The 120,461-nt window shown below is 52.5% G+C and overlaps 28 protein-coding genes across 28 annotated transcripts; 18 read left to right on the forward strand and 10 right to left on the reverse strand.

Moving 5' to 3' along the window:
* Positions 1-10,453: 10,453 nt before the first annotated feature.
* On the reverse strand, positions 10,454-12,538 carry HRG_04894 (polyprotein; the record flags this gene model as incomplete). Its single annotated transcript, XM_044863365.1, has 6 exons — positions 10,454-11,189; positions 11,245-11,461; positions 11,561-11,569; positions 11,660-11,678; positions 11,830-11,955; positions 12,206-12,538. The coding sequence occupies 6 exons, from the start codon at positions 12,536-12,538 to the stop codon at positions 10,454-10,456; spliced, it is 1,440 nt and encodes a 479-aa protein (XP_044721979.1).
* A 19,278-nt stretch (positions 12,539-31,816) lies between these two features.
* On the forward strand, positions 31,817-32,956 carry HRG_04895 (arv1-like family domain-containing protein; the record flags this gene model as incomplete). The annotated part of the gene is made up of 4 exons (XM_044863366.1): positions 31,817-32,005; positions 32,084-32,137; positions 32,200-32,356; positions 32,493-32,956. The coding sequence occupies 4 exons, from the start codon at positions 31,817-31,819 to the stop codon at positions 32,954-32,956; spliced, it is 864 nt and encodes a 287-aa protein (XP_044721980.1).
* A 1,474-nt stretch (positions 32,957-34,430) lies between these two features.
* HRG_04896 (bin/amphiphysin/Rvs domain for vesicular trafficking) lies at positions 34,431-35,732 on the forward strand (the record flags this gene model as incomplete). The annotated part of the gene is made up of 7 exons (XM_044863367.1): positions 34,431-34,462; positions 34,574-34,655; positions 34,712-34,794; positions 34,852-35,306; positions 35,364-35,452; positions 35,508-35,639; positions 35,697-35,732. The coding sequence occupies 7 exons, from the start codon at positions 34,431-34,433 to the stop codon at positions 35,730-35,732; spliced, it is 909 nt and encodes a 302-aa protein (XP_044721981.1).
* Positions 35,733-36,329: 597 nt separating this feature from the next.
* On the forward strand, positions 36,330-37,171 carry HRG_04897 (ETC complex I subunit domain-containing protein; the record flags this gene model as incomplete). The annotated part of the gene is made up of 3 exons (XM_044863368.1): positions 36,330-36,871; positions 36,936-37,040; positions 37,105-37,171. 3 exons carry the CDS (start codon positions 36,330-36,332, stop codon positions 37,169-37,171), a joined length of 714 nt encoding a protein of 237 aa, XP_044721982.1.
* Positions 37,172-38,026: 855 nt separating this feature from the next.
* Positions 38,027-38,989, forward strand: HRG_04898 (uncharacterized protein; the record flags this gene model as incomplete). The annotated part of the gene is made up of 1 exon (XM_044863369.1): positions 38,027-38,989. The coding sequence occupies one exon, from the start codon at positions 38,027-38,029 to the stop codon at positions 38,987-38,989; it is 963 nt and encodes a 320-aa protein (XP_044721983.1).
* Positions 38,990-39,026: 37 nt separating this feature from the next.
* On the reverse strand, positions 39,027-41,119 carry HRG_04899 (embryonic ectoderm development protein; the record flags this gene model as incomplete). The annotated part of the gene is made up of 10 exons (XM_044863370.1): positions 39,027-39,795; positions 39,859-39,959; positions 40,037-40,096; positions 40,167-40,328; positions 40,387-40,407; positions 40,468-40,593; positions 40,668-40,745; positions 40,820-40,896; positions 40,958-40,997; positions 41,057-41,119. The coding sequence occupies 10 exons, from the start codon at positions 41,117-41,119 to the stop codon at positions 39,027-39,029; spliced, it is 1,497 nt and encodes a 498-aa protein (XP_044721984.1).
* A 918-nt stretch (positions 41,120-42,037) lies between these two features.
* Positions 42,038-43,095, forward strand: HRG_04900 (yip1 domain-containing protein; the record flags this gene model as incomplete). Its single annotated transcript, XM_044863371.1, has 3 exons — positions 42,038-42,113; positions 42,203-42,773; positions 42,846-43,095. The coding sequence occupies 3 exons, from the start codon at positions 42,038-42,040 to the stop codon at positions 43,093-43,095; spliced, it is 897 nt and encodes a 298-aa protein (XP_044721985.1).
* A 765-nt stretch (positions 43,096-43,860) lies between these two features.
* Positions 43,861-45,503, forward strand: HRG_04901 (uncharacterized protein; the record flags this gene model as incomplete). The annotated part of the gene is made up of 7 exons (XM_044863372.1): positions 43,861-44,002; positions 44,057-44,268; positions 44,321-44,474; positions 44,640-44,909; positions 44,976-45,128; positions 45,174-45,373; positions 45,432-45,503. The coding sequence occupies 7 exons, from the start codon at positions 43,861-43,863 to the stop codon at positions 45,501-45,503; spliced, it is 1,203 nt and encodes a 400-aa protein (XP_044721986.1).
* Positions 45,504-46,208: 705 nt separating this feature from the next.
* HRG_04902 (DEAD/DEAH box helicase domain-containing protein) lies at positions 46,209-49,691 on the forward strand (the record flags this gene model as incomplete). Its single annotated transcript, XM_044863373.1, has 4 exons — positions 46,209-46,356; positions 46,426-47,693; positions 47,742-49,403; positions 49,455-49,691. 4 exons carry the CDS (start codon positions 46,209-46,211, stop codon positions 49,689-49,691), a joined length of 3,315 nt encoding a protein of 1,104 aa, XP_044721987.1.
* Positions 49,692-50,407: 716 nt separating this feature from the next.
* On the forward strand, positions 50,408-52,117 carry HRG_04903 (sodium/calcium exchanger protein; the record flags this gene model as incomplete). Its single annotated transcript, XM_044863374.1, has 4 exons — positions 50,408-50,717; positions 50,796-50,934; positions 51,015-51,221; positions 51,352-52,117. The coding sequence occupies 4 exons, from the start codon at positions 50,408-50,410 to the stop codon at positions 52,115-52,117; spliced, it is 1,422 nt and encodes a 473-aa protein (XP_044721988.1).
* A 253-nt stretch (positions 52,118-52,370) lies between these two features.
* HRG_04904 (mo-co oxidoreductase domain-containing protein) lies at positions 52,371-55,097 on the reverse strand (the record flags this gene model as incomplete). The annotated part of the gene is made up of 4 exons (XM_044863375.1): positions 52,371-52,537; positions 52,601-53,266; positions 53,345-53,573; positions 53,643-55,097. The coding sequence occupies 4 exons, from the start codon at positions 55,095-55,097 to the stop codon at positions 52,371-52,373; spliced, it is 2,517 nt and encodes an 838-aa protein (XP_044721989.1).
* Positions 55,098-56,935: 1,838 nt separating this feature from the next.
* HRG_04905 (MIF4G domain-containing protein) lies at positions 56,936-60,831 on the forward strand (the record flags this gene model as incomplete). The annotated part of the gene is made up of 11 exons (XM_044863376.1): positions 56,936-56,954; positions 57,007-57,051; positions 57,155-57,651; positions 57,703-57,793; positions 57,875-59,196; positions 59,259-59,550; positions 59,612-59,766; positions 59,824-60,114; positions 60,169-60,471; positions 60,529-60,667; positions 60,728-60,831. The coding sequence occupies 11 exons, from the start codon at positions 56,936-56,938 to the stop codon at positions 60,829-60,831; spliced, it is 3,258 nt and encodes a 1,085-aa protein (XP_044721990.1).
* A 1,233-nt stretch (positions 60,832-62,064) lies between these two features.
* On the forward strand, positions 62,065-64,254 carry HRG_04906 (chitin synthase domain-containing protein; the record flags this gene model as incomplete). The annotated part of the gene is made up of 3 exons (XM_044863377.1): positions 62,065-62,097; positions 62,151-62,317; positions 62,376-64,254. The coding sequence occupies 3 exons, from the start codon at positions 62,065-62,067 to the stop codon at positions 64,252-64,254; spliced, it is 2,079 nt and encodes a 692-aa protein (XP_044721991.1).
* A 1,077-nt stretch (positions 64,255-65,331) lies between these two features.
* HRG_04907 (hsp70 protein) lies at positions 65,332-67,928 on the forward strand (the record flags this gene model as incomplete). Its single annotated transcript, XM_044863378.1, has 6 exons — positions 65,332-65,344; positions 65,412-65,473; positions 65,545-65,576; positions 65,655-67,116; positions 67,259-67,564; positions 67,632-67,928. 6 exons carry the CDS (start codon positions 65,332-65,334, stop codon positions 67,926-67,928), a joined length of 2,172 nt encoding a protein of 723 aa, XP_044721992.1.
* Positions 67,929-68,672: 744 nt separating this feature from the next.
* Positions 68,673-72,105, reverse strand: HRG_04908 (elongation factor tu GTP binding domain-containing protein; the record flags this gene model as incomplete). Its single annotated transcript, XM_044863379.1, has 6 exons — positions 68,673-68,919; positions 69,009-70,803; positions 70,882-70,972; positions 71,040-71,113; positions 71,210-71,549; positions 71,656-72,105. The coding sequence occupies 6 exons, from the start codon at positions 72,103-72,105 to the stop codon at positions 68,673-68,675; spliced, it is 2,997 nt and encodes a 998-aa protein (XP_044721993.1).
* A 781-nt stretch (positions 72,106-72,886) lies between these two features.
* Positions 72,887-77,365, reverse strand: HRG_04909 (mono-functional DNA-alkylating methyl methanesulfonate n-term domain-containing protein; the record flags this gene model as incomplete). Its single annotated transcript, XM_044863380.1, has 5 exons — positions 72,887-74,715; positions 74,992-75,086; positions 75,145-75,662; positions 75,719-76,852; positions 77,129-77,365. The coding sequence occupies 5 exons, from the start codon at positions 77,363-77,365 to the stop codon at positions 72,887-72,889; spliced, it is 3,813 nt and encodes a 1,270-aa protein (XP_044721994.1).
* Positions 77,366-78,585: 1,220 nt separating this feature from the next.
* On the forward strand, positions 78,586-79,977 carry HRG_04910 (rab-GTPase-TBC domain-containing protein; the record flags this gene model as incomplete). Its single annotated transcript, XM_044863381.1, has 3 exons — positions 78,586-78,769; positions 78,864-79,031; positions 79,118-79,977. The coding sequence occupies 3 exons, from the start codon at positions 78,586-78,588 to the stop codon at positions 79,975-79,977; spliced, it is 1,212 nt and encodes a 403-aa protein (XP_044721995.1).
* Positions 79,978-80,193: 216 nt separating this feature from the next.
* On the reverse strand, positions 80,194-82,316 carry HRG_04911 (vps52 / sac2 family domain-containing protein; the record flags this gene model as incomplete). The annotated part of the gene is made up of 3 exons (XM_044863382.1): positions 80,194-81,342; positions 81,392-81,792; positions 81,854-82,316. 3 exons carry the CDS (start codon positions 82,314-82,316, stop codon positions 80,194-80,196), a joined length of 2,013 nt encoding a protein of 670 aa, XP_044721996.1.
* Positions 82,317-83,628: 1,312 nt separating this feature from the next.
* Positions 83,629-84,459, forward strand: HRG_04912 (eukaryotic elongation factor 5A hypusine, DNA-binding OB fold domain-containing protein; the record flags this gene model as incomplete). Its single annotated transcript, XM_044863383.1, has 4 exons — positions 83,629-83,640; positions 83,855-84,121; positions 84,183-84,315; positions 84,389-84,459. 4 exons carry the CDS (start codon positions 83,629-83,631, stop codon positions 84,457-84,459), a joined length of 483 nt encoding a protein of 160 aa, XP_044721997.1.
* Positions 84,460-85,468: 1,009 nt separating this feature from the next.
* On the forward strand, positions 85,469-88,318 carry HRG_04913 (ubiquitin family domain-containing protein; the record flags this gene model as incomplete). The annotated part of the gene is made up of 10 exons (XM_044863384.1): positions 85,469-85,588; positions 85,649-86,155; positions 86,214-86,427; positions 86,494-86,862; positions 86,912-87,160; positions 87,223-87,303; positions 87,702-87,708; positions 87,769-87,949; positions 88,040-88,150; positions 88,232-88,318. 10 exons carry the CDS (start codon positions 85,469-85,471, stop codon positions 88,316-88,318), a joined length of 1,926 nt encoding a protein of 641 aa, XP_044721998.1.
* Positions 88,319-88,857: 539 nt separating this feature from the next.
* On the forward strand, positions 88,858-89,890 carry HRG_04914 (yip1 domain-containing protein; the record flags this gene model as incomplete). Its single annotated transcript, XM_044863385.1, has 3 exons — positions 88,858-88,902; positions 88,980-89,376; positions 89,466-89,890. 3 exons carry the CDS (start codon positions 88,858-88,860, stop codon positions 89,888-89,890), a joined length of 867 nt encoding a protein of 288 aa, XP_044721999.1.
* A 341-nt stretch (positions 89,891-90,231) lies between these two features.
* Positions 90,232-91,029, reverse strand: HRG_04915 (rhodanese-like domain-containing protein; the record flags this gene model as incomplete). The annotated part of the gene is made up of 2 exons (XM_044863386.1): positions 90,232-90,593; positions 90,699-91,029. The coding sequence occupies 2 exons, from the start codon at positions 91,027-91,029 to the stop codon at positions 90,232-90,234; spliced, it is 693 nt and encodes a 230-aa protein (XP_044722000.1).
* Positions 91,030-91,866: 837 nt separating this feature from the next.
* Positions 91,867-93,777, reverse strand: HRG_04916 (cytochrome p450 domain-containing protein; the record flags this gene model as incomplete). Its single annotated transcript, XM_044863387.1, has 5 exons — positions 91,867-91,905; positions 91,974-92,257; positions 92,311-93,275; positions 93,385-93,535; positions 93,600-93,777. The coding sequence occupies 5 exons, from the start codon at positions 93,775-93,777 to the stop codon at positions 91,867-91,869; spliced, it is 1,617 nt and encodes a 538-aa protein (XP_044722001.1).
* A 2,148-nt stretch (positions 93,778-95,925) lies between these two features.
* HRG_04917 (peptidase inhibitor i9 domain-containing protein) lies at positions 95,926-96,321 on the forward strand (the record flags this gene model as incomplete). Its single annotated transcript, XM_044863388.1, has 4 exons — positions 95,926-95,940; positions 96,003-96,043; positions 96,100-96,168; positions 96,231-96,321. The coding sequence occupies 4 exons, from the start codon at positions 95,926-95,928 to the stop codon at positions 96,319-96,321; spliced, it is 216 nt and encodes a 71-aa protein (XP_044722002.1).
* A 1,572-nt stretch (positions 96,322-97,893) lies between these two features.
* HRG_04918 (mitochondrial branched-chain alpha-ketoacid dehydrogenase kinase) lies at positions 97,894-99,325 on the forward strand (the record flags this gene model as incomplete). Its single annotated transcript, XM_044863389.1, has 2 exons — positions 97,894-98,102; positions 98,155-99,325. The coding sequence occupies 2 exons, from the start codon at positions 97,894-97,896 to the stop codon at positions 99,323-99,325; spliced, it is 1,380 nt and encodes a 459-aa protein (XP_044722003.1).
* A 581-nt stretch (positions 99,326-99,906) lies between these two features.
* Positions 99,907-105,397, reverse strand: HRG_04919 (chitin synthase domain-containing protein; the record flags this gene model as incomplete). Its single annotated transcript, XM_044863390.1, has 4 exons — positions 99,907-100,079; positions 100,131-101,302; positions 101,367-105,053; positions 105,117-105,397. 4 exons carry the CDS (start codon positions 105,395-105,397, stop codon positions 99,907-99,909), a joined length of 5,313 nt encoding a protein of 1,770 aa, XP_044722004.1.
* A 3,810-nt stretch (positions 105,398-109,207) lies between these two features.
* Positions 109,208-114,896, forward strand: HRG_04920 (chitin synthase domain-containing protein; the record flags this gene model as incomplete). The annotated part of the gene is made up of 3 exons (XM_044863391.1): positions 109,208-109,518; positions 109,576-114,803; positions 114,865-114,896. 3 exons carry the CDS (start codon positions 109,208-109,210, stop codon positions 114,894-114,896), a joined length of 5,571 nt encoding a protein of 1,856 aa, XP_044722005.1.
* Positions 114,897-115,621: 725 nt separating this feature from the next.
* Positions 115,622-119,160, reverse strand: HRG_04921 (nucleolar pre-ribosomal-associated protein 1 domain-containing protein; the record flags this gene model as incomplete). Its single annotated transcript, XM_044863392.1, has 2 exons — positions 115,622-118,893; positions 118,953-119,160. 2 exons carry the CDS (start codon positions 119,158-119,160, stop codon positions 115,622-115,624), a joined length of 3,480 nt encoding a protein of 1,159 aa, XP_044722006.1.
* Between the last annotated feature and the right edge of the window lie 1,301 nt (positions 119,161-120,461).

The raw sequence follows: 120,461 nt of genomic DNA on the forward strand, positions 1-120,461 counted from the left end.
TTATATAAAGAAATATAATAAGAAATTTAATTTATTAAAGAACGAATATCTACTTATTATAATCGGAAAATATTATAAGGACTAATCCTCTAAGAGGGAGATATAGTCTACTTTATATAATAAAATATTAAAATAAAACGACTAAGTAATAAATTAGATTTTAAGAAACTTAGACCGTTTAAGGTTAAGAAAACTATTTTAAAAGTTAACTATAAACTTTCGCTACTAATAATAATATAGATATACTTAATATTTTATATCTTATTATTAGAACTAGCGCTATAAAACGCTAAACTATAGGAAAAAATTAAAGTTAATAATAATTAAGAATATAAAGTAAAATAAATACTAGATATAAGAAAATAAGGTTAATAATAAAAATACCTTATTAAATAAAAGGGATATAGACTAAAGGAAAATACCTAGGAACTACTTAAGTACTTAACCTACTATAGTTCTCTACTTTAATAATTTTACTAAAAGGTTTAAGAGGGATTAAAAGACTAAGATCTATAAACTCTTTATTAATACTAAATAAGGACTAATTCGCCTTATTAAGGATACTTAATAATTATAAGTTATTTACTACTTAATGCTTATATATATTAAGTATAGGTAAAACGCTATCCTTATTATTTACTTCTTAGATACTACGATAAAATAACTTAGAACTCTTTTCCTTTATATAATTCTAAATCTTTTAAATATAAGCTAAACAATTAACGGCGATAGATATTTATAATTAAAGGTTTATAAGCTATACCTAAAGCTTTAATAAGGCTTCCTTAGCTTCCTCTTCTTTAAAATATAGCCTATACTACTCTACTAATAATTTAGTTACTAAAAGAGATATATTAGCTACTATATATAAAAAGAATTAAAAGATACTTATAAGAAAAGGCTATTAAAATATTATTATAATAGGAACGACTACTAGTAATATAATTATTATAGCGTAAAGAATTTTTAGCTATTTAATAATTTATCTTTTTTACCTTAAAGTATTAAGTATATAGTATATTAATAGGATCTCTACTTAAGTCGATATATTTAGTAAGAGTAGCGCGCTTAAAGGCTTTTTAGGAACGATTTTTTAATATATAACTAAATATACTATTAATAGTATATCCTAAAAGGATAAAAGAAATAAGGAATAATATACTTATATATAACGTAATAAGGGTATTTATATATAGTAGCTAAGGTAGCTATAATAAGTCTTATAGATAAGACTAAAAGAAGGGGAGATATTATATTATAACTACGGCTATTAAGCCGCTAATAGTCGACCGCGTTAAATATATAATACGGTCTTACGGATAAATAGTTAGTATAACTACCTAATAGATATAGGATTAAGGGGATTATAGAGATCTAAGTAATCTAGGATTAATAAGATTACTATACTTTATACGATTTAACGTTATAGATTATAGCTAGGCCTATAATCTAAGGATAATCTCTATAGGTATATATAGCTACCTACTTTTACTCCTTTAAATAAATAGCTTTCTAGCTTTTAATATAGATCTTTATTACGATTCTATCTTTAATTCTAATTACTTAGTTATAGTTTATAGTCTATAACCTCTAACTTATTACTAATATAATATACTTATTATTACTTAAACTATGCCCTATTATATCTACTAATATAAACCCTTTAATAGGTTTATCCCTTAGGAATAATACCGGTTATTATAATATATCTAAGTAATTACTATACTAATATACTTAAGGAGGCCCTTATAACGGTCTAGCGTTATTACTTTATTAAACTATAGTAAGAAGTTAGCGGGGTAGAGGGTAGTTTAGTATTATTAGATCGCGTCTTCCTTAGTATTTTATTAAGCGACCTATTCCTTATTTAGCTTTTTAAGTAACCTAGCTTTATCTAAGAGGTCGTTTAATCCTATCTAGCTCTAGACCCCCCTTATCTCCTCTATAAGAGGGGGCCTACTAAGTAGTAGCGCTACTAAGGGCCTACTTACTCTTTAGCGTCGCCTCCTCTTAAGTATACCCGCGACTATATTAAATATATATTAAATTTAGCTTAGGAGCCTTAAATCCTTTAACCTTTAAAGGGTATCTATTATTCTTTAGTTTAAGTAAAGGTCGATTAAGGGCACTTATACCTTCGCTTTTACTTAGTAGACTAAGGTCGCGCGGTAGGCGCTTATTACTACTTAAAGGTAAGCTAACTAGTTCTATACTAGGTCCCGCGCGATCCTATATAGTTTCCCCTTTATAGGCGTTATCTTATAAAATATAACTATAGCGTAAGAGATTAAGGACTAGATTACCTTACTATAGACTTTCTTAGCGCGTAGTAAGGTATAGCCTTATATAGATAACGTAAGCTTAGTTAGGGCTATAGTCTAGCGCTTTATCTTTACTTAGAGCTATTTTAAGTATACCTTTTAGTATAGTTTTTAGTATACTTAAACCCTTAGTAAGCGGGCCTCTTAGACTAGTATTACTATATTAGTCTTAAGGTAGACTAACGTTATTATCGCTTATCTCCTTTATATAAAGTATATTAACTCGCTCTTCGATAGTTTAAAAGTAACCGCGAACTTAGCTACTTACTCTATATATACCTTTTAAGCCTCTTTTAAGTAAACTACTATTATTACCTTATTAGGTCTAATATTAAATATATTTATATCGTTAGTAAAGCTAATAGTATAAATACTATATATTATACTAAGCCTTTTATATAAGGGGGTTATATAGTATAAAAATAAGATTAAAGATAAAAGGGAGCTTTAAGGGACTCTTATTAATACTTAAGTTAGCTTTAAGGTCCTTTTATTAAAGTAAGGGGTTAATCTTCTATTACTTATAAAGCGCTATATTAAGCTTATAAGCTATCTAAGGTATCCTTAAAGCCTTAGTTCCCTTATAAGCTTATTATAGTTAACTATATTAAATACGCCCTTAATATCTAGCTATAAGAATAATATAATACCTTTTTAAGCTTAGGTCGCGTATATTAGTTTTATTACTAATAAGATCGCTACTTTTATAGAGCGCTCTTTCTTATTTCTTATTTATCTATTTAATAAGATATCGTTTGCCTTTACTACTCCTATAATCCTCTAAGCTAGTATTTATTTAAGTACTTTCCTTACTATAAGTAAGAAGGAAATTAGTTTCTATCCCCTTACTATATAGTAAGCTTCTAGCTTCTTACCTAGCTTTTAAATTACTATTATATTCGCGCTATAAAACTATTCTAGGAAATATAAAAGTTAGGTATAGGTATTAAAGATTATAGCTAGTTACTAAACTAAGGCTAGTTTATACTTCTTAATAAACCTTAAAGGGATACTATTTAAGCCTACTACTTTCTAACTTACTATCTTACCTAGCGCTATTATAACGTTAGCTAGCTATATCTATTAGTTAATTATAAGGGTCGCCTTAGCTATAAGCTAAGGTAGCCCTTAAGTTATACCTACCTTTAGTAAAAAGAACTTAGCGGCTAATATTTAGGCCTTCCCTTTAAAGGTTTTTATTAGTTAGTCCTTACCCTTTTTAACTAGTAATAAGATATAGGTTAGTTTTAGTAATAGCTTATTATAAAGTCTAGCTTACCTTTCTATATTCTAGAGCTTAGTATTATTAGCGCTAAATTACTCTAAGAACTTATACTAGTAGGCCTTCCTCGCTTTATATATAGTTTGCTTTTAAGCTATAAACGCTTTATATAAGTCTACTTAGTTTACCTTACTCCTTTCCCGCTTATACTTCCTTTTTACCTTCTTAGCCTCTTTTATTACTCTTTTTACCTTTAAAGTAAACTATATATTACCCTTAAGTAATACTCGCCCTTAGCTTAGAACTATAGCTATCTTAATCTATACTAAAGTAGTAAAGATATAGTCTAGGTCTTAGTTAATATCCTAGGGCGTTTAAAGTATTAGCTAATATAGTCCTAGCTAAGATATAGTCTTAGCTTTAACTAGCTTTACCTTTACTTCTTTTTACCTTAAGGCTAGTTTAAGTACCTAAGCTTAGGTATCGACCTATAATATAATAGTTTAAGGGATATAGTTTAACTTAGTTAGGTCTAAATTAAGCTTAGTATACTATATCTTAGTCTTTAGCGTTACCTAAGCTAGGTTAATAGTACTATCCCTTTAGCTATAGAAAAATCTTATATACTCCCTTTTTAAGGTAGCGAGTTTAAGTTATAATCTTATTACCTCTTATATAAGTTATATCGCGCTATCTAAGGTTCTATTATATCTATCTTAAAGTAGGTAATAGATATTAAAGTCCCTTACTATTACTATAAGGTACTTTAGTTTAATTACGCTTAGGTTATATAACGCTCTAACCCTCGCGGCTCTTAGTAGTAAGTAAATTATATATAGTTTAGTACTATCCTTAAAAATTACCTTACTTTAGTTTAGTTTAAACTAAGGTAACTAAGTCCTTAGCCTAAGCCTTTTATATATATAGAGCGTATACCTCCCCTCCTTATAGACTAAGCTATAAGGCGCTGCTTTAAGGGGGGGGGGGCCGCCTCTTAGTATAGCTTTTACTTCTTATAATACTATTAAGTTAAAGCTAGCTTAATAGTAAAGCGCTAACTAAGCTAACTTATATCTCTTTTATATATTCTAAAATAGTACTTTTAGTTATATATAAGTAGGGTTAAGGTAAAAGGGGTTATTTATATAAGAAAGGAAGCGCTTTATCTCTTAGCGCTTTTTTATTTACTATACTTATAAATATCGTTCGTAGTTAGTTTAGCCTCCTTAGCCTTACTAGCTGGTAGGCATCTTAAGCTCGACCTTATATCTTAGCGCGGTTTACTTAGTCCTTACTTTTAAACCGCGGTCGATTTAAGAACGCCCTAGGTTTCGATAGTAAAGAGCACCTATTACTTAGCGTATATCTAAGTATTTATAAACTATTAAGGTCGTTATAAGTAGTTTTCCCTTACCTTTTCTTAGGCTTTATTTACTATAAGGTAAGTCTAGGTCTATAATAAGTAGTCCCCTTAATATAAGATATAGTTATAGGGGATTTTACCCTTCTTAGCTCTATATTTATCCTTACCTTTATTATATACTATACTCTTATATTAGCTATAAAGTTATATTAATATATACTATTTAGTAATATAGCTATACTTATAGTAATTATAATACCTCTATAGTTAAACTAACTTATTATAAGGTTTATATTAAAAGATTTATACTTTAAGGACTAAGCTTAAGTTATAAAGCTTATTAGCTTCCTTTTAGCTACCGACCTTAATAAGTATAGTTATTACTATTAATATCTTAGATTAAGGGTATAGCGCTTAAGCTTAAAAGACCTTAACTTTATTTACTTTTATAATCTTATAAAGTAATTACTCTTTATTACCCTTATAATATAGTAGTTATATACTTAAGAAGTCTATTAGCTATAATACTAGAGTTAGTTTAAATCTAGCTAAGGGTATAATTAATTTTTAGTTAAACTAATAAACTATACTAACCTACTTATTAATTAGCTAATTAGCGCTTCTAAAAGCGCTTATAAATATACTAGTAGTCTAGCCCCGCTATAAGTAAGCCGGCCTAGACCTCGCTTACTTAAACCTAGCGATAAATTTATTAGGACCTCCCTTTAACCTTAGTCTAGGCCCCTTAACTAGGAAAATAAAAACCTAAGGCCGATACTAATAACTTAATAAGTATAGTACGAAGCTAGTATAATAACCTAACTACCGGCCTAGCTAAAGGCTAGTATTAATAAAAATTAGCCTACTAAGCCTTATAGTAGAAAAAAAAAAGGTAGAGCTTAGGAAGATATTATTATAGGATAAGGTTAAGGATAATTATATAATTAACTATTAACTAAAAACGCTTATACTACCGATTAACGCTATATACACCGCGTATATAAAGGATTTACTTTTTAAGGTTACTTTATTATAGGGCTAACGTGATTCCGACTAACTAAAATAATACCTATAATAGCTAGCGTAAGATTCCTATATATTATAACTACGACCTAGTATAAGGGTAGACTAGCTATAAAAAAAGGGGAGGGTTTTCCTTTAAGTACTTTAGTTTTTCCCTCTTATTTAATACTAAAGTTCTAGATACCTTTAGATAGGTTACTAGTATAATCTTAATTAATTAATTGCTCTTTATTTACTATTACTACCCTTAAAGGGATATTCTTAGCGACTACTATATATACGCGGTAGGTAATTATAGCCTTTAGTCTAAATATAGCCTTAACTTAGCCTTAGTCCCTTTAATAGGCTCTCGCCGCGGTATTAAATATAACCGCGATATCTTTACTTTAAAGGCGCCTCGCCGCTATAGCGCTTATAGCTTTTAAGGCTATATTTACCGCCTTTACTATATCCTTTAGTTTATAGCTTAGGATTTTAAGCGGCGCCTTAATAAGGACTATAATAATCTTATATTTATAATATAGTAAGACCTATTTTACTATAGCTTTATATTAAGTTAGTCTTTTAGTCTCGGCTATAACTATAGCCTAGGTTTACTTAGGGCCCCCTAGGCCTAAAGCGATACTTAGGTAGAGTTCTTCTTTAACTACCTCCTTAATTACTTCCTAGATTATTATCTTAAAGCTTTCGTCTACGCGGAGTACCGCTAATAACGCGCTACTAGCGCGGCTCTTTACCTTAAAGAGCCGTTCGACTACTACCTATACCTTACTAAACTATACGCTTAGGATAAAGCCTATAAGTTTATTATATACCGCTTTTTCTATAAGGTTACTTAGCGCTTAAGCTAGTATTATATCGCTATTTTAAGTTTATTAACTTACCTTATTAAGGTATATAAATTTAGGTAGCGTCTCTTTACGCTATACGCTTTAATCGAGCTTAATACGTTAATAGCCGCTATTATATTTACCTACCCCTTAGCCTTAGTATAGTATTATTACTAATAGTAATTAATACTACTAAATTAATTTTTAATATTAGTTAGTATTTTAGTCGCGATATATACTTACTATAAGTATATATCGATTTCGTAAGAAGTTTTTTTAAGATAGGTTATATATATTAGTTTTATTATTAATAAGATCGCTACTTTTATAAAGCGCTCCTTTTTATTTTTTATTTATTTATTTAGTAAGATATTATTTACTTTTACTACTCTTATAATCTTTTAAGCTAGTATCTACTTAAATACTTTCCTTACTATAAGTAAGAAGGAAATTAGTTTTTATCCCTTTACTATATAATAAGCTTTTAGCTTCTTACCTTACTTTTAAATTACTATTATATTTATACTATAAAACTATTTTAGAAAATATAAGAGTTAAGTATAAGTATTAAAGATTATACTTAGTTATTAAACTAAGGCTAGTTTATACTTTTTAATAAACCTTAAAAGAACGCTATTTAGACCTATTACTTTCTAGCTTACTATCTTACTTAGTACTATTATAACGTTAGCTAGCTAGATTTATTAATTAAGTATAAGGGTTACCTTAGCTATAAGCTAAGATAGCTCTTAAGTTATATTAGCTTTTAATAAAAAGAACTTAACTATTAATATCTAGGCCTTTCTTTTAAAGGTTTTTATTAGTTAATCCTTACCCTCCTTAATTAATAGTAGGATATAAATTAGTTTTAGTAGTTATATATTATAAAGTCTAGCTTACCTCTTTATATTTTAAAGCTTAGTATTATTAGCGCTAAATTCCTTTAAGAAGTCGCTTTAGTAAGCCCTCCTTACTTTATAAATAGTTTACTTTTAAGCCGCTATTACTTTATATAAGTCTTCTTAATTTACTTTACTCTTTTCTTACTTATACTTCCTCCTTACCTTTTTAGCCTCCCTTATTACTCTTCTTACCTTTAAGGTAAACTATATATTACCTTTAGGTAATATTCGCCCTTAGTATAAAACTATAGCTATCGCGATCTATACTAAAGTAATAAAGATATAGTTTAGGTCTTAGTTAATATCTTTTAATATTTAAAGTAGTAGCTAATATAGTCCTAGCTAAGATATAGTCTTAGCTTTAACTAGCTTAGCTTTTACTTCTTTTTACTTTAGGGCTAGTTTAAGCGCTTAAGCTTAGGTATTAACCTATAGTATAATAGTTTAAGAGATATAGTCTAACTTAGTTAAGTTTAAGTTAAACTTAGTATATTATATCTTAGTCTTTAGTATTACTTAAGCTAGGTTAATAATACTATCTCTTTAGCTATAAAAAAATCTTATATACTTCCTATTTAAAGTAGTAAGTTTAAGTTATAGTTTTATTACCTTTTATAAAAGTTATATTATACTATCTAAGGTTTTATTATATTTATCTTAAAGTAAGTAATAGATATTAAAGTCCTTTAATATTATTATATAGTACTTTAGTTTAATTATACTTAGGTCTTATAATATTCTAGCCTTTATAGCCCTTAATAATAAGTAAATCGTTTATAATTTAATACTATCTTTAAAAATTACTTTATTTTAGTTTAGTTTAAACTAAAGTAACTAAGTCCTTAGCTTAAGCCTTTTATATATATATAGTATATACCTTCTTTCTTTATAAACTAAGCTATAAAGCGCTACTTTAAAAGGTAAGGCCTTACTTTTTAATATAGCTTTTACTTCTTATAATACTATTAAGTTAAAGCTAGCTTAGTAGTAAAGCCTTAATTAAGCTAGCTTATATTTTTTTATATATTTTAGAATAATACTTTTAGTTATATATAAGTAAGGTTAAGGTAAAAAGGGTTATTTATATAAAGAAAGAAGTGCTTTATCTCTTAGTACTTCTTTATTTACTATACTAATAAATATTATTTATACTTAGTTTAGCCTTCTTAGCCTTACTAGCTAGTAAGTATCTTAAGCTTAACTTTTTATTTTAGCGCGGTTTACTTAGTCCTTACTTTTAAACTATAATTAAATTAAGAACGCTTTATATTTTAATAGTAAGTAATACCTATTACTTAGTATAAGTCTAGGTATTTATAAACTACTAAGGTTATTATAAGTAGTTTTCCTTTACCTTTTCCTAAGCTTTATTTACTATAAGGTAAGTTTAAGTTTATAATAAGTAGTCCCTTTAATATAAAACGTAATTATAAGGGATTTTACCTTTTTTAGCTTTATAATTATCCTTACCTTTATTATATACTATATTCTTTTATTAGCTATAAAGTTATATTAATATATACCGCTTAGTAATATAGCTATACTTATAGTAATTATAGTATCTTTATAGTTAAACTAACTTATTATAAGGTTTATATTAAAAGATTTATACTTTAAGGACTAAGCTTTAGTTATAAAGCTTATTAACTTTTTTTAAGCTATTAACCTTAATAAGTATAGTTATTACTATTAATATCTTAGATTATAAGTATAGCGCTTAAGCTTAAAAGACCTTAGCTTTATTTACCTTTATAATCTTATAAAGTAATTACTTCTTATTTATTATTACTACCTTTAAAAGGATATTCTTAATAACTACTATATATATATAGTAGGTAATTATAGCCTTTAGTTTAAATATAGCTTTAACTTAGCCTTAGTCCTTTTAATAAGCTCTTATTAAAGTATTAAATATAACTATAATATCTTTACTTTAAAAGTGCCTTATTATTATAGCGCTTATAGCTTTTAAGGCTATATTTACTACCTTTACTATATCTTTTAATTTATAGCTTAAGATTTTAAGTAGTACCTTAGTAAGGACTATAATAATCTTATATTTATAGCGTAGTAAGGCTTATTTTACTATAGCTTTATATTAAGTTAGTCCCTTAGTCTTAGCTATAACTATAGCCTAGGTTTACTTTAGGCCCCCTAGGCCTAAAGTAATACCTAGGTAAAGTTCTTCTTTAACTACCTCCTTAATTACTTCTTAGATTATTATATTAAAGCTCTTATCTATATAAAGTACTATTAATAACGCGCTACTAACGCGGCTTTTAGCCTTAAAGAGCTATTTAACTACTACTTATACCTTACTAAACTATACGCTTAAAATAAAACCTATAAGTTTATTATATACTACTTTTTCTATAAGGTAACTTAGCGCTTAAGTAAGTATTATATTACTACTTTTGATGGTAGGCACCTATGTGCCTACAGATACGCATGCGCACAAGCTGTAGGCTGAGTCACAGTCACGACAGGTAGGGTAACCGGTGATGACTTCAATTGTAACTAACTAGGGAAGAGGAAGCTATTCACAAGAAACGGAATGTGCACCTGGTAATGGGGGCATGCAGCCGGGGCTGCGTGCCCTGATCGCGGGGTAGGGTGTCACGTGGGAGTCGTGCATGAACCGTGATGGTATCCCGATTGCACGGGTTACTCAGCAGGTTAGTATTCCAACACAGGCAGTCTTTTCTTTTCGTGATGGAATCCGAAGACTGCCGTGCCTGCCCTTCATTCCGGTCTCAATGAAGGGAGGCTCGTCATCATGGAGTCGTTTGTCGTTAGGTGGTGTCTGCGGTCACGGGTCGTTGTACATATCCTTCCACTCGAATCGTCAGCCTGTTCGTCTCAATCAACCGTTCCAAAGCACGGTTGGGTGCTGCTTTGGTCATCGCATCAGCCGGGTTGTCATCCCCATTGATCCAACGGATCTCTGCCATCTCGCGCTGCTCGTAGGACTGCCTTAGCGCCATGATATCAATCATGAGTCGCTTCTCTTTCGTGGTCCCGAGCTTTACGAGGCATTCGTATAGCGAGTATGAGTCGGTGCAGACAATGAGGGGAGTCGGGGGTAGGTCCAGCTGCTTGACAATAGCCTGCAGGGTGGTCGCGATGACAATGGCCATATCGAAACCTTGGACCATGCCGTAGATCTCCGAGGCTAGCACGCTCCGGGTCACTCGCTTGCTCTTCGTAGATGACCAGTGCAGGACATTGCCTCTGATCGTGAAATCAGCAGGGCTCTGTTCCTCGTTGGCGAGCACAATAACAAAGCCCAGTTGTGAGCTTAGGTCTTTGTTGTTCGCGAACGAACCGTCCGTGAATACCATTAGCTTCGCAGTCGAAAAGGCCAAGGGAACATAGCGGAGTCCTCGTTGCAGGTTGTCGGTCTGCCATTGTATCCGCTTGTTCAGGGTCTTGTAGTCCGGGGCTTCCGGCTGCTGCACTTGTGCTGCGACTGAGTAGTCGAACGTGGCCTCGGGCTGGCAGATTGATGCGATATATGCTCCGCGCGCGCTGTTGGGCGTATTGCTGCGCGCGATCCGTGGAGGAGAGAAAGATGGTGGCTAACTTCTGGCCTTGGCCCTTCTGCTGGATGATAAGGTCGTCTTTTTCGGCTAGAAGTGTGCAACCATTAAACTCGAGGGGAGTCGCGGCCGATAGCTGGCTCCTTGGTTTCGAGCGGAGCTTAGCCTTCTGGATCTCTCTTTCTTCTGCGGCCGCGAACTCAGGGGAGGCGAGGAGGAGGGTGTCATCCGTCTGCATAGCGACCATGCCGAAGCCGGCGGCTTGATCATTGGAGATCAACAAGCAGGGGTCAAAGGTGGAATGTGTCATACCGAGGCGCTCACGATGATGCCTATAATATGTCACGAACCAATGGAGACCTGACTCTGCTATGCCATACAGGGGAAGGATGACATGGATGATGGTGTCTGGGGGATAGCGGGGCACTAATTCCGCTGGGAGGCGTGCGAGTATCGTACGATTCAGGGGGGTTTTGGACTGAATATATGCTTGTGTGATATCACGCAGGAAGACGGAGGCTTCACCTGCGAGGAGGGGCAATTGAGAGGTAGCCGCTGTGCTGCCCGTTGCACGGTCGGCGACTGGGTAAGGATATTCCTTTATCACGATCGTTATAGCCTTGAATGACGAGACGGGATTTCTCGTAGGGCCTTGTGGTTGGTCCGAGTCCTTTAACTTCGCGGACCATGCGTGCTTTAAAGAGTCTTTGGCCTTTGTGGGCCACGGGGTCGAAACGAATGAACTCAAACACACCCTGTGCGATTAGGTTGTTAATCTCTTGGGTATCGGACTGTTCAAAGGGGGCACCTGGTGTGGTGATGTGGCCTTCGCGGCGCAATTGAACAGCGTGATCATAGTGATTAACTTCCTTCTTTGACAGGTTGGCTACGCCGGTCTTGGGCTTGTTCTTGGAGCCTTTGGGGCGTCCTCGTCGGCGTTGTTCAGGTAGGAGCACAGGGCAGGGGCATCATCTTGATCGGGGTTAGGGGTGCATTGGGGTCGACTCGTCGGGGATTTGGCTGCGAGTCGTCGTGGGGTTGTGATGAGGGGGCCTGAGGATCACGGTGGTATTTCTTGACCGCTGTGATCCTGAAGTTGCGGGGGCCATTGACATGATTGATTGTTATTTCGTGGCCGTTATTGCCGATAACGATCCACGGGCCGGTCCAGCCGTCAGCCTCTCTCCACACGAGGACCTCGCTCTGCAGGGGAAGCTCTGCAGCGCGCTCTACATTTGGTCCATTCCTCGTGTTGAGGGCATCTCTAACCTGACGGGCAGCGGCAGCACGGTGCAGAGCTGCCATGGCTTTCCGAATAGCCTCTGCGCGCTTGATCATAGGGGGAGAGGGCGGTGAATCGTGGTTGATTCGTGGGTATGCGCCGAAGACGAGGAGGGTAGGGACAAGGCCATCCGGGCCGGCTGTGTCATTGACTGCCTTTACAGCCATTTGGAGGAGGGCATCTGGGCTTCTCGACTCACCCAACTCTGCTTGGAGGATATCGTAGGCGCGGCGGAGGGGCCGTGTGCCTTTCTACCTTTCCAATCGAGTTGTGGGCTTCGATAGGCACCTGCCTGCAAGTGATACCCATCAGCGATGCCTCTTTTTGGAACTCCTCTGCTGCAAAGTTAGTGCCGGCATCGTGGCGCATAAAGTCCGGGGGGCCTTGGTAGGTGTCTATCCACAGCATCCGTAGCGTTTCCCAGGTGTCTCGGGCGGTCATCGAGGGAGGAACCTGGCGCCTTGGAACGCTGTGGCTTCGTCGATCACGTGTAGCACAGGCTTTCCGCCTATTTGGACTACATCCGCGGTTATCTCGAAATTGAACTCGCGGTCGTCTCTAAGGGTAAACCTGAAGCTTTGGGGAGGTGCCGTTGATTTGACAGTGGTGGCACATCCTCGTGATCTCACGGATTGACTGCTCATCAATATCATCATGCCCGGCACATCTAAGCAGTCGGTGGAGTCTAGCTGTGGCCGGGTGACCGAATCGTCGGTGAAGTCGTCGCAATTCGCGTTCGGTCAGGAATACTCTCGTCTCTTCTTCACCTAGATGGAACCATGCGTGGCCCCATTTACGTACTGCGGGAACGCGAATGTCATCGCGGACGACTTCGTTGGTCTGATTGTTGAAAACAAGCCTAGCCGGTCCATATCGGCTAGGAGAGGAGGAACGGGGTCTTAGTGGGAAGAACGTGGAAATCAACGGGCCCGAATGCCGTGCGAATCGCGGTCGCACCGACAGACACAATCCGGGGTCCATCTCCAAAGGAGATGCCTGCCTGGCCTGCGCGGGTGGTATCGAGGGTAGCGCAGTGGTCTTCGCGCTGCCAGGCATGGAATTGGTCTAGGCCAGCGGTTGAAACGTCGGAAGCACCTGTGTCGAGCATGATGCCCTGATAACGCGTTGTGTAACGGTCATCGACAAGGAATTGTTGTGCCGGGGCCTTTGAGGAGCGCTATAGGCATCTTCCTTAGTCAGACGGTGTAAAACAGCGTAATCTGCGAGGAATGATTGCGTGAAGAACAGCGAGCCAATCGCTGGGTCTTCATCGTCAATTTCATTGGCAGTATCATAGTCAGGGACAGGGTCTCGTCAAGTTCATGACCTTCGAATTCGGCGAGGAACATGGCGAAGTCCGGGGTCGTGTCGGAGGCATTGTGGGCATTAAGGAAATACATCCGTGATTGTTTCCGTTCTTCTATGGTATGCTTGGTAGACCAACAGCCAGCTTTGCCGCAGATGAAGCACACCTTCTTTCTCTGCGGCTGTCGTTTGGGGTTCGCGCTGTTATTGTTGCGGAAGGGGGGTCTATTCTGTTGATACTTGCGGTCGGTATACCATTGCGCTACCGTTGTCCGTGATCGCAAGTTCAATAGAGGCGCGGAGGTCGGCAAAGAGTTGTTCGCAATGGGCGGGGCTTTGTACAAGGCTTGCTTGAGCTCAGGCGTTCCACGGCAAGCGCGGATGACTGCGTTGCGGAGGTTGCTTTCGCCAGCTATTTCCGGCCCAATCGCTCGTTGACACAATTGGAGCTTGTCAAGCATTATATCAAGCACAGCGTGGAGGTCCTTGTCACTGTGCTTGCTACGGACACTGTTGAAGGTGATAGTTGACCAGTCCGTATGGTAATGCTCCAGATTCACGTTGGTATCGAAATGTTGCTTAAGTTGTCGGTAAGCGGCGGCGAACGTGAGTCTGGGTCAAGATAAAGGTCATAGTAGGTCTTTGCTCGACCTGTAAGGGCGCGGGGAGAAAGGCGTGTAGCTGGCTCTCGGGGACTTCAACCGAACGGCAGGTGGTTAGGAGTTCCTGATCTTATCGTCAAGGAGATCGTAAGGTTGACCTGAGTAGGCATCTTCCTTATTCCAAATCTTGACGAAGAGGGCGAGAGTCTGGGCATTGGTCGGGGTGTTCGGCACGTCTCGTGGTGGCAATGTGCGGTATGGGGTGTATTGTGGCGGATCTGACTTGGCTCTTGGGAATCGCCACTGAATTGGGGTAGGTAATAGGGGAGCTGGTGTTACCTGGGAGCTATCCTTGTGCGGTGAGGGAAGGTGTAGCTCGTCGGAGCGTTTGTAAAAGCGGTTGGGGTGACGGATTGAGTGGCCTGCTGGACAGGTTGTACAGGCGGTTGAATAGGTGGTGAGAGGGCAAGGGATCGCTGCGGGCGTGGGTTGTGCTCCTTCGTCGATGGAGGCGACCGGGGTATCCTGGGTTTCCAATATTCTTCGGTGACGAGGAAGCGAGAAGATAGTCATGTCGGCATCTTCTCAAGGGCCAGTGATCACTTCCTTCGTACGAAGATAGTTGACGAATGCAGCTCGAATCGTTGGCTCAATCCTTCCGAAGAGTGCACTATTCCATCCTTCGAAGTGCTCTTGGAACATAATAAGAGTGTCGATTCTCCTACATTGGCTCTCTCATAGTCGGTCCACGCACGGGCGAGTTGTGTGATCAGGTGGCGTGGCGTTGGCTCTTCCTCTGGGTTCACAGGGTATGCCAGAGGGATAGGTCAATGTCTGACAGGTCGATCGGTATGCCAGTATATTTGTCCAGCCATCCTTGCACTCTCTCCTGGCTTGGGGATCGCGAGCAATATAGATAGTAGGGACGGGGTATTACTACTGCCTCCCGGGGCACTGCTGCTAGGTCCTGCAGACATAGTGTCGGAGGTGAATGGTAGTAATCAATTGTACTGATTAAAGCACAATCGCGAGGAGTCGGAATGCGTTGCTGACGCAGCTAAGCTATGTCTTTTCCTTTCCTTCGAACGGTCGGTGAGTTGCTCGGCGGAACGGCAGTTAGGAATAGCAATAGGTTAGCCGTAGGTTCTGCTTCTTTCTTCCGAACGGCACAGTGAGTTGAAGGCGGATCGGAATAAGGAGTGTCTCCTGCTCTTAGCACAAACTTGTCGTCTTCGAACGGTCGGTGAGTTGCTCGGCGGAACGAATCACGGAGTTTGTCTCTTCTACCCGTAGAGGAAAGTATCACTTTCTCCGAACGGCACGGTGAATTGCAGGCGGATCAGATCGGTGACTCTTCGTCTACCTTGCTGCTCTGTGGCTCCTTCGGGACCTGGAACCACTGATCAGTGATGGTAGGCACCTATGTGCCTACAGATACGCATGCGCACAAGCTGTAGGCTGAGTCACAGTCACGACAGGTAGGGTAACCGGTGATGACTTCAATTGTAACTAACTAGGGAAGAGAAGCTATTCACAAGAAACGGAATGTGCACCCGGTAATGGGGGCATGCAGCCGGGGCTGCGTGCCCTGATCGCGGGGTAGGGTGTCACGTGGGAGTCGTGCATGAACCGTGATGGTATCCCGATTGCACGGGTTACTCAGCAGGTTGGTATTCCAACAACTTTAGGTTTATTAACTTACCTTATTAAGGTATATAAATTTAAGTAGCGTCTTTTCGCGCTATATACTTTAGTTAAGCTTAGTATATTAAGGGCCGCTACTATATCTACCTACCCCTTAGCCTTAGTATAGTATTATTACTAAGGGTAATTAATACTATTAAATTAATTCTTAGTATTAGTTAGTATTTTAGTTATAATATATATTATAGAGTAAGTAAAGGTATATATATAGGTACTATTTATAAGATAATATTAATAAGCTATATAAAGCTCTCTTATATATAGCTAGTCTATATATATACGTATAAGATCTAGCCTTTTATATATAACTATATAGCTTAGGCTATAGCTTAAGCTTATAACCTATAATAGTTAAAAACTCTTATATAATACCCTCCCTTAAGCGCGGTATAGCGTTACTTAATTAACGGCTTTTATACTATTAAGCCTATACTACTAGCTCTACCTTACCCTTTCCTATTAATTATACTAGCCTTACTAGCCCTATTATCCCTACGCTTATTAGCTTAAGTAGCTGGAACCGGGCTCTATACTTATTAGCTAGCTAGCTATTTAAATAAGGGCACGACCTATTATATACGCCCCTAGGTAGCCGGCGGCCGGCCTAGACCTACGTAAGCCTTAGGTTACCTATCCCCTTAGCCTTAGGCAGCCTCCTTTACCTAGGGGTATATAAGGCGGTATCCCTTTCTTCCTCTTTTTTTTCTTTCTCTTTCTTTTTTAACTATAATAGTAATAATAATAAGTAAGTTCTACTTTACTTAAAGTATTAGTTCGTTCTTAGCTATATAGGCCGCTTTATTAATATATACTTATAGTAGTAGCTATAATAGTAATAATAGCCTTAATAATAATAACTTTAACTAATAAGTTCTTATAAGAATATACCCTTATATTCCTATTTTACTATTATAAAGAAATAATAGGTATAGGGAGGCTTTATAGAATAAGCTAGTAAAAAAAGGCTCTATAATATAGTCTAAGGGAATAACCCTTAAAAGATAAAGACCTCTACTAAATAACTATACCTTCTTCTAAGAAAAGCGGGTTAAGATAAGCCTATCCTTATAAATAAAAATATATATAAAATGCATAAGTTAATTATAAGTAGAATAGATACCCTATTACTTATTTTAGCCTAGCGGTTCTAAAGATATCTACGATACGAGAATAGGTAGGGTATAGAATATTCTAGTTAAATCTACTACTTATACTAGAACCTATAGTCTTACATTAACTATTACGCTATAATTAGACTACCTACTAAGTTAAGAAGATATACTATAGATAGAGCTTTTTAAGCACTATAGAATATACTAGAAAGCTAACTAATTAGTCTACTAGTAGGCGAGCAATAGTCTATAAAAGACAAAGGATTTCCCTAGGAGTAGTAGATAAAATAAGTAAGTTCGTAAGTATCTTTTATAACGCTATTCTTTTAATATATTATTTAGCCCCTTATATACTTATTATAAATTCCGGACGAAATCCTACCCTATACTCCTTTAACTAATCTTTTCGCTTACGTTATCGATTACCCGATTCTACGCTTATTACTTATACCTTCTTATAGTTCTCTACCTTATAAAGTAAGAGGCTATAATCTATAATACTAACTTCCGCGATAAATATATCTACCTTCCCCTCCCTTACTTCCTCCTTCTTAGAGTATATAAAGTCGTTTATCGATGCCGTGCTAGGCACGGCCGATAATAGCTCCGCCGCTACCGCTACTCCTACCCGCGCCCCCGCGACCGCGCCTACCGCCGCCGCCTCTACCTCTACTACGCTAGCTGCCCTTACGTTACCTTTCTATATAATAACGCCGTCCCCGCCGCTAGCCGTAACGCCCGGCCCCTCTACCCCCGCCTCTACTTTTACTACCCTTATAAGTCCGCTACCTAGTAAGTATAGTAGCTATTTTCTACTAACTTCTCAAAGTATAAACGCTAAGTATAGGCTAGAGCCGCCCGCGCGGCCCCTTATATATAGTACGTATTATAGGAGCTCCCCTACGCTAACTAAGTTAGGTGCCGCTATAGTAGTAGTTATTACTAGTATACGCGTACCGGCCGCGCCTATAAAGCGGCGCCTCTTATCTTACTCGCTATAGCGTTAGCTTAAAAGGCTAGTATATATAGGTAGGTATAGGGGGCTACTAAGAAGCGCCTTACCGCCGCCGCCGCCGCCTACTATAATCTCTATGCCCTTAAGCGCTAAGGCCTTATCCTTAAGTAAGTTCCTCTCTTTTAGCTCTTTTACTTCCGCTATTAACTTTCTTAGTACTAGGAATACTACCTCCGTCGCCCTATCGGCGGTCCCCTTAGCCGTGCCCGCCGCCGCCCCCGCCGCTACTACTAGCCGGGCCCCCCTTACTCCTAGAGCCCTTAGAGCCGACGCTACCGCCGACTAGCTTATAGGCTTAAAGGGCCGCCTAAGCGCTTTAAAGAGCGCCGCTGCCGCTAATAAAGTAAAGGAGGACGACGAGTATAAGGATAAGGATAAAGATAAGAAGTAGGTCTAAGTAGTTTAAGGGCTCTGCCTTAAAATAACCGCTATTTTTATCTCTACTTATATTATTATACTTATATTATTATAACTACTTACTCTACTTTACCTACTTTATAGTCCTAGCTTAGACTACTATTAATAGTCTACTAGTTTATTATTTTTATCTACTATTTTAAATAAAGCTTTAAATTTATTAAGGGCTATAGTTCCTATAAACTTATATATAGGTTTCTATATAAGGTCGAGATACCTATGCTACTTAATAAGGACCTCTTAGCGTTTCCCCTTATTAACTTTTTTCTAGCGTATAGCCTATATCTCTTTAACCTTAAACTTATCCTTTCCCTCTACCTTAATTATAGGCGGTTAAGCGTCTACTATTTCTTATCTAAGTAGTAGGTTAAAGGAAGCTCTATAAAAGAGGTCTATATTAATTTTATTATAGACCCTTATTAAGAGACTATTAAGCTCTATAACTTATAAGCTAATAACCCTTTATACTATAAACTTCGCGTATAGCTAGTTAAGCTTCTTCTTTACCTATACTAACCTATAGTTATAGAGGTCTAGCTATACCTTATCTCTTACTATAAACCTATCTACTAGGGCCTTAGTCTTACTAACGTTCCGCTCTTAATTTTATACTATAGCGGCTATTATAGATTAATAATAATCTATAGTCTCTTATAGCTTTTATATAAACGTAAAGGCGCGGCCTTTTAATAATAAATTACTATACTACTTTACTACTATATCTATAGTAAAAGGAACTAGTAAGGGTAGTTTAAAGCTATATATTATAAAGAAAGGGGCTATCTTAATAAAGGTATATAGTTTACTATTTAACGTAAGTTAGGCTATAAGGAGCTACTAATCTTAGTTTACTTAGTTATAGGCTATAATAGCTTATAGGTAAGCTTATACCTCCTAGTTAACCCTCTTAGGCCTTTTATTAGTTTATAAGTAATATACTATACTAAGTAGCTATATAATCTAAAGTAGCTAGTATAGGTACTATTAAAAGCGGCTAGTTTAATTTAATCCCTTATTACTTATAATAAAGGCTAGCTAGCTATATAAGCGGGCTTAGTACTATAGGAAGCGCTCTATATAAGACTTTATATCTATAAATAGTATTAGCTTTAATACTATAGACTTACTAAGTCGGTCCTTAATTACCTATATATAGCGGTTACCGCCCTCTATAAGTAAGAGGTCCGTTATAAAGTCTATCTATATATATATATAGAACTAGTTAGGTATTAAAAGCTACTTAAGTAGCCCCTTAAGCTATACCCTTTAAATCTTAGTATAGCTATAAATATTATAGTTATAAAGGAAGCGGCGAATATAGTACTATAGGAGGGGCTAGTAGAAATCCCTCGTAAGGCTTACTACTATACCCTACTTACTTAGGTAGCCTATAATACTAAAGTTATAGACGAGCTAGACTAGCTTCCTTTAAAGCTTATTTTATTTATCTAGCTCTAATAGTATATCCTTCTCCTTAGCTTCTATAATATATAGCGCGCTTAGTACTTATAGTCTCCCCTATTAATATAGATACTTATATAGGTCGATATAATAGTCGGCTACTTATACTTTTAGCTTTAGCTTTAAATTAAGGCGTTAAGCGCTAGACTTAACGGCGTAGCGTATACTCTCGTAAGTATAGTCTAAAGATAATATCCTATCTTATAAGCGCTAAAGGACCTTATCTTAAAATACCTACGCTATATACGCCCTTAGGCTAGTTTATCCTTCCTTGCTAAGCTAAGGTAAAGGTATAAGGGAAGGCTTATCTATTAGCGCTATACTTTCCTTTACTAAGGAAGCTCTTATATAAGTTTATAGCGCTTCTTATAAGATAAGCTATAGATCCTAGGCCTTAATATCTACTCTTATTAGCTAGTCTTAATCCCTTTAGGAAAGCGTATCTAAGACTATAAAGTCCTACCTTAGCTAGTACTTAATCGAGAAGTTAAAGTATAAAAGATACTTTACTTAGCGGGCTTACTATTTTAAAAGGTACTAGCGGGTTATAAAGTACTTAAGATTCCTATAGTCTATAAGAACCTTAAAGCTCTTATAGCTCTAAAGCTCCGCTTACTATTACTTAAGGTAGCTAATAATTACTAGTATCTCTTTATTATAAATAGCGTAATTCCGCTTTATTAGGGTTAGCTTATAAGAGTAGAACGCTATTAGTTACTTTTACTTATCTACCTATTAAGAGAGCGTTCCTTTAAGTACCTAGCCGCTATAGTCTACTTTAACTAATATAAACTAGTTAAAGTCTTATTAAAGTAATATTAAGGCCTATAAGAATAAGTCCTTAAGCGTATAAAACGCTCCTTCTTATATAGGCCCTTAATAAAAAGCGGTTTATTTCCTAGTAATCTTATTTAAGGGACTTATAATATAAGAGAAGCCCTTAATAAATATCCTATAATAGTTCGCGAACTTAAGGAAGCTCTATATACTTATCTATATAGTTAAGGCCGCTTAGTCTTAGATTACTTAGATTTTTATAAGATCTACTTATATACCTATACTTATATAGATAATAAAGCTTAGGTACTTAACCCTCTTAACCTTAAATTTATATTTATCTAAGTTAAGGTAAAGCCTATAAAGTTAAAGGCGCTTTAAGACCCTTTATACTTTTTATATATAGTCCTTATAAGAGCCGCTTATATAAATAAAGATATTATCTATATATATAAAAGCTGTGGATAGGTTAACTGAGGCTCAGTTGGGTCTTTGATCGATGATCGTGTTGTTCTTGTTATTCTTCGCTATCTAGACCATGCTGTGAGGTTTGATAGGTTGTGCGCGTGTCGGGTAAACGTTGTTCCCTGCTGACGCACGTGATACCCTCCTGCGATGTGCGCTCTATCGTACAAATGATCAGACACTGGCATCTCTTTAAGAATCGAACAAAACGCACTAAACGTAACACCCAAACAACATGTAAAAACGGGTATCTCAACACAAAGGAACAATCGATAGCAAGCTTAAATCAAAATCGTCAATCATGCGGTCATATCTTCCTTCCTTTGAACCCAGCCTTCGAGCCGGATCGTGATCTCGTTGTCGTTAACGAATCGGGTTAAGGCCCCGTTTGGAGATAGCTTCGTCATTGCATCGGCCGGGTTATCCGCCCGTTGATCCAGCGGATGTTGGTGATTTCGCGTTGTTCGTAGGCCTGTCTCAACGCCATGATATCGATCATCAGACGTTTCTCCGTGGTGGTGCCAAGCTTCACTAGGCACTCGTACAGGCTGTACGAATCTGTACACACAACGAGCGGGATTTGCGGTAATCCAAGGCGGCTTGTAATCTGGTTGATCGTCCCTGCAACCACATATGCCAAATCGAAGCCTGAAGCTAATCCATATATCTCAAGCCAAGACGCTGCGGGTGACTCTCTTGCACTTCGTCGAGCTCCAATGGATCAGGTTTCCGTGGATCGTGAATGACTCATCTGACTTAGTCTCGGTTGCAATGATTATAACGAATCCGATCTGAGAGCTTAAGTCCTTGTTGTTGGCGAATGATCCGTCTGTGAAGACGAAGACCTTTGCTGCTTCTAGACCTATTGGGACGAATCGAAGGCCTCTTTGTGGATTGTCGATCTGCCATTGATCCGTTTATTCAACGCCTGAAAATCCTCCGCGGTTGGATCTTGTGATTGTGCCGCGATTGAATAATCGAAGCTAGCCTCTGGTTGACAAATTGAGGCTATATAGGCGCCACGGGCACGTTGTTCCACGTATCGTTGGGCCCGATCTTCCGTGGATAGATCGATAATTTTGAGGTTGTTGACCTGACCTTTCTGCATGACTAGAAGATAGCCCTTCTCTAGAGCAATGAGGCTGCCGTTGAAATCACAGGTATCGCCTTCTCGTAGGGTCTTCTTTGGCTTGGAAGCATAGCTCGCGGTCTTCACGTTGCAGGAATGTTGTTGTGCCTACCAATAACGTATCATCAGTCTGAAGCGCGGCAACGCCGAAGGCATTAACCTGAAGTGCGGTATCCGCGTTGGTCTCTGCGGTCGTGACGTTGATCTCTGCGGTCGTTATCATTAAACATGGATCAAACGTTGACGGCTCCATCTGTAGCTTGATGCGGTGATGCTCATGATACGTATTGAACCAATGAGCGCCTGCTTCAGCGATTCCGTACAATGGCTTGACCACACGAAGGATGGTTCCCCTGGGTATCTCTCTTTAATTCGTGTGGCAAAGAGATGAGGATAGTGCGATTCAAAGTGGTCGATGCCTGCGTATAGGCCATCGTAATGTCTCGGATAGCAAGAGACATCTTCAAAGAGCAAAGGAAAGGGAAAGAGCGAGTACTACCCGCTGGGCAGGACGGGAGATTGTTGGAGCCTGCGTGAGGATCTCACGCTTCTCGTCGTCACCATATCCTTGTACCACAAGACGAGACTTCTCGTACGGTGTAGCAGTGTTCTTGCCTTTGACCTCCCGGACCATTCGTGACTTGAATAGCCTGTGTTTTCCATGCTTATTCATATCGTATCGTTCGGGCACGATGACGCCTGCGCCTAGCAGGTTCGTGATTTCGAGGTCATCAGAGGCTTCAAACGGTCGTCCGGCGGTAGTGATTTTCTTCTCTGCACGTAACTTTACGGCAAGGTCGAGGGCGGCGCACTCCTTATGCGATAGAAACATATTAGCGGGTGAAAATTGAGATCGAGGTAACGAAAAAGGGCTAAGACTAAGGAAATAACTAGAAGGAACGAAGGTATCGTATTGCTGCTGATCTCGAGGGACTTTTCTTGGTCTGCCGCGTCTGCGTGGTCTCTCCGGCTCGGGATATTCGAATGGCTTAGGCACTTCGGTCTCAACGTTGATGCTATCAGCCTGATTGTCAGCAGTCTGATTGTCAGCGTGTGGCTGCTGTAGAACATCGTGACTTCGTTGCTGCTGCGAATCCGGGTGGCGAAAGTAGGGCTGGACAGCCGTGCTGCGAAATTTAGCTGGCCCGTTGTCTAGCTGCGAAAGCCGTGACGAAAGCTATGGCAGAGCTACGCAAGCTTGTAGCTAAAAGGAAGGTCAATGACGCCCTCAATGCCCGTAATGGGCCCAACACGATTGAGAAGATGCCACTATCATTGCCGCTTGGTAGTGAAGTTCGAGTATTTCGTGAGATGGAAAGGCCCATACAAGGTCCTAGCTGTGACAGACACAGAGGTCACAGTTGAGCTAGACAACGGGCCAGCTAAATTTCGCAGCACGGCTGTCCAGCCCTACTTTCGCCACCCGGATTCGCAGCAGCAACGAAGTCACGATGTTCTACAGCAGCCACACGCTGACTATCAGCCTGATTGTCAGCAGTCTGATTGTCAGCGTGTGGCTGCTGTAGAACATCGTGACTTCGTTGCTGCTGCGAATCCGGGTGGCGAAAGTAGGGCTGGACAGCCGTGCTTTAGCTGGCCCGTTGCCAGCTCAACTGTGACCTGTGTCTGTCACAGCTAGGACCTTGTATGGGCCTTTCCATCCTCCTTTCTCACGAAATACTCGAACTTCACTACCAAGCGGCAATGATAGTGGCATCTTCTCAATCGTGTTGGGCCCATTACGGGCATTGAGGGCGTCATTGACCTTCCTTTAGCTACAAGCTTGCGTAGCTCTGCCATAGCTTTCGGCTCCGCACGTGTGATCGCGGAAGCAGAAGGCGGCGAATCCATCGTTATCCGAGGGTAGGCACCAAAGACTAGTAGTGTGGGCACTAGACCGTCAGGTCCGGCGGTATCATTGACGGATTTGAAGGCCATTTGAAGCAACGACTCAGCTGATGCTGTTTTTAGCTCGGCTTTCAAGATCTCGTATGCCCTTCGAATCGGGGCGTGATATCTCTCCACCTTGCCAATTGACCAGTGGGCTTCGACGGGCACTTGGTGACAGGTTATTCCTAGCAGCTTCGCTTCTGCTTGGAACTCAGAGGAGGCAAAATTCGTACCAGCGTCGTGCGTGATAACATCTGGAGGGCCTAGGTATGTGTCAATCCAACACAATTTGAGTGCTTCCCGTCTCTTTAGCCGATATATTCTGAAGAAATCGTCCGGCTTGGAAAGAGGTTGCTAGGTCAACGGCATGAAGGACTGGCTGGCTGTCAAGATGCATTACATCGACGATCAATTCGTAGTTGAAATCGCAGTTATCCTTTAACGTGAATTTGAACCTGCGCGGTGCGTCTGCCTTGATCTGGCAAAATGACAGAATTTTCGGATCATCGCGATTGCTTCGAATTCAACATCATGCCCAGCGCTTGTCAGTAGCTTATGTAGCTTGTGTACTGACGGGTGGCCAAAGCGAGTGTGTAGGCGCCGAAGCTCGGCTTCGGATAGGAAGGCAATAGCGGCTTCATCCTTCCGTAGGAAGAACCACGGATGACCCCATTTGCGTACGATCGGAATCCTCTTATCGCCGCAGATCAATTCGTTCGTGACGTTGTTGAGATAGGCACCGAGACGGTCCATATCCTTGAGGCATAGCAAGAAGGGCGTTGACATATTGATAACGTGGAAAACGACTTCTCCAATCGGGGTAATGACTGTTGTGATCCCGATCGTGTTCGTCGGCTCGTTTCCACCGAATCTGACCGTTGCGATCGTCGCATTCTTCCGTAGCTGGACCGTCGGCATCTCTCGTTGGAGCGCGCGGAATTGGTCGATCCCAGCTGTAGATATCTTCGCTGCACCCGTGTCAGGCAGGATCCTTGGAAGAGGTCCGGTTGTAGCGATCGAGCAAGAAATGCTGTGATTCCTCGCATATCGATTCTCCTCGACGGTGTGAATGCGGTGGCGAAAAGCTCTATTAGATAGGAAGGCAGCTGCAAAGAAGCTATCGCTTTGATCGTCAGAGTCATCGTCAGCAGAATCAGAGGTCTGATCTTCATCTGGGTCCCCTTCGTAATCGGCAAGGAACGTAGTAAATGGACGGGAAGATGACTTCTGGCCGTGAAATCCTCGTTCTCGAAGATATCTTTCCTTGGCCCTCTTTCTCTCGTCATCCGGATGCTTCGTTGAAAAACAGCCTTCTTTGCCGCAGACGTAGCAGCGCTTCGTCCACTTCTTCCTTTTGTCAGCGGGGTGCTGATAGCGGCGGTCAGTAAAGAATTGGTCTTGATCTTGAAGATATTGACTGGGCTGTCCGGGCTGTCTTTGGCTGACGGTTGTGAGTGACGATCTTAGCTGTGAAGATAGTCCCTCGAAGGTCTTAGCCGGCACGAAGAGGGCGAATTCTAATTCAGGCACGCCACGGCATGCTCGAATTGTCGTTGAAATTAGCTGGTCTTCGCCGCCATAGCTATTCCCAAGAGCTCTCTGGCATAGCTGCAATTTGTCAAGAAGAGCCTGGAGGATTTCACAGAGAGGCTTCTCGGAGATTCCTTCCGAAGCTGTGTGAAATTGATCGAGGTCCAGTCAGTGTGATACTGTTGCCTATTGACTTCCGTATCAAAGTGCTGCTTCATCTTCTGATACATCTCCGCGAACGTTGAATCGCGGCTGACTTGATGCACGAAGAAGTTCTTTGCTCTCTTCGTGAGGATATTTGAGAGCAAAGCGTGGAATTGTGACGGTTTGATGCTAGCTGTGAGGCAGGCATCGAGAAAGTAACGGATCTTATCATCTAGGATATCGTAGGCGTCACCTGAATAGTTGAGCTTTCGATCCCATAGCTTAGAAAACTGGTTGGCGATGGCAGGATCGAGGTCTTCATTGGGGACCTGGACTGGGGGCACGGTCCGGTAAGCTTCGCGGTCGATAGCTGGTCTGATCATAAGTTCCTGCTGCTGTTGATTCGATCGTGACAGGGGTAGGGATTGGTCATTGGGGGGGTCTTGCGGGAGGTTTAGATCGGGAGTGACTGGTGCTGGGGTTGGTGCTGGGGTTGGTGCTGGGGTTGTTGCTAGCGATGGCGATCGTCTGAGGAGTTCTTGTTGGCGTCGGTAGGCGGCCGTTTTCTCGTATAAGATGGCATCACGAAGATCGTCTTCATCCCACTCAGGAAGTCGGTCACGGTTCTTCAGATTTACTAGGAATGCCGTGATCTTTGCGTTCAGCTTTCCTGTATAGATTCCTCTGAACCTTAGGGTATTCCGTAGGACCTTACGGACCCTTGATCGACCTTCTTGAAGTCGTCTTCCTCCCAATCCTCAAAGTCTTCTTGGAATGATCCAAGCAGCTCGAGACCTTGACATGTTGAGGAGACTTTATAATCAACGATGCGGGCGAGAACGAAGGTATTATAGTGGATCTCATCGGAAGTCTCGTTGACTGGGGTGTTGAAGAGGTCCATGTTGAAGATTGTGGCGAGGCCACGGTTGAATTCAGCAATATCGAGGAATTCGTTGATGTCGAGCGTCGGTGCGTTCGCGTTCGCGCTGGTGCCGCTTGCGCTGCTGCTCATGATGTCGGATGGGGCTTGACAGGAAAATCTGCGAGGGAATAGGGCAAGAAGGTGTCAAGAGAGGGTCAAATTGATCGAGAGTGATCAATGAAGCTGATAATCAAGCGGGATACCAGAGATTTGTATGTGCGATAGGGCACGCCTAAGAGGTCAGCGGCTGAGGCAAACAACTAGGCACGGTTGACTGAATAGAGTGGGCGCCGGTCGGGTCTTCGTAGTCAGTCTCGCGTTCTAGCAATCTTAACTTCGCAGGGCAATCTGATGCAGATGATGCTTAGAAAAGACTCTCTTCTATCTTGCTGCTCTGAGGTTACCAGCCAGGTAACAACTGATCAGTGTGGATAGGTTAACTGAGGCTCAGTTGGGTCTTTGATCGATGATCGTGTTGTTCTTGTTATTCTTCGCTATCTAGACCATGCTGTGAGGTTTGATAGGTTGTGCGCGTGTCGGGTAAACGTTGTTCCCTGCTGACGCACGTGATACCCTCCTGCGATGTGCGCTCTATCGTACAAATGATCAGACAAAAGCGAACTTATTAAGGAAGTCTTAAAGTATATTATTAATATAATACTAAAAAGTAGCGGGCGCTCTTAAGAGGCTAAAGGGCGTTATAAGCTACTTAAATAAGCTATAGTATATATAAAACGCTATCTTTTACTTATTACCTTCTAAAATCTATACCTTATAAAACGCTTATTTTATATCTAGCTTCGTAAACTACTTTACCTTTAAAAGGTTATAGAGTATATCTAAGATTAAGGGTAAAGGGTAGTAGTCTAGCCTTATAATTACGTTTAAAGCCCTATAATCGTAATAAAACTATATCCCGCCCTTTAGTTTATATATAAATAAGACTAGCGCTCCTACTTTAAAGCTACTTACTTATATAAAACCCTTATTTAAGAGGTCCCTTAGCGTCTTTTTTAGTACTAGTAGCTCTATATATAATATACTATATAGCGGTCTAAATAGTATAAGTAGTTCCTACCCCTTCTTATTAATATAGAGTACGATCTTATAGTCTACCCTTAGCTTATATAGGTTAAGCTTATTTACTTCCTAAGACTTAAATAGTAGTAGGAGGTTATAAAAGCGCTTTAATATTTACTACTATAGCTTAAAGGGCGACTTTAGCTTTTTTATTTAAAGGGCCTTATCGATATCTAATAAGCTAACTATATAGACCGCTATATTAGCCGCTACCTAGCCTTACCCCTACTCTACTTATTATATAGTTCTTATAAAGATAAAGGTAAGGACTTCTTATACTAAGTATAAAGCTTATACGCTTAGTCTTACGCTTATAGAACTATTATTATAATAGACCTACTATTATATAGGCCTAAACTATAGCTTCCTTTAATATAAAACTAAGTATAACTCTATATATAATAACTAAGGTTTCTTAAGGATTAAGGGAAATTCTAGTTAAGGGATTATATAGGCTATAATAAGCTTATATTAACTATCGACCTCTATAGCTAGCTATATAATGCCCTTAATTACTATACCCTTTATTATACTTTCTTAAGGTATATGAGCAAAAGCGGAATTTTGGGAAATTAAGAAATCAAGTAAGACTACGTGATAGAGGGGAAGAAGGAGTATAAGGTAGGATTTTCAACGGAATTTATTGGTAGTGTATTGGTGTGTGGAAGAGGTGTTAAAGTTGATGATTTTCTATCTATCTACCAGCGGACATGCTGTCTTATATAGACAATTGTAGCTGAACGGAAGAACCTTTCGGGACCAGATTTAGGCTTCCGTATAGCCCTGAGACTGAGGAATTCCGTGATATCTCGAGTGAATCTGGAAGTGTCTTGGTTCTACTGATATTCGTGTTTAGAGGAGGTTGGTCGTGCCGGTGTTCTTGAGAGGTCTTAGCTAGCATTCCAAGCTAGCTCTGTTCCTTCGATTCCCGATTGTACGATAACCGGCAACCCGTTTAATGCATAATGACATACAAAATGACGAGCGATTCTTGCTCTATAGGATGAGATTTTGTCTATAATTAATATACTACTTATTGGCTTATATAATCGGGAGAGTATATTATAGCTGCTTTATTTATAGTAGGAACACCGTTCCTTATAGGGAGGTAGTTAGCTAGGGTAGTCCTAGTTAGGGCCGCTCTATCTTTAGCGCGACCTTAGTTTTATTATCCGGTATATCTATATATAGCCTCTAAGCTAAGTTAAACTAATAGAGCTTACTTAAGTAAAGGAACTATTACGCTAGCGGCGCTATAGTCCTTTTCCCTTAAAGGCCCGCTCTTATATTACCTACGTCCTAGGCCTATATTAAGAGGGACTCCCTTACCTTTACCGTTAATAGATAGTCGATTATCGTATAGTAGATAGTATCCTATCTTTATCTATAGGTATATATTAGCGAAACTACGCTAAGGACCTATTAGTTAAAGAGGAAGTCGTTAAGCTTAATCTTTCCTATATATATCTAAGTAATTACTATACTAATATACTTAGGGAGGCCCTTATAATAGTTTAGCGTTATCGCCTTATTAAACTAAGGTAGGAAGTTAGCGGGGTAGAGGGTAGTTTAGTATTATCGGATTGCGTTTTCCTTAGCGTTTTATTAAGCGGCCTATTCCTTATTTAGCCTTTTAAGCGACTTAGCTTTATCTAAGAGGTCGTCTATTTTTATCTAGCTCTAGACCCCCTTTATTTCCTTTATAAGGGGGGGTCTACCTAGAGGTAGTACTGCCGGGGGTCTACCCTCTCTCTAGCATCGCCTCTTTTTAAGTATGCCCGCGACCGCGTTAGACGCGCGTTAGATTTAGCCTAAGAGCCCTAAGTCTTTTAGCCTTTAAAGGGTATCCGTTATTCTTTAGTTTAAGTAGAGGTCGATTAAGGGCACCTATACCTCCGCTTCGACTTAGTAGACTAAGGTCGCGCGGTAGGTACTTATTACTACCTAGAGGTAAGCTAACTAGTCCTAGGTAAGGTCCCGCGCGATTCTATATAATTTCCCCCCTATAGGCGTTATCTTATAGAATATAACTATAGCGTAGGAAATTAAGGACCGGATTACCTTACTATAGACTTCCCTAGCGCGTAGTAGGGTATAGCCCTACGTAAACGCCGCGAGCCCGGTTAGGGCTATAGTCTAGTGCTTTAACTTCGCTTAGAGTTATTTTAAGTGCGCCTTCTAGCATAGTTTCCGGTATACCTAAACCCCTAGTAAGCGGGCCTCTTAGACCGGGGTTACTACGTTAGCCCTAAGGCGTACTAGCGTCGTTATCGCTTATCTCCTTTATATAAAGTATATTAATTCGCTCTTCGATAGTTTAAAAGTAACCGTAAACTTAGTCGCCTATTCCGCGTATACCTTCTAGGCTTCCTCTAGGCATACTATTATAGTAGCCTTATTAGGTCTAATACTAACTATATTTATATTATTAGTAAAGCTAATAGTATAAATACTATATATTATACTAAGCCTTTCGTATAAAGGGGTTATATAGTATAGAAATAAGATCGGGGATAAGGGGGAGCCTTAAGGGACTCCCGTTAGTACTTAAGTTAGCTCTAAGGTCCTCCTATCGAAGTAAAGGGTCGATCTCCTATCGCTTACGAAGCTCTATATTAAGCTCATAAGCTACCTAGGGTATCCCTTAAGCTTTAGTTCCCTTATAAGCTTATTATAGTTAACTATATCGAATATACCTTTAATATCTAGCTATAAGAATAATATAATGCCCCTCTAGGCTTATATCGCGCGTATTAGTTCCGTTACTAGTAAGATCGCCGCCTCCGTAAAGCGTTTCCTCCTATTCCTTATTTATCTATCTAGTAGGATGCCGTTCGCCTCCGCTACTCCCGCGATCCTCTAGGCTAGTATCTACTCGAGTACTTTTCCTACTATAAGTAGGAGGGAGATTAGTCTCTAACCTCCTACTATACGGTAGGCGTCCGGCCTCTTGCCTAGCTTCTAGATAACTACTATATTCGCGCTACGGAACCGACCTAGGAAATATAAGAGTTAGGTATAGGCGTTAAAGATCGTGGCTAGTCGCTAGACTAGGGCTAGGCCGTACTTCTTAATAAACCCTAAGGGGACGCCGTCCGGACCCGCCGCTTTCTAGCTTGCTATCTTACCTAGCGCCCCTACGACGTCGGCTAGCTAGATCTATTAGTTAACTATAAGGGTCGCCTCGGCCGTAGGCCGGGGTAGCCCTTAGGTCGTGCTAGCCTATAAGATAATATTAATAAGCTATATAAAGCTCTTTTATATATAGCTAGCTTATATATATATATATATATATAGGATCTAGCTCTTTATATATAATTATATAGCTTTAGCTATAGCTTAAGCCTATAACTTATAATAATTAAAGACTTTTATACTTAGCTCCTTTTTTTACTATATTAATATAGCTAAATTAAGTAGTAGGGCCTAGGTAGGTAAGGTATATATTAAAAAAGTAGATTATCTATATAAATAAAGATTTTATTTATATAAATAGTAATACTATATTTTAAAGTAAAAATAAAACTAATATAAAACTAATAATAGTTAATAAAATAAAAAACTATAAAAAGTTTTTTTTAAATAGTATTATAAATATATATTAAACTACTTAATTTTAATCTATTTTACTTATTATTAATATTTTAAGTATTTTAAGTCTCTCTTATATAACTTATTAGTACTTATATAGTAAGCCACGAGGTAGTCTTATCAGCGCTCTCGTCGCTTTAAACATAACGGACTACAACGTTTACCCAATGTTCGGGAACCGATGCCCCTAATGCCCATCTGCATCGAATGTCGGCATCCCGTCAAGACACTCTGGACGCAATACTCAGGTGCAGGCGACCAGTCGAGCGGCCATAACATTCGGTTGACGGTATGCCGCCAATGCGGCCGCTTCTGCGACAAGTATGTTGAACACGACTTTGTCGTGCTCTTCATCGACCTAGTCTTGATCAAACCACAGGTGCGTGCAGCGCAATGTCTGGTGAAAGCCATGCGCTATGCAGAGAGAGAGGCACTGGCTGACCCGATATGCCACCAGGTCTACCGCCACCTATTGCACAATACCCTGATGCGTGATGGCGACCGCTTCGACGTGAGCCCTGTCCCCGGAATCTTGGGCGTGGCACAGGAGCTCGGTGCTGAAACTCGATATAGCCCTCCATCATCCGTCTGGGCATCTTGCTACTGCTCTTTGACGTTTACTTGACATGGGCGCGTATTGAGAAACAGACGACTCCGGCTACGCTGCCTGGCGAAAGTAACCTGGGCACGCTCGCGCAGCAGCCCATCGTCTTGCAATACCTCTTTTTCTGTTCGTCCATACCCTCCCTCTCTCCACTATCTTCCCTCTGCTCTGGCCTATTCCCTGGCTTGTCTTGCTCATATGGCCATGCCCGGGTCTGCGCACGTATACATGTTCCCGTTCAATGCAGCTTATGCCAGGACAGTGATCCTCTGCACGCTTTCGACAATGGCTTTCCATCTCAGTATTCGCTTTCTCACCTCCTCGCCGCTTTCGCCGCTCTATTCGCTGGGGATCATGGCGCGACACGCGAGGCCCAACTCGGTCTCGACAGCCCTCCTTGTCTCGTCGTCAACGAAACTCTTTCCCATCCTGATGGTCATTTGGGAATACGACGTCCCTGCCGCAGCCCGATCTCTTGGCTGGGCTGTCGTGGCCAACAACGTCGAGGCCCTGCGCATCCTGCTTGATTGCAAATACTATACAGCCTGTATCCTCGCTGTTGCCGGGGCAGCCTCGCGGTGGGCCGTCGGCCGGCTGGTGCTCATGGCAGCCGGGCTGGGTAACGTAGACTCCATCAGCGAGAGCAGTGTGGCAGCCGACGGGAAGGCGTTATGGGCCCTATTGATATTTGTCAAAGAATGGGCTGGTCGTATAGCTATGGGTTAGAGGTGGGATTAACTCGGCTTCAAGGGTTGGGTCTTGACATGGCCACTTCTGTTGACAAACTCGTCACTGATTATTGTTGTCAAACTCCAGAGCCACCGCACGCACGAAAGAATCGTGCTCCCGGTGTCGTGACATATTTAGGAATGGAAGAAGCCTTGCGCCCTGCATTAGATCATTGAAACGGACGTGGCATCCACCTGCCCGAGCCACATAATGTACAGTCGGTCGATGATTGTGCAGCAAGTACCATACTTCCCTGCCACGGTGCCGAGCTTCCCAAACAACGCCGTTGTCCGCACTAACATGTAGTTGTGTAGCCCTCAGGTACGATACTAGTGCTCGAGGAACTGCTCCCGTAGATCGCTTCGTCTCGGGACGATCAATGGATGCAGCTGGGCGAGAAACGTGATGGCCCACATGAGATAACAGCTCACGATTGAGAGTATTAGGGAGGATCGCCACAGCCTGCCAGCAACCGACATGTGAGCATGGCTTCTGTTGACCCGGGATAGCGCGCCATTGTGCAACTGGGGATAACTCACACTTGATTCGCGCCTTTGGGTGCTAGGAACCAGGACGCTGCACAGAGCGCAGCGATGATCACGAGGCCGACGTAAATCGAATACCTGTGCGTCGGTTTCCATCAGATCAGCTTTGGTACTTGGTCCGCGAGGGAACCTGGCGAAGTGCGTACCCCTGGGCCATTGTAGGAAGTTCTTGGAACAACACTCTTGATGCTATGTCCGCGTGGTTCAAGAGGTACTGGTTGGTAAGCTTAGGCGGGACCTGTATGAAGTTGCTGCAACGTCGTGGTCGTCGGAAGTGAAGCAGTGACAAGTTAGGACGAGGAAAGCCGGTCCCATTGCTTAGTCATGGCGAGCACGCCTGGCACGTGATTCAGATGCCTGTCAGTAGGCATCTGACTTCTACTCTCAAGAGCAAGCCATAGTATTGCACCAGTGCTGAATCAATATTAAAACCTACGTTTGTCACGTCATTTTGCTAGGCAAAAGTAGAGTGCTCACTCCAGCAGATGGTGCTGCAAGTGACTGTTTTTACACGTGACAAGTAAGGACTTTAATGCTGCGACGCGGCAGAGCAGCCGGGAACTTATGTTATGGTGCGATTTACCAACAGAAAAAAAAGTACCGAAGACGGCGCGGCGCTTCATTGAATGATACCCCTGTACTCCGTGACTAGTACCAATGCTTTACCCCTTTCGCATATGCGTTAAAAAAGTGTCGACCCCACGCAAAGATCGGGTACCTCGCACGCGGGTGCATTTTGTCAGAGGGCGTTGTATTTCGCCTCTGGAAACAAATTACCTGCAGTTCCTGGAGACGTGCGCCGCGTTGCAGATAGCAGCCACCCACCGCGTTCCATCTATCCTTCATCTACCAAGTGCAGCCACATCATCTTCCATCTCGACAAGTCAGACGCACGACCGAAGCCTCCGATCACCGCCATCGCCAAGATGGATTTCAAGAACTTTGGCAAGAACCTTTCGTAAGTCCCGCCGCAGTTGATGCTGCGCGATGATCCCAGCCCCGTTGCTTCTTTCCCGGAGTGCAAAGCACAGCCCAGAGAGAGCGCTGACCGCTCGCATCGCGAGTCCAGGGACTTTGGCGCGCAAATCACGCCATTTGCGTCGCGCACCTTTCAGTTCACCAAGGAGCAGTTTGGACAGGCAGATGACAAGGCAGGCGCAAAACCGCCCCATCACGCGGCAGCCCGCTAATCCGCTCTCGCAAACAGACTCAGCTGCCACCCGACTACATTGATCTGGAGAAGCGGGTGGACGCCTTGAAGCAGGCCCACCAGAAGATGCTAGCTGTGACGTGAGTCGTTATCTTCGTGCGCGACGCCCGTCCTGTGCTTACCTGCAACCCGGCAAGCTCCCAATTCTCGAACGAGGCCTACGACTACCCCCCCAACATCAAGGAGACTTTCCAGGACCTCGGTCGCACCGTGAGCGAGAAAGTCACTCTTCTTTCTGCCGCGACATCTACGACCGAAGCCCAAGCCGCTCTGGTTGCCCCCCCTTCGGCCAAGCCCCAACCCAAGACCTTTAGCCATGCTATTGCACGCGCCAGTCTGTCTAGCAGTCAGCTCGTGCACCAGAACCACACTGGGGCAAGCGAAGACCCCTTGGCCACTGCCCTCGAGAAATACGCCCTCGTGATGGAGCGTGTCGGAGAGGCTCGCCTCGTCCAGGATTCTCAGATCCAGAGTCGCTTTCTTGCCGGCTGGAATACGACTCTCAACACCAACCTCATGTTCGCGACGCGCGCCAGGAAGAACGTTGAGAAATCGAGGCTCTCGCTCGACGCTGTCAAAGCCCATGCTAAGGGTACCACCTTCAAGCTTGGCAACCAGGGTGCTCGAGCGGGCCAACACGAGGAGCAAGAGCTTAGCCCAGAGGCTCAAGAGGAGATTGAAAAGGCCGAGGACGAGTTTGTCACCCAAACTGAGGAGGCTGTCGGCGTCATGAAAAATGTATGCGCTTCATCGTTTCGGTCGCATGGACTTGTAGGTCACTGACACTACGCAGGTTTTAGACTCCCCCGAACCGCTTCGCAACCTCTCCGAGCTCCTCGCCGCACAGATCGAGTATCACAAGAAGGCTTACGAGGTTCTGAACGAGCTCGCGCCTGCCATTGATGGGTTGCAGACCGAGCAGGAAGTACGATGGTTCTCTGGCTTTCCATGTGCCACCAGCGACTGACTTTGGTTACTGCAGGCTAGCTACCGCAAGAGTCGTGAGGAAGCTTCTTAGTGGCTTCTGGTCCACCGCCCGGTAAGGATCCCGTTGGGGGTCCTGTTGGGAAACAGGCTGCCGCGTCCTGGCTATAGCAGGAACGTGAATCGCATGGGGGATGATCCGAAGCTCACCAAAACCCCTGTTCTTTTTTTGCGCCGGGCATGGGAGATGCGTCGACCGTGGCCACGTACCCAAGCCCGGTCGGCATTGCATAGCTAGGCCGCGCGGCTATGGGTATCTCTGTCTGTCGACTACTTTGCATGGTGTAGCTACCTATTGTGTTTCAAGACGATCCGACCTGACCTGCCTGTAGTTTTGTAGCTTTTGGCTTGTGGTCAAGAAGGTATCTCCCCTTTCACGCTTAGCAGCGTTTGCAAGGCTTTGGAGGGTGGACCAACGGCCGGAAGTTCTCCATTTGCCTGTAAGCCCATTTGCACCAAATACGAATACGTGGACAGCCTTTGTAGACTGAGATAAGCAGAGGACGGAAACGGGTAGTGGGCAGTCACGTGGGCTGCACGTGATCGTGATTACCTGGCTAGGGACTGGCACCTCTCGGCTCAGAGGGAGAGAGCTGCAGCTTCCCCCGACATCGCCATTGGATTCACGAGGATGCGGCCAACGTTTCGCGCGCTCGCGCGCTACCTCGAGCCGGGCACCCCGACCGGTCTGACCGGGCTCTGGACTCACAGCACACCCCGATCAACATTGCTATATCTCTACGGCAGCACCCTCGACAAGCTTCAGTCGGTACCTGAGACGTCTCTATACCGCCAGTCTGTCGAAGCGGTCACAAAGCATCGGATGGGCCTCGTCGAGCAGGTGACCCCTCCGGGATACAACGAGTGGGCAGACAAGGCGAGGGACTTGGTGAGCAAAAATCCAGATCAGTTCCGCGTCGCCAGCGGCCGCGTCGACGGCAGTGAGGCCAGGACAGTGAAGCTCGGCGACCGCACTTTCGTCGTCGGCTCCAAGCACGAGAAGGGCGACATTCGATACGAAGAATGGGACGGCGAGGAGAACGAGGGCGGTGAGCTCGAGGGTGTCCGAACAGCTGCGGAGAGGCAAGACCAGGCGACCTGGGCTGAGCGGAAGCCTCTCGAGGACCACGAAAAGGTGGAATGGGAGGACGAGCCGCAGCTGACGGCTGAGCAGTACGTTCCAAGCGTATTGCCGCGGCAAAGTCATGGGCCTTGCCATGCTAACGATAGGAACAAGAGTCTCCGAATTGGAGCAAAAGATTGGCGCAGGTCTGATTGAAGAAGTCATCCAAGTCGCCGAGGGCGAGCTACGGCTCATTGGCATGATGGAAAAGGCCAAGATGTAGGTGCAAATCTGGTTTCTGTTCATTTAGCACCTTGTCGCCTATGCTGACGATATACCCCAGCTGGGACGGCCTTGACGACAAGCCTGCTCAAGGGCAGTGGGAGTATTTTGAGCGCCAGACAATGTAAGCTGTAGTGAGAGTGCAGTTGACTTTTGGGCCATGTGCATCGTCTTTGAGCATGGATGGTACTGGAGGCATTGCTATGGATGGGCCGCCCGGGTTGATATGAGGCCGCCTTCATCCCGTGCGCGCTCAAGTTTCCAGCTCTGGGCAGCACAAAGGCATGGTATCTAGCTAGATAGCCTATTGGACCCCAGCCAGAGCATACCTAATTACTTACTGGGAGCTTTCAGCTACACTGCGACACCTGGTCGCGCGTGCGAGTGTAAGCAAATTGCAATCTAACAATAGTACCTACTTACCTAGTGCCCCAGCCCCAGCTTGCCCCGGGGCTGCGAAGTACTTCAGTTAGGACAGAGTGGCCCCACCGCACTCGGTCAAATCCCATCTCTCCGCCCATCCCTCCGCCAGGGTCGTCTCATGCAAGTACTAGGCACCCAGGACACCAAGCATCAACCGGCTCTAGGAGCGAACTTCTCTCTCCTTCAGCAGGCTCATTATGGCGTATTCGGATAATCCACCGCCACGTCTGGAGCATCGGGTAGGCAAGCGCAAAAGGGTGGAGCACACGGGCACTGGCAGTCTTGAGATCGCATCGCCGCAGCGTAATCCAACGACTCCCTTTAGCCGCTCTCCCTCGGAGCGTGTCCAGCTGTCTCTCGCGGGGCTCTCAGACACGGACAGAGACCCGACGCGAGGGCTTCGGCATTTCCCACACTGCGCATTGGCCGCAGACCACGACCAGGAATGGTGGGATGACAATGGCAGCAAAGACCAGCCCTTGAATGGAGAAAACGGACGGGCGGCAGCTGTAGCCGGTTGTGGGAAACACTTTGATATCCTGTTACGATCTCTCCACCAAATGCTCGACCGAGGCAACATCGTCCGAGCAGAAAGAACCTATAGGCTTCTTTTGCAGTTCCGACCCGGGGGCAGGCCCATGGATGTTCGTCAGCACAACATGTGGGCCATAGGCGCTGAGATCCTCATGCGGGCAGGCGAGAAGCCGCCCAGATCACAGGACACGAACGGCAGCCCTGCTGATAGAGCCGGGGACGAGGAGCAAAGCCACTCCAGTCGCGCACCCATACCACACAGCGGCTTCTTCATACCGGCGAGATGGGGTTCCTCGGCCAATATTAACGGGGTCAAGGCATACTTTGAAGCCCTCATCCAGCAATACCCATACGATCACAAATTTCCCAGCAGCGTATCCGCCCCGGACTTTCAGCTTGCTATGCTGGGTTGCGAGATTTACAATGTCCACGCCGAGTGCACGACAGGCCTTGCGCGAGCCGAGAAAGGAGCTGGCACCTGGCACGGGCGACGTCTGGCGGAGAGGCCAGACAAGGCCGCTCCCGGCCGCCAGAGCGAGACGTTGAAGCATCCTGACAGGGACGACGAGGAGCAAGAAGAGGATGGGCGCCAGGCAAAAGTCGAGGTTCGCATGCGGGCGCTTGTCACCATGGAAGACATCACCCGGAGAATGGACGTGTTGATGCAGGCGCTACCATATCGCAAAAACGACGACTTTCTCCGGCTGCGCGCGACGGCGTCGCTTTACGCGGCGGATCTTTTGATGACAACGCCGCAGATGACGTCCAGCGAGCGCAATGAGACGGAAAGAAGAAGACAGCTTCAGCAACGAGCCGCCGTTGATACCCTGGAGAAGCTGGTTCACAATGGTGGAGAGCTCGATGGGACTACCCAGCTGATGCTGGGCGCCTGGTCGGAGAATGAAGGGGATCTCTCATCACCACCCTCGCTGCATTCGTCGCTCCCCATCCGGAGAATTCAAGGCATGACTTGGAGCGAGCCAACTTGAGCTACTATCTGCTGATGGGAATCTCATGCGTCCGGACTCATATGTGCATGGACTGCGCGGCCCGCCTTGCCCAGCGTTGCAACACCAGCGCCGTGTTGGAACTTCCGACCACCACGCACCACTCACCGCCGGGGCTCCAGGCTGCCTGCCGTCCGACGAAGTTGTTCGACGACGACTCGGTTTTGTGTGCCTTAAGCGGCTCCTGCGGATCCTCCATGCTGTATCTCGACGCCCACGACTCGAGGGTTTCGGGGCTAAGGTCAGTGGAATCAACCTGCCCGGAGGAGGCTATTGAATCTCTGTCGCTGCCCAGCGCCCGGAATCGGCTCATAGCATCGGCTCTTTGTCGAGGGATCACTGGCTTGAGCCAGCTCGGAAGCTGAACCGCCTTGCTCTTGTCACGATATGGATCGCGCACCTTGGCCATGACGTCGCGGTACACCGTCAGCCTTGTGAGGTCCCAGAAAAATATGTTTCCGGCGGCGTTGCAAAATGCCAACACAGGATTCTGTCCGGGGACATGGAGGAGCTTGAACCTCATGAAGAATTGCGGGCCACAATTCGGAGTATGAAATTCAAGCATGCGAGTGTACTGAGCCGGACATAGCGGTGACGTTGCGGGAACAAATGCTGATCGTGTGAGACGGTCTGATTCCTCGTTGCTGGTTGGAACCGGAATCTGCGGTGTTGGGGCTGCGCTTTGTGGTGGAGGGTCACCGTCTGACGAGAAGCCCTCGATCCGCCACAAGACGATGACATTGTCGTGGCAGGCTCTCGACAAGATCTGATCTCCGTAGAAGGCGACGCTTTGGCAAGTTAGTGCGTAAGGCTGACCTCGTTGCCGAAACAATTCTGCGCTCTGCACTTACCAATCGACAATGCCGCTGTGGACCGCTGAGGTCGAGAAATGAGGATAGTGGACTTGCAGCGGGGTTGCGACGGGCTCGACCGGGAGATCCGGTATTGTCCACTGTGTCAAGGCGAGCAGAGTGGGAAGAGAAGGTCAGCCCAAGGAACACCGTTGTTCGGTTATCGTAACAGACGTACCAAGTTGATTACTTGGTCATGGCCCCCGGAGAGAACATATCGACCGCTGTCATGGAAGGCCTGGAAAAAGTATGAACCCATTCCGAACTTGTCTCGGTGGCAAGACATGAGGGCGATGGACCCGCCGTACCAACGTCAAAAGGCTCCAAGAGTGCCCTTCACCTGCCAAGATGCAGAGACATGGCTGATGCCTGTGTACCGGGTCGATGCTCCATATGCGGATGCTGGTGTCGTCTGAAGCTGACGCAATGACAGACGAGTCGACGGGAGACGTGGCCAGATCGTTGACGTCCTGTTCGAGTTTAAGCTGCAGTCGTGGGATGAGAGAGGAAAGGGGTGCGAGGACTCACGCCTCCATGGCCGACGAGGCACTGCATGTTCGAACAATGTCAGCTTGGGCAATATCCCAGAAAGCCTGTCTTTTAGTGTACCTCAACCAAGTTACCGTCGGAGACATTGTAGATCTTGACCTTTGCGTCGACTCCACCGACGCAGATGTAAGGATGACCGGTGGCGGGATCCTTGGTCCATGTGCAGCAGCAACTCGATGCCTCGCCCTGAAAGGTTGCGGGGTGGTCAGGGTCGCACAGCAGCGTCAAGGCTGCGATTTGAGCCAAGGTGGGAAACGTACATCACCATCCCTGATGACTTTGATCACCTCGCAAGGATTGGCATCCCCCGAATTTTGTGAGAGTTTGCAAAGGACAACCTGGCCGGGAACAGCTTAGCGTTGGCAACTTGGCGCTGCGGGATGAGGCAGCGATGAGGCTGTTGGAGACTGACGTGCTTCTTGCTGACGGCGGCGAACACGGGATCGCAGTCGAGAGGCTGGTACGGGCAGAACTTGACGTCGAAGAACTCTATAGCGGTCAGACCACTTAGCAGCCGCCGTATGCAATGGCCGTCAGGGAGAGAACATGCCGGCTACATTGTCGTCGTGCTCCAGAAACCGCGCATCGTTCTGGTACGGCGTCAGCGGGCTACAAGAGGTCGAACAAGGCCCACCAGGCCGCACGTTACCTCGAAGCCGAGTGACACACGCAGCCTCGGAAGATCAAAGGGGCTTTTTGATATCGTGGCCATGGCAAACCACAGTGCGCAAAGTGACCTGACTTGACGCTTATGAGGCGCGCCGACCTTGAATCGCTATTGCGAATTCCGGAAAGTGGATAGTGTGATGAACATGCCAGTAGACCTCAGCTAAGTCTGAACTGGTGTCGCTGCCTCTCAGTCATGCTATTCGCGATGATTGTTGCTTGAGGTCCAACGGTATATTAGAGGCCGGCTAGGTTCCAAGGCCCAGAGCGTTGGAGTAGAGCTTCGGCGAGCTGTTTGCGAGCTGGTAGATGGCACTAAGGGTATATAGAAAATTTCCTATAACTACTAGGTAAGTTTCTTTTATTAAAGAAAAACCATACTAAAGTAAGTAAAGAATTATAAAGATCTAAGAAAATATTTCTAAGTTATATATATATTTATATATTTATATTTATATTTATATTTATATTTATATTTATATTTATATAAAAATAAAATTTTAAAACCCCTTATTATTTAGTTAAAGAACTATTATCTAATAATTAAAATAGTTTTAAGGTAATTAATTATTTAAGAGTTAAATATATATATATATCTCTCTAAAAATAGAATTTTCTTTTTAAGTACTAAAAAAATCATTTACCTTCCTTTTCTCTTAACACTAGGCGCTACGTAGCGTCTCGCTGATTTACTAGGGAGCTCGCATTGGAAACTGGCCAGTTCGAGCAACGGTGTGTCAGCGCTCTAAATCACCACCTCTCTACCCTCATCATTGTCAATCAGTTCGGGCGCGACCTACGTGTCACCCACCACGCCGTGCTTCCGTCAACTCTTCTGCCAGGCTCATCGAATCTGCAGGGCAAAGGCTGCGGTCAGAGACGCTACGGCCATCAGGAAGAGGGCATACGCAGACGTCGCAAGGCTGTCGTGAACGCGCCAACCGCGCTCCGACCCACGTCCACCATGGCCTCCACAAGCGGAAGCGGCAACTATAGCCACACGCCCTTACAAGACGACGAACTGATTGACCCCGATGATGGTATGTGGTGGAGCTGCACCAGAATTTCCCTCCATGCGGCTCGGGTGGTTCCCTGATGACCTGGCAACTAACATTGGCACCGTGCCCAGCCGACCTGAACGATTTTGATGACCCCCTCGCGCCGCAGTCTTCCCGTCAGCCTCTCGCGGGCAACATCGGGGCCGGATCCTCATCACGGCCGCTCAACGAAAGCTATCTGACGTCGTCGATTCCCGGTGAGGACAGGAGAGCACCGCAGAACACGATTGACGAGACCGTGTGGGAGACACTTCGCCGCGATCTGCTCGCCGTGTGGGCAAAACTACGAGAGGTGCTTTACCCAAGGTACTTGCTTGGCGGCACCATGTTTGACTCTGAGGGCGGTCTTCGCGGCGCCTATTCCAATATCCGTGGCGCTGGCATATCCGGCACGAGAGAAGAGCTTACCGGGCTTGCCAGTCGCGTCATGGACGCCGAAGCCCTCTTACAGAGCAACATGAGCCCTGGGTTGCGGGACTGGGACTTATGGGGACCCTTGATATTCTGCCTGCTCCTGAGCCTGCTTCTCAGCTTTACTGCGCGACCCGATCAAAAGGACGCCGTCTTCAGCGGCGTCTTCGCCATGATTTGGCTTGGCGAAGCTGTGGTGACGCTTCAGATCAAGCTCCTAGGCGGTAACATGTATGCCGCATCTCCCCGATGGCCGTTGCTTGCTCGCAGGCTCGTGTGCTAACTATGACTCTGCACCTCCAGATCGTTTGCACAGAGCGTGTGCATCATCGGCTACACTTTGTTTCCCCTCGTCTTGGCTGCCCTCATGTCGGCGCTCAGGCTGCATTGGATCGCACGGATACCGGTCTACGTCGTCCTCATCTCCTGGTCTCTCGCCGCCGGTGTGAGCATTTTGGGCGGCAGCGGCGTGGTCAAGAATCGCGTGGCACTTGCGGTCTACCCGCTCTTCGTCTTCTACCTTGGACTCGGGTGCCTCTGCTTCATCAGCTGAGCCGTGCGCTGAGCGGCCAGATATGGCAGACGGGTGAGGGGAAACTTCTGCAAGCCGTGCGGGCAGTTAGTCAGGCTTGGGTGGGAGGGGAGAGTGCCTTTTCGGACGCGTATACCAAATCAATATTCCCGCTGAGATCTTTGACTGGGCGGGCAGGAGGGCAAACCATCGGACTGTTGCTTTCAAGTTGGCAGGGGAAGTGATGGTTGTCGTGAGCCAGCTGCGTGCAGTCTTAAGGCGTCCGTGCTGTAGGGCGCAATCGTGGCACTCACTCAACCTCCTCTCGCCTACCTAGACACTAGCAGGCAGCCTACCCCTCTTCTAGGCATGGGCGGTGAAGGCCGCTATCCCTGTTTTCTGCCGTCCGGCATGCGCTATTACAAGGCTACGACGCCCTGATTAACTCTGATTACCTAGTAGTAGCTTGAGGCGGACGGAACCAACCAAATTGCAGGAGTGGGAGAATGGCCAAGTAGGTACCCATAATTTGTACTGTTTGTAGCGGGCTGCGAAGGTCCCGTTGGAGCCAGTGCCTTGCCTCACCTTTCTTGACCTAGTACCATCTACTGATCTCGCCTCTCTTGGTCTCTGCATATGCATGCTAAGTTCAGAAACTCATCGACAGACCACGAGCAGCGCGCCAGCGCCTTTGGACACTCTTCGCGCTTCGAACCTTGCTCACTGAGCCACGTCCTCGAACGCTCGGTAGCGCTTCTCGTCGAACCCGACGCCCTGCTCGTCGCACACTCGTGTAGGTAGCCCGCAATGGCTGGGGACAACCGAGCGGCCAGCCCAAGGAACGACCTGGCGCATCTGGAAGCCAGCGAAGATGCTGAGATGCGCGCCGCCCGTCGAGAGCTCAAGCAGTCGTCCATATCGGACCCTCCTCCATCGGCAAGAGATTCTGGTCACGATTCGTCTACCGAACAAAGGGCCGATGTCTGCGCCGTATCGCCTGCAGGTGACGTATCCGACGCGCAAAACGAGGACTTGAAGACAAAGGTTTCGTCGCCAAAGAAGAAGCGGGCGCATGATCAGCTAGACGGCGACAAGGAGGCCAAAGACAGCGATTCCACCAGCATCGCCTCGACGGATTCTGCCAAGGACAGGGCGTCGCGACTCGAGCCCGAGAAGAAGCGGCATCGCGACGAAGAGTCTGGCGATGCGAACTTGGTGCGTCCTGCCCGAACACTGGTACTGCCGTGCTGCTAACAACTAGCGCCAGAAGCCTGTACAGCCTGAGGCGCAGCCGGCGGTGCCGCACGATGACGGTGATGCCACAGCCCGCAGCGACAAGACGCCGGAGACGTCCTCAAGCGCATTTGCGACAACAGGGTTTGGCAAACTAGCCAAGGGGTCGTCGGCCTTTGCTGCCCTTAGTACTTCCCATGGCTCCTCTTTCGGCTTGCTGGCCAAACCAACATTATCGTCTCCTCCTTCTCCAAAGTCCTCAGGCGCATTGCAGCCTGAAACAGCAGCGGTCGCCCCCAAACTGACATTTGGAAGCAATGGTGGCGTCTCACCCTTTGCTGGGTTATCTTTAGGCTCCAACGGGTTCGCAAGCAAGACTGGCGGCGGCTTCGCTTCCGCATTTTCGGCGACGAAGCCCTTGACCACTTTTGCCGCCGCTGGCGGCAAATCACTCCAGAGCGGGAAAGCCGCCAAGCCCTTTGGAGCCCCAGACAGCGACTCCGATGATGGCGATGACGAGACCGAGGAGCAGGGAGAGACCGAAGACCAGGTCGATGAGCCACTACGCGCCACATCACCCGACAAGGAGGCAGATGACAAGAGGAGAACGAAACTTCACAAAGGTCGGTGCCCCAGAATCATCTCCCTCCGTCACGTGCTATGCGGTGCTGACTTGGCCACCCTTGCAGTTGAAGTGGACGATGGAGAAGCCGGAGAAGCGACCATCGTGTCGATAAGGGCAAAAATGTTTAGCCTTGACAAGGAAGCCGGATGGAAGGAACGGGGAGCTGGCATGCTGAAAATCAACGTTCCACGAGGCTGCGTCGAGTTTGACGAGGCCGGTGCGCCCATCTCTGGAAGCTTCGACGCATCTGGGCTCGAAGCAGACGACGAGGCCGGTGATGAGTCCAAAGGTCACAAGGTGGCCCGCCTAATTATGCGGCAAGACCAGACCCATCGTGTCATCCTGAACACAGTCATTGTCCCTGCCATGCAATTCCAACAAAAGACGTCTCTGAAATACGTGGGTATTATGTTTACGGCTTTCGAAGGGACCGAGGCCAAGCCAGTCAGCGTCACAATGAGGGTAAGCTCGCTTCTTCTTTTCCACCATATGCTTGTTCACACTGACGCGTAGTTGGTAGACATCCGCCGCCAACGCCAAGATCTTCATGAGAGAAATCGGCATGGTCCAGAAAGAGCTGAGGGGAAACTAAGGCTGTGGCCGTTGAAAGAGTCTCGAGCTCCCTCGCTCCCGCGGCGTCTTCGCATGGCCGCCGTCGGAATCAGGGCCTGGCTTTGATTTTCCTGCGAGCGCTGCGAAGAGGGCGTGACGTAGTGCCAGATGGAATCGCGAGCCGGGCCAAGGTCCAGTTGCTGCTCGCCGGCTGGCTCCACGTCGTACCATAAGATGGACAAGGCCATGCTGAAGAAGAGCGGATGGGCACCGTACGTACATTGCCGTTGTTTACAGACACATGCTCACGGAGGGGGAATCCGGATAGAGGATATACATTGTACTCCTTGCAGAGCGAGGTCGCGTGAATAGCGGGCACAATGGCTGCCGAGGCCTCTGCAGACCGCGCCTCATTCGGTTCTTCACATGCGGTGACAGGTTGCAACGTTAAAACCTCGCTTTTGCCCGGGCCGTCCGCGTGGCCAGGCGCGCGGTGGAAAGGCGACGCCTGGTGGTGGCTGAGGACGGGATGATCGCTGGGACCAGGACCTACAGTAAAGGCGCTGCACGTGACCAGGCGCCAATTCCGCGACATCGCCATGTGCGAGTCGCTCAGTCCTCGGCCGACGCGTACATGCAACGGTGACACTCGTGAGCATCCATTGTCCCCTTCTAACCCCGAGCTGCAACAGAAGCAGAAGAAGACAGGGAAACCACCATGTAACATCGCGCTAAAGTTGGAGTCATGGACAGTCTTGATCTGCCGCCCAGTACATCCTCAACAGCCCCCAGCCAGGCCTCCCGGGGAAAGCGAAAACGGTCCTCAGCGGAGCTGGAGCGAGCTGCGGCAGATCCGCAAGCACAGCCCCTCTCTTCTACCGACAAGCCCACTGGCCGGCAGACAAAGGGACCTCATAAACCGTCCCTGAAACGGCACGCCACGGCTATCGTCGAATGTCTAGTGGAATGGCCGCCCTCATTCAAGGCCTTTGCGCGAACGCACAAGGCGCTGAACCTCGTTTTCACGTTCTGCTGCACACGCAAACACCTGGCAACAACCTTTGACACAATCAAACCGGCCGTTGAGTCTCACACCAAGAGGCAACTGACAATCGAGGAAGTGGCAATGGTCGTAGCCCTACGCCCAGAAGGTGTCAGATTTGCCTACGTGGACGAGCTGACGCTGCAGCTTGACATCCGAAGCTCAGAGAGGGACGATATGTTCAAAGCGTCCGGCTCCTCGAGATCGCAAGCGCCACCTCACGATGCGTCTGTCGGCGGATGGTCCGGTCGCGAAACCCTCGACGAGGCCGCTCCCGCCACAACGAAGGTCTTGGTCTTTGAGTTCGTCGATGGGGATCTCAAGCGCCAGGTCCGAGATAAGAAGACCGGAGAGGCCACGCGGCCCAACCGGAGACTGCGAGAAGAAGAGTTGAAGATGCCCGTCTACAGCCAGAAACAGATGGCAGAGTTGATTGAACGCAGGGAGCATAGGTTTACCAACGCTGTCAATCTGTTTCTAAACAGCTGCACGGAACAACAATTGGATCCGCACCAGACTCTCCGGCGCCGAGCCGAGGCTATGACCCCAAGGCCTTCCTTGAAAGACAACGATGACCAGGAGCGGGCGCTGGGCGCCATTCCCGACGACATCCCCAGGGAACGCAAGTCCGTCCCTGAGATCGTTCAGGAGCTCAAGGATAGTCCCTGGTACACTGGACAAATCGTGCCCGACGGGCATCGGGTATTTGAGCCGCAGGAGCCCGTCTACGGCAACCTCGGATTCCTACTCAGCCAGAACTTGGTGAATGCTCTATACAATGCCAAGGGCATCACACAACTCTACGCACACCAAACAGAGGCACTGAATGCCCTCCACCAGGGGCAAAACATCGTCGTCGCAACGTCCACCAGCTCTGGCAAGTCGCTGGTATACCAGCTTCCGGTGCTGCGCGCCCTGGAGGGGGATTGCAACTCAAGAGCCATGTACATTTTTCCCACAAAGGCTTTAGCTCAGGACCAAAGGCGGAGCTTGAAGGAAATGATGGCATGGATGCCGGGATTTGAGGACACTGTCGTCGAGACGTTTGATGGCGACACCCCGATGAGTGCGCGGAACTCCATAAGAGATGAGGCGAGAATTCTCTTCACCAACCCCGACATGCTTCACGTCACCATCCTCCCCCAGGAGGAGAGATGGAGGACTTTCCTCAAGAATCTGAAGCATGTGGTAGGTGAGTTGTCCTCTTCCCAGGACATGCGGCGTTGTTTTTGACAGGGCAAATTAGTCGATGAACTTCATTACTATAACGGGCAGATGGGCTCTCATGTTTCCTTCATCATGCGGAGACTGAGGCGAGTGTGTGCTGCCGTCGGCAACCGACGACTCACGTTTATATCCTGCTCTGCCACCGTCGCGAATCCCAAGGAGCACTTCGAAACAGTGTTTGGCGTCGAAAATGTGCGTCTCATCGACTATGACGGTTCCCCATCGGGGCGCAAGGAATTCCTGTGTTGGAATACTCCGTTCAAGGACCCCGGCGACCCCACCAGCGGTCGTGGTAGCGCCAAGCTTGAGTGCGCACGTTTGTTCTGCGCCCTAATGTTGAGAGGCGTCCGCATCATAGCCTTCTGCCGCGTTCGCGCCCAGTGCGAGGCGTTGGTCAGTGCCGTCAAACAGGAGCTGCAATCACTTGGCCGCCCAGAGTGCGCTAACCTGGTCATGGGGTATCGCGGGGGCTATACGGCTCCTGACCGTCGGAGGATCGAAGCCGAAATGTTTGAAGGAAAGCTCCTGGGCATCGTTGCAACGACAGCCCTGGAGTTGGGCATCGACATTGGCACCCTCGACTGCGTCATGACTTGGGGGTTTCCCTACACGATTGCCAATCTGCGCCAGCAAAGCGGCCGGGCGGGACGGCGCAACAAGGATTCTCTCTCGATCCTTGTCGGTGACTGTTTCCCGACCGACCAACACTTCATGCAGAACCCGGACGAGCTGTTCACACGGCCCAATGCGGAGCTCCGGGTCGACCTTGAAAACATGCTGGTCCGAGAAGGCCACATCCAGTGCGCAGCGCACGAGATGCCCATCAGGCCGGAGCAAGATGCCCAGTACTTTGGCCAGGACCTAGCCGAGATATGCGGGGAGAGACTGGTGAGGGGCGAAACGGGGTTTTATCATTGCCATGATCGGTTTCGCCCCAGGCCATCACGATATGTGGCCATCCGAGACACGGAAGACGAGCACTTTGCCATTGTCGACATCACAAACGGAAGAAACGTGGTCCTGGAGGAGTTGGAGGCTTCCAGGGCGACTTTTACAATCTACGATGGTGCCATATTCCTTCATCAAGGAAACACGTACCTCGTCCGAGACTTTCTGCCAGATAGACTGCTGGCCAAGGTGGAGAAGGTTGCGGTGGACTGGACCACGACGCAGCGGGATTTTACCGACATTGATCCAACGGAAACGGAAGCGATCCGCACTCTACCGTCGTCTCTGTCACAGGCATACCACGGCACCATCAGGATCCAGCAGAATGTGTTTGGATACTTCAAGGTGGACAAGAAGGGCCGGGTTTTGGACGCCGTTCAAGTGGACAACCCGCCCGTGATCCGATATAGCAAGGGCATGTGGCTGGACGTGCCGAAGCGAGCGCTCGACATCCTCCAGGAGCGGCAGCTGAACTCTGCAGCGGCCATCCACGCGGCCGAGCACGCAGTCATGAGCTTGCTGCCGACGTTTGTCATCAGCATGCCCGAAGACGTGCGGACCGAGTGCAAGGTGGCGCTCAAGGAGTTTGCCCAAAAGGAGACGCAGAGGAAGCGGCCGGCGAGGTTGACGTTTTACGATGCAAAGGGGGGGGCCAATGGGTCCGGGATCAGCACAAAGGCCTTTGACCACATCGACAGCCTGCTCAGAGTGGCGCTGCAGCGGGTGGAAGCGTGCCACTGCCAGCGAGGATGCACGGGGTGCGTTGCGTCTGAGATGTGCAAACAGTCCAACGAGGTGATGAGTAAGGCCGGCAGTCGGGTGGTGCTGCGAAGCCTCTTGAACCTGGACATCAAGGCCGGGGAATTGCCCATGGGCCCCGAGGACCACAGCCCCGCGGGAATCGAGACGGTTGTGCCAGCGCAGACAGTGCCGGTTGTGAGAAGGCAGGCGGTGCTGCGGAATGGCGAGGCCGAGACCAACAAGACGAAAGACGGGAAGGGAGGATGGTGATTACATGGATCTGCATGGATCTGCAGCGCTCCGGACGTGGTCTCGACAGCACTGTCGCAGGGCGTGCTGGCCAGTGTATCAGGGGCAATCGCGTGCGGTACACTGCGTGGTGGAGTATGTGGAAGAAGCCTGTGTCGAGATTTGAAATGGCTACTTACCTAGTGCTGTCGTAGACGAACCGCTGGGAACACATACTGCAGCACGGAGCACGGGGGCTTCATTTTTGTGCCTCGAACCCTGGGTGTACTCTAACTTGCACACCTCATTATTATACTCCGTACAGGTACGACGACGTTGGGCGCCTTGTCGCACCTCACGGTCCGGACCAACCAACATCTCTCCGAACCCAACACATGCTCTTGCTACGTACTGTACAGTACCGTACTGTACCAAGGGAGCGACAACCCTCGACACATGGGTCCTTGTCTCGGCTCCAAGACGTCGTCCATGCCCAAGGGCTGCTCCGTGCCCAAATACCAGCCCTCCTCGCCAATGACTTCATACCCCTGCAGCAGGGCGACTCTCCTTCCTCCCTGGCTCAGACGTTGCCTTGGGTCTACGCAGGGGGTCGACATCAAGCGCGAGCCTCACCATCACATCGTCCTGGGCCCCGTTCCCGGCCAGACGAGCAAGACTGTCGCCAACACGCCCGAGCCGCGAGGAAAAGTCCAAAGTTTGCATGCTCAACGACGCTCGTCGTTCCCGACAGGCGGCCCATGACTTGCCTCTCGCCCCGTCGGTCACGAAAGCAAGGCGATGAGGAGCAGCCCGCGACCACGGGCGATGGCGTCCACGCGGACGTCAGCGAAGGCAAGCTCGCGGCTCCATGCAACTTCACTCAGTACATGGTGAAGAAGCAACAGGGCGAAAAGTCACAGTCGACTGCCATCAGGCCCGCCGGTGAGAGCGGGCGCCGCGGCATTCACCCATGGCACTTCGTTCGCATCGCCTGTCGCTCCACCAGCAGGGCCAGCGCCCTGTGCAGCCTTCTCTGGCCTGTCGTGCCCACTGCCCTGGCCGTGCGATGTCAGTCCCTGCGCTCTTTGCTCTCCCCTTTTCTCCCAGCCGCCGCAGCGTGCCAGGCTGACTTGTCCTGTCTTGTAGACACTCTGCCGAGCCATCATGTTCTCGTCTTCACCCTCGCATACATTGCTATGGTTCCATGCGCCAACCTCATTGGTTTCGCCGGACAAGAGTTTGCTCGCAAAGTGCCGCATGTGGCCGGGGTTCTCGCTGAAGTGACGTGAGTCTCGCTTGATGGCCTGCTGGTGTACGGGAGGAAGCCTCTTGCTCGAAGCGGCTGACCTTGATAAACTGCTATAGCTGCGGCTCTGTCGTGGAAATCATCCTCTTCACGGTTCTGCTGTCCAAGGATCAGTTCTACGTCATCAAGGCCGCCATTCTCGGCTCCATCCTCGCCACCATGCTACTCTGTTTGGGCTTGTGCTTTTTTGTTGGAGGGCTGCGTCGCGAAGAGCAGACCTTTAGCGAGGCCATCAGCGAGGCGGGCAGCGGCCTGCTACTTACAGCGTACGTTGCCATTGATTGACTCTCGCAATCTTCATCCGGCATTGCCTTGTCTTTGTGCCTTTCCCTCGGCCGGGCACGAGGAATCGGGAGAGCTTCAATATGGAGGTTGAACTGACGTCGTCCCTGGCAGTGGCGTTGCTCTGGCTGTGCCCACGGCTTTTCGACTGAGCCTGGCTTCTGGACCGGGACAAACGGAGCAGCAGCTCAACGCCAGATCACTCAGCATCTCCCGCGTCATATCCATCTTGCTCATCGTATCCTACTGCGTCTACGTCGTGTTCCAGGCCCGAACCCACCATGGCATCTACGCCGCCATTTTCGAGTATGACGAGCGCCGGGACCACGACAGGCACAAGGACGAGGCCAAGGCCAAGCTCACAATGACGGAATGTGTCGCCGCTCTCGTCGTCGCAATAGCCGTCGTTACCCTGATTGCAGTCACCCTCGTTGCCCAGATTGAGCACATCATCGCCAGCTCCAGTGTCTCAGATGCCTTCATGGGCCTGATCCTCGTTCCGTTGGTCGAGAAGTTTGCTGAGCACCTCACCGCCATTGACGAGGCCTGGGATAACCAAATGAACTTTGCCCTCTCACATGTCCTCGGCGCGACGCTGCAGACGGCTTTGTTCAATGCGCCCCTGACCGTCATTATCGGCTGGGGCCTCGACAGGGGCATGGACCTCAGCTTCGATCTCTTCAACCTCGTGATGCTGATCCTAGCCATCCTCACCGTCGGTCGATTCCTTCAGGATCAGAAGAGCAACTATCTCGAAGGATTCCTCCTCGTCATTCTCTACATTGCGATCGCAGTCTCGGCCTACTATACCCCGAATCCGCCTGCACATGAGTCTGGGGCTGAGGAACCCCCACGAGGGGCAGGCGAGAGCTCGTCATGAGGCTTTGATCAAGGCGGAGGGCTTCGTGTCGGATTAGAACAATGAAACTTTGCGGTCAAATGGCCAAGGCAAGTGAGGAACGACGACGAGTGCGTCAAGTCTTGATATGACTCTTCCTATCCTGTTCACTACACATAGTAGCCCATAGATAGCTCCAGATCAAACTCGTTGTGGATACTGTCTCTTCAGATACTCCGGCTCCTCCCTGCACCGACGAATATACTACCAATTGCGTCTCTCTCCCAACAAAGCCTCAGAAAACGACAAGATGGTCGTCTGTCCAGCCCATGGTGGAGAGAATGTCACGCATGCTCCTCTCCAACTTCTCGGGCCCGCACAGGAGGACCATGTCGCCCCCTTCGGTGTCGCGAGGCCCAATCTCGGCCTCAACCATGGCCCTGTCGATGCGGCCCCTGCGCCCTGTCCAAGTCGGGCATGGCCGCGTCAGAGTATGCCGCAGCCGCCGGCTGTGCCTGGACCGACCCATCATGTCCTCCAGCTGCGCGCGGCAGAGAATGTCTTCCTCGATGCGGTTCCCGTCCAGCAGGGTACACTCGGTTGCATCATGCTGGTCCGCGGACAAGGCTCGCAGCACCTGGAAGATGGGTGTGATGCCGGAGCCGGCGCAGATCATGTAGAAGCGCCGCACCTTGCGTTGCCTCCCCGACACGGAGCAGAGGCCCTTGCCGAGGTACTGGAATTTACCCAGAGGGCCCCTGAAGTCGACAAAGTGGCCCACGAGGATGGCGTCCAACGCTTGCGTCATCTTGCCCCCTTGGCGCTCGGAAGTGTTGTAGTAAATCTTGACAAGCACGTCCAGGACGCCCTGATCCGCGCCGTCGGATATCGGCGTGTAGGCGCGGATGATGTCCTCCCGTGAGGCCGGGTCGCGGAGACGCATTAGGAGGTGCTGGCCGACCGGCAAGCCAACCACCTGACGCTTATGGTCGAGCCTGAAGCGAAATAGCTTTGTGTCTGCCGAGACATTGACCTTTTCCTGTAGTACCGCCTTGGTCCATGCGCCGGGATCCAGGAAGACAGGACGACTGGGGTCGCTCTCCTCGACCTTGTCCGACAGTGCAGCAAGTGCTGCCTCGTCGAGTCTCCCTATGTGGTGTTCCGGCATCATGGCCCTTGCGTTTTCGCTATCTGGAAATGGAAGTCAGCTCTGAAGGTCTTTTGACAACGGGCCCAGTGCACACGCTGCGGAAATGGAGAAGAACGTACGGATGGCCATGAACTCCTCCGTTGCGTCTTGGCCAGCCGCGCCGGCTATCGAGGCGGCGCCGCCGGGATGCCGGTCCAGAAACGGCGCGCCGTCGTACACGTTGCCGTCGACGACGAACCAAGGGCGTGTCTCGTCTCCGTGGTCCTTGAGCTCATCCAAGGTGATGAGCCGGTCGATTTGAAGGCTGGTCATTTGTATCCTTGTCTCCGCCAATTGCTGCACCGCTTTCTCCCCCCGGCCGCCCGCCATCCTTTCTCCCCAGGAGCCATTGGCGAGGTTGCCACCGGACTTCTTCACCCTTTCCATCCAGCCACCTGGCATCAGGCCGGGCTGGGTGGGATGCTCAAATCTCAGAGTGGTTCCCTCCTTGTGGATCACGACTCTGAACCAGGGGTTGTTCATCATCCCCAGTACACTCCAGTACATGTCCCGAGGCTGTACCATGAGCCCGTCGTCCATGGCCCGGACCATAATGTCACCCGCAGCCTCCAGCTGGGCCACGGCGATGTCGACTTCCCAGAAGCACCAGCAGAAAGACGTGTCTCTCCACCAAGCGTCCACTTTGCCACCGCAAAGCGTCTCGGTCTCAGGTACAGCTCGGTATCTGTCTTCTGGATAGTCCATGTTCGACAGCCTCCACGTCTTGCCTCTGTCGAGGGTGAGCTCCATTCTGGTGATGCGTCTGCCGCCACCGCCGTACGCGTAGCCTCGTATCTTGTACATGCTCGCCCCGTCCACCAAGGATATTCTTTCGTCATGTGCCGGATAGCAGACGGCGCTGTTGGCGTTGAGGTCGTAGATTGCATATCTTTCGTCCCTCCAGGTCTCGGGCAAGTCTGCGCTGGCCTCTGGAGTCACGGTGGTTGGGAGCACTCGGTTGTTGTAGATGTGATAGCAGTTGTCGCTGGGATCGGCCGTCACAACGATCCTCTTCATCCACTTTACGCTGCGTCCGCCAATCTGCCCAGGAACGACGGCGCGGAGGGGCTTCCCGTGGTCTGGGTGGAGGGCGCGCCCGTTCATCTTGTGGGCCACCAAGATACCCTTTTGCACATCCATGCACCAGCTGAGCTTGACGGAAGTGCCGTAGTGGCCGTTGGAGAGTTTGTCTGCGCCTTCCAAGCACACATACTTGGCGCCCCTCAGGGGTTTGGCCCGAGCGAGCAGGTCCCTGATGGGCGTGCCAGTCCACAGAGCCGTCGAGAGGCCGGCAGGGCCCCAGGAAAAGCCTTTGGATTTGCGAATCACGTTTTGCTCTTTCCGCCTATTGCCCGCACACACGAGAGTGACTGGATCGGTTACTTGATCGTAGGTGGCAATGAGGTCCCTCAGGCTGAGGGCGAAGGGATGAGCGACCATGCCTTCTACGGAAAACGTCCAATCGCAGACATGACGGTCCTGGCATTGGGGAACATGGCCGTGGTTCCTCACGTAGTGGAGGTTTTCGCTCGTCAGGAACCCCTCGTCGAAAAGGTCGCTTAACGGAGCCTCGGCGTTCAAGGGATGAAGGCCGGTGAGGCGGATGAGGCGTGCATCTCGCGTCACATGGCTGTCTGGCGTCTCGAGGTCTGCAGCCAGCACCGACTTGGGACGAACGCGGGGCGGCAGGGGATAGATGGGAGGCAGCTGGGATGGATCGTCGAGGATTGGAGGTGAAGGTAAAGGACCCTGCGTACTCCCGTCGTCGCCACTGCCACTGTGACATGGCTTGACCGTTCGGGGGGGGCTGGGGGGGAAAAGGGTATTAAACATCCGAACGCCGCTATCTTCGAGACAAAGGGGCGATTGTACTGGCAAGGGCCGGGACGTCGTCGAGAGTCGGTCCATGGCGAGAGACAAGACATCTGCCAACGACGGGGGCAAGGCTAAATGAATCTTTATATCCTGACAAAGAGGGGCTGTGGACGACACCGATGGCTCCGGCGCCGGCGGGCCCTCTGAAGCCGCCTAGAAAATTCCCGCATGGTCACGTAAAGAGTCGAGACGGACAAGTTCCAACGAGGTTTGCGAAGGAGCGAAGACTCATTAGTGTGGCGGGTTAGGCGAGCCGATAAAGACTGCCCGTATCAGGTATCAGCGGAGATGCGCCGCACGTCGACGTCGACGCTGACGCCGCCATAGCCACCACCTCTTGACCAGCCGGCTCAATCGGGAGCTTGCAAGCGTCCGCTCGGGTGCGCGGGCGCGCGCTCGAGCGACATGCCTTTTGCAAGTCGCGGTCGCTCGAGAAGACAAAGGCTCTGGAGAAAGTGGCGGCAGGGGACTGGTCTGCCGGTAACCGACTCCGTACAGGAAGCTTGGCTGTCTCGCCTGCCCGGAGTCGCTGTGGCTTCCCCGGACGGGACGACGAGACACACATGTCGTCGACGGAGCGTCGCAAAGAAAACATGGCCTGATGGTAGGTCGCACTGCCGGGCGTCAGTTATCCGAGCCTCATTGGCCTACAATCTTTGACCAGTAGAGTCGATCACATGGAGGGGGCGCAAGGCGTCGAGTCCGATTGGGGGGTCCGAGAGTCGTGGGAGAGAGGGAGATAAGCCGTGGGAGAAAAGGAGATAAGTCGTGGGAGGAAAGGATAATAAGAGGACGAGGGGAGGTTTGGAAATATCCTTGGACAAAGCACGTGCTGGTCCCGCGGGGCCAGTTAGTAACCGCAAGGGAGCTCGCGCCTACGTCATTAGAGAATGGCTCGGGTTTTCGGCAGTTCGGCACCGAGTTGTACATGCTTTGTCTTACTTCCATGGTACCTCAGGTACGTACCTACTGCACAGTACGTAGGTACCTTAGTAATCACAGTCGGGATTCGTGGGCCTGTACCGGCCGACCGGATCCACAGCCAAGAATGGCAGAGTTGAAACCAAGGAATGAAAGGAGGCCTGGGGGTTTTTTTTATTTTTTATTCTTCGCAAATGCCAACTGCATCTGGCGCACGAATGCTCCGTAGTAGGATGTACGTACCTTGCTACCAATAACCAACTTATAATTGGAAGATATAAAACGTATAATAGATGCTAGGTTCCCTCTTAGAATAATGACTACCTACCTACCTAGGTGTTCCGCTACACTTGTATAGGAGGATAGTACCAAGGTATCGTAGAGAGAATTGAATTGACTCCTCTTCGTTTGCCCCCCGGCCCTCCCATCTTTTGCCGCTACCTACCTTACCCACCTTACCTACCTAATTACCTACCTTACCTTTTTAACATGTACCTAGTACCTTGGTCACGCATCTTTTCGCTGTCAAAGAAGCGCCTGATTAATCATTACTGCCCTGGTATCTAGGTACCTACCGTGCTGAATCTGAGGACCTGTACAGAGAGGTACCTTAGGCGGTGGGGGCGGCCAATCCATCCTCGCAGAGCGACGACTCCCCAAGCTGCACCACCTCTTGGCAGCCCTTACGGTTCAAGCACTCAACACCTGTGGCCTCTCGCTACCCCAGCAAGCAACTTACCACCTAACTTATCTTATGCTCACTCGCATCGCGTTGCCAAAGGATCGCTCGTCAGGGCGATACACGACGTTTCGTGGCCGCGTCCGTGTGTGTCTCCCATCTTTGCCCATCGCGAACCCGTCCCCATTGCGCTGCCATGGACCGCGCCAGAAAACGTAAGCTGTGCACCTCCGTCTCTGCTCTTTTCTCTCGCTGACTGCTCTGCAGAAGAGCTGCGCTCACTCAACGAGAGGGCTTGGTCCGGCGACAACGGTTGGCACCCCCTTTCTCTTCCCAGCGAGAAAGCACGCGCATATACAAGCATGAGGACAAGGGAAATGAAGCGCACTCGGGATGCTAAAATTTTGACGTCTAGGTCTATCTCCCGTCGGCGGCGCACTCGACTCGTCCCTCAAGAAGAACACGGCTTTCATCAAACGACTGCGAACGGCAGTCACCTCCGCAACCCTCGGTACCTTTCTGCAAGACATCCGCACCTTGAGCTTGCATAAATACCTCTCAGAAATTGTCTCCGCCTGCTACGAGGGTCTCTGCAAACTCAAGTCGCCAGGGGAGATTGAGGCTGGCGTCGAGATCGTAAGCGCCCTCCACCAACGCTTCGGTCCGGCTGAGTTCACCGAATATCTCGCCTGGCTACTCGGCAAGGGAATGGCCACGCCCGACAAAAGCTTTCTCAAGACTCTGGCCCCAGAAGCCCGCGAAAAGGAAGAAAAGGAGCGAATCACCCGTCAGAGATCTCTTTTGCGCGTCATTACCGAACTCTGGCTGGTTGGCGTCCTCCGAACTCTGGATGACGCGACCAAGCCCGACGATGCGACAAAGGGCGCTACCAGCAAGACCGCCGAACTCAAAGCACGCGGAAGTTCCAACAAGGGTAGCAACACCGAACCGTTCCCTCTCGAGGTTCTCAAGGATCTGCTGGGGCATGACCGGGAGCATGCCAATCTGCCCTTGCTAGTCGTGTTCGTCAAAGCTTTCAGCTGGGATATTCTTGGTGTCAAAACGGCAGGGTCCGAGGGGCGAAAGACGATTGAAGAGGATGGCGTCGCCAATGCAACGACTGGAGTACCTCCAGAAGCCGAGGATGCCCTCGAGTCATCTATATCAGAACACCCCTTCACGCCACAAGATGTAGCCGAGCGCTTCCGAAGCGTGCTGCAACGATACTTTGATGACGTGACGGCACATTTGATCCGAGACCAAAAGTCTATTCAGTCCCAGGCTCGCAGGAACGCCGAAGCCTACGTCAAATCTGGCGAGGTTTTTGAGGACCGCCAAGCAAACTACGAGAGACTGGTCAAGGCCCAGGATAGGATGGTCTCCAACGCTCAAGTCATTGCCGATGTCATCGGTGCCGACATGCCAGAATTGAAGGATTCCGATGACCCGCTGGCGACATCGAGCGGTTCGATTGGTCTTGTAAAGACGAGCGACTACTTGCGATCGATGGGCGAAGGCCCAGGAATCTGGGCAGACGAGGACGAGCGACGTTTCTACGAGAACCTGGTGGACCTGAAAGGCAAGGTCCCCCCGATTCTCCTCGAAGATGGGCGGAAGAAGAAGACGGATGCGGATGAGCAGGTCGGGAAAAGGGTCGAAGCCCCTGAGACCGCAGAAAACAACAAGGCAACTGAAGCCGCAGATGAACAGTCCATGGCTATTGCAAATAAGACAATCGGGGCTCAGGTTGATGCATTGCTGGCGCGTCTACCCGAGCTCTCCAACAAAGAAGTCATTGACCAAACCGCCGTCGACTTTTGCTTTCTCAACTCCAAAGCTTCCCGCAATCGCCTGGTCAAGGCCTTGACCGAGGTCCCCAAGGGCCGAAGCGACTTGCTCCCTTCATGGTCACGACTCGTTGCCACACTTGGTCGATACATGCCCGACGTCCCCAAGGGGCTCGTGGACTATCTCGATGCCGAATTCCGTAGCTTGCAGCGGCGCAAGGAAAAGGACTTCCTTGGCCAAGTACGGCTCAGCAACATTCGATATCTTGCAGAGCTGACCAAGTTTGGCGTTGTCCCGGAGCACGTCGTGTTCCACTGCCTCAAAGTCAGTCTCGACGAATTTTCCCGGATGAACATTGAGATCCTCTGCAACTTGATCGAGAACTGCGGTCGATACTTGCTCAAGAACCCAGACACCGCTCCGCGCATGGCCAGCTTCTTGGAGACTCTTCAGCGGAAAAAATCGGTGCAGCACATCGGCCAGCCCGAAAGGATGCTCATCGACAACGCTGTCTACTACGTGGACCCGCCCGAGAGACCCGCAATCGAGCAAAAGGAGCGCACGCCAATGGAACTCTTTATTCGAAAACTGGTCTACGGTGACCTGACCAAAAGGAACTACAGCAAGATTTTGAAGCAGATTCGAAGGTTTCATTGGGAGGAAACAGACGTGAGAATCTTGGCCCCTGATCCGCACTGGATGTTGAACTCGTCACTGACGCCGGCTTCCAGGTCGTTGCTATCTTGGAAAAAGTCTTTTCCAAGCCAGGGAAAGTCAAGTACGGAAACATTCATCTTCTGGGGATTCTTTTGAGCGCCCTGCACCGCCATCACCCGGACTTTGTCGTCAAGGTCATCGACAGCGTCATCGAGTCTGTGAGCTTTGGCCTGGAGCAGAATGATTTCCGCTTCTTCCAACGTCGCATCGCAGAAGTGAAATACCTGGGAGAGCTTTACAATTACCGGATGCTAGAGCATCCCGTGATATTCGACACAATGTACAAGATTATGACATTTGGATACGGTGAGTCGGCAGAGCGTAGCAAGCGTAGGTGCCCCCAGTTGACCCAGTTGACACCTTACAGGTGGTCCGCCTGTCCCTGGGCGGTTAAACCCTTTCGACCCGCCGGACGACTTCTTCCGAATTCGTCTCATCGCCACGATCCTGGAGACGTGTGGGATGTTCTTCAACCGAGGAGCTGCAGGAAAGAAGCTGGACTCTTTTCTGTCATTTTTTCAGGTGCGTCTAACCTTGAGCGCCTTGCACGAACTTCAAATCTAACTGCGGTGTTCTCAGTACTATGTCCATACCAAGGCGTCTCTTCCAATGGAAATGGAATTCGTCGTGCAAGACATCCTCGCGGTTACTCGACCGCAGTGGAAGCTCGCTGCCAGCTTAGAGGAGGCGACGAAAGCTTTCCAGCTCGCTATTGCCCAGGACCAAAAAACAGCCGGGGCCGACAAAGCCATTGAGCCAGACGAGGCGACGAGCGGTATGTCATCCGACGACGAAAATGGAGACGTGGACGACGTCGAACCGTACGGTGATGGCGAAGACGAAAGCGTCTCGGACGAAGACGAAGTCGAGGTGGGCAACTTGTGCTTCATATCCCAGCACATCAGCCGGCTGACCCCTGGACAGCAAGAAGATGAAGACGATTCTGCGCACGAGAGTGATTTCAACGAAGAAGCAATCATCGTCACTCGACAAGAGGAGGCGATTGATCCTCAGGACGAGGCGGAGTTTGAGCGGGAGTACGCCAGGATGATGGCCGAGAGCCTCGAGTCCCGCAAGTTCGAACGCAAGCAGCTATTTGACGTGCCACTACCCGTGCGGCCCAAGAATCGCGATCTAGCCACGTCGACGTCGCAGGGCGAGGAGGGTGCTCCCCCGGGCAACACCATGGCCTTTTCGCTTTTGACAAAGAGGGGCAATCGTCAGCAGGTTAGGCAGCTGCACACCGGTAGCAAAAGGGAAACTCATGTGCTGACACGGAAGCAGACACGAACGGTGGAGCTGCCGTCAGACTCAACATTTGCGATTGCCATGAAATCCCAACAACAGGCAGAGAAGGAAGAACAGCAGCGCATCAAGAATCTTGTCCTTAACTATGATCTGCAACAAAGCGAAGACCAAGAAGGCAAGCCCAAAGCCACCGTCGCCGGCGGCGGAAAGTTGAACTAACGTGGTCCTCATCCAGGCAATGATCGACTGCCGACGTTCCATCAGAACCGGACCGAGAAACCGAGTAAGGATCGGGGACAAAGAGTCCGGAAGCTGCAGCTAAGCGACGTCGATTGGTGAGGAGTGTGTCCGGATCAAGCACAAGAGCAAAGCCGAGCCGCCGCCATGCAGGGGACGAGCAAAGCCGACGAATTCGGTCCAAGGCCGCCTCAAGGACCGATATGCGAACCGCGCAGGCGTAACTTCTGTCGCCTGTGCGTTCCACGACGCCTTCCTGCTTCAGTCAGGTTTGCTTGTGACTGGTCGTCTGCGATAGATGATGCGGCGAGCGAAGACGAAAAAAGCCAGACGATCCAAGGGCCTGCAGGCACCTAGCTATGGCATCTTCTGCGCCTGACGGGATCTACTTCCTGGTCTCTGGGGTCGGCAGTGCACCGCAATCACGAGCGGTGGATTCATTGCCAGTGAGGGGGAGACCGAGTCTGGATTCTTGTGGACATGCTTGCCGATTGGGTAGGGATGCATCTTACCGAGGCCGTGGAGGCAGCTTGGATCTGTGCGATGGATGACCTGGCATGAACAAGGAAGCGGGGATAAAGGATTGGTGGCTGGCTGTAGGTATGGTACGGTAGTCGGCTGCCAACGTCGCAGAGGTTACTTACTGGTCGGGACGAGGCGACGCCCAATTGGCTTCGTGTGCGTGGCAACCAACAGGTGTGCAAACGGTTATCGGGCCTTGCGACTGGGAGGCAGAGGCGGAGGCAGAGGCAGAGGCGGAGGCAGAGGCAGAGGCGGAGGCGGACACGGTGAGCTCCCTGTGTCCTGCAGCCGGTGGATTGCTGCCTTGTGCCAGGTCTGTCTTCTATTCTTATCACCCAGGCGGATGGCTGGAGGCAGGCAGGTGTGCAAGGTACAGTACGGAGTGGTAGGTGGCGAGGGGTCGGGTACCTGCTGCCGGCTGGTGCACGTGGTGACTCTGGATATGCGAGGGTGAGACAAAGAAGGCCTGAAGTCGATGAAATTTCAACACCGACCTCGATTCCTTCGCTCTCCCGCCTCGCCTTTCTCCCCCTCCTCCGCCTCGGCTTCGCTGTCAAGCTGCCTTGGGCATTCGTATTTCTCGCGCGACCTTACCATCGTCTAGAGAGCGCCGCAGGTCTCGGATAACGTACATCTAGAGCTAGGACCAAGCTTGGACCTCGATTTGGCCCATGGCAGGCGACAGCAGATTGAAACGCCATCTCACCAAATAGGCCGGCCGGAGTGCCTCGGCACAGCGAATCCAAGAGCGGGCTTCTGGAATTGTCGATACACCGCTCCAGTCCCTGTTCGTGAGCGAACCCTTGGCGCACCATGGCCATCACCAATGAGTGGCCGGTCAGAGACGTATGTGACAGCCCGAAGCTTCCTTTCTTACTGTTTAACTGATCGTGCCATAGATTGTCTACTCCTCCATCGTCGGGGTGGTCATGTTGATGGCCTGTCTCGAGTGGTTTCTCTGGGTCGCGGCCTTCATGTACTGCTTGTTCAAGGTTTTTCGCAAAGCTGAGCACTGGTCCATTCGCATCCTCTGCATCCTGGTCGGTATTGCCTTTGCTTTGCTTCGGTATGCCCCTCCCCTCTGGCCAAGGCGGCAGTTTCGAGGCTGACGGAGAGCCCCTCAGCTTCATATTCTTACCCATCATGGTGGTGACACTGCCTCTTCCGAGTCAAATCTCCAGGTATTGGCCCAAGGCCGTCGTGTCTTTCCTGCAATGGTTTGCTTTCTGGAGCTTTGCCATTCTGCTCACGGTTCCCTGGCTGTTCTGCGTCTATCAGCTTGTCACCAACCAACTCGGCCGTACTACGCGAATCAAGCGGGTCCTCGACGACGTGACGGCTCCCAAGGTGGTCATCGTCATGCCCTGCTACCGAGAAGAGCTCGACGTGCTCATCAAAGCCGTCAACTCGGTCGTTGACTGCGACTATCCGCCGGCCTGCATCCATGTCTTCCTCTCCTTTGACGGCGAGCAAGTGGATGAGCTGTATCTCAACACCATCCAAAAGCTCGGCGTGCCCCTGATCACGGGCACGTATCCCCGGAGCATCGACGTAACCTACAAGGCAGCCCGCATCACGATATCGCGTTTTCCACACGGCGGCAAACGACACTGCCAAAAGTCGACTTTCAAGCTCATCGACAGCGTCTATGCCAGGTATCTCAAGAGGAACGACAATCTCTTTATTCTCTTCATCGACTCGGACTGCATCCTGGACAAGGTCTGCTTGCAGAACTTTGTTTACGACATGGAGCTTAGCCCAGGAAACTCGAGAGACATGCTGGCCATGACTGGCGTCATTACGTCGACAACCCGCAAGCACAGCATCATCACCCTGCTCCAGGACATGGAATATATCCACGGCCAGCTGTTCGAGCGCACGGTCGAGTCGGGCTGCGGCTCGGTGACATGTCTGCCGGGGGCGCTCACCATGCTCCGCTTCTCAGCCTTTAGGAGAATGGCCAAGTATTACTTTGCGGACAAGGCGGAGCAGTGCGACGACCTCTTTGACTTTGCCAAATGCCACCTGGGGGAGGATCGATGGCTCACGCACCTCTTCATGATTGGCGCCAAGAAGCGTCATCAGATCCAGATGTGCACGTCGGCCTTTTGCAAGACTGAGGCCGTGCAGACCTATCGGTCCCTGGTTAAGCAGCGGCGTCGATGGTTCCTGGGCTTCATCACCAACGAGGTGTGCATGCTGACAGACTGGCGGCTGTGGAAACGGTACCCGACGTTGATTGTGGTGCGCTTCATGCAGAACACGATACGCACCACGGCCTTGCTATTCTTCGTCATGGTCCTGGCGCTTCTGACAACAGTGGTTAAGGTGGACAACCTGCCCGTCGGGTTCATCGCCGTCTCCTTGGGTCTCAACTGGCTCCTGATGCTCTACTTTGGCGCCAAGCTGCGGCGGTTCAAGATTTGGCTGTACCCACTTATGTTCGTCTTGAACCCATTCTTCAATTGGTACTACATGGTATACGGAATCTTCACTGCAGGGCAAAGGACGTGGGGCGGGCCTCGGGCCGACGCGGCGGCGGCGGACAGCAACACAACGGCGCGAGAGGCAGCGGAGCAGGCCGAAATGCAGGGCGACGAGCTCAACGTGGTGCCAGAGTCATTCAAGCCAGCTCAAGAGGCGCGAAGAGCCGCCAGCAAATCGCAGTCGCAGGCGGCCATGCTTGGCCGCACTAGGAGCGTGGTGAGGCCCCCGGACAAGATTGACGGCAAATTCTCAGCTCGGCAGCGGACGGCAACGGGCACCTACGCGCACCCGGACGAGGCTGAGGCCGGCTCTTCGCTCATGGGCAGGGTGGTGCCGTCTCAGCGGCCGTATTACGGGGCCGGCGACTGGCGCGACTCGCTCGACAGCATCGACTCGAGCCGGACAGATGAGAAGGCGCCGTACGCCGGGGTCCAGGTCGACAGATTCATGGGAGAGGAGGACCGTCGCAAGTATCTGATTGCACAGCAAGCCCAGCTACAGCGTCCCCAGAGGTGAGCGAGGTTGGCGCAGGCGCCGACCTGGACTGGGCAGGGTTAGACTGGGTGCAACCGAGGGGGCCGTTGCAAGGGCAGAGGATGTAAGTAAGCACAAAGATGGATGAGAGACGATATGCAATCTGCGCCATTGACTTGGTCAAGGTTGGGAGCCAAGATGGCCGCGGGCGGCGTTTTTGATTGGACCATCTGGCAGGACACACGTGTACAGCCAGCCAACTATGCGTGGAGAATCGGCCATGTGTAAAGTTGTGTATGCGAATGGGAAACGAGACCAAGTCGAGGCTGTCATGAGGGTCGTGGACGGGGCCAGCTGGCGCCGATGCTGTTGTACAGTACAAAGGGTGGTAAAGAAGTCGACTGGCAGCATCTGGAAAATTCTGCGACCTTCTATGCGGAACATGATGAGGGGTGAGGAGTACCTCGACGCCCCATGGCGGGGCACGCTTCAACAAGTACATGTCCACCGGGCGCCGGCGCTATCTATACCGGTTTTTTCCCAGCGCCCCGCGCCACCTGCAGGTACCCCTCACGACGCAGGGGGTACCGGGTATTTGAGCCGGCTCAACCGCGAGCAGCCTTTTTAGTACTGTATACATATTTCCTCGTGGGTATTGAGCGTGAGGTGCGAGTACCAGAAACCTTTGCCAGAAGCCATGTGCACAACAAGCACACCGCCCACGCACGGCAACAGAAAAAAAGCAGGTTCCATCTTTTTTAGCTCATTAGCCCAACCTGATATTGCCCGTTGATTCCACCGCATCGCTCCCCTTCCGAGCCAGCTTCCGCAACCTCGTCCTCTTTGCCGTCTCGTCCGGAAAAAACCTGGCTTTCAACCGCTTTCGAGCTTTCATCCACCGCGGCTTGGGTCTGTCGATTCCTGCGCTTGCCTCTTCGCCGCTCTTTCTCAACTGGGTTGTTGCCGCGGACAAGCAAGTCGAAAGAACAAATCAGAAAGACAAAAATTGAGACAAGAGAGAGAAAGAGCGCGTGTGTTGTGAGAAAGAAGCGTGAAAGAGCGTGAGAGTGAGGCAGAAGCTACACACATACAGAGGGGACTTTTGCAAAATCAGGAACAATGAGCGTCGTCGGTAAGTCGTTGCCTCCTCTCCAAGCAGATATGCTGGTGCTGACAACTTCCCTTCCCCGGCATCGCAGGTGTCGATTTCGGAACCCTCAAGACAGTGGTCGCTGTCGCGAGAAATCGTGGCGTCGACGTGGTGAGTAGTCGCTATACCAAGCCAACTTGACCCATGTCCGCCCGTGGCTAACGATGATGATGCCGCAACAGATCACCAACGAGGTCTCCAACAGAGCTACCCCGTATGTGGCCTTACCCCCCCTCCCCAGTTTCTATCGGGCCAACGGAACTCGACTAACACGGCATGCTTGCCACAACAGGTCCCTGGTAGGCTTCGGGCCCAAATCGCGTTACCTCGGCGAGGCCGCCAAGACACAGGAGATTTCCAACCTCAAGAACACTGTCGGCTGCCTCAAGCGCCTCGCCGGCCGCTCCTTCAACGATCCCGATGTCCAGGTTGAGCAGCAGTACATGACGGCGCCGCTCGTCGACATCAATGGCCAGGTCGGCGCCGAGGTCTCCTACCTCGGCAACAAGGAAAGGTTCACGGCGACCCAGCTTGTGGCCATGTATTTGAGCAAGATCAAGCAGACCGCTGCCAACGAGCTAAAGCTACCCGTGTCTGACCTCTGCATGAGCGTCCCCGCCTGGTTCACCGATGTCCAGCGTCGAGCCCTTCTCGACGCCGCCGAGATTGCCGGCCTGAAGCTGCTGCGCCTCATGAACGACACCACCGCCGCCGCCCTCGGCTGGGGCATCACCAAGCTCGATCTTCCCGGTCCCGAGGAGCGCCCCCGCCGCGTTTGCTTCGTTGACGTTGGCCACAGCAACTACACGTGCTCTGTCGTTGAATTCAAAAAGGGCGAGCTTGCCGTCAAGGCAACCGCCTGGGACCGCCACTTTGGCGGCCGAGACTTCGACAAGGCCCTTGTCGACCACTTGGCTAAGGAGTTCAAGGGCAAGTACCAGGTGGATATTTACACCCACGGGCGTGCCATGGCTCGCACCATCGCCGCCGCCGAGAGGACCAAAAAGATCCTTTCAGCCAACCAACAGGCGCCCGTCAACATCGAGTCCCTCATGAACGACGTCGACGCCTCCGCCATGGTCACCAGGCAAGAGTTTGAGGCCATGATTGAGCCCCTGCTGAAGCGCGTTCACATGCCCCTGGAGCAAGCCCTGGCCCAGGCGGAGCTTTCCAAGGAAGACATCGACGTCGTCGAGATTGTCGGCGCCGGCTCCCGCGTACCCGCGCTCAAGGATCGCATCCAAGCTTTTTTTGAAAAGCCACTTTCCTTCACCATGAACGCAGATGAGGCTATTGCCCGCGGCTGCGCCTTTAGTTGCGCAATCCTCTCTCCCGCCTTCCGAGTTCGCGATTTCTCTGTTCAGGATATCATCAGCTACCCCATCGAATTTGCCTGGGAGAAGGCTCCCGACATCCCAGACGAGGACACCAGCCTGACCGTTTTCAACAAGGGCAACGTGCTGCCCTCGACCAAGATCCTGACCTTCTACCGCAAGCAGCCCTACGACCTCGAGGCACGCTTCGCACACCCCGAAGAGTTGCCAGGGAAAATGAACCCCTGGATCGGACGCTTCTCCGTCAAAGGCGTCAAGGTGGAGGGCGAAGATGACTTCATGATATGCAAGCTCAAGGCCCGCGTCAACATTCATGGCGTCTTGAATGTCGAAAGCGGCTACTACGTCGAAGATCAGGAAGTTGACGAAGAGATTAAAGATGAAGAGCCAAAGGGGGATGGCGAGAAGAAAGACGTCGATGTGAGTTTTGTCCTATTCAAGCCTATGCTTGGGACCCCAGACAACAAAGCTCGTACCTCTCCCCCATTTGCGAGCAGCGTTGGCCGCCCCATCTCACTGCGTCGTCTTCGTGCCCGCATGCGCTAACCTCACTTTTCTTTAGGCAATGGAATCCGATAGCAAGGAGGCGCCTGCCAAGAAGACTCGTAGAGTAAAGAAGCAGGTCCGCAAGGGCGATCTTCCCATTTCCAGCGGAACGTCCTCGCTGGATGCCACCGCCAAGTCTGCTCTCATGGAGAAGGAATCCGGCATGGTCATGGAGGACAAGCTCGTGGCCGATACCGAGGAGAAGAAGAATGAGCTCGAGACATACATCTACGACCTCCGCGCCAAACTTGACGACCAATACGCCGAGTTTGCCAGCGAGGAGGAGAAGTCGACTATCAAGCAGAAACTGGAAGCCGCCGAGGTAAGTGCCCCGACGAGTATCACCCCTAGCGTCTATGCACCGTGCTTACGCCTATGTTCTTTCCTAGGACTGGCTATATGACGAGGGCGATGATGCGTCCAAGGGCGTCTATGTTGCCAAGCTAGAGGAACTTCGCGGCATGGCTGGACCCATTGTGCAGCGTCATTTTGAGAAAGTCGAGGCAGAGCGACGTGCTGTGCAGGAGCGTGTCGATGCCGAGCAGGCCGCCAAAAGAGCCGCTGAGGAAGAGGCTCGCAAGGCTGCTGAGGCCGAGAAGGCGGCCCAGCAGGGAGGAAGCGACCAAGAAATGAAGGATGCCGATGCGCCGCAAGCGGACTCGGAGGAAGCCAACGACCCCAAATAGAATGAGCAAGCTGATTTTTTCTTTATCTCCGTTTACAGACTGGTGGAGGAGGGATGGAGAGGCAGACGAAAATGCGGGAGCCGCATAGAACGGGGCCGGCCATCGGGGGACCGCTGACACTCGGCCAACCCCCCGTTGCGGCCATGGCCTCGGAAAGGAACTTGAGGGACTAAGTTATGATGGGAACGCGTCCATGTTTAGACAAAACCTAAATACATGACTACCTTGGTCACTCGCTCCGTCGGCCTGTGGACCTTCGGACCCTCTGTGTACCATATGCGCATCCCCGCATGGCCCTGGTACCTGTGCAAGCGACTGCAGACTCGGGGAGTGTTCAAGGCTTCAGTGCCCCGCCAGGCCAGATCTGCATGGCCCCATCCAGCAAGCAACGCGCGATAGATAGGCACAAGCCCCTCCAAGCAGCTCCCTGGGCGTTGCAAATCCGAGTCCTCGACATTTGGACCTCGCCGCGCAATTTTTGGCCCTTGTTCGGTGCATGCTTCATCTTCTTGATGCCTCGTCGTCAAGCACGAAAGGCACATCGCGTGTTTACCAAGTTTCCATCTGTGGCAGCATATAACTTATGACATCATTCCGAGTGGCGTGCGGAAAACAAGAGCCATGGTCCCGTCACTCCCGCCTCATTCACTCCCCTGGCACGACACGCGGTAACTACCAATCGCGTCCCTCTCTGAACTCGTGCCCCTGCATCCCCCCTGGAGCCGACACCCAGGTACCATGCTTCTAGTTGATGTCGAAAAGGGGCTTCAGCTTGATGAGCAGCTGCCACTCATCGTTGGATACTTCTTTGCGGTAAAACTCCTTGAGACAGTCAATGCTTGCCCGGGAAACAAGACTGTAAAGCGAGTCCTCCTCTTCCAGCTGCCGGCCGTACATTGGCTGATGGCCACCCATCTCGATCTTGACAGCGACCGAGGGCTGGCCTTTCTTGCACACTGGAATCTGCTTGTGCTCTCGCTCAATCGACGTCCTGCAGCCACGGCGTTGATTAGCGATGCTACCCGGCGGGGCGCGCTCATGAAAGGGGGAGGGGGTCGCCCAAATTGCCAAGTTACTTACACTCTGCCCAGGCTGATGATCTCCTTTGCATTGGTGATCGGGTTGGACTTGACGGCCGCAATTGGCGTGTTGATCTTCAGCTGTCCCTCCACGACATCCACGCCAACAACAATAGGGCTGGTCTTGTTGAAGACGGCGATGGGCTTCAAAACGCAAGGGAAGACGGCGAGCATCTTGGACTCCTCCTTCTTCTTCTCCAGCATCTCGTCCATGTGCTTGGTGAAGGAATCAAAGAGGTGGTAGATGATGTCGGCGGTGAAGATCTTGATTCCCTGGTCCTCGGCGTATGCATGGGCTTCCTTGTCGACTTTGACATCGAAGCAAAGCATGACAGCATAGTCGGGTGCCTTTTCCAGCATGATGCCGCACTGCATAATGTCCCTCTTGTAGACGGGACCGATGCCGACGTTGGCCACAGGGATCTTGCAGTCCTTCAAGAAGTCTAGTAGGGCCTCGAGGGATCCTAGAGTCGATGCCTGGACGCTGACGCCGCGACCCGACTTCTCCACTCTGCTGAGCAAGTTGGTGAGGTCGGACTCGACTTCGTCCTCAATGTCCTCTTCGTCGTCATCGGGCCCGACAACCATCAGCCTGGAGCCAGCAATAGCACCCTCAAGCCCGGGAGCACTGATCTTGACACCGAGCGCAGCCTTGACCTCCTTATTGTGCACGTAAGCCGACTTGAGACGCAGCTCGCGCAACGGCGCCGGGGTGAGCAAAGCCCTGATGTTGGTCTTGATGGCGCCCTCGGTACCGCACAAGACTATCCTGTCGCCTTCCCTCAACACACCGTTGGATAGAATAACATCAATGGTCATGCCGAAGCCTTCAATGGCCTTGACCTCGAGAACGGTTGCTTGAACCTCTGACAGGTACATCAGAGAGCCCACCATGCGCTCTTGGGTGAGCTGAACAATCAGTTTCAGCATGTCAGGTACACCCTCACCAGTGTGAGCCGACGTGGGTACCAGGGAGACGAATTTGGCCATGGACTTGTTCTCGTAGAAGAGCTCCGAGTTGAAGCCTTGCTCAGCAAACGCAAGCTTCGTGTCATCCAGGCGTTTCTTGAACTCGTTGTGGACCGACTTGTTCTGAAGCGCCAGACTCTCCTGGAAGCCATTGTTCTCCACCTTTTTCCAGCCATAAAGCCTGTCAATCTTGTTCAGCGCGACGATGAATGGCGTCTTTCGATCTCGGAGGAGACGCATGGACTCCAAGGTCTGTTGCTCCAGACCGTGCATGATGTCGACGACTAGAATGGCAATGTTGCAGAGAGATGAGCCTCGAGACCTCAGGTTGGAAAAGGACTCGTGCCCAGGGGTGTCGATGACGAGAAGACCGGGAACTTTGAAGTCGAACTTATTGTCCTTGTTGACGACGGCCGTCTTTTGCCTGATGGCGTCCACCGGGAAGTAGGTGGCGCCTATCTGCTGCGTGATGCCGCCCGCTTCGCCTTCTTGGACGTGTGTCTGGCGGACCTTGTCAAGCAGCTTGGTTTTGCCGGTGTCGACGTGACCCAGAATGCAGCAGATGGGCGAGCGCAGATCGTCTTCGGAGCGGGCGGCCAAGGCGGCTTGGTGTGCCTTTTCTCTCCGCTCCGCGGCTATCTTCTTGCGCTGGGCCTCGGCTTGTCTCGCCGCAGAGATGCGCTCGTCGTCAGAATCCTCATCAGACTCGCTCTCATCTTCCCCGGTTCCATCCTCTCCTCCCTTCTCCGCCGCCTTCTGGTCGGCATCGTCGTCCGAGTCGGCGTCCCAGCTTCCCTTGACGTCCTCGGTCTCAGCCTCGGCAGCAGCTTCCCAGTCATCCTCGACGTCGCTTTCGGCAGCCTTTTTCTCCGCGGCCGCCCTCGCCTCGGCCTCGGCTCTCTCACGCGTCGCCTTTTCTTCAGCCTCCTTCATGGCCTTTTCAGCCTGAACCCGGGCTCGCTCAGCAGCTTCAGCCAAGACGGCGTCCTCGTCGATCTAAGAGCGGCTGGCGTCAATGCTTGTCCAAGTCGACCGTCACAAGGCTGTTGGCGTGAGTCCTTACCTTTTGCTCATTCTTACCCCGCTTCTTCTTGCTGTCGTAGGCCGTCTTCTTTTTGGACTCTGCTTCCACAGATTCTTGGGGGCCGACCTTAATACCAGCCGCCAGCATCTGCTGAAGCTTCCGCTCATTGCGAGCCTTCTCTTCCTTCTGCGCCTTAGTAAGAAACTTACCCTCCTTCTTGAGCTGCTCAATTCGCTCCTTTTCCTTTTGTTTCTTCAAAGCCTTGAGCTCTTCCTTGCGCTTCAACTCTTCGGCGGCTAGACGTTCTTGTTCCAGAAAGCGGGCCTTGGCCTCGCCCTCAAGGCGCTCTTCCTCCTCCCGCCGGCGGCGAAGATCCTCCTGCTGCTTCTGGAGCAAGGCCAGATGAGCCGGGAGCTTCTTCTTCTTGCCTGCTGCGTCGGGTGCAGCAGCAGCAGCAGGCATGGGCTCCGCGGCGGCCTCCTTGACGGCAGCGGCCGGCTTGGGCGGCTCAGGAGCCTTGCCGGGCGCGGTAGTCTTCTTTTTGGCGGCCTACAAGCGCGACGAGAGAAGGCGGTTAGAAGAGCTTTGATTAAAGGTGCTGTGGGGGAAGGGTGACTGAGGGTGAAGGCGGATGGGCGGAAGGGGGGGGCCATACCTGTTCCCTTTTTCGCTGCTTCTCACGCTCTCTTTTCAGCTTCTCCTTCTCGGCTTTTGTGAGAATTTTGCCGCCATCCTCAGCATCGTCGAGCTTGTCTTTTTTGGCGGCCTGCTTGGCTTTGCCGCCATCTTTGCCCTTTTTGTTGGGCAAGGCAAATTCCTGTGTCGCGGCCTCTTCAGGAGCTTTGGTTGCCTCGGCGGGGGCTGGGGCGGAAGTGGGAGGATCCTCGCCCTGGACGAGGTCGTCCTCTTGCAAGCCCTTCTTCTTGCGCTTCTCCTTGTTCTTCCTGAGCATGGCCATCAGGCCGCCTGATCCGCCCGCGTCGTCTTCATTGTCGCCGTCGGCATCGGGCGAGGCGTCGTTGGTGGCAGGAGGGGCAATGGACTCGCCCAGTTCCGCTTCCCAATCATCCTGGGCCGCCTTGTTGCCCTTTTTCTTGGGCGCCATCTTTGGAGTTGAGGGAGGGACGAGGTGGGAAGCTAGTCGTCCGGGTGCGCGGAGGCGGAGACGGGTTTAATAGGTCGACGTCGTGGGTCTGTCGTGGCGGATTCGACAGCAGAGCGACTCTCCCTCCAAACGGATTGAGAGGGAGGGGCAGGAGGTTGGTGGGCGCAAAAGAACTGGCGTCACAGGTGTGCCCACGGCTTTGCTCCAATGGCGAGGACGATCAAAAAGAAAAGGAGGGATCGAGAAAGAAGCGAAGAAGAAGAAGAAAACCACGGCCGGTCGCCCTTGTCTAGGTGTATGGGCGGGTGGTTGTGGGTTGTGGGAGTGGCACGGCTAGTGGGAAAAGAATTCTGGAATCGTGAACAGGTACGGATACCTGCATGGGTACTCCGTAATTACTGGTAGGTAGGTAGGTAACGGAGATACCTCACACGGTACCTTCAGCATTCCCGGAGTAGGTATTGATACCTCTCGGACCCGGGGTGCCTAGCGAGAGGCGGGGCAGCAGCATACGGTAATTATAGTAATTACAGTACAGTCGTCTTTTCAACCTCAACCGTCTCAGTCTGTATTAATGTTGTCACTTCGCTTTTCAACACGCACCGGCAACGCGCACCGGCAACACACACAATGAGCGGTTTAAACCGGCCAAGCGCACACAAGTAAGCGGCTCCGAATTCCCACCACACCAGTCACAGTCACCTTACAAGGTATAAACATATCCATGTGAGTAGTCATGCCCAGACATTCTCCGACGCAATACCTCGCCAAGCCAGACAGCCTACATGACAGGGGCCAAGACGTACTCTAAGATCTCGTACCCAAGCCTCATGTACCCGTCGTCTCTCTCCTGTTGCGGCACAGCTCCGTCTCGGAGCCCACGAGTGTGACGGCCTCCCTCGAGTCGGTCCAGGCACTCGCGGAACAACCCGAGCCCCTTGCCCTTGCCCACCATCTTTTCCAAGCTTCGCCGCCGGAGACATAGCTCGAGCACATCTCCGTCAACGTGCATGCGCTTTGGATGCTGCCTTGGTTCCAATCCCGCATCGGCTGCCTCGACGTCGTCACCGCCGCCAAACAACCCAGACTCGCCCAAGGCTGACACATCCGCACTCCTGCGCGCCATGTTCTGTATCAGGCAGAGCAATCGCCACAAGTCGAGCTCGAGCAGGGTAAAGTGCTGTAGAGAGCCGTCGAGCGAGATGCCCAGGATATCGGCACAGTCGTGCGTGCTCGCCATGGTCCCGTAGCGAGGCCGGCGCCCGTCCGCACACCACAGCGGCCGGCTCCGCGCTCCCACGAATCGTCTCACCGATGTCGGCAGCATCCCCTCAAAGACAACGTCAAACTCCTTGCCACGCTGCCACCATGGAACCCATATCCCTGCAATGCCTCCTGTCTGGTCAGAGAGGAGCGTCACTGGCCAGCCGCCAAGTCCGTCCGTCGCGTCTCCAGCATCAATCATGTGAATCGTCCTCCGCGAAACGCGGTCCGAGTGTACCAGTGCCATGCCTCCGCTCCTCTTGTTCCTGTAGTCAATAACCTCCAACGAGTGCAGTGTTGTCAGAGCTAAGAGATGTCCCCGCTCCACGCGAAGCGACGTCGCCGGCGAGTCCAGTTCGTATTCGTTCATCAACCTCAACTTTTTCTCCGCCAGGTCGAGCACCTCCCAGCGGATGGTCCGGTCGACGCAAAAGATGATGCCTTGGTCGTCCCCAACAACCGAATAAATCGGCTGTCCCAGCGCCTTTTTGTAGCGCGTCCAGTAGAGTAGCCGGCTGGGGCGTTTTTCACCTACCCGAGACTTAGGTTTATTTACCGACACAATGAGAAGTCGTCCGTCTTTTGTCGTCACGAGAATAAACGAAAAGGTTTTGCCATCTTTGACGTATAGCCATTCATGCAGACAATAGATCCTATCGCCTGGATGACCGAGGCCGGCGACGAAGTCCAAAGCTGTCCCGTCCTTGTCCGAAGGCACTGAAATCGTGTCGCCAGATTCAGGGTCGATAAAAGCCAATGTTGGCCTGTCACCTCGGAGCAGTGCTACAACCAGGCAGTTCCATGTCTGCGAGTAAATGATCCTGGTGGGCGTGCCTTCGACCGAGATGCTCCTGGGCACGAGGCCAACATGAGGCCAGATCTCCGCAACAAGCAATCTCGACCCTGCTTGGGCCATCAAAGACATGTGTCCAGGAGAGGCGGATATGTTGTGCCGCAAACTACAGGCTGAGTGCACAGGAGGCGAGGGCATTGACACGTCGTTCGCGTCAGTGAGCCAAACGAAATGCTTCCCATGCAACTTTCCGTCATGCGGGGAGAGGTCCGTCATCATGATCAAGGCATTGTCGCAGCACAAAAGCACTGCCGCAGTTCCGTTGAAGGGTTCTGAGGCCGGAAACACATCAACCGGAGCAAGACCAATCGTCTCGACCGCCCAAGCTATTCGCTCAGCGCCTTGGCCCGTGATCCTGATGTTCAGGAGATGCCCACATCTGGTCCCAGCGACGAAATAGGCTTCACCGGCGGCGTTTCGGTGCACGAGGCAAATACTGGTCAGGGATTCGAGTTGGATGTCGGCATCTGGAGCATCCGTGACGGTTGCAGAGCCTGCCGGGGTCAGCACCAGATCGTCAGAGGTGGCATTTACAGTGGAATACCGACCATGGTGTTTCGTCATCGCCTTTGCCACGATTGTCTCTCCGGTCAGTGAGAACATTGATATACATGGTATACCGTCCAGCACTGAGCCTGCAAGGACGAATTGGCTCCCAGAGCCCACGGACAGCGACACGCATGTTATATCCCCCTGGACCTTCCATGTGCTGACATGGTGAACACCCACCGGTGTTGCCAGCAACGTGTGCAACCGGGAACCTTGCTCACTGTGCGTGGATAGGATGATCGTGTCGTCAGCACAGCAGGCGTTTCCCGCCAAGGCGTTGTCCTGGGAAAGGATCTCCTCAAGAGAGATACGCGAGCTTGCGTTGCTGTCAGCGGATTCGTCATGAGCTCAATCTAGACAAGGGCGTCGCCTACCTTTGAAAGCCCGTAGTCACGGTGACAGCTCTCTCTGTCACCTGCGTCACCATGCCCTGCGGCGAACTGCAGGTATCCAAAGTGCGTGATGTGAGATCAAACGGCGTGTCTTCGGCGGCCAAGGCGTTGACCTGACTAAAGTCTTCCGAGAACTGAAGCACGGCGGATGAGTAGGGGAGGGCCAACAGGGCAGAAAGGCCGCAGCTCCCTCCCGGGTTCGCCAGCGCAAAGGCCCACGAGTGCCTGATGGGTTCGCCGAATTCTATATCTAGGCCTATCCTTCCCTGTATGCCCCATCTCCACTGCGTCACGCTGCCTTTAAAACCGCGGCCAGACGCGGTGAACACCGTGTCTGGTCTCGTCAGAGGTTTTCTTGGTGGCATCCGCGCGACGTTAGCACCCTGGCGCCTGGTAGGCGCGGCACTACCGACAGAGGGCCAACTGGACGTGGCCACGTCCACGACCGGCGACCAGTTGGGAAGGAGGCTCACTTGCTCGAGGTCGGTGCGAGGCGCAAGCTACATCGAATCAGTCAAACGCCGGTCATGGCAGGGATACGATGTGGCCACGTTACCTTCCAGATTCCGCCGGGTCCAGAGTCGCCTCCAATTATCAAGATGTCGGAGAAAATGTCGTACGCAGTGGTAAATGCAGTGTTGATGTTGGTGTCCAAGCACCCGACGTTGGTCACCGAGGGTACCAGATCCATGGCCTCAATCTCGATATGAATGATGGCTCCATCCTCACGAGCAAGATATATAATGTCCGTTTTCTCGAAATACTTTTGGCGTCGAAATGGCCGAGCCCATGCGGTCCAGAGCGGGCTGTGGACTCCATGATGCAGGCGGGTCTGACTCGGCGGATCTGCGCACAACGACTCGAACACAGGAGACCCTGACAGACAGTGCTTCACGATACCGATGAACTCCTCGGAAACAGTGAAGAAAGCGGTGCTGAATCTCAGGGGTATTAAGAGCAGTGGCATTTTGTGCTCCTGGGGAAGTCGATTGCCGGTCTGGTCTCCGGCAAAGACGTCTTTCAGGTTGTCGCCCAGTTCCCACTCATAGATGACCATGCGCGTGACTGGCTCACCAAGGCTTCTCTCCCTTCGAATGACAATCAGAATTAGGATGATGTGGTAGTCGTCTTCTGGGCGCGGTTGGAGGAACTCGAGCTTGTGAATCACCCCCTGGATGAGGCGAAGGCGGGCAGACTTGACGGGGCTAAAGGAGCCTCGGGCCATGTACTGGGCGTTCAGTTTCGTCAATTCCTCGAGCTCGAAGACGACGAGGACGCCTTCTGGAGACGCCGCGGTCATGTAGCGGGACGAGGGGTCGATGGCCAAGTGATAACCGAGATACGGTATTTTTCGTGGGAGGTTGTACGTGTTGAGCACAAACTCGGGCGGCGTATTCTGTTGCTCTCTGAGAAAGAGAAAGACTGCGTCGCCAGAGTCGAGCATGAGCACGAGTAGCTGAGGGGGGAGTGACCGGTTCCCACTGCCGCGGAGCACATCTGATGCGTCAGGCATGGGCAAGTCGTCATCTTCCGACTTGGCAAAGCTGCCAGGGTTTTCGTCGTCAAGACCATGTTCCAAAGCATCGCCAAGCACAACGACGCTGCGGATCCTGGAGCCGAAATCACTCTTCTGTGCAACCTCGTGCACTTGGCCATCTCTCCGCAGCTCACTTATTTGCACAAAGCGTTCCTGGCGAGGAGCATTAGTATTGTCTGTAGCGACGGACGGCATCGAGTTGAGCCTAGGGGCCAAAAGCCCCGTGGTGGTTGCTGATGCACGCCGTGGAGAGCAAGCCGGGGCATCGACGAGGGGCCATCCCGAGCCCGAGCAATCGAGAGAAGCGAGCAGATCACAAGAATGCAGGGGCTATGGTAATGCATGTTGGGCGATGGCCGCCAGGGGGTGGGCACGCAGAGTGCGTGAATGTGGAGCTTGCACACGAGCGTATAGGCGGCGGGAACTCACACCGATAAAGGCAATGTCATTATGTGTCTTGGACCGCAGCCGAACCGGAAGAACGCGATGGACGATGGGACTCTCGATGACCGTCCTCGAGAGAATGCCACAGGATGGAGGATCGGGGTGACGCTCATGAGCAGGCGCCGGCGCAGTAGCAGCCGTGGCCTGGCGTAGGGCGGACTGGAAGTTGACAGTCTCGGTCACCCACTCGCCATCTCTGAGGAAGCTTGTCTGAAAGGCCATGCTGAGTTCTTGAGGCTACAGAACCGCCAACGAGGGTTCTCATGAAGCGATTCAGTTGACGGTCGATACTGGCCGAGAGGTTGGCGTTGGCGAAGACGGACGAAGACAGGATGGGGGCGCGGCTCAGCAGGGCGTCGGGTTGACAGATGTAGGGAGCCAAGACGACATGTTAGGCCTTGTCGCAGAAGGTGTCCGAGGGGCGCCTCAACCCATCCCAGTGAGAGGGTGCTGACGTAGAGGTCGAGGTTTGCTTGTGGGTTGGCGTGGAAAGTAGCGGTGGTGGGGTGGTTGCGGTGGCGGCAGCTAGGTAACTTGTGTTGGCGGCTGGATCGCGCGAGGAAGCAAACGGGTCAGGGGCAAGGCTGGCGGGGGACGCGGGAAAGCAGAGAGGGGGGGAGAAGAAAGTGCGAGAGATGCCCATCAACGACGGCCATCGTGAAGGCCACAAAGTCGAGAAATGGTAGTTGAGCTGTCAAGTGCCTCAAGGGCGCCTTTGCCTCAAGTACCCCCAAGTACCTACCGTTCAAGTTGGCGGCGCGGCGGGGTTAGCAGCAGGGGGTTAGGTGATTACTTCCTTAGGTAGGTAGGTAGGTACAGTAGGTAAGGTAGGTAGGTACGCGAGGCATGCTTCAAAAGACGCTGTCGTGGAAGGTACTACTGTACTAAGGTAGTACTCGAATACTTTATGCGCACTGTAGGAACTGTGCGTTCTTGAATTGGCCATGTGCAAACCCCAGAGAAACACCTTTCCGTTCACCTACGTACTACAGTACCTACCTTACCTACTTAGTACAGTACTCCGTATAGTGCCCAAAATTGGATCGAATTTACCTAAGGCAAGGTAGGTAGGTAGGTACTTTGGGTAGGTACCTAAGGTAGGTAAGGTAAGGTAGGACTCTCCAATGAACACGGACAACACAAAAGGGTGCAAAGTACAGTACCCCGGAGTACCTAAGGAACGGTATGGTTACCTAAGCAGTGCACTCCGGGCGACGTTCGAGCAGACACCTTGCTGGACAATAAACCATGTCCTGACTCAAAGCAGCTCGATAAATCCACTGCTTTCACCTCCCATCCTTCCCTGGGACACGACGTGACGCAGACCCCTTGCCCGTCGTCCTTCACGGGCACGCCAGGATGCTGCCTGGCTGTCCGCAGACGCCGACGTAGCATTGCGACGCCGTGGTCACTGGCCCATGGACCGGCACAAAGAGTCTGCCATGGCGATGGCCCGCCACCATCCGCCAGAGTCCCGTTACGCTGCCGACGACTGCGAGGCCACCTGGATCGACCAGAAACGGAGAGATATTCTCGACGCCTGCTGCTGGAGAGACCTTTCTTCCCTCAGATCACTCGCCGAATCACGAGGAGGCTTCCTCGACGACCATCTACGCCGTGCAGCATGTGCGTGCCACTCCCGCTTCATGCCGCCCCGATGTGCCGCAGCCGTGCAGTCTCCGTGCTCTGCTTTGCCGCTGACTCGGCGCTGCCGCCCCAGGGCCAATATTGCTCGGCGTCCCGTCCTCGGAAGCGGTCCCTGACGGCCAGGCCAGACCGCGTCAGACCGATTCTATCCTCGGCGTCAACTGGGAGCAGTTGCCGCGCCATAGAGAAGAAGACCAAGTTCAGCTCGACGTGAACCGCTCATTCATATACTACCCAAATGGTACGCGGAAATGGGTTGACCAATGGGCAACTGAGGTGGCACTCACACGGGCTCCCGTCGCTAACTCACACTTTTCTAAATCTCAGACCAGTCCGACGCGGAGCTGGAGCAACGCAAGACAGAGCTTTCCTCCCTCATCGTCGAGGTTCTGCGCAGGAACCCGTACCTATGCTACTTCCAGGGCTTCCATGATATCTGCCAGGTCTTCATGCTAGTCTTGGACCCGGCTTGGCGAGCGCGAGCGGTTGCACGCCTGTCCGTCCTCCGCATACGAGACTTCATGCTACCCAGCCTCGGCCCGACAACTGCCCAGCTGAGACTGCTGCCAGACATCTTGGCCAAGGCAGATACCCAACTTCGGCGACACATTGCATCCATCGAGCCCTTCTACGCCCTAGCCGGCACCCTGACCATGTACGCTCACAACATCGAAAACTACCGCGATATTGCACGGCTGTTTGACGTCTTCCTCGCGCGCGAGCCCGTCTTCAGCATCTACGTCTTTGCCCAAATTGTCGTGGACCGCCGCGACGAGATCCTCGAGATAGACGAGTCGGACATGCTTCAAGTTATCCTTGCCAAGGTCCCGAGCGGCATGGACATTGACGCCCTCATCGCCAAGTCTGTCCGCCTCTTTGACCGCCACCCACCGGACTCGCTGCGCTCCTGGAGGCGCGTGTCGGACGCAAGTGTTCTCAAGACTGCCAGGGACATCAGCGTCTGCGCCAGTCAGACGCTAGATCAGGGCCACGCTTATTTCCAGCAGCAGATCAAGGAAATTCGGTGGCTGGACACGCAAGACAGGGTCAAGATGCTCCTATGGAGGCATCGTCGGCCCATCAGGCTCGTTGGCATGGCATTTGCCGTTGCTGCCTTGGGATTTTACCTGCGGCGCAACCCATCTGTTGTGCAATACGTATTGTCTCTGCTTCAAGGACAACAATGAGCACCCGGCAATCATTTGTACAACTCGACACCCCGTATGATGGCATGTCGGGGGAGGGAGGTTATTGTAGGACCGCTTTCTTCCCGTGATAGACGAACTTGATATTCCAAAGACTCGACACATCCTGAACCCTGCAACGCCGTGCCGCAAAAAGATGTGGAAAGCTGGGAGCTATTCCTTGGCCCCGAAACCTCAAAAGCACAAACCATTACACAATCATGATTTGTCTTGATGTGCCGCTTTCAACTGTTCGAAATGCTCTCGTTGCTCCGCAGCCAATTTCCCCTCCGTATCGCCCACAATGGTGAGAACGAGGGAAAAGTTGTTGTACAAGAACCGCTCGCTCTTGCGGTTATCAGTGCCGTATGACTGGCTCTGCCGGTTCAGAAATGCCTCGAACTCGGAGCGCAGTCGCTGCAGACTGGCATTAACTGGCTCGTCATCCCCAGCCTCGGCGCTCAGGGCGAGGAACCCGTGCAGCAGCTGACCAAACCGTTGCGTCACCATGTGCGGCGCAGCCGTCAACTTGGACTGGTCGCCCGCTGATCTTGCCGGCTTACCGGGCAGGGAGTATGTCAGCTGCCGGATAGACTCGCAATGGCGGTCCATGACGACCTGGAGTCGCGGCCACAGGAGCATGTTGGTGGAATTGATGTATCCGTCCACAGCCGGCACTCGACGCCGCTGCAGCTCAAACGCAAACTGTTGGTTCAGCCGGATGCACATCAAGATGCCCAGCGCGTCAAACGACTCGCCCACCAGAGTCCTGGACAGGGTTCGCCCCAGCTCAAACGTGGGCTCGAAGACGTAGTTGAAGCTTTTGGATATCTGGGAGAAGGATAAGGCCGGGTAGAAAAAGGATGCTAGAAAAGTATACTCGGCGGTAGCATTGTCCATCAACGCAAGGTTCATGTTGCGGAAAGGGACCTCGAGATAGTGGGTTGTCCGGTCCTCTTCTGCCAGGTAAGAGGGCAGCGCAGATTGGTTCTTGGCTTTCAACAAGTCAATTCGACGGCCCAGATTGAAGGCGTCGTGTGGAGGGCCTGCAAGTCGTGCACTCGAAAGCATGGCGGCCACTCGCGTTGTGTCTTCGTGGCCTAGAGTGTCCGATTTGTCCAGCACATGGAGTTTGACTTTTGCCAAAGCCTTCTCATAGCGGCTGAATCGATTGAGATAGTACCATCGCATGGTGTTCATGTACGCCAGCGAAATCTCCTGGGCGAGCGTTGCATGGTGCTTGTGCAAGAAAGAGTAGAGCTCCTTGAACTTGAGAAAGCATTGTTGCTGAATTATTTGGGCATTGATGTGAGGGGACCGGAGCGCTTTGATCTGGGCGACTAAGAAGTCGCGAATGCGCTCGGTGGCCTTGAAAACGGTTAGATCCCACCTCGCTGCTTAGACAAGGGTACATTACCTTGAACGTAAGCTTCTCCAGGAGGGGGCCCAGCTCCTCGGAAGCTTTGCTGTGGAGAGAGCTTGACGACGCCTCTTTCTTGTGTGCCCGAGCTCTTCTATCCACCTCTGACAGAGTCTTTATCCAAGTTTCGTCGATGGGGCCGGTCGATATCTTGGAGATTATTTCGGGGGAGACGCTGAGTTCTTCCACCAGGGGCCCCAGGGCCTTCTCCACCTCCTTTCGGTTGTCCAGGCGTCGATTCAACGCGGTAGAGCGCGACTGCAGTGATTCAATGTCGGTCGAGACGGCAGCAAGATCGTTGCGAAAGCTCGCCAGGTTGGTCTCGACGGAGTTGAGGACATCGTCGCAAGCCACAATGGACTGATGCAGGTCTTCAAACTTGGACTTTTCCCTTTCATCTGGCCACCCGTGTCAGCCAAACTGACGAGTATCGGCGCAGTCTGCGAGGAGCTGACCAACATTCGTCGAATATCTGCGGGCGTCGCGAGCTAGGTGGATGAGGCTCCTGGCCCTGCGAGGCGAGCTCCTTGAGAGACAGGCCGCCGAAATCCACGTCGAAGTCAATGTCTCCCTCGACCATGGAGCCAGTCTGTTTGTCGCCGTCACCTTGGCCGTTTGTCTTTGGACCAATCAGGGTTTCCAGCGTCTCCAGAGAGTTGGGCACGTCCGGGGCAGTGGTCGACTGCCGCAAGCCGGAGCCATTGGGCCTGCGAGAGGCAGAGAGGAGCGAAGCCGAGGAATCGTTGGACACGAGCGAGAGCGACGAGCTCCTGGGCGAGTGACCGGACCGCTGCGACGTCACGTAGGGGCTGAGGGCGCTCGATGTCCGGCGCGGCAAAGGGGAGTAGGACCTGCTCCCGGGCTGCGGCGTCGACGAGCCCGAGGTGCTTGCGGGACCGCCAGCCAGTCGGTCGAGCCACATTGCGCAAGAATGACGCTACTGTCGGGTCATGGGTCGATTCTCATGGTGTCGTGAGAGGCCGTAGATGGCGGTGCAAGCGCCGACAAGGCTGAAGGTGGTTGTCGAGAGATGGCTTTGGAGCCAGCTTGCATCGAGCTCGCTGCACTACCGTAGCACGGCAAGTACAGTGCGCAAACTACTTGATCCAAGGTTGCTGCAGGGTGGAGTCGGTCAGCGAGCGCTTACCTAAGGTAGGCCTCGGTGACGCGGCAGAGGCTGCGGGTACCTGCGAGGCGAAGTTGAGCAAATCTAGAAGTCTGGAATAAACACTCTCGGCTGCCTTTTCAACCATGGACTTGGCGTTGAAAGCCACTTCGTCTCAATTTCAATCAACTGTTTAACCCAGTTCAACCTGTTCATGTAACCGGAAGAATCCACTCCAGCCCTCTCCCCCTTGGAGATTGTTTAACCGACCAAGACGACGCCCCCTGGTGTTGGTTGTCTGATCGGGAGTTGTCGACCAGTCGCCAGCGGGTTCTCTGCTCTGCGGATCTGAAATCCTCGACTCATCTCTGTTCTGTAATTAATTCTTTGCGTCATTGCACGTCCAGCCTACCTCATGGCCGTCCTGCAGACGCAAAACATCACATGGCTTGCAGGCTGGCCGCCTGCTGCGATTGGGACAACTGTGCCGCGGTCCCGGCCATTAGCAAAGGGACCGAGCCTTTGGATAGTGACAGCCCACAATCTGAAGAGTGCGTGCTGCAATGATGGGGCATGCTTCTCTCGACTACCTACCTAAGTTAGGTACCTACCTAGCATCACGGCTTGCCCTGGGGAGGCCAGAGGCTTTGGTGGTGTTTCAACTATGTACCACCTGGGCGGAAGGCAAGTGCGGGGAATAATACGTACCTAAGGTAGTACTACAGAGTACAGCACATACAGCAAGAGCAAGCCCGCCCCGGCCTTTTGGGACGCACACTCTGTAAGCCACTGCCTGCCTGGTATACTGCAGCGGGAGTGTAGGTAGATGTCTTGTTCAGTCTAGGTACCTCCTTGTGGGATTTCGGGGTCCTTTCCCTCTAAATGTGTAAGGCGGATACCAAAGTAGTACCGGCAGGATACCTGTCCAGCCCAGCGCTGCCTGCCCCAGGACCCAATCACACAGGCGCGAAAAAAAAATCGACGACTTTTCTTTCCTTTCCCCATCTCTCGACCCTTCTCTTCTTCCCTCTCCACCCACTTCTTGCCAGCACCTCCACTGCCTGTCGGTGCCAGACAGAACCATCACCTTTCCCTCCGACGATCCCGTCTTCTTGCGCAATCCTCCGCCATGGCTGAAGAGGTGAGTCTCGCACCGTCCGCTGCTCTCTCTTGTTGCGTTGCTGCCGCCGCCCACCACGCCCGCGGAACATCACCCCGCATTGTGCCTCGCGCCCCACGACACACACAAAGCGACGGGCTGGCACCGCCGTCGCCTGTCTGCCCCCATCTGTCGAAGCCGCTCCTGGCCACGCGCTCATCACTGCTCTTCTCTAACTTAATGTCGCCCTCTCCAGCACGATGTCACCTTCGAGTCCGCCGATGCCGGCGCGTCTCTCACCTTTCCCATGCAGTGCTCTGCTCTGCGCAAGAACGGCTTCGTCGTGATCAAGAGTCGCCCGTGCAAGATTGTCGACATGTCCACCTCCAAGACCGGCAAGCACGGCCACGCCAAAGTCCACCTTGTTGCCCTCGACATCTTCACCGGCAGGAAGTACGAAGACCTCTGCCCCTCGACCCACAACATGGATGTCCCCAACGTCTCTCGCCGCGAGTACCAGCTGGTGAGTTTCAGCGGTCTGCAAGCCCGATCTGCACGCAAGACTGACTCGATGTCCTCACTAGCTCGACATCTCTGATGACGGCTTCCTCTCTCTCATGAACGACGACGGTGACACCAAGGACGACGTCCGCATGCCCGACGGCGAAATCGGCGAAAAGATCAACAAGCTCTTCAAGGTTGATGAGAAGGATACCAGTAAGCGCCTCTCACGCCTCTTTAGTGATGCTTGCACGCCAGGGACGGCCCCCATACTGACCAACACACCTAGACGTTGTTATTCTTACTTCCATGGGTGAAGAAGCCGCCGTCGAGGCCAAAGAGGCTCCCCGTCAGGGTTAAGCGGCCTGGCTCAAGCCCCGAACGAGGCGTGGTCTTGCTCAGTGCCTGCCATCGAGTCCATTTGGGCAGTGTCGGAGTGACGGCGGTCTTGACCACTCTTGGCTTTGAGCGACGAGTACATGTGGTTATTTGCGGGCAAAGATTCTGTATTACCGGAGTTGTATAGGCTGTTCGCAGCTTTGGGCACTTGCACATTCCAGACGCAAGCCTTCAAACAAGTTGTCCATCTCCTTCTGTTATTTGCCGACACTTTGCCTTGGCACTAGGGCTGCGAGCCTGTAACGAGGAGAGGCGAGTGGGATACAAAAAATGGGGGGGGGGGGGGTTCGGATGCACAGGAGCCACGGAGAGTTGACAATGAATCTACGGCGGCTTGGGTCATCCTGAACGCTGACAAGGCAGCTCTCATTCATGCTCAAGGATGCAGCAGGGTTTGCCTACAAGCGGCCATGTGCGTGATGTGTGTGCAACCCCGACGTTGTGAAGTCAAGATGCGCTCAGTAGGACGAGGATGCACGCATGCCCGCCGGCATACTTCCTCCTTTTTCATTCTCATTTCAAACGTTACAGTTCCAATAAATAAAAGGAGAGGGGGAACCTTGATGAAAAAAAGGAAGAGCGTAGGTCGTTTGGCGCCCTTGTTCGCTAGGTACTTATGGCGTGGGGTGGGAAAGGGTGGCGCGCTCTGGCCGCTTAAAAATTCGAGGCAAAAACAAAAGGCGGACCTCTCTTCTGCTAGGTACGGATACCAATCAACCCAACCCACCCCGGACTCTAGAAAACGTGCTGTTTACTTGGCACATTTCAATGTCACTCAGCCTGCCCGGCTCGATCATGGCCGCCAGGGATGCGTGGATGAGGCACCCAGAGACGGAGACGAACGCTACGACGGGCCCACAACCAGCTCATACATAGAGCACGCCCTTGAGCCTCGCATCGCAACACACGACTCCAAGGCAGTGTGAGACATCACAGCCTCTTGACGAAGAAGCAACGGGCCAAATCAGCAATGGAGGAGCGGCGGGAGCTTCGAAGGATGCCCCGTGGGGAGAGGTGCCCCGAATGTGGTAGCCGCAAATGGTACCTGCAGGACGGCCTGCGATTCTGCTCCAGGGGCCATCAGATCGAGGTGAGCTTGGCTAGAGCTGGAGAGACAGGCAAAGAGTGCAGGTGCTGACTGATTGCCCAGGGTTTTATTCAATTTGATGTTGGTGAGGAGGAAGATTCGGGTCGTCTCGGGGCCGTGTCTCGGAGGGGAAAGGAAACGAGAGAGAGCGAGAGGCGCCAACTCACCGGTCAGGACGGGAAGCTGCTCTATCTCGAGGCCGTACAGTTGCTGCTCAGAAATCAGGTCTTGTGGCTCGTCAGAGAGCAGAGACTCGGCGAGGAGCTAGAGACTGTCGTCCGGGATCTTTGGGATCTGCGCATTCGCGGCTTTCCGGACAAAGATGCGGCCACCCAAGAGGTGTTGGGAATGTTCAGCTCCCAGTCCTCGCCCGCACAAGACCAGACCGCTTGGAAGTCAAGATCGAGGGCCCAGTCTTGGGATCCGGAGCGCGGCGCAGACTGGCCCATGCCGAGGCTCCCCGAAACTCTTACGCTCTGCTACCTGGCCTCCATACTTCTCCGGGTTCCTATGCGGCAGGGACAAATCTTGGACTGGGCCAACAGCGGCAACATGCCATACAAAAAGGCCGTGAGTGACTGGATGCCCTCCCTCGGCCTCGTCGTGCGCTGACTCTTTCAACACGCAGTTCGACGACTTGCCGCGCGAAATGCGGGACCGAATGCCCTCTGCCTACGTCAAAGCCCTCAAGTCGCCGCTTCACTCCAGCTTGGGTGGAGGAGAACTGAGCAAGGTGGTCATGGGTCTGGTTCTTTCCTACCACCTGAATTACAAGATGGGGTTCCCGGAGATCTCCTACATGGCGATGCTTGTTCATTATGCAAGGCTGCTTTCTCTGCCCGGTAAGTCTTTCCTGCCACCACGCTCCCACCAAAAGAAGAGACTCCTCAAGGCTAAGGCGTGGACAGTCGAGTCAGTTGTCGTGACCAAGATTCTGGCTGCCACCCTGAAATCCCACTTCCGGTTCCCTGTCGACAAGACCAAAATACTGCCGCTTGGCCATCCGGAAATACGTCTTGTCGCCCTCCTTGTTGTTGCGACAAAACTCTGCTTTCCCTTCGGAAACAGAAAGTCCCGGCTGCACGGCCCTGGCGGCGTTGAATTGCCCCGGCTTGACTGGGATACCTGGAAGCAAGGCTTCTTGCCTCCCCTCGGGGAGCCACCGAGAGGCAATGCCAACTTCGCGGAGACAACGCCTTCGCAGGTGGCTCTCATGAGCGATGAGGAATTTGAAGCCTATTCCACCCACGTCCTCAGTCTTACTGGCGGCAAAACGAGTAAGCAGCCGAGCGTCGCTCTGACTCGTCAGTGCTAACAGGGCCGCAGGCGAGAGTCCCATCGCGCGGTTCTTTCCAATCCCAAATACCCCCGAGCCCGCGCCGCTTGTTCTGGAGACGTCACAAGAGGAGGCATACGAGAGAGCCCGTCGACTTCTTAGCCAGACTTTACAGTCGCCATTGCAACCTGGACCAGATGAGACTGACTCATCATCGGATAATGTGAACAGCATGTACGAGGCTTTCCGCACCACGGGGGATCTGTCCGAAACAGCGAGGGCGTTTTACAAAGCAGCGGGTAAGGGACCGTAACTTTTTGACCCCTTGGCAAGCGAGCCGAATCAGGCTGACAACTCTCAGGCGAGGCAGCCGGCATTCCTCTGGAAATAGTTGTCCGGGCTGTTTACATGCAGGAACAAGCAATAGTCTCATGGCAGAAGGGTAGAACGGGGCCGGACAATAACACGGAATAGTGGGGGTTCTTTCAAACGTCACTCAAGCAACATAACAGGCGCATTCAACGAGGAATAGACGTGACCGATGATGGGCTGTGTATTGATTGGCTCCGTGTCCGAATGAAGGCCGGAGGTGCTCGGTTACGTGGGGGGCCGGTGTGGGGACGCGCAAATTGAAGTGGGGCATCACGTGAGTGGGCATTGGACCTAGGGCTTTCTCACCACCCCTCAACGGGCCCCACCACCTACACGCGCAGAGTCTCTCGTTACTCGCAAACCTTCCACCGTCCGTCAGCGTCACAAAAATCAGTCAAGAGTGAGTCCTGTTGCCACGATCCCTGTGAACGAGCTGAGCGTAGCCTAAATACTGACATTTCATCCCAGTGCAGATGTGAGTCCACAACTGGCGAGGACCGAGTCGATTCCACGAGCCCGTACTGACCGTCCTCAGTTTCGTGAAGACCCTGACGGGCAAGACCATCACCCTCGAGGTCGAGTCCTCGGATACTATCGACAATGTCAAGTCCAAGATCCAGGACAAGGAGGGCATTCCCCCGGATCAACAGCGTCTGATCTTTGCTGGCAAGCAGCTCGAGGATGGCCGGACCCTGTCCGACTACAACATCCAGAAGGTGCGTCATGCTGGGACGTCTGGCCAGCATTGTCATGGCTGTGCAGGGGTCACGGAAGCTCACGCTCCAGCGCACTGACAATGGTCACAGGAGTCTACTCTGCACCTGGTCCTACGTCTGCGCGGTGGTATCATCGAGCCCTCGCTGAAAGCCCTGGCCTCCAAGTTCAACTGCGACAAGATGATTTGCCGCAAGTGCTACGTACGTCCCGACGCGCAACTCCCCCCAGCCTGTCTGCGAAGACGGTATGTCCCGATGCTAACACGCGCCTCTGCTCGACAGGCCCGCCTCCCTCCCCGTGCCACCAACTGCCGCAAGCGAAAGTGCGGACACACCAACCAGCTGCGACCCAAGAAGAAGCTCAAGTAGAGGAGTTCCCCCATGGATGTGGCGTCTGGTTTTCTGGCAGAACGGGAATGGCAAGGCCCAAGGAGGTGCTTTAAACGGTTGTCGAGCCTGGGCGCTCATTTCTAAACGTGGCATCTGCTGCTCAGGCAATTCAGTCTAGATGATTCCGCGAATGCATTGGAGTTGAGCAACTTGCGCATTGCCTTGGCATTGTTGCCAGAATGCTTGAATAATTGTCGACGTTTGACTTGCCATGTCCCTCGTCTGTTCCCATTTAGTGGGGATGCCTGAGTTTTATCTGTAGGGGCCTTTTCCCATTGCTGTCCAAGGCCGTGCCGGTGTGGCTCTAGAAAAGACAGGTCAGGCTCACTCGAGTGAGCGGGTTGCGCGGTCGGGTAAAAGCCGGCCCAGGAACGCCAGGGCAGGTACCTCGCCAGGCTGACAACACCCTGTCCCTGGCTGAGCAGCTTCATCCTGCCCAGAGACAAAAGAAGGTGCACCAGGCAGCGAAACCAGCGCGGGCGTTTACCTTGCTTGAATTCGCAGCCAGAGTGCCCGCCATGTCGGGGTCCGGATACGATGCCGTGGTGGACGTGGATGACGAGGTGCGCATGCCGCGAGGCGACGATGGCGTGGTAGACAGGCCTGATGCCGATGACTGTTGCTAATACCCTTGGCTCAGGGCGACCTCGGCCACACCGATCTCCAAGAGGACCTCGAATTCCACAACTCAAACTTCCACGAGTCGGCGGCGGGCGGCCGCAAAGGTCGCCCGGCGTCGAGCCTGCCGCCGCCCGTGACGGCGCCCTCGTCGTCGTCGCCCAAGCGCTTCCTGTGGACCCTCTCCTTTTACGGACAGTTCTTCGACGTCGACACGTCTGCGGTGCTATCGCGGTGCTGGGCTGCTCTCTTCCCCCGAGCCAACTTCCTCGACGTACTCGAGGGCAACCCCGATCTCTACGGGCCCTTTTGGATCGCAACAACCGTTGTCTTGATCCTGTTCCTCGGCGGCACAATCAGCAAGTACTTGGCGGCGACAAGGTCTACGCCTTTTGCCTATGACTTTAGGCTCCTGAGCGGTAAGGCCCAGCCCATCGCCATCCCCTGCATCCGTGTGGGAGTTTTGCCGAGAAGCTAATCAACGTGCCTTTGGGCTGATCTCTTGCAGGTGCTGCTGGCCTCATCTATGGATACACGCTTTTCATCCCCATGGCTCTCTTCCTCGCCCTCAGATACTTTGGCAGCGAGTTGGCCAACCTCCTCGAATGCTGGACCCTGTACGGCTACGCCAACTTGATCTGGATCCCGGTTGCCATCATCAGCTGGTCGCCCATTGAGATTCTTAACTGGGTCTTCGTGGGCGTCGGTTTCGGCCTGTCCGTCGCCTTCCTCGTCCGCAACATGTACCCCGTCTTGAGCGCGACCGACTTCCAGGTCAGCAAGGTGCTCCTCATACTCGTGGTGCTCCTCCACGCCGCCCTGTCACTCACCATCAAGATCCTGTTCTTTGCCCACGGCAGTCCGGTGGCCAGGGCCCCTGGCGAGGGCGGTCCCGACAATCAGACGGGCGAGAAGACGCCAAGTATGTTTTAGGCTGGGCCCGGCACCAGGGGCGGCGGCGGGCGTTGAAGTCGAGGCGAGTACGGTATTTCCAGCCTGGAGAAGATGGACGCTGTATCGAGAGAAACCTGCGCGCCACTGCGCTAGACGAATTTCATACAAACAATGCTCAAGTTGGTAGAACGCATGCATCTTGATCCTTTGTGATGGCCGCCCGAATGGCTGGCTGGCTGCCCATCCCGTGCCCTTCATCCTTGTCGAGGCCAACTTCATGTCTCGGGGGAACGTGCCAACTTTTCAAGGCCTACCAGCCTAGGCCGAGTGGGCATGCACCAAGCCAATGTATGTAGGCCAGGAAAACTGGCATTCTTGCATCAAGCCCCGCGCTCCCTGTTTCTTTCCAGCCTTTTCTCGGGCGCCGCCTCTTCAGGCTCCGGCGGCACCCTCTCGACGGGCCCGGCGCGCTCCTCCCACTCGAGCCAGCTGCCCGGGTACTCGCCGACGCTGGGCCAGCCGGCGCGGCCGGCGAGCTGGGCGGCGGTGCGGGCGCGCACGCCGGCGCGGCAGTAGAAGACGAGGTGGGCGTCGCGCGGCTGCGGCCGCGGCTGGAGGCTGTGCTGGCGCGCGAGCTCCTCGTTGCCCGGCTGCTCAACGACCTGGGCCGCCGTCATGAGGGGCATGTTGACGGCGCCGGGGATCTTGCCCGTGGCGGCCAGCTCGTTGTATTCGCGGACGTCTGCTCTCGCTCGCCAGAGCAAGGGAGGGTCAGCGGCTTCTTGCTTCCGAGGGGAGTGAGCCCGAGAGATGGGGGAAAAGGGTGGGTGGGTGGGGGGTGGCTCACCGATGAAGACGACCTTTTGCTGCCCTTTTGACGGAGGCCCGCGTGAATTCACCTCGACCTGCCGCTTCACCTCGTCAAACGTCCAGATGCGGCTGCCGCTGGGGCTGTCATTCTCCGCGCCGTCTGCGCCACTGCTGCCGAGCGAGTACCAGCGACGGGGCAGCGCCGGCGGCGAGGCGGCCCGGGGGCTCGCAAAGGTGCGCGTCGTCGCCGCGGCCGGGGCGACGATGCCGACGAGGGCCTGGCGCGCCGGCCGTCGCAGCGGCAGCAGCAGCCGTCGCAGCGCCGGCGCCGTGGGAGGGGCCGCGAGAGCTCGTCGGGCTGCCGTCATGGCTGGCCGCGTTCGATTCGACGTCTTGTGTATGTGGGCGGGTGTGGGCGTGTGTGGGCGTGTGTGGGCGTGTGTGGGCGTGTGCGTTGGTGTGCGTTGGTGTCTGGCAAAGCGCAGCGTCGGCGTCACAGTTGAAGGGATGAGCTTAGATGTCGGCAAGTACAGACACCCCCTGCCAGCCGCGTGTGGCGCAAACGCGGCTGAACGGTGACACCATCTTGAGCAACAAGGATTACACGCGTGTGCCTCAACCGAGCTCCCTTCTTACTGGTGGCGATGCAAAGTGATGATCTGACAAGCCACGCTTGGATTCCGATGGCGTCTTACCACACAGATCGGATCCCGATACTCCCCCAGCCAGTAGCAGCAGCCTTCGCCAAAGTCCATCATCACTCTGACCCGACATCTATCCACGATCATCTCCTTCATTCGCCATCTGGCTCCGTCGGTCGTCTCGTCCATGAGCGAGGCGCCGCGCAGACCGTGGTAGTGAAAAGCAGTAAACGAAGCTGTAAGTTATGTACATTTGGTGTGCGAGCATTACAATTAGATACCCATTAAGTCGCCCCTTGATGCGCCTGCCCGCCGTGAGGTCGTTGTCGGCCCCGGGCATTAAGCTTCTATTATCGATTGTCGGTCGCCCCGCCTCCCCTTTTCGCAGTCCCAAAGGCGGACCGAGCTTCCCATGTGATTCCCTGCCTTTGCTTGGAACAAGTCGCCCCAATCTGTACCTGACTATGACTCCTTCAGAGTCTCGGCCGACGGCGATTGGCGTCTGCTGTCGCAGCGTACCATCATCTTCCGCCGAAACCGAGGGCGTCTGCATCGGTCACCACCTTACGGCTTTCGCTCCTCAAACGTGAGCGGGCAGTCGTCCTAGAGGCAAGGTTTTTAGTCATCTCAATGTCATGTGCTGGCAGCATGCCGAGCCCATCGTCACCTACCTTGGGGAAAATGGTCGCAAACACCTTAATCTCCTCCGACAGCGGCGTGGGGTGGTGAGTCCAGTTCAGCTGCACCGACGCCTTTCCGAGGAAAAGAGCGAGGTTGAGCTGCGCGTAGACCTGGCCAAGGCAGTAGTGAGGGCCGGTGCCGAATACCAGATAGTTCTTGGCCCCTTTGACCTCTGCGTCTCCCGAGTAGTATCGCTCCGGATCAAAACGGTCGGGATTCTCGTACACATCTGGGTCGTGGAGAGCCATGTACGTCGTGGGAATCAACATGGAACCTGCACGAGCCCCCCGTTAGTTATTGACGAGCCGACAGACTTGAGAAGCCTACCTTTGGGGACCGTGTACGAATCGGTGATGGGGAACGCCTTCTTCACTTCGTACGGAATCATGATCACCGGAGGGCGGTATCGGAGCAGCTCGCGAACGACGGCGCGCGTGTACTTGAGGGACTCGAGCTGGTCCATGTCGAGCTCGGCGTGAATGTCACCGTTGCGGACCTTGAGATTCTCCTCCCGGACGCGATCCAGGACGTCGGGTCGCTGGGCAGCAGTCTGGAAGAGCCAGGTGGCGGCGCTGCTGGTAGCATCCTGGGAGGCAAAGAGAAATGTGAAGACGGTCTGGGAAATCTCATAGTCGTTGAACATGCGCAATAGCGGGTACGGCTTCTCCATGCCCTCGCAGGTGCCATTGCTCTCGGCTTCGCGCCAGCGCTCCGAGTTGATCATCTGCAGAATCCAGCCGTCCATGATGCAGGTGATGTCGCCGCCAGCGGCCATCCGCACCTTGCTCTTGGCGGCACACTTGGCAAACTCAGCCAAGACCATGTCAGCAGCCTTTTTGCCGTACCACGTCTTGGTCCAAGGGATGATGATGGGAAAGTTGACGAGCTCAAGGGCGGCCGTGATGAGATAGTAGTCGTCGGCAATCTTCTTGACGGCCTCGTCCGAGATGTAGTGGCCGACAAAGGTGCGGCACGAGACGGCGCACATGAGCTCGCGGAACTCGGGCATGAAGGGGACGGGCTTGCCATCGTTGTTCTTTGTGACTTGGACAAACTTTTTGAAGTATCGCGTGTACACCTCCTCCTGGCCGGGCAGGTAGGTTTCGAGGGCTTTGCGGGTGAAGAGACCGTTGAGGCCCTTGCGAAAGTCAACGTGTAGCTTGCCGTCGAGGAAGACCCAGTTGTCGTGGCCGAGGAGCTTGTGGGCGACGTCGACGACGCAGGGCTTGACGTAGGAGGGCGAGTTGAGCACCTTGCGTGCCATGTCTCGGGTGGAGGCGATGACGACGAACCTGGCAGCGAGCGGAAGCTTGTCAGCGGAAAGGTCCGAGGCATTGCAGGCTCGCCGGCGATTGGAGAGAAAGGGCAGCCAGGCGCTTAGGGGGGGGAAGGGGGTAATACTTGTGGAAGACGGAGACGCAGCTCAGGGGCCCGCTAGCCCATTTGGCGTGATACTCTTCGAATTTGGGGTCAACGGACTGGAGAAAGGGGCCAATGAAGGGCATCTTCCACGAGGGTCCAACAATGGAGCCTTTGCTCATAACGTAGCTGACTGTTGGCGCGGCAATAGTCAGTCAGGTAGAGAGTTTTGGGGGAACAAGGACCGGGCGGCGCACTCTGATCGTAGACGATGCACATGGCGAAGAAAGTCAGGAGCAGGGTCCAGGGACTCGCGGTGACGATGGCCTCGAAGACATAGTCGAGCTGAGGGGGCACGGCAACGCCGACATACTTTGCATTGGCGAGGACCGAGGTGAAGGCAGACGAGGTGGACGAGGCGTTAACAGCGTCCATTGTGTCTGGCTGGGTGGCTGGAGGAGCCGTCTGGAGCTGGCCGAGTGTTGCTCGCGATCCGAAGGGTGAAGGCCAAGCAGACACGAGGAGCGGGGGGAGAGGAGGTGGGAAAGGAGGGTATTCGGGAGAGATAGGAGAGAGACAAGCGAGTGAATGATGAGAATTGAGCGGCCAGGAAGACAGAAGGGTGAGCCGGGGGTAGGCTTGGGAGGGGGGGACCAAAACCAGGGGGGTGGTGGGGGAAAGGGTACAGGTACGAGGAGGGTACGCGGCCAGACACAGGAAACGGCGCGAAACAATGCATAAGCAAGTTAAGGTATTTATTACTCTGTTCTTGTACGGCGGTGGAATGAATTGATCAAAAGTCGAGGAGCCAGTGTTTGCTTCTGCATGAATATTCTGACAGTAGACAAGACGGTTCAACTGGGAGTCTCCCATCCTCGTCCCTCGTATCTTCCCTCATCATTTACATGGTCCTCGACTTTCAACAAGGCGACGATTTTGAATGGCGTTTACGGTGATCGGGGTTCAAGACGCCGCCGATTCCGTAGGTACTGGAAAGTACTCGGTACTAAGGGTCTAGTACGGAGTACGGAGTATCCGCACCTGCACGTAAAACCACTTCAGGGACTAACACAATAGTGGGCGCCGGAGCTTCAGGGACTTTCTGAGATGTGGATCAAGTAAAAACAAAAGAAGAAAGGGCACACCAGCAGCAATTGACAGGCACCGGAGATCAATTGATCGAGGGGCCAAGACAAAACGTGAGCACTGAAATGCACAGCGTATAGCATCGGCGCTTGACCGACAATCATGAACAGGCCCCGCCATCTAGCAGCAGCCAATCTACTTTGTAGATGATGGCTCTCCGGGCCTCTGAAAAGTAGGTACCGACCTACCGACCGGTACGTAGGACCATTAGCGTCGACTGCCTTAGCACTTTAGTACCTTGCCTTAGCTTCTGGGTGCTACTTTGCTGCTGAATCGGGTTTCCCGCCGCTAGTCTCGGGCAACTTGTCGCGGTCGATGGAGGTTGACAGAAGTCGAAAACTCGGGGACGATCCAAGCTTTGCAAATGGCGAGCTGTTGGGGGCATCTGTAGGATGTATAGTGCCTCGAGCTCCGGACCGTTGGTTGCACCTGAGATGAGGAAAGACATGGGCAAAGAAAAGAAGTACATGGGTATTTTACATTGAGTGGTAAGTACCTTACACTGTACTTATTAAGCGCCGCCGGCAACCCGTCTATCCGGCAAGGAATAAACATGCCATTTTTCATCCAAAGCGAATACGGATACGGATACGCAAGAGTTGCTCCGAACTCCGACTCAGCGCTCTCCCGAAAGCACCGCTGATTTTAGTGCGCACTGCGCAGAGCACGGGAGAGAAACCTGCATCATGGAATTTCGAATACTGCAGTGAGTGACAAATCTGCTCAGGCGTGCTACGAAGATTCCGTGACTAGGTAGGCAAGATGCACGGGGCAGAGGCCTGCTCCGCTCCGGCCCCGGCTTCGGCCTCGGGGGCTGGCTGCCATGGACCGGATCACTCGAGATGGATCACGCCCGATGGATCACGCAGGGTTACTAGTGATGGCTTGTTATTCTCCGAGTACCCAAAGCTTGTCTGTTGGTTGGCCTGGAGTCTAGCCAGAGTGGCCTTTGGCTGGCGGAGTGTGGGGAGAGGAGCCTCAGGGAGGCCAAGCAAACACTCTGTTTAACATCTGCAAGTCGGCCTTCGTGCTGTGCGATTTCTTTGTAATGCACCAAAGATGATGGAAGAGTCGCGTGACCGTCGACCGAGGCGGCCACCATTGCATGGGGGGGAGACCGGAGAGCCAATGGCTCGACTCTGGCCAGGCCGAGGGTAGCAATGACGTCGGTCTATCCCTCTGTCTATCCCACTGTCTATCCCTCTGTCGGGACAGGCTCCGTCTGCTGATTCCAGCTGGTGCAACACGCTGCTGCCCACCAACGTCAACGTGCGGGTACCCCTGCACTGTGCTGTAGGTCCTACTCAAGCAGCGATGGCTTGGGCACCCGTCGAACTCGTCATGTCTTTTCCCCCTCACCATCGACTCTGCCAGCAACTCTACCGACATTGCCATCGCCAGACTCGTCGACTTTCATCAGCAGCAACCCCTCCCAAGATGCCTTCCTACATTGTGAGTCTTGCTCCCCCCCCGCCTCGGGCACGGCATGCATCTAACCTTTGTCGCGCTCCCAGGTCAAGCTCAAGGACGACGCGACCCCAGAGCAGGTCCAGGCGTAGGCGCACCCTCCATCACGTCTCGCTCATTTTGTCTGACTCGGACGGGGAGCAGTGCCAAGCAGCATGCCAAGGATCAGGGCGGCACCATCGGCCACGAATACACGCTCATCAAGGGCTTCTCGTAAGCCCCCTTCTCCTTGTCTCCGGGACTGCCTGGACCTGGCTGATGCGCGCACCCGGCAGCGTGTCTTTCCCAGAGGGTTCGGTGCAGTCTCTCGAGAAGAACGAGCACGTCGAGACCGTCGAGCTTGATCAGGAGATGAGTACGCAGTGAGAAGCGGACTTGGGGGGCTCGCCGGTATAGCCAGTCCAATAGGCTGATGAATTTGGAAACGCATTCGCCTTTGCATCTTGTCGCATGTTGCTTGGGATGGGGTAGCGAGTGCAAGCTGCCCCTCTTCACCCCCCCTCGTTCCCCACGGGGTTCCTGCAAGACGGCGTGACGTAATCCAAGCCATAAAAGCCGTATTACTACTATTTGCCTGAGACCAAATCCCTATTCGGCCAAGTGTCCCTTACAATCTCCTCTTTTAATTGGTTGTGTGGCGCCTTAGTCAGCCCAAAAAAAATTCCCAGGTATCTTTATACTTATACTCGTCTTACACGTCGCGCTCACCTCGCGCGGGGGACAAACCCCTATAGTAGGGTTCCCCTACTGGCTCGGGCGCTCGAGTACGCTATTTCGTAGTTAGAGCTGTCTAGGATTTTTTTCAGTATTTATTAAGGAAAAGGTACGGCGGCAGCTTTCAAAAGTCGTTGCGGACGCTAAAATGACCCCTGTATAGAAAAAGCAAAACGTACTAAACTTCTCTAGCTCTCCGTCTACATATTCCCTCTTAATACTAAGAAGGAGCGGCCGCAAAAAAATAGGCCTTAATAGAGCGAATTCCTTAGTATATAAATAGTTATTACTATCTCTTATAAAATAAAGATAAGTATCCGTACAGAGTATTATAACCTAGTAGTTAAAGAAGAATTATAGATAGAAAATAAGAAGTATATAAGAAGACGATTTAGTACTTACGTATTTACGTATTCTTTTCTTTTCTTTTTCTTTATAGGGGGTAATTTTAGTGTCAGCAACAACTATTGAAAGCTTCCTCCGTAAAAGAGAGCATATATAAGATCTTCGGGGGCGATATTACGGTACCCCGCCTTTTTGCCGGTATTACGTAGCCGAATAGAGATTTTGGTCTTGGGCAAACAGTACTTATAGTAGTACTTATAGTAGTACTCTAAAAGCCTCGACCTGTCTTCCCCCCATGGACAACAGAAAAGCCCCCGTCTGACGGCCAGCCTCGGCTGAACAGAGACCAGGCGATGGGGGGATAGACAGAGATACATTTGACTTTGATTCGTCCGTCGATGTACGTTCCGGCACTGGGTAAGAGCGCCATTGATGCCCGCCATTCATTGGCTCGGCGATGCGGCTCGTCACGGCAGATGAGAGCCAGATAGTGCTTAACTCACCTAAGATAGGCGGTACTCGGCCGAGACACTACACCACTAGAAAAGATACACGACAAGATCTAGAGGTCCACGCCCTCAAGTCATGTACTGTACCATGGATGCACGGCGAGCCCTGAAGTCCCCTTCTATCTGCGGTACCCCGTCCTGTATTCCCACTTTTGCTTTGCACGACTCTCCGCAACAACCGCAACAACACTCTTCCATCCAACCTCGCTCCGAATCCTTCCTCTGCCGCCAGCCTTGCTCTCCCCCACCCCCACCCCCCGGTCTACCGCAGTTCAGAAGAAGCACACGAGGCGCCTCGACGGCAAGGGCCTGCCTGTCCTCGTCCAGCCAGTCTCCCTTCGCTGGCCTGCCCCGACCCCGCCATGCCGTCATGAAGGCCCTGTCGAGACTGCCGTCGACGAGGTTCGGTCGTCCTCGAGGGACGTGGCCGTTGCCGTTGCCGCAGCCCCCTCGGATCCGTCAACGGCGTCCCTTTTCCATCTCGGGTCCCGCCCGGTCTCCCCACGCCGTCTCGGATGCTGAGATTGCCGCCCTCGCCAGCCAGCACCAACGCTCACTCAGCCTCGCCGATCTCGTGAGGTTCGTCTTCCCCCACCTGAGAGACTGAGAGAGGGATCTTGACATGAAGCAGACACGGACGCCCGCCCCTGTCGGAGAAATCCCTCCTCGCATCCGCCAACTTTGCCCTCTCCCTGCTGCCCATCCGCCTCGCCCGCCGCATCCAGTCGCTCCGCAACCTCCCCTATATTGTCGTCTCCAACCCAAACATCTCGCGCATCTACAACAACTACCTCCACTCGCTCTCCATCCTGCTGCCCTACTGGCACGCCGTCTCCCAGGGCCGCCCCATCTCCTCCCTCGACGACGAGATCCGCTTCACAAACGCCCTCGCCGACCTCGTCGCCACCCACACCGACACCATTCCCATCCTTGCAAAGGGCTTCCTCGAATGCCGCCGCTACATCTCCCCCGCAGAGGTGACGCGCTTCCTCGACGAGCACCTGCGCGCCCGCATCGGCACCCGCCTCGTCGCCGAGCAGCACATTGCCCTGCACTTTAGCAGCCAGCCGCACTTTGCCCCAGAGGCCAGCCCCACGCCCTGCCCCGAGGACCCCTCCTACATTGGCGTCATCGACACCGCCCTGCGGCCCGCCCACATCATCGACTCGTGCGCCGGCTTCGTCGCCGACATCTGCGAGCTCCGCTACGGCTCCCGGCCCCAGCTCTGCCTCGATGGCGAGCCCGACGCCACCTTTGCCTTTGTCCCTACCCACCTCGAGTACATTGTCACCGAGCTGCTCAAAAACGCCTTCCGCGCCACCGTCGAGACCAGGTCGCGCGAGCCCGTCGTCGTCACCATCGCCCCCGAGCCCCCGCTCAAGCACCAGCCCGGCGGCGTGCCCCGCATCCAGACGTCGGCCCAGGACCGCGGCCTCTTCCGCTCCGACGCCATGCGGCCCCTCGATGACAACGCCCCGGGCGTCACCGTCCGCATCCGCGACCGCGGCGGCGGCATCCCTCCGGACGTCCTCCCCCACATCTGGTCCTACTCCTTCACCACCTTTTCCGACTCCGACGCCGATGCAGACTTGCCCGGCTCCGGCGTCGACGGCCTCGCCGCCATCAGCTCCGCCGGCGCCGGCGGCAGCTCCATCGCCGGCTTAGGCTACGGCCTGCCACTGAGTCGCGCCTACGCAGAGTACTTTGGCGGCGGCATCGCCGTCCAGAGCCTGTACGGCTGGGGCACCGACGTCTACCTCAGGCTCCGGGGCGTCGGCACCGTCGATACGTACGAAGGTTAGATTGCGTACGCGTGGCTGCGTGGCATCGACACACACACACACTAGCATCTATTCATGTATATATCTGTCGCGGGCAATAGGCGTCAAGCTGTCCTGGCAAGCCTTCAAGGTGGCAGCACGAGTAAAAAGGACAATAATGCACTGGCATTCAAGGAGAGTCTGTCACTTCCCATCACCTATATCATCACGTCATTTGCACGCCATAGGAAGTAGCCCCCTCTCACCAAATAACAGCCCCCCGAAGCCCATATCTCGGAGCAAACAGTAATGGAGAATAAAAATGTAATAAAAAAAAGAATGCCAGGAGAAGAAAGGGACCACGACCAAATCGCAAGGCACGCGTGCTGCTGCTTATTCAACACTCTCCACGCAAGGCTGCTTGCCCCATCCATTACAAGTTGCAGAGAAGGGAAAGGACAATATGACAGCCTTATTTCCAACAACGCCCGTCACGCAAAATGCATCCTCAAGTGCTCGAGATTGACCCCCTAGGGCATCCAAGCCTCCCGAGTCCAAGATCAAAGACAAATGTACACGTGTGCCCACCAAGGCCTGGATAGGTTCGGACGCATCACGCCCCGCTACATGTTCTCCAACTCACGGTCGATTTGGCGGTCCATAAAGGTGCGTCGCTCGCCGACAAGCTCCGTCTGCAGTCGCTGCTCGACAAGCGCGCGCACCTGCTTCTTGGTCACAGTATCCAAATCGACCTCGCGCAGAACGGACTGGATGGCCTCGACAATGGCCGTGTCATCTGCGCTCACGTGGCCTCGTTGGAAGTCAAACGACGTCGTCGACTGCATACCTTCGGCTCCCATCGGTGGACGATGGCCGCCCACAAAGCCAATGGCTGAGGTGGAGCGGTTTGCAGGGCCACCAAACGCGGGAGACAGGTTGGAGATACTGCGCGTCGTCATCATGCTCGGTCGACCCACGGGAATGTCTTGGTAAGGCGACTGGCTTCGGTGCATGTCATGAATGGCAGTGCCCATGGACATCATCGACTGGCGTCGCATCGACGCCGCCGCCGCATCATGGTAAGGTGCATTTATGGTAGAGACACGATTCGCCTGGCCAAAGGCGGGGGACTTGGGGGGCATAAACGTGTTGCGCCCACCCATGCCCGTCAGGACGGAACCTTGCGGCGCTGCTGAGTAGACGGACTTAATTTCATCCATTTCGTACTGGTCGCCATATCCGTAATCGTGCTTTTCCTGATACCCGCCGCGGCGGCCGGGCAAGTTATTGGCAAACGCGTAGTCATCCCATCGCTGGAGCGGAATCGACCGAGGATCAAAGCCCTCGTCATCGACGGCGACGACTTGCTTGCTGCCCTTTTCGCCAATGACAACACGGGTGTTGCCCCACGTGAAGTTGTCCTGGTTCCAGAAGGAATAAATGGGCAAAACGAACGAGTAGATGGGGAAGGCGAGGATGTAGATGATCATCCACCCAATGTGCTGCCATTGCCGCTTCAGAATAAACACCAGGGCCTGCAGGCCGTACACGGCAGCCAACATGACGATGGAGATGAGCGGAAACTGTCCCGTGTGCGAGGCAACTCGGTAGATCAGGTAGCCGAGATAGACACATGTGGCGGGGAGAATGATTGTGCCGAAGAGGTCGATGAAGACAACAAAGCGCATGCTGAAGCAGCAAAAGCCACACATCTCCTTGAGCCGCATAAGCTCAACAAGGTTGTGGATCGTCGAGTTGATCCATCGGCGTCGTTGCGACACGAGCACACTCCACGACTCCGGAGCGGCAGTCTTGCATTGGGCATCTGGAACGAACTTGTAAGCCATGTACGGGAAGTACTTGGTCATGAGCGTTGTCAGGTAACGATCTTCGCCGAGGGACAGCAGGTTCTTCTGGTGAAGCGTGTCGACGTCGCACACGCTGTAATCCTTGATGACGGCATCCGAGATGATGAGCGGTTTGCCCTTGTCAGCGGTCCGCAGTCGGTACATGGAGAAACTGGAGGCGGCTGTTAGTTGCGAGCCCGGAACAGCCGGGGGAGCAGGGATTGAGTCAAACATACCATCCCGGTAGACAGGTAACGCTCCCAAAGAGAGACTCGAAAGCCTTTGCCAGGTGATGAGAGATGAAGTACTCATACACCTGAATCATGGTCGTCCAGGACTGTTCATCGTTTTCCAGGCTCGTTTCACCGCATATGCCGGCAATCTTGGCATTGTGGGCGCAGGCGGAGACCAGTCGATTGAGCGAGTCTTCGCTGACTGACGTATCGGCATCGACCATCAGGAGGTACTCATACAGCTCCGGATCTACCCCAATAATGTTGTTGACTTGGTGGAACATTTCGAGCTCTAGGGGGCTCATGGGAGCGCGGTGATGGACGCGGTTGAGGAAGCTCATGAGCAGGATTTGTGAATCTCGCTTGCCACGGTTGCCGGGCTTCGGCTTCGACTGCTCAGATTCTTTACCCACCTTGACCACGACCAGATACGGTACGACGTTGCCCTCAAACTCGTAGAGACCAGAGTAGACTTTACCGTAGTTGAGCTGTGCACTGCCGGGACCAACAGACTTGAAGGGGAGAGCGGGCGGGTCGACCTTGGGATCAACGCCCAAGATGTCCAGCACAATCTTAGGAGTCGGCCGGTCATTGCCTTGGCCGACTATGACGCCGTCGCAGATGACGCAAATCAGCTTTCGTTTATTGTCGTACTGCAAGGCAGTGAGCGAGTCCAGTGCTTTGCGCAGTGAGTCCTCGCCTTCCGTGTAGGCGGGAACCTGACAGATGACAAACTTATCCTGTGGCGATGGACGGCGTTTCGAGGTAAACCTCAAGGCCGAGACGAACTTGATGAGAACCACGGCGCAGACCATGATGGTGAAGGCCAAGAGGATCCAGTTGTTGACGGTGCACCTCGGCGTCTCGCGGAAATCAGTCATGCCTTTGTAGAAGGCTCTCTGGATGCAAAGCCAGCTGTTGACGATCTTGGCGTGTTCGGCCGAATCAGACGTAGAATCCCGGATCACGCCGTCGAGCATGTCTTTGATGTCCTGGCCGGGATTGTTCCTCCAGAGGTCGCTGACCTTGGCGTGCAGAAACTTGTACATGTCGGTGTTGAGAAACACGTCCTGGGTGTGAAAGTAGTCGGTGAGATCATAGATCTGGTCGCCATACCGAGCCCACATGTGCTGCACATCGCTGTTGCCCTCTGATTCGACAAGGCGTTGGCTGTAGACCAAATCTCCGTGATAGAATTCCTTGATGGTCGGCGTGAAATCAGTCCAGTACCAGTCTGTCTTGTGCAGAGCGCTGACGGGGTTCGGCTGGAAGTAGCCCGAGGTGTGGACCGCCGTGGTAAACTCGGGCGTGTTGTTCGCTTGCAAACGAGTCGTCTCCTTGATTCCAAGGCCCTGGCAGGCGGCGCTCAGCGGAATCGGAAAGTAGTCGTCCATGTTAAGCCCAGCCAGAGGCAACATGTTCTCCTTGTTGGTCTTGATGTCTGTGTCGCTATGCTGTCGCTTCCAGAACTTGGATATATCGTAGACCTTGCCGTGAATGCTGACCCAAAAGTCATCCTCACCCTGGTGCGAAGCCACCTCTGTTGTACTCCAGGCCTTGTCAAAGTTGGGACATAGGAGCCGGCCGAAAGCAATGATCCAGAAGATGATGATGGCGTTGATGAGGAGAATGACGAAACACAATACCAGCTTCTCGCGCCAGGCCATGCGAACGTCTGGCCTCCGCATCCGACCGACGAAGCGAAGCAACGGCGAGGGGATCCAGAATGTGAGGGCCCACACAATGGAGACCCAGACTCGACGGCCAAAAGTCACCTCCTTGGTCTGAATGTGCTTGTTCTTGGCGAGCTCGGGGTCCATTGTGCCTGTGAACTCGCCTTCTTCGCTGTAGTAGACATCCCCCTTGTAGGTGTCGCCTTTGGCGCCAAGGCCATAGTCGCCGTTGCTGACGTTGCGCATCGCAGTCGGCGCGAGGGAGGGTGCCGGGTTGGGATTCAGCGTCATCTGGCTGACGTTGCCCTGGCTGAAGTTGCGATTGTGGAGCAGCTGATCATTGCTCGCATTCATGTTGGCGTCCATGCCGTGCGACGGGAAGTAGCCAGTGCCACCAACCGAGTAGCCGGTATCGAATCCTGTTCCAAAGGGATTGCTGTGAGGGGGTTGCATGGCCGGGTGGCCGGTCCCGGGCTTTAGATCAAGCATGCTTTCCGCCTCCCACCAAGCGCTCTCTCGCATCCAGACACGCTCCTTGCCGACAAAAACCTCGCCGTTGCTCCAGCCGCGCTCGAGCATCCAGCTTTCGATGCCATCCTTGCCGTCTCTGCAGCCGAGGGCAGAGTAGCGTTGAACGAACTCGTCGACATCGAAATCAGCAGTGAAATCGAGGCTCCGGTTCCGTCGGTTGGCCCACTCGGGAAGCCTCCATGAGCGGAGCTGACCGGATACCGTGCCGGCCGACCAGGCCGAGGTGACGGAAGGCAGGCCGGCGAGCTGTGCGGGCGAGTCGTCCGTAGGGTGCAGGCAGAGGTGATACCACAGGCGATTCGAAGCGAGCACCGCGGGCAAGTCAAGCCTGCCAGCACGGCCAAGGTTGATGCCTTCGCCTTGGATGGGGAAGAGCAATTTCTTGAGGAAACCACCCGATTCCGCAAAAAAGGCGATCTTCTCGAGGACCAGCTCTCGCTTTTCGAGCTCATACTGGCGCTCTCTACCCTCGGGCCCCGTCATGATACCAAGGTCCGGTGCGACCTCTGACACGGCCTGCTGCATCTCGCGCAGGACGGAGGAGCCGGCCGGAGGTGCCTGTACGCCATCCGCTATCATCTCGGCGTTGATTCCTTGGGAGTCGTCGAAGATTGAGCGCATTGACAATGCCTTGCCGAGAGTTGCACGGGGGATCTCGATGACCGTCATGGTAACAGTGTCCCCGGACTTGTCCTCGTTCGAGGTTGGGGTTCGCACTTGGCGCCCGTCAATCGACTCGGCTCCCGACCGAACGCGCTCCATTTGCGCGGCAACGGCCTCGTTGGCTTTGGAAATGACCCAGTCGACCAGCGATTCGTAAAGCCCCCCGACAAATGTCCAGCGATCCTCGGTGCTGCATTGGTTGACGAGCACCTCGGGCTCAAGACCCAGAAGGCCGCTGACATCTTCACATATCTCCGCCAACGTCTCGGATTCGATGCTGTAGTCGAGCGTATTGCCGAGCTTCAGCAGGCCGGCGAGAGTGGAGATGAAGTCGCGGTGGGAAGAGCCCTTGATGCCGATATCCTTGAGCGCTTGACGGAAGTCGTCGGCGGAGGCCGCATCATCGGCCGCGGGAAGATACGGGGGCGGAGCATACGTTGAAGACCGAGCCAACAACGTGTAGGTAGAAGGGCTGCGGAGGCCGAGGAACTCTCGCTCGGCGGGCGTCGAGGCGGAGGTGAGAAGATAGTAAAATATGTCAAAAGCGCGATAGCCGGCCTCGGGTGGAATCTTGAGCAGGCCATTGACGGTGTCGATGCCTCCTTGCGACAAGGCGAGGGACGCTGCGGTCAGATTTCCACTAAGGCTCAGAGAGAGCGTGACGCCGAGAGCAGCCTGTCTCGGGGCAGACGGGTTGTACGGCGTGATGCATCGAACGAAGGGCTGGACTGCGTCCAAGGCCTTGTGGAGAGTTGACGGTACGGCGAAGGGGAAGCTGGAGAGGAAAGGAGCCAGCACAGAGGGAGTCGACTGATGGAGCGAGCTAGACGGATGCATGTGTGAGTTCAACGGATCCCACGAGTTCCGGAGCGCAGGCTATACATACCCCAAGACGACACAGCCGTCTTCGGCACGTCGGCGGGCGTGCTCCCAGGCCCTGACGGCCAGTGAAGCGTCGACGGTCGGGCCGCCTCGCGAAGCGGTAAGCCATGTGTTGACTACGAGGCTCGTGCTGGCATCGAGCTGGTGGGCTTGAGAAGCAAGGTAGATGTTGTGGGTGGCATTCAAGAGGGTCGTTGTTGAGACCTGGGCAGTCTGAGGCCCTCCAGCGCGGGAACTGCTCGGGGAGTCGGAGGTGGCCGAGAACATTGACATTCTGTTCGCCATGGTTGGCCAAGGCAGGGTCGGTGATGTCCTCGAGGGACAGTCACCAGCCGAGCAGAGTGGTAAGGCCGCCTTGAGGGGCCGTAATTGTCGTTTGCCGCCTCCTCGGAGCGGTGGCGACACCGGGCGACTTTGGTCGATCGTCAAGGACGGGTCAATGGACCGCAGCGTGGGCGAGAAGATGAGTAACGGAGAGGTTGATTATGGGCCACAGAACGTCACTCCTGTTGCCGACTTGAGCGACTCCTGGTTGGGAGGGCGCGTGTCGTGGTGAGCAAACAATGGAGGTGGATGCCGCCGAAGCGAGTGAGGCAGACGTGAGCAGCACGACGAGTTAAAACAGAGGCGAAACTGTCGACGGATTTCTCCCAGGGTAGGGAGGCAATCTCGAACCTCGACTGTCTGCGGAGAGAAGAGGCAGCGGGCGGGTGTGAGATGCGCACAGGAATACGGCGGGCCAGACAGACCAAAGATGCAGACAAAGGGGACAAGTGACAAGGCTTATTGTCCCTTTTTCGTTACTAAGTTGACCCCCTCAGGGTGCGGCCACTGAGAAAAATTGCCCCGCCGCTCGTATCGGGAGCATGCGCTCACACACACCACACTTACCAGCAGAGGCACGTGTACTTGGTACCTTCCGTGCCCGTTCTTCGTAGCTGGAAGCTCTCACGCATCGCGCGCCGGCCAGGAACTCACGACGCGTGTGCGGTGCCGGCATTTACACGCCATCAGGTCAAAGTCGGGCTCCATAGTGCGAGAATAGCAGCGGCCAAATACCGATAGATGACGGCGCATCTTTTGTTCATGCCAGAATTCCTAGCTGTCCATTAGTCGGTAGTTCTCGGTACCGTGGGCTAAAGTAGCGGGCTCCCGCGTCCGCAAGCCCCTGATTGGCCAGCTGCGGTGCGCACGCAGGCGGCTACTGTACAGCTTCAGCTGCTCGAGCGACGAGGAGTGTTTTTTTTTCCTCACCGGAGCACTACCTACGTAGGTAGGTAGGTATTACCGTACTACCTATATCTAGGTACGTATATCTCTTCCAGCACACCACTGCTGATCGAGCAGGCAGTCCATTGGTGCCCCCTGCTAAGGCACGCAGTACTCCGCAGGTTGCCTCGCCTTACTCGTGCAGGGGGGTTGCTTGGAGGGGGGGGAGATCGGGGGGGTGAGGGGGCTCGCACTGTCCGCGTGCGCGGTCGAGAAACTTGGCATGTGCTCTCACAAGTTTATTTCCTCCATTAGACCGTTACCGTTCCCGCGGCGCATCGATGGGATGAGTGGCGTGAAACTCGCGCGAGCCGGATCAATGGAGATACCGGAGCGAGGCGACAGTAATGACCTTGGTAGCAGCAGAGCCGGTCGCCTTAACGGAATTGACGTCTGAATGTGAAAAGCCCCGAGCGGTGGGAGACGAGTGTTTTGTTGTTTGTTTTGACCAGGTACGCAATTGTTTTCGTCGACAGACAGATGAGGCGCCTTCCCCTTCTTGGCAGGGACACGCGGGCACTGTGAGGAACCAAAATACTCTGGCAGCTGCAGTCTCCGTATAGTACAGAGCACTTCGTCGAGCCTGACGGCGGCGGCCAGGTACGAAGTACATGGGATACGAGTGAGCGGCGCAGGATACGGGCTTGGAAAGCGGGCTCGTATCCGGCGAGGCTGTGCCACGCCCGCCTGTGGCGAAGAGTTGAGGCGTAAACGAGCTTCGACGACGGGCATTGTTGGTTTATAGCCGTACAGTATTAATTACCAACCGCACCCCCGATACGATCTTTTCTACGGAACACCTACAGTACCGGTACAGTACTCACCCACCCACCCACAGCACGAAATGCGTGGAGCAGCCGAGGCCGCAAGGGGCTATATTTAGTGCCGTGGAAGCCGACGTGGACCGTCTCGTTGTCATGTGATGCGTGGCTGGACTGGCACCTACCCGGTACTGAATACACCTTAATTACAGCATTGGTCTTGTTAACAAGTGGTGAGGATGCATGACTTTACTTGCATCAGCTGAGATAGCGTAGGTCCAGCCAGCTAACCCGATCAGCTAGCTGGAAGGCTTTCTCATCTCAGGCACGGTGACAGGAACAACGCAACGTAACCGCACAGACACCCGGGCACGTTCCGCTGCCGGGTCGCACTCCGTGTCCAAGGCGGCGAGGCCCGGCAAAGAAGAAAAATTAGCTGTTCTCTCGCCCCTTCCGCTTGTCTTTTCCCTTTTTTCCTTCTTCTGGGGTTCTCCCTCTTCTCTGCGCCCACAGGACTGAAAAGAAAATAGAGAGCTTTGACGCGCCGAGCGAAACCAACATCATCAATGCTCTGTACTGTACTTACTTCGTAGAAATATTAGAGTGTGGTAGCTCAAGGTGCATAGGTAGCTTCCGTCAACCGCAAGCGTCGTCCCCTTTGGCTCGGCAACGACGTAGTAACGATATACGTAGTAGTAGTCAGATAGATCGAAGAGAGGGGAAAAACTCAAGTCACACAAGTACCTATGTACTGTAATACATACAGTACTCGTACAGCTCGGGAAAATGGGGACGGGGTGATGGACTGGCAGTTCAACTACCAATTACACGAGACACTGGTAATTACTATGACAATGCAACGAGAACAAAGGCCCAACTGCTGCTGACAAGTGACCCCGCGCCAGTAAGGCCACCTTCTAGGGCCAGCCAGTTACACGGCCTGAGTATCTCACTAACAGGCGGTCCCCCAAAGCAAGTGCCGAAGTCGCGGCGTGAACATAAAGGAACACCTTTCTGTCTCAAATCATCTGTCTCAGAGCTCGCCCATGTCCCTGTCCTCCGTCCCAGCGCCTGCAACCGTCACAGTGAGCAACGGCCCGCGGACGCCACTCCCTGTGTGTGTTTCTGCGTGCACTGTACAGTAATACGAGGAGCAAGGGACAAAGGACGTGCGCCTGCAAACAGATTGGCCCTGGCAGCCGCCGCCCTGTCGGTACGCCATCGACGTCCGTTTGGCGGTTATCGGGGAGAGAGAGGGAAACGCTCGGCCAACTCGTGTGAAGGCAGATGCCGTGCGAAACGCAGAGCGGGGTTGGCCCGAGTCGGACACGGCGAACAAAATAGAATAGAGCGCAAGAGAGACACAACACCGCGCCTGAGCCTGCATGGTTGAGCCGTTCTGCTGTGCCACTCGACATTCCCGCCAGCGCACCCTCGCATTCCCCCATCGCGTACGGAGTACCAGTACCTGGTCTGTAAGATCTGCTGTCGCGCTCAGGGGCATGTACCTGATACCCGGCACCTACCCCGACCCCGGCCCGGCTAGAGGCGAAAATGGCCGTCCACCCCTGGTACCGCGTACAAGTAAACTGATGCAAGCGACGCGCGCAGTGCTCGAGGTGCCTGCACTCCTGGTCCGCTCCGCCCGCCGCACATTTCTCAGCTCCCCGGCAAGGGGCCCCCCTCCGAGAGGCAAACATCAAATCATCCCCTTTCCCCCAATTGTGCAATCACCGTCCTCGCGTCTAGTGGCCGTGGTTTGGGAGCCCTATGCCGGCGTCAATGTCTCTCTGCCTCTCCTCCCACGCTCGCTTTGACATCTGAAGCCTCTCGTTGATCTGCCTCGATTTCGCTTGGCCCCAGATCTGAAACCCGGCCTCTTTCTCTCCTCGCTCTCACCCTCACCCGCTCTCTCCTGTCGAGCCGCCGTTGTGCAGCCCGCCGTTCGTGTCACGACCTCGTCTTTTCCTCCGTCACATCCACCGCTTATCGCTGCCGTGCTTGACCCCGACGCGCCCCCCGACTCGTCGTCCACCCCGGGGCTCGTGTCGGATCCGTGCCCATCATGGCCACGACTCTCCCCCCTCTGGGAGCCGGCAGCGGAGGGGCACATACCCAACACTCGCTCCCCTCGTTGCCGGCACATCTCCAGTCGGATACTCACATCACTGGCCACCTGGCCAGCCGCTTTCACGTCTCACACCCCACCGCCAGGCTCTCATCGCATGGCCTCATCTGCCTAAACACCTACACGTCGTCTACCAAAGGCCCCGATGGCGGTAAAGCCGGCAGCGCCATGGCCGGCGCCGAGGACATGGCTGCTCGCGCCTGGCTGAGGCTGGGACATCGATCCGAGAGCCAGGCCATCGTCTTTCTGTGAGTATTGCCTTGCCCAGTTCTATATCCTACCCGCTGCCTTCTCACACGCATCAGCGGCGAGTCTGGATCCGGCAAGTCCACTGTCCGCAACCATCTCCTCTCGGCTCTGCTTGACAAGTCGTCTACGCCCCTGTCGACTAAGCTCTCTCTGGCCGCGTATGTCTTCGACACCCTCACCACCACTAAGACCGCCACTACGCCCACGGCTTCCAAGTCCGGTCTCTTCTACGAACTGCAGTACGACACTTCGAGCACCACCAACCCAGTCCTCATCGGCGGCAAGGTCCTGGATCACAGGCTGGAGAGGAGCCGCATCACCGATGTGCCGACTGGCGAGCGAAACCTCCACATTCTCTACTATCTCTTGGCCGGCACTAGCGAGGCCGAGAAGACCCATCTCGGTCTAGATGGCGCCAAGAGGTGGAAGTATCTCGGACATCCAACCCAGCTCAAGGTAGGCATCAACGACGCCGACGGCTTCCAGCTTTTCAAGAGCGCCTTGAGGAAGCTTGAATTCCCAAGGGGCGAGATTGCCGAGATTTGCCAAGTCTTGGCCACTATTCTGCATATCGGCCAACTCGACTTTGAGACGACCAGCAACACCAGCGCCACCGGTGATGACAGCGGCGGCTTTTCCCACGACGGCGGAGTCACGACCACGACGGTGAAGAACAAGGATGTCCTCGCCATTGTTGCCGCCTTCCTCGGCGTCAGCACCGGTGACCTGCAGAGCACCCTGGGCTACAAGACCAAGATGATCCAGAAGGAACGCGTGACCGTCATGTTGGATCCTAATGGCGCCCGTGCCCATGCCAACGAGCTGGCCCGGACCCTGTACGCCCTCTTGGTCGCCTGGATCATCGAAAACGCCAACCAGAGGATCTGCGCTCCCGAGGAGAGCATCGCCAACACGATTTCGCTCGTCGATTTCCCGGGTTTCGCCCAGCAGTCGTCGACGAAGTCGACCTTGGACCAGCTCCTGAACAATGCAGCCACCGAGGCAATCTACAACATGACGCTGCACAACTTTTTTGACCGCAAGGCCGAGATGCTCGAATCGGAAGAGGTCAGCGTCGCTCCCACGAGCTACTTTGACAACTCCGATGCGGTCAAGGGCCTGCTCAAGCCTGGCAATGGCCTTCTGAGCATTCTCGATGACCAGACGAGGCGGAACAGAACCGACATGCAGCTCCTAGAAAGCCTGCGAAAGCGCTTCGAGGGCAAGAACCCGGCCATTGAGGTCGGCGCGGCCACAGCCAAGTTGCCGGGCAGCAATTTCCTGACCGAAAACACGGCTGCTTCCTTCACCGTCAAACATTTTGCTGGCGAGGTCGACTACCCCATCAAAGGTTTGGTCGAAGAGAATGGCGAAATCATCTCCGTTGACCTGTTGAACATGTTCAATGCGACTAAGAGCGAATTCGTCGCCAAGCTCTTCGGGCAAGATGCCTTGAAGACCATCTCCCACCCTAGTGAGAAGACGGCAGTCTTGCAGGCCACGGTCAGCTCCAAACCCATGCGAGCCCCCAGTGTCATGTCGCGCAAGGGAGGCCGCGTCCGAGGCGTCGGTGCCCAGCGGCGACAACAGGACGCTTTAGAGCCAGCCGAGCAACGGGGCGACAAAAGTACCAAGAACGGCGGCAAGGGATCGACGGAACAGGGGGCGTCTGGCCAGTTCCTGTCCTCGCTCGACAATGTCCAGAAGGCCGTGACGGACCCTGGTACCAATGCGTACTTTGTCTTCTGCTTGAAGCCCAACGATCGTCGCATTGCCAACCAATTCGACAGCAAGTGTGTGCGTACTCAAGTGCAGACTTTTGGCATTGCCGAGATCAGTCAGAGGCTGCGCTCGGCCGACTTCAGCCTGTTCCTCCCCTTTGGCGAGTTTCTCGGCATGGCTGATGCCGAGACAATCCTGGTTGGCAGCGAGCGCGAGCGGGTTGAAATGGTCATTGACGAGAAGCGGTGGCCCAGCAACGAGGTCCAAGTCGGTTCAACCGGTGTCTTCCTGAGCGAGAGATGCTGGATGGAAGTTGCCCGTCTTTCTGAAAAGGCGGCTGCTCATGGACGTTTCGGCTTGTCTCCGGAAGGGGAAGGCGGCGAAGGCGTCGCCGCTGGCGAGCAGCTTGCCTTCACCGCCTCCAAGGAGCAGCTCCTCTCTGCGGGAACTACGCCGCTCATGTACGGGGAAAAGGCCAAGGCTGGGTACTTCACCGGCTCGGATGACACTCGATCCGAGGCTGGAGCTTCGGCACTCGGAGCTGGCGACATGTTCAAGAACCTCGATACACGAGAGCAGATGGCCGAACGAGGCAACGAAAAATCTCTCGAGGAGGTTGAAGAGTTCAAGGACAGCCCAAGCCGCAAGCGATGGGTTTTCACCGTCTACTTCCTGACGTGGTTCATCCCCGATTTTCTCATTCGTTGGATGGGCCGGATGCCCCGCAAAGATGTCCGCATGGCCTGGAGAGAAAAGGTGGCCATCAACATGCTCATCTGGCTCCTGTGTCTCGTCGCCGCCTTCTTCATTGTCGTTTTCCCAATGCTCATTTGCCCAAAGCAGAATGTCTTCAGCGCCGAGGAACTCTCAGCATACGACGGCAAGACGGGAAGCAGAGGCGCATACGTCTCCATCCGAGGCTATGTCATCGACCTGGATGCCTACGTGCCTCACCACTATCCTCGGTATTTGGGGAGCAAAAGTCTCCTCAACTACGCCGGCAAGGACGTCAGCAGCCTTTTCCCCGTACAAGTCTCCGCCTTGTGCTCAGGAGCGACCGGCTCCGTCAACCAAGAGGTCACGCTAGACTACAAGAACACGAATCAGTCGGGCTCGCCCAGCCTCATCGATGCTCAAGATGTCAACGCCAAGTATCACGACTTCCGTTTCTTCACCAACGATAGTCGGCCGGACTGGTATCTAGAGCAGCTGTTGACTCTTCGAGGAAATTGGGGCAAGGGCAACATTGGCTATTCTCCCGAATACGTCCAGAAACTGGCCAACAATCAGAAGACCATAGCCATCCTCGGAAACAGAGTCTACGATATAACGTCGTATCTCAATGGCGGACGAAAAATGCGCGCCAAGGCTGGGGAATCGCCCCCGAACGACCCCTCGCTCACGGATTTCATGAGTCCCGCTGTTGTGCAGTTATTTCAGCTCAAGGCCGGCATTGACCTCACCAAGTTCTGGGACTCGTTGGACGTCCAGCCCGAGGTCAAGGCAAGGATGCGGACGTGTCTCGACAACTTGTTTTACGTCGGTGATGTTGACACCCGAAACTCGACTCGATGCAAATTCGCAGAATACCTGGTGCTGGCCGTCTCGATTCTTCTTGCCTCCGTCATTGCCTTCAAGTTCTTCGCCGCGCTGCAATTTGGCGGCAAGAATGTGCCGGAGAACCTGGACAAATTTGTTCTGTGCCAGATCCCGGCTTACACCGAGGATGAAGACTCGCTTCGCCGGGCCATTGATTCCGCCGCCAGGATGCGTTATGATGACAAGCGCAAGCTTCTTGTCATTGTCTGCGATGGCATGATCATTGGTCAGGGCAACGACAGGCCGACTCCACGGATTGTGCTCGACATTCTCGGCGTCTCTGAAACCGTGGACCCGGAGCCGTTGAGCTTCGAATCGCTCGGCGAAGGCCAGAAGCAGCACAATATGGGCAAGGTCTATTCCGGTCTGTACGAGGTCCAGGGCCATATTGTTCCGTTCATGGTCATTGTCAAGGTTGGCAAGCCGTCTGAGGTGGTCCGCCCCGGAAACCGTGGCAAGCGAGACTCGCAGATGGTCATTATGCGCTTCCTCAACCGCGTCCACTACAACCTGTCCATGAGCCCATTGGAGCTGGAGATGTACCATCAGATCCGCAACATCATCGGCGTGAACCCAACCTTTTACGAGTTCATGTTGCAGATTGATGCCGACACGGTTGTTGCCGCGGATTCCGCCACGCGCATGGTGTCGGCCTTCCTCGACGACACGCGTCTCATCGCCGTCTGCGGCGAGACTGCCTTGACCAATGCCAAGTCGTCCTTCATCACCATGATCCAGGTCTACGAGTACTACATCTCGCACAACCTGTCCAAGGCCTTTGAGAGCTTGTTCGGCTCTGTCACCTGCTTACCCGGCTGCTTCTCCATGTACCGAATCCGCGCCGCCGAGACCGGGAAGCCGCTGTTTGTCAGCCGCGAGGTTGTCGAGGCCTATTCCACGATTCGAGTTGACACGCTGCATATGAAGAACCTGCTGCACTTGGGTGAAGATCGCTATCTCACCACACTGCTGCTCAAGTTTCATTCCAAGTACAAGACCAAGTTCATCTTCACAGCCCACGCCTGGACCATTGCGCCTGACTCCTGGGCCGTCTTCCTCTCGCAGCGGCGTCGCTGGATCAATTCGACGGTGCACAACCTGATGGAGCTCATTCCCATGAATCAGCTCTGTGGTTTCTGCTGCTTTAGCATGCGTTTCATTGTCTTCGTCGACCTGCTCAGCACCGTTGTCCAGCCTGTCACCATTGCGTACATTGTGTACCTGATTGTGCTTGTGGCCACAAAGGCGACGGTCGTGCCCATCACTGCCTTTGTTCTGCTCGGAGCCATCTACGGTCTCCAGGCCATCATCTTCATCCTGCGCCGCAAGTGGGAAATGGTTGGGTGGATGATTCTCTACGTCATGGCAATTCCCGTCTTCAGCTTTGGCCTGCCTTTGTACGCTTTCTGGCACATGGACGACTTCAACTGGGGCAACACGCGTGTTGTCGCCGGCGAGAAGGGCAAGAAGGTGGTCATCTCGGACGAGGGCAAATTCGATCCCGGCTCTATTCCCCGCAAGAAGTGGGAGGAGTATCAGGCGGAGCTTTGGGAGACGCAGACGTCTCGCGAAGATACTCGGTCTGAGATTTCCGGCTTCAGCTATGGCACCAAGGCCCACGCGCTCGTATCCGAGTACGCCTTCCCCAGCCGCCCGAACTCGACGACAGGATTTGCAGCCCACCCCTCCATGTCTCACCTCCCCTATGATTCGCGTAATCCCTCGCGGATGTCACTGGCAGCCTCAGAGGTTGGCGGAAACCGCATGAGCCATTTCGGCGGGTCACAGTTCTTTAGTCCCGAAGACATGGTCGGCCTGCCTAGTGACGACGCCCTCCTGGCCGAGATTCGCGACATCTTGAGGACGGCCGACCTGATGACGGTCACGAAGAAAGGCGTTAAGCAGGAGCTGGAACGTCGCTTCGACGTGCCCCTAGACGCGAAGCGAGCGTACATCAACAGCGGTATGTGCCATGCCTTGACTATATTTAAGCAGAGAATGTGAGCTAACATGGGAACTGGCAGCAACCGAGGCTATACTCTCTGGTCAACTATGATGATGCTTTGGCGCTTTTTAAAAACTGGAAGCATGTTTTTCCTGGTCCTTGTTTATTGGAAAGAGGGCGACTGCCCCATGATTGGTTACCTGGATATCTCGCTATACATATTGCATAATATTTGATCTTGGATACCGGAGCGAGGTCTGGACCACTACAACAGGAGGGGATTGGAAACGAAGCGCTTGCTCACATGACGGGTGGGAGGAGTGAGCGGTGTTTGGCCTTGATGGAACTGTACGAGAGAGGGAAGCGTTGCTGGATGACCCTTGGCCGGCCCACGACGGCGAATTCGGTCAGTTGGCTGCCATCTGATAGGTCTAGCATATTCTCCTCGAGCTCATAGCAGCCGAAGCATATCACCGCCGATGTTTTTCATCAAATCCTTGTTCATGCTGCTGCTCTGCCGTGCTTGGTTGGCGTTTGCCGCTACCAGGCCCTTGATCCATCTGGACGCTCCCTACCGCTCTCGTTAGTCCTTGTCCTTGTCTTTGCATCCTCGCGGCGCGCATTCATGTCCGTGACCGACGACGGCGAAGCAATCTTGGGTGCAATAGCGACCCCTCGACGAGACCTGATGCGTCCGCAGCCAATGCCGGCTTGGTGATGGTCCTGATACTGTGGGTTTCCGTTGCAGCATGGCGGGCCATAGTCATTCATCAAGGGTCAATTTTGTGAGCCGGCTGCCACGACATACGGCTACCTACCGCAATCCATCCGAGGCCCTATAGGCTGGCCGCCCGTCGCCCAACAGCCCTGGCGACGAGCTCTTCCATCCCCCCATTGCTCCATGCCGTGACCCGCTCCTGGTCACAAGTCTCCCACACCCGTCTCATCAGGCCCTCGTACGCGGCCGCCTCGCCCGTCGCCTCGCACGACGCTCGCTGCGCGTCGAGCCAGCCGAGCACCCCGAACCTCGTGACGAGGGTGGTGCTCCCGGCCTCGATGAACGTTGCCCGGTATACAATCCTGAGGACTCTTGTCCGGAGGCCCGACCTCAGGTACGGGTTGCTGCCCAGCGCAAAGATCTTCTCGAGCCACTTCTTCTTGTGGAAGACGCTCAGGTCAGAGGCCGTCCTCAGGCTGTCCAAGAGGTAGCCGAGAAGCCACGCGAGTTCCGAGTAGTACTTGTCGTCCTCGGATGGCTCTCCGTGGAGGATGTCGTGAGCCAGCGGCAGCTTCTCCAACGACCATACCGGGCTGCGGGTCAGGAATGAATTGACCTTCCGATAGAGAGGATGCAGCGGGCTTCGCAGGACGTCGAGCGCGTGCATCGTAAAGGCTACAAACGCCGACGGAACTGGCCCTGACTCGACCTGCGCCTTGGACGACTCGGCGAGCTCCGAGAGCAGGAGCCAGATCTGTGTCTTCTCCTCGTGCGACGAGTCCTTGACCCGAGCAGCCACTTTCAGTATGCTCGTCAGAGCCTCCTTGCGTATGTTTGTATGCTCCGACAACAGCAGACGAACCAGCCCGACCGCCCATCCGTCGTCCACCAAGTCCTCGGCGCTTTTCGAGTTCCACTTGGTGAGGACCGCAGTGTCGCCGCCATCGAGGCAGGGAGCGTGCAGCATCTCCTGCAAGCTCGACTCGCTCAAAGCCGAGTGGTCACCGCTGACGGCCCAGCTAGCCACCTCGTCGCCGTCGATGCTGGGCTCGGCCGTCTTCAGCGCCTCGACGTCATCAGCGTCCCCCAAGCAGGCCAGCTTAGCTTTGTTCGAAGTCAAGTGGTGGTCTACATCTTGATGAAGTGTGTTGAGCAAGAGATGACCTCCTTCCCACAAGTGGCAGGCATTGAAGTAGAGCGAGAGAAAACGTGTTAGGCTGTATATGTCTTTCTCTTCGCCAGAAGTCGTTGCATATGGTAGCTGCTCAACAAATGCGAGGGTAAGCAGAGAAGAAAGAGGGTTTGCAGACTCCAGCTTCATTTCCGCGGTGCGACTCTCCATTTGGTCCAGGTATTTGATAGGAGAGGCCGCGCAACGGCTGATGCAGTTGTCTAAGAAGCCCCAGACGGCCCCTACGCCTCCTGAGCCGAATTGGTCAACAACGCACCGCAAAGCTCCGAGGAGTGGCCGCAACCCCGAGGCACTGGAGACAAGCTGATTCTCAACAGCAACGTCGGCCAGCGCATTCTTGAGATGGCGGTAGGGGGTGTCGCGATCACCACAGCAGAGAAGATGGACAAGTGCCGTGAATGCCGAGAATGATGTCTCGCCACCCAGGCCCTCAATCTTGGAAAACCACCTCATTCCAGGCGAATAGCTGGCTATGGAAACGAGGCTCTCCAGCTCCATGATGCTCAACGCTTTGATGCCGGGCTCGTATTCGTTCTGATGCAGGCCTTTGAGGACATGCACGAAAAGTGGCGAGACGTCAAACTTCGCGGCCAGGGCCACTTGCGGAATCACGTTATAGTAGAGGTGCAATAGGCGGCCAGCGAGCGTCTTGTGTAACGAGTTCTCCGCCGGAATATCCTTGTAGCATCGGACAACCTCCTTCATGTCGGGGATCCGTTGACAAAACGCATCCACTAGCCGCCGGGCGGCTTCGGACCACTTTGAGCCTCTGTTCCGGGACGAGGTTGACTTGTGCATCCTCAGAGCGATGGTCAACTTCTCGAGAGCGGCGACGATGATCCTGGTGGCGAAGAAAGACGTGAGATGAGACTTGGGTGAGAGACACCGGACAAGCACCTTTTGGTTGATGGCGGGAGGGATGATGTTATCCAGTAGAACAGTCGTGGGAGGTGGTGAGTCTGCAAATCGGACCGGGTCTCCAAAAGAAGCAGAGAGAGGCAAGCTGATCGTGTCAAAGAGAAAGGCTGCGTATCCAATCCACGTCATGGAAAGCTTTGGCTCGAAGGTGAAGGATCGATTGTGATAGAAGTAGTTGGAGATTAGTTCGGGCGCGGCTGTGAACATGGCCACCAGGAGTTCGCTGTGTTTCAAGCTGGACCACGGGCGAAGCTTTTCGGCGAATTCGGACAGGACAAAGTTGAAGACGGGCACGCCCTTGTCGAACCGGCTGTCGTGGGCATCACCGCCGCGGCTCTCACCTTGCCGCTTGGGCATATGGCTCGAGCGCTCATCGCTTGACTCCTTCGGATAAAGCCCCTTGTAAGGATATAACACGCCAGCACCGGGGGTTGTGCAAACGTATTTGAGGAATTGATGGGCCCTCTCGCTTATACTGTCCTTCTCATCTGTGCCCTCAGAGCTACCCATGTGGGTATAGAGAGCCAAGAATCTCAGAAGTGTCTTGATGTTGAAGCTTCGGGACTTGACTTCCCGGGGTATTCTGCTGTCCATGAGCACGTGCAATTTCAACGCGTCCAAAATCTCCAAGATGAGATAGTCCGGGTCGGATTTGATCGAATATGTCAGGTGCGAAAAGAGCTCTTTCTGCAGGAGGAGTTCCTTTCGCCCTTCAGAGTGCAGGTATTTGAGGCAGCTCAGAAGGAATCGAACGGCATGAGTCCTCACCGAGGATTTCCGAGAATCTTCCTGGCCCTCGCCCGAGTGTCCGAGTTCCAAGTTTCGGGAGAGGTAGGCAAAGGTATGGGCTCTCGCTCGAACGATCCTCTTGGCGTACGCACCACCGTCCAGACATACGGCCTCTCGCAAGAGACGCAGTGTGGGAGAGATGATGAAGCCTTTGCCCTTTTCAGAAGACAGATTTCTGGAGAGCGACTTGAGCTGCCTTTCCTGAAGCAGCGTCTGGCAGACGCCGAGCCCGTGGGGCACGAGCTGCAGCGAGTCGGAGACGACGCGGAGAAGTAAAGCCAAGACGACAGCGACTGAGGACATGACACCGTCGTCGTTCACTTGGATGGCGAACGACCACGTGTCCATGATGTCTTGGAGGAAAATTGCATCTTCCCCAGTGTCTCGCGGCCTGACCATGTCCAGGTACTGCTGCAAGATGGCGAGCTTGGCCTTGCGGTCGCCATTGTCGGCGAGGGCATCGTCGAGGAGCTTCTTGAATGACTGCAGGCCTTGGATATCGAGTTAGCCGAATGAATACGGTGGTTGGCCTGGTCAGCAGAGTGCGCACCGTGGCGTGCTTGACGCAGGTCCTGGTTGAAGGCGATCAACTGGTGCAAGTGGTCGCCGGACAAGACGTCTTCGCCGGCCGGGGCATCGTGGACAATCTTTTGCCGCTTGCGATACGCTGCCGCTCCATCGGCGCCGATGGAGGCTCTTTTGCCCATCTCACGGTTGGCAGGATCGGTTTTCTGCAGCGTCGGATGGCATCGGGGCATGCGTCGAGATAGCGTCGTCGAGATGCCGACCAAAGGCTTAGGAGAAATTAAAGAATACTGCCGCCCTTGACCGCCATGTCGCTTTTTAGAGGGGCTCAGTCAGGCCCCCCCATCACGGCATTCAAATCTGTTTGTCCGCTACAAAAAATGGAGTCGCAGCTAATTATCCTACCCGTACCTCGTACTCCGTACTCTCATGGGCTTCTTTGGACCGCAGCCCGTCCACGAGGTGAGACAGGCACGATGACCCTGCTCCAGTCTTCAGCCCCCCGTTGGCTGTCGACTCAGGCCGCGGTGCCGGACCGCAGCAGACCACCAGAACACCATCATGTGAGCCAGTCTGGGCAATGCCCAACCGGCCTAACCGCTACGCGACGTTGCAGCAAATGCCTGTCTGCTGGGCACACGAGGCACCCCGACGATAGGCTCGCCCGGAACCGCCGCCTTGATTCGCCACGTCGATAGATTGGCCCGGCCCTGCCGCCCTCGAGCGCCCCCCCGTGTCGCAATCAAAGGAAAGGACCTGCGCTTACCTGCCGTGGCATGTTTACATGCCTACTTACTCCCTGCCCAGTGGTGGGCCCCGGGTTAATTGGCGTGGGCTCGGAGCGCCAAGGGGCGCTTCCTTGGAAACACACGCCGCAATGTCCAATGCCGGCGAACCACGCGACCTCGTTGGGAACCACGCCAACCACGCGTTGCAGGGCGCCGTGATGCTCCCTGGGATGGGCCGGAGCAACAGGCGGATGCACGACATTGACTCGCTGTCGCTGGCCAGGGCCCGTGGTGGGGCCTGACAGTATGGGGCAGGATGGGTGTGGTGCCATCCATCCGAACTCCGTCTTCTAAGCGCCTACTGGATGGTCTCGTTGCAAGGCTCAGCCTATCATGTTCAGCCATCACGCACCTTGGTCATGAACCACCGTGCTCAGCTGCGTCGACCTCTTTGTTCCATCTGGGTTGCAGTGGCCTCAGCAACAAAGGTCGAGTGAGCCTTCAAGAATGCTGATTCTGCTCCTTATCTCATCTCCTATCCCGCCCTCTGGTTGCGTCGCTCGCCGTTCGCTATTAACTTCACATTCGCTCGTTCGCCCATGTTTCCGCTCGAGCATGAAGCCCGACTTGGCTGTCAAGCATGAAGGACTCGACTGGCGCCTCCGCTGAGGGCCCTACCTCGTGGCTGTCATCTCTCGTCTCGTGCTACACGCCATTTGTCCCTTGCCTCAGCAGGGACCGGCGTCGTGTCCGTATGTTGTCCCGCACAGTTACTCCCGCATCGACCCGAGGGCGTGCTGACGGCC

Source organism: Hirsutella rhossiliensis (genome assembly GCF_020360975.1).
Source record: "Hirsutella rhossiliensis strain HR02 chromosome Unknown scaffold00004, whole genome shotgun sequence".
NCBI classification, from domain to species: Eukaryota; Fungi; Ascomycota; class Sordariomycetes; order Hypocreales; family Ophiocordycipitaceae; genus Hirsutella; species Hirsutella rhossiliensis.